The sequence below is a fragment of the Corvus hawaiiensis genome, unplaced genomic scaffold, assembly GCF_020740725.1.
Source record: "Corvus hawaiiensis isolate bCorHaw1 unplaced genomic scaffold, bCorHaw1.pri.cur scaffold_93_ctg1, whole genome shotgun sequence".
In the NCBI taxonomy this organism is placed as follows: Eukaryota; Metazoa; Chordata; class Aves; order Passeriformes; family Corvidae; genus Corvus; species Corvus hawaiiensis.
This window is the reverse complement of record NW_025963387.1, coordinates 76,498-214,470: the sequence shown is the minus strand read 5'-3', so window position 1 is coordinate 214,470 and position 137,973 is coordinate 76,498. Positions and strand designations below refer to the sequence as shown.

The window sequence follows — 137,973 nt, the reverse complement described above, 5'->3', positions numbered from 1 at the left end:
TGAGGAAGACCTCTCCTCTTCCTCGGGGGTCTTCTCTGAGGAAGGCCAGTAGTCATCCTCTCATGAACTTTTCACCTTTCTCCCTGGGCATGCGTAGTCCTTTGAGGAATGATTCAGCGGTCTCGGAGATGATCCTTGTCCCCTCTGTCTTGACAAGATGAGGGTGAATTCGGCTTCTTAGGCTTTGTAATTAACATCTTCTGTCTGAACTAACATTTGCTGTCTCCTAATAGTTCACTTGTGCTTACACGAGTTAGTTATTGACTGCCCCTTCTTCAATCCCCCCTTTTCTTTGGTTATTTGTAATTCTTTACAAATCTTGCATGTCTTTAAAGTAAGAACCCTTCTCTATTTTATTTCTAAGTTTATGCTTTTGTCATTGAGCATAAGCATTGCGATTCTAAGTACATAAGATCATACAACAGTAACTACTAATACAAACAGTAAGTAAGAATGCAATAACACAAATAGCTATTTCAAACAATTGTTTAAGCCAGGATAAGTTGGGTAAGCATGATGTAAGTTTGTTTCATACCTCTTTAAGCCTTCAAGAAGTCTCATCTAAGGTGATTTGATGCAATGTTCACTTTGGAGCAATAACTTTAACAGTTTTCTGGGTATGACTATGAGACCTTTTTCTCTTAGCCCACCCATCTGTGCTCATTTTTTTTTCTTGTATCTAATTTAAATCATAATTAGAGTTAGGGCTTGGATCTGAACTCTACTGGCCACTGCCTTTGCTGTTTTGTCTGCCATAGCATTTCCCAGTTCAGGGATAGTGTTACCCTGGGAGTGTCCCTTACAACGCATTATAGCCACTTTGGAAGGTTTTACCACTGCTTCCAGTAACTGCATGATTGCAGTAGCATGCTTGATTTCTTTCTTCTGTATAGCCCCGTGAGCGTGTACCACCCCAAAAGCATACCTTGAATCAGTCCAAATGTTGATAGGTTTTCCTTTGGCTAATGCCAAGGCTCAAGTTAGGGCTGTTATTTCAGCCTTTTGAGCGGATGTCCCCACAGGTAACGGTTTTGCCTCAATGACAGCGTCTGTGGTTGTAACTGCATACCCAGCGAGCCGCTTACCATCCTTGACATAACTGCTTTCATCAGTGAACCAGTTGTCTGCATTTTCTAGCGGAGAGTCCTTTAGGTCCGGGCGGCCGGAGTCAACTGCCTCCATGGTTTCAATGCAGTCATGCTGTACAGGCTCCTCAGCAGCCTTGCCCTGGAGGTAGGCTGCTGGGTTTAAAACGTTGGTTACTTGGCTACTCACATCCTCCGATTCTGCTAGGACAGCTTGGTGTTTGAGAAAGCGAGATGGGCTTAACCAGTGATTTCCTTTCTGTGTGAGCACTGCTGACACTGTGTGAGAGACAAAAACAGTTCTCTGCTGGCCCAGTGTGAACTTGAGGGCTTCCTCTATGTTCAGGGTCCCAGCTGCCACTGCACGTAGGCAGGTGGGCTCTCCTTGGCTGACCACGTCCAGCTGCTTGGAGAAATAAGCCACTGGCCTTTTGTGTGGTCCCAGCTTCTGTGCCAAAAGTTCCAGCACCAGTCCTTGTCTCTCATGTGAGAACAACAGAAAAGGTTGAGTGACATCTGGTATGCCCAATGCTGGAGCTTGCATTAACTCACGTTTCGGAGTTATCAATGCATTATTAGTCTCTGGTGTCCAGCATAGGTGAGTTCCCCCAGTCTCTTTTAGAAAGAGTTGGTATCAAGGTTTCACAATGAGTCCATAGTTGTAAATCTAGAATCTACACCATCCTGTCATTCTCAGAAAAGTTATCAGTTCTTTGGTTGTGGTTGGCCTGGGCATTTGACAAATTGCCTCTTTCCTGTTGTCTCCCGAGGCTCTCTCCCCTCTTGCTAGTTTATACCTTCGATATGTAACATTCTGGAGGACTAGCTGAGCCTTTTCAGGGGAGACTCTATATCCACTTAGTCCCAGAACATTTAGAAGACTTAGAGTCTAGTTCTTGCAGTCTTCACGGGTCCTTGTTGCTATCAGCAGATCATCGACGTACTGCAGAAATGTACCTTCTCTAAGTGGCGGTGTCCAGGCTTCTAGTTCCTTGGCTAATTGATTTCCAAATCTCATGGCTCTTGAATCCTTGTGGCAATACAGTCCACGTAAGTTGGCTTTTTCTCCCTGTTCTGGGGTTTTTCCATTCAAAGGCAAAAATTTCCTGACTCCTTTCAGCTAATGGCAGACAAAAGAGAGCATCTTTTAAATCTAAAACTGAAAATCACACTCAGTCACTTTGTAATTTTGTGAGTAAAGTGTCCTCAGGTCCTGAACTAATCAATCACTTTCATTTGGCTTTCGTACTGGTAGAATTGGGGTACTGCAGGAAGATCTACACTCTCTCAACAACCTCTGATTAATCAATTCAGTAATTATTGGTTCTATTCTTACTCATGGTCCATGCCTTAGTGTATATTGTTTAATTGACCCTGGTTGTGCCCCTTCCAGTAGTTCAATAATCACTGGGGGAGGCCGTTTTGATCTCCCTGGAATTTCAACATCTTCTACTAATGGGATCGCTTAATTTGTTCTTTTACTATCTATGGGTATTTCTCTTTCTTTTATCTAATCTTAGTGGTTTAACTTACACTTTAAAGTCCTAGTCAGGTATCTTCAGGAGGCTTCTTTGGTTGTAGCTTCTTTCTACAGTTTTTGTTATAATAATATTCTTACTCTGCTGTATAATTCTATACATTATGAAGGATTAGTTTTTATGATACAAAACTAACACACAAAACATTTTCATACAAAATGTTCTCATGCAAACATATCTTTACATTAGGGCTATGCTCTGTTTTCCAGGAGCCAGATTATAGCACTCTTGTCATTTAATCTTGACACAAACTACAAACTGTGGCTTTATTTTTGGTGGGATTAAAAATGAAATGAATTCTCTTTCAAATGTAGGGTTGTTTGTTTTTTTGGGTTTTTTGGGGGTTTTTTTTGGTGAATAAATTGCCTTCATCCCATTCTGCACCTACAACTGAGATTGCAGAATGTGCTATAAATAGGAGGGGTGAGGAAAAGTTAAAATATCTTCTTAAGACATATGGCATGAGATTGAACAGCACTTTAGTTTGAGAGCTCGTAGGCGGCTTTTCTATATCCCTCTTGCTTTAGGAAGGGGGATTCAATCATTTCTCATGTAGCATTTGCTTGCGATTTGTCAAGATTTTTTAATTCGCTAATTAGAAAATCCAAACAATTTAGCCAGATTCTGAGGCAGAACTGGGAAGGTTAGTCCATATTGGTAGGATTTCAAATATGTGTAAATTCTTATACCAACTCTCAGGATAATATTGGTTGAGACAAATGATACATCTAGAAGACCTTAACCACACCATTTTTCAGTAAAAAGACAAAACAAGTTAGACAAAAATTAGACTCAAGAATATGTAGAATGCTTTCACTACTATTTGATCTTTCACTAAGTCACTTGCAATGAAAACACAAACAAATTACAAACATTAACCAACTGACAATGCGAGCAATTATGGTGACACTTGAAATTTCATTGGTTTTCACACAGCTCCATCTCATGTGTTGGTAGATTCCTAGAAAAGAAAAGTGAAAATTTGGCCCACTACACTGATTATTAAGAAGTAAAACTTTTTGGGGCTAACACAAAGTGACAGTGAAGCAATGATCATCACACATTTTGTGTGATTTTGCTGCTTGCAGTTTCCTTGCTCTCAAACTGCTTTATCTTTGATGTCGGGACATTTGACATTCCTAGAAAAGAGAAAAGAAACAAACTTCCCCCCCCCCCCCGCAAAAAAAAATGAAAAATATGTTTGAGTGAAAAAGGAGTTTAATTGCATTAATTTATTCATGTGGAGTTTTAGTTTTTATTCTATGAAGTGCTTGTGTCACCACTTTGATTGTCTCCCACAGGTTTTCAGTGGGGTTTCTTCCAATTGATTCTTCAGTGGAGGGAGTGAGACTGCTTTTAAAAGTTTTGCAAGAGTTGCAGGCTGTGAATCAGGCATTTGGATGGCCTTTTTCTTTTTTTTTTTTTTTTTTTTTTTCTCCTCAGGGTTGTAGTAGGCTTCTGCTTTTCGCCCTGGAGCAGTTTGCCTTATCAGTTTGCTCCTTTTGTTCTAGTGATTTTCCTTTTGGACAAGATCAAGTTTGGCAGCAAGCAATGCTACTGCCTAAAACCCCCTTCTCTCTCCTTTTTTTCTTTTTTTTTTTTTTTTTTTACTAAGTCCACCCCAGGAGGAGAGAGGTGACTAACAAATTAACCAAGGAAGGACAGCAAAACACTTTGCCCATAGGTTTCTCTCTAGCCCCTGCAGATGAGGCTGCATGCCAAATACTTGGGCCTGCACAGGGACAACACTATCCCCACAAGGCTGCAGGATTGGAATCTGCCAATTCTAGTTCTCCACAATAATCCACAGACTGGTGGCGAGGCTCCCTACAAGCTAGGAGCTCGTCTCAGAACTGAAACCTGCCAATTTTGGCTTTTCACAACAAAACCTGCCAATGGCACAGGGGCACGGGTCCCCTCCAAACAGGAGCCTTTCAGCTCTGCACAAGCACCACATAACAGGAGCCTTACAGCTCCGCACAAAGTACCAAGCAGAAAAGGGAACTAAACACCCAAACCTATTCATCACAATGTCCACAATTCTTACAACTTCTGCCATCACCTTTGCCATTGCTTTCGCCTTTTCCTCATCTCTTCTTACATACACTTGCTGTACTTTTCTAACCAGTTCCTCTCAAATTTCTCACTATTCTCTGCCATTCTCCCCTTCCTCTAACATTATCTGCACTTTCCTTCTCTTTCTAGTCTGATACCAAGCTCTCTCCTCTCTGGCAGCTTGGACACCACCCACTCCATCTAGTAGAAGTACAATACCACTTTCTAATACATGTACACAAATACAAGCTTCACAACTGTTTTCATACACTAAACACGGGATTTCAAAAGGGAAATCAGATGGAGCTACATTAGAAAGGTGTTGGGGGTCTGGATGTTTTCAATTCAATAGCTAACATTTTTTTCTCCTCTAAAATCCACCCCACTTCGGACAGGAAGGTTGAATTCCAAAGCAACGCTTGATATGGATTTCTCCTCATTCACTCTCTGCCAAACGCTTCGCTTTTCTCTGGCCGAGCCCGTCGCCGGGGTACGGAACCGCAGATAGAGCTCCTCACTCGCTCCGCACTTTGACAGCACGTCTCATCCACTCTCACTCGCACAGCAGCAGAATAGCAACAGACAAAACACAAAGAGCCGTACAATAGCGCCTAACAGCGGGGTCCAACCCCTTAAAGGTACCTTTCACAGTGGGGTCCAACCCCGGGGGGTCCAACCCCTTTAAAAGTCGGGGTCCAACCCCTTAAAAGTACTTTTCCTCTTGCCCAGGACTAATTTTGGGAGACCCAGTCTTCCTCGGGACTTTCAACCCACCCTCAGGGACTCGAACCCTGGACCTGCAGGTATTTTGTGTTTTAAAGGAATAGCAAATCCCTTAATTTGGTGCAGATGGTCCTTGCCTGCCCCCGCCGTGAGCCAAAGGACAGCTGAGCTCCCCCTGAAAATTCAGGGTCGCGACTGGGAGGTCCGCTTACCCCTGGATCCGGCAGCCGGGCAGAGAGGGTCCCATCTCGGGGTGCCAGATGAATCATGCCACAACCGGGTCAGGAGACACTTGAGAGACAGAGAAGTGGGTATTTGCTTTATTCGGCGCGCCGGCTGTGTGGGGATCGCTCCTCCAAACACACACACCCGGTGCTCTCTACAACACAGTATTATGGGCTAAATTATGAATATTCATCACATTCCTTGGGACAGGTGTGGTTATACAACTTCTTTATCGGAAGTCATTAGCATACGGGCCACACATGCGCTGTGTGTCCTGGTGGTCGCGCTGAGGAAGACCTCTCCTCTTCCTCGGGGGTCTTCTCTGAGGAAGGCCAGTAGTCATCCTCTCATGAACTTTTCACCTTTCTCCCTGGGCATGCGTAGTCCTTTGAGGAATGATTCAGCGGTCTCGGAGATGATCCTTGTCCCCTCTATCTTGACAAGATGAGGGTGAATTTGGCTTCTTAGGCTTTGTAATTAACATCTTCTGTCTGAACTAACATTTGCTGTCTCCTAATAGTTCACTTGTGCTTCCATGAGTTAGTTACTGACTGCCCCTTCTTCACTACAGATACTGGGGTACGGTGGCTACCTGCAAAATGTGTTCACCCTGCCCTACGGCACCAGAGGCAGAACAGGCAACCTCCAAATGATGACCAGAACGCCAACCATCCAAATGGCGACCAGAATGTAGATCATCAGCCTAATGACTCTTCTGATGATGACCAAGATGTTGACCATCAGGCAGATGGTCCTTCTACAAGCACAGACCGGGATGGTCCCTCCACAAGCAGAGACTGAACTTTAAATTTCTTGTTATGGAGTCAGATAGTTAAAGCCTTAAGGACATATTTAGAATTAATAACTGATGTAAATTTCTATTTAGGATTAATAGTGGAGTTGTTACCTTATCAAACAAAAAGGGGGAATTGTAGATACAAAAATGCTGCTAGCGAGGATTTTCTTGCTGTTTTCTAAGTCCGTGAGAGACTTTTCTCTCTCACAGAAGAGGTAGCAGAGTATGGAAACAACCAAGCCACCTGCAACCTTGAAAAATCTTGTTTATGGTATAGTAGGAAAATATTTTGACAATGGATCTTTTAGGATTTTAGCCAATCACCCCAAGGGGGGGGCTGATCCTTTGTCCAATTCGACTGTGAAGAAAAACGTCTATAGAAGAGTTTGTAAAATAATTAAATGAATAAACCTCGCTGCACAATTCCTGCCTGCTGGATCTTCTCTCCTCCTCCTCCCTATGGCTGCGGGACACGGTGATATACCCTAGGGCCCAGGCCTGCGGTAATAGACCAGAATTACAAGTGAACTGCAACACAAGCAGCTAACACATTCCTCCTGTGATAAATGAGTGAACGATAAATCTTGTCTTTCGCATATATGATTTTAACATTTAGAAGTGATAATGTACTATGTAGAAATAGTGTTAAGGTAAAATATAGGTAAGTAAAAACAAGACCAGAGTAAATTGTAACTTCGAAAGAGCGGTCCCATGTTGGGAAACGTAGTAATAAACACATGATAACAAATGTCCTTTAAGTTGAGAAATGACAGAGGTAGAAACCAAGACATCTTAAAGAAACAAAGAAGATGAACCGCATGCATCCCAGGAAGTCTGTTATCAAAACTCACACCTCCCAAAGAAACTGTCAACTACAAATTAGGTTGGAGACTGAGGAGGCACCGGAGGGGGGTGCCTGCCTTCAATTCTGCAGCTATCCAGAGGACCGAGGCGGCAGCGTGCTGGCGTGTGCTGGCGCAAGGGGGCAGAGACGGAGGGGGGAAAGTTGAGTGAAGTGTAAATTACTTTCTGGGCTTAAGGACTATGTTTAAAAAGTACTTAAGTTCACAGTAAAATGAATGGAGCCGCGCCTCTAGCAATATTGCTAAGTGCTCCTGCGCTGTGATATGCCTTTGTTCTGCTAATAAATGTTCCATATTATGCTGCTGAAAATTCCGCTTGTGAATTCATCTTTCTCACTTCTTCCCTTAAAATCAGTTCTAAGAATTTAGTGTGAAATACATTTAGGCTTGGTCCACAGGAATTTTAGTTCAAATAAACACATCTAAATGTTTTCCATCTTTCCCATTAAAGGCTATTGGTTTTGGCTCATTCTTTCAGCATTTTGCCAGCGATATGCTCAATGCTATTTCCTTCGGAATGAAAGCTGTAGCATGATATTACAGAGTGTTTGGTGAAACCTTTACCATGACTCTCAAGTCGCAACATGCCAGATCATCACTGGTTTTCAAAGCTGCTTGAAGATATAAGGAAAGCATCGAAGGTTTAATCAGCATCCCCTTGTCACAACGTCATGCTGCAGTGATCCTTGCAGAGCTCTAAGACTGGATTTAAAGGAGAAAAGCTCAACACTGGCTCTTGAGCCAGCAGGATGAAACATCCAAGATCGTACATCTATTACTTCTGTGCTAAAACTACTGTATGAAAACGTGTTACCATGATGGCAGTTTTATAGTACTCCATAGGAGACATCTCTTTAAATGCCTCCAAAATCCTTTCAGTGCTAAAATTGAGAAGGGGGTTGATCCGTAGTTAACTCATGTAAAGACGAGTGAACTACTAAGAGACAGCAAATGTTAATCACAAAACCTAAGCAGCAGGATTCGCCTTAATCTTGTCAAGATAAGAGGAACAGGATCTTTTGAAAACCAGCACAGAGATCGCTGAATCATCCAGCGAAGAACTGCGCGTGCTCCAGAAAGAAAGGTAAAAAGTGCATTGTGACGAAGACTACTGATCTTCATCAGAAAGACCCCCGAGAAAGAAGAGGAGCCTTCCTCAGTGAGCCCATCAGCGTACACAGCGCATGAATGGCACGTATGCTAATGATATTAATGACTTCCGAGAAGTAATTTCTAGAACACTCCTATCCCAAGAATTGTGATGAATATTCATAGATTTTACACATAATGCAGGACTGTATGGAGTGCTCTCTGTGTGTGTGTGTGTGTGTGTGTTAGGAGGAGTGATCCCCCACGCACGCAGTGCCGAATAAAGCAAATACCCGCTTCTCTGACTCTGAAGCATGTCTAGGTCTGGTTTTGGGCAATTCAAAATAGGTGAATACACATTACAACTACCCCTGAAGTTGTTGCGTAGGCAGATTTAAGAGGAAAGGATTTCATCTTCATCACTCTCCTTCTTTCTTGATTTGACAGAATTAAGAACTTGTAAAAAATCTGATCTCACTGATGCTCACCACTCCTCCAATTAGACTACGCTCACTTAGACAACGAAGTCCAGAGCTTTGGATAGCTCCTGCTTCTGCCCTAGGAATTGCTTCCAGTGCTGTACCTTTGCTCCAGCTGCGAAACCAAACCAGCAGAACCAAGAAGTTCTCTCTGAATGAACCATTTCTCTTGAAGGCTACAACGGCAGTCCTGGCAGTGAACACTGCTCTTCACTGGGCCATTCCTCTGAAAAAAAACATGCACCACCTCTCAACCTAAACCGTTAAGCCTCCTGGTGATGCTGACTGACAAAGCGTCCAACTGCAGTTAGATTCCAACAGCTACTTCCAATGACCTGTCAACAGAGCTTTGCAGACTTGCAACGGTCCAACAAACTAAAGGGGCTATGTTTCATGGCTGTTTTTCCAACATCATTGACTTATGTCCCTTTGCCAGGTTAAGTGATGGTGGCCCGTCCACCTTGATCAAAGTCAGCAGAATTTTGGCCCAATTTGTTGTTACGCAACACATCATGACACGATCTCTTGGTGTTGATGCAAAATTCCCACTGAAGTGCATGTCGTTACATGACTTAAGGCTACCTACTCGCAGAGTGTCCACTCCACTGCCACACCCATTTTCTGGCCACCTTTAAATGACTGAGCTGTCTTACTGTTTCAAACATTCCTCAGGGGTACGTGAGCACCATCTCCTCCTTTCTGAAGTTTAGGAACCTAATTTAAAAGTAGTACTAGCAATACCAGTTTATCCAAAATCCATTTGCTCCATCAACAAACGCCGAGCAAGCGCTGAGAATTACTTTCAAGACTTCTACATCTATTTACAGTGAGCTTTTTGTTTGCTTGTTTGTTTTTAAAGCAGATGGAGTAGTGCGATGTTTCCCTGAGGCTACCAGGGGTGCGAGGCAGGCAGGCAGAGCCCTGGCATGGGTGCCACAGGGGACCCCGGGCGCTGATGGCTGCCACCAGCGCAGGCCAGCTCGGGACCGGCAGGCAGGGCTGCACCCCGCGTCTGCCACAACAGGCTGCTTCTGCAGCCTGAAACACAGCTGGCTCAGGGGTTTAAATCAAGAGCCAAAATATTTTGCTGCTCAATTTGGGGCAGAGAAAGGTCATCACTTCTAGCATGGCATAAGCCGGCCACTACGCTTCTGTGAAGGAAAATCACCTTGCTAGAGTGAAACTCCTGGGTAAAATACTGAAGCGCTTTCAGATTCCGATTATCCGACATTTCTGTGACCTTCTTTTATACCTGCATTGTTTCATACTGCTGGTTTTGGGCACAAGTTCTTTGTACACTATTCTGGAAACAAAAGAATAACCCAAAAGCAACACCCACCCCTCCCCCACCATCACACCTTCCCCAGCCCCAACCCTACCAAAACCAACCGACAGAATGTTCAAGATTTCAAATGAGAACAAGCATAGATGGGACATAAAAAGATGGATTCTCCTTAGACATTTGTGCATGCAGTGCTCTGCAATCAACTCCTAAATTCTACTTCTCGTACACCAAAGATTTGTCTTCGGAACTCCCTGTTCTCCATTCAAACCCTTCTGAGAGGGTCATCGAGGAGATACTCTACATGTTTTTAGCACATGTTGCACTAGGCAACTAAATCCGGTGACAAGGTCAATTAAGACCTGTTCATATCTTAATTTGGAGCTCTTCCAACTGCTTGAAAAGTGAAGCCTTGGACATTGAAGGTTCAGACTAAGCAGAATCCAAAACGTGGACAGCATCTCCCTTCTGCTGGAAGCCTTGAAGTTCACCACTGCACTCTGCAGCCTACACAGATCATCTGAGTATTGTAAAAGTTCTCCAAGGAAGAACAAGGCTAATGCACGCACATAAACGCTGATCAAAAGCACTTGATGCTCTTGGACAAAAATAGGTAACCTTCACTTTTGGAAAGACAAGGTGACTATGGTTGTCTCTACAGTACTCGTAGGAAAAAATCCCTGAAGTTTTGCAAAACCTCTTTTCAGGGCTTTGTTAACTTCATTTTTGTTAAGAATTGGGGAACACAGAGAGACCTGTCACGTTTTTTGCAGAATGCCATAGAAACTGCTACACTCGCTTCAACAACAGTCCAAGGAACCTTCTCTGCAAATACTGACCATACGCAGTTCTGGTTGATACAAACCCCCATGACCTAAGAAAGGAACAACTCGGCAAGCAGTTTGCAAAGACAAACAACTTAGCACGACTGCGGCTGATGACATGCCCTGACCTTTTTTCCCTTCAGCTACGGGTGCCGTACCCTCCTACCCTCACACATGCCACTCCAAGCTCCTTGCGTGGAGCTCTCGCACCATCTATGCCAGCAACTGTGCCAAGCCGCCACCCTTCTTCAGCACCACCGCACCTACCACAAGGTAGCTGAATCAGAGGGAAAAAGAGGTCGCCAATGGAGGGAAGTTGTTCCCCCTGACAGCTAAGCTCCAACTTCGGGGTCCCTTATGTCCTTCCCAGGACGGCCGGGAAAACGCCTCAGCGGAGCGCAGCGCTGGGCGGGAGCGGCCAGCACGGCACCGAGCGCGCTCCTCACTCTCTCCCGCCCGCGCCGCTGCGGGGACGCCGGGTTCGCCGGAATCGGCCACGTGCTGCACGGAGGGCAGCGCGGCAAAGGCGGTCGCCCCTCGTTACCCTAGGAAGGCCGGCCTCGGATCCCCGCTCTCTCCACCGGCACGGGCAGTGCCAGCAGCCTCTCGCTGCGGCCGCCGCTGGCCGAAAGCCTCGCCGCGCACCGCCCGGCCTGCCCCGCCGCTCCGCGGGGTCACACGGCACCTGCCGTGGGCGGCCGCCGAGCGACAGGAAGCAGAAGCGCTCACCGCCGCGCCACTCGCCGCCCCGCCCGGGCGCTCCTCTCCCCGCGCTCCCAACAAGGCGCCGGCCCGCCCCGCCTTCCCCGTCGCCTGCGGCGCAACGCGGGTGCTCCGAGCCACGCAGCACGCGTGCGGCCGGGCCCTGCCGAGCCGCAGGCGGAGCCGGGGCACGGCCCGGGCGGGACAGCTTCCGGCGAGGCTGGGCGGGCGGCGAGCGCGGCCGAGCGGGAGCGCGCCAGGCGGGGTCGGCCGGCGGCGCGATGGAGAGCTAAATGGAGGCGGCAGCACGGCGCGGCATGAAATGGCTGATCGTCCCGCAGCCGCCCGCTCCGCAGCCCCTCGGCTGCTGTCGAGAAGGGCCCCGGCCCTGGCCGCGCCGGTGGCGAGGTGGCTCCGCAGCCCGCGGGCAGCCCTGGCGGGGCAGGGGAGCACTGCGGGCAGCCCCGGGGCCGCGCAGCCGTCTGTAACGCGCGGTGCGAGCCGCCGGCAACTATTTTACACCTCCCGGGGGGCTGGGGAGGCGCACGGAGACCACGCGGCAGGTCGCTGCCATTAGAGAAAAATTAATCCACGATGCCTGAGGTTGATGTCCGAAAAGGAGACAGAGGAGTCCTGCAACATTCTTCGGCTACAGGGAGAGTCCATGGGGCTTTTCCCCTGGGGTCTGTCAAACGGTTGCGGCATGCAGCCCCCTTTTGATGCCAAGTTCCTGGCCACAACGCCCTCTTCCTTTTCCCCACTGGCTGAGGTATTCGGGAGATACAGACTTCCGGAACTGCCTACTCTATGCCTCCCTCTAATATGCACCCCCCTTTTGGCATCGAAAAGAAAGAAGAAGAAACCATTCCTAATGCTATTAAGTCTTTGTTGCCTTGCTCTAGGTTCAGGAATTTAACATGCCCTGGATTAATCAACAGTCTCTGATGATTCGTAACAGTTCTAGAGAACTAATAGTTTCTTCTGTTCTTTCACTCCCCAAAAGTTCGTAGCCTTGTCTACAGGCCGATTCACACGGTCTGTTTGTAAAGACTCATCCATCTCATTCCTTTTAATCCCTCCTCTTTTTATTTGATCTGTATTTGTCTTTACAAACCTTAATTACCATTGATTTAATTTTTTTCTTCTTGAGTCTTTTGCTATTATTCGCAGTGACATCCTTTTCTGTCCTTTTGTAGTCATTTCTGGATCAGGTAGGCATGGCTGCTAGCGGCATCCCCTTGACCACCTGCTGAAAGAGCTGCACCCAGCATGGTGTTGCGCATGGTCAAAAGATTAGAGTTGCTATAGCATATAAGAGGAGAAATGGTATTCATTTAGCCCATAGCTGGCCAGTTAACCATGAAAACATGTCCCATTACCATCCTTTCAACATTTGGACAGGTCCATGAGCTGACGTTATTTCCTTTGTTATTTGTTTGACCACATTTCCGCTGTCATCTGCTTGCAAACAGCAGCTGGGGTCATTGAATTTCCCACAAACTCCTCCTTCTTCTGCTAACAGATAATTTAATACCATCCAATGTTGAAATACCGCTTTCCTCATTGAAGTGGGTTGGTCAGCATAAAGGTCAAGAGCTGTGGCTGGCTGGTTGGTAATTATTTCCGAGACAGCTTGTAACCCAGTTATGTCATTCAAATGATAAATGGGTCCCCAGGCATCTGGGATTAATTCCTTAGCATTCCAAGGGGCTGGTCCATTGTGTTGTGTAACTTGTTCTGGTGACCATTCATCTTTTCCCCGGTTTTGGGTGCTCCCTGCAGCCAGGGCTGCATCAGCTGACTGCTTTTCTCTAATTAAATCGTCCCAGATTTTGATTCCTAAGCAATTTCCCTGAATTTGTAGTAGCAAAAAGAACAACAGTCTAATATACCCCATATACCATATCCCTGACCAGTTTGGAGGTAACCTGAGCTAAGCATGTTGGCCACAAAGCCAATAATGTCCTTTCAAAGCCCGTGTTCCATTAGCAAAGGGGCCTTCCTACCCTTGGTCATCAATTGGTGGGTCAAAATACAGCAGGATTCCCAGGCCTAACGGTCCTCCAACAATAGGTGCCCCACCATAAGGGTCACAGTATTTGCATTTCCAAGCTCCCACACAGGGTTGCCATCTACATTTACATCTGCAAGTTGCTTGGTTGGATTTGGAGCAGAACTCACTAAAAGGCTTTGAGTTCCAATCCGGTGTTGCCATTCCCACTGATAATCACAAACAACATGTCTTCTACTTGTGGAATTTTTGTGGGGACAGCTTAAAAACAGGTGGTCAAAAACCCCCCTTGTCCCTCCCCATAGCTTTACAGGCTTCCAAATATTTTTGGTAAGAGCACCTTACGCAGCTACCATTAGTGAGCTGAACAGGTATTTGATGGCAATTGTCTTGATATTTGGAACAATTGTAAGGAGGGCAATTGGAGGGCCAAACCCAATTGTTTAAAGCCAGAGGGAAAGTCAATTGACAAACGCCTTTTCCTACATAGACACGCCCTGTCCTACTTAGGGCCTAAACTTAGCTGACCATATAAAAGTAGAATCAGGAAGGAAAACGTTTTAATAGTGTGATCTATTTAGCTAGTCTAATTTTCCCGTTGTCCTCTGCACCACCTGTGGCAATTGAAGACACAGAAACCACTTAACGTGAAACAATGGCCGCAAGTGTTAGCCCCCCAGTGAGTGGAGATTCTAGAGGAGGGATGCCTATACAGTCTATTTCAGCAGATGGTCTGTGGATAGGCACTCAGGGCTTCCTCCGATGTCGAAGCACTGGCTACTGCTCCGGCCCACTCCTGCAGAGTGTCAGTCACGGCCTCCCGGCCTTCTCCTCCAGCTGAGATGTGCAAATCTCTGAGGCTTCAGAGACCTTGACCCGAGAGTGACGGGTTCACCTGTGTTCAGCTTACTTGACGGCTGTTTCTGTCGTCAAGAAACTTGGAATGGGCCACGCCATTTCACAACCACTGGCGCTTCTTTCTACTCCTTAACTAGGACTCGATCGCCCTGTTGGATGTTACAAGCAGCAAAGTCCAAAGAAGGCGGGGCTTGTGCCAGCTGAGCTTCCTGTTGAAGGGGTTTCACAAGAAGCAGTATCCTGGCCGCAGATGGTTTTAAATATGCATCACTCGCCTCTCCCCCCCCACTAGGTTGAGAATTATCAGGGTAATTCATAACAACGACTGAAAGGGAGATAACTGAATCTCTCTTCTGGGTCGGGCCCTCATTCTCGCCAAAGCCAATGTCCAAAGCCCTAGCCATGGCATCTTGGTTTCTATTAGCAGCTTCAAAAGCTGTTTCTTTCTCTATTCATTGTTTTCTACCCGAGCCGAGCTCTGGGAGTGCCAGGGCCTATGGAGGTTCCATTGTGTTCCTAAAGAAGCCAAAACCCCTTGAAGGATCTTTCCTGCAAAATGAGTTCCCCTATCTGAGTCTATTGCTTCTACAATGCTGTATCTTGGAATGATTTGTTCCAAAAATGCCTTAACAACTGATGCTGTCGTTGCTGAAGCAGTTGGAAATGCTTCTGGCCACCTTGCTAGCTGACATACGATTACCAGAAGATACGAAGCCTTCCCACTTGGGGCATGTCAGGAAAATCCACCCGGCATCTTTGGAAGGGACCTGCAGCCCAAGGCCTCCCTCCCCTGGCAAGTTACTTTGTAACTTGGCTGTTTGCTTTAGCACAGATCAAGCAACCTTCAACAGCTCGTTTTGCCAGTCTAAAAAGACCCCCAGCAACATCCATCATGAGGAAGGCTTCTGCCCATCCTCAGGAAGTGCAAGGACTCTCTTCACGGAGTTCTTTTAATATTGGTAGGGCCAAAGCTTCTGGTATCTCTTGTTTGCCATCCCTTGTAAACCAATTCTTGCCTTTTTTCTCTGCCACACGGCTTTTAACTGTATCTCGAACTCCTCTGGTAGAAAAGACAGCTTCCCGGGCAGTGATGGAGTCACTGCGAGCAAAGGGGGCATCTTGGAGAGTTCTGGCAGAAGTGTTGCTTTCTGAGTTTCTTCATCCACCAAAAAGGAGACACAGGAGTCCTGTAACATTCTTCAACTACAGGGAGAGGCCATGGGGCTTTTGCCATGGAGTCTCTCAACTGATTGCGGGACGCAGCCCCCTTTTTATGCTAAGTTCCTGGCAACAGCACCCTCTGAGGTACTCGGGAATTACAGGCTTCCGGAACCGCCTACTCTATGCCCCCCTCTAATATGCACCCCCCTCTTGGTATGGATAAGGAAGAAACCGGAACTATTCCTAATGCTATTAAGTCTTTGTTGCCTTGCTCTAGGTTCAGGAATTTAATACAGCCTTGATTAATCAACAGTCTCTATTGATTAGTAACAGTTTCTAGAACTAATACTTTCTTCTGTTACTTCCCCGCCTGTAAATGCCTAGCCTTGTCTAAGGACGGATTCACACGGTCTCTTTGTAAAGACACATCTATGTTACTCCTTTCACTCTCACACCTTCTTGGAGGTGGGACGGCTCCCCCCGGCACAGCACCTGGCACAAAACCCCCGTATGCGCACACACACACCTGCACTTACCCTGCACTCCGCTGCACACACACACACCCCCCTCCCGCACAATAACACCCCCCTCCACATCCCCACCATGCTACTTGCAGTGGCCCCGCCCCTGCCATCCCGGCCGGCTGGCAGCGCCCACTCCTCACATGCTTCCCCATGCCTTGCATTTCCTTGCTGCCCCCTCTGTAGCCTTCTGTCAACCTGCCTTTTCTCCCCTGCCTTGCATTGACTTGCTCACCCATCCCCCACCTGACTTCCTTTCACAGTCGTCTAGGTCTGGCCTCACCTTTCCTTTTCCTTCTAGGACCCTCATTGCCTTGCCTCTCCTCGCCTCGCCAAGCCACCACTTGCCTTGCCCTGCCCTTGAAGCCCTCCCTTGCCTTGCATGACCTTGCTCACCCCTCCCCCACCTGGAATCCCAGACCCCTTTTCCATGACATTTCATGGCCTTGCCCTATCCTTTCTGCTCCTCCTAGGAATCTCAAAGCTCTCAAGCATCTCCGGTGTTTCAGGATCACAGGAGAGGAAGACCAGGGGAGGACACATGTTGCCACACTCATCTCTATGGGCAGCCTTTGTCTGGGAGCAATCCTTGCATGTCTTGAATCTTGGAAGGGCAATTCACATTTTGCCCTTGAGCTCGGGGACCAGAATGAGAGGTCTTTTGCATACAAAGGAAAGCAGGTAGCTCAAGTCTTTGAGGTGCAGAGGAGACATGACCCACGCGGGATCAAGGCCACACAGAGCACTTGGTCCTGGCCACTTTTGTGTACCAGCAGTCCTTGAATGTACTTCTCACCTGCCTTGCCTGGCCTGGCCTTGCCTTGCCTTGCCTTGGCAACACAACCGTTTCCTTGCCTTGCCCTGCTGGCCCTCTGGAGCCCTCTGGAGCCTTGCATTCCTTTGCATGGCCATGCCCCGCCCTTGACCTGCCTACCGCTTTCCTCCAGGGCCTTGGCTTGCCGAGCCCTTCCTGTTTCTGCCTGGCCTTCCCATCAGTGGACTTTCCTTCCTACGGCCAGCCTTGCCTCTAACTTCTGGGCCTTCTCTTGCCTACCACTGCGTTTGCTTTCCCCTCACTGCTCTGGCCTTGCCTACCTCTCCCTTGACTTGCCCACAATTGCCTGCACTTGCTTTGCAGCGCCTTGCCTGCATGGAAGGCAAGGGCAAGAGTGGTAGGCAGGGCAAAGCAAAGCCAGCAAGTTGTAGGTAGTGCGAGGCAAGGCAGACGTAGGCAAAGGAAGCAGAGCAAGGGTAGCTTAAGAAGAACTAGACAAGGTACTGAAGGCAAGGCAAGGCCAAGAGACTCGGAGCGCCTTTCCTTGCGAAGGCAAGGACATAGTGCCAGTGTTGCTGGAGCAGATGTTAAGGTACCATGGGGAGGAATAGTCCAGCAAGACATTTCTCTTCATTTCTCCCTGGGCGGGTAGGGGCAATTGTTGGACATCTTCAATCCTGGAGGTGGATCAGTGGCTGGATGTGTTGTATTTTGGAGGAGGGGATGCCGTTTCTTTGGAGATAGGCTTGTAGTTGCTCTCTTTGGCAAGGAAAGCCGGTTTGGATGTGCACACCAGGTGCTCTTAGGGATTTTAAAGGCTTTTCCCAAGAGGCAGAGCTCTTTCTGGCTTAGAGCTGTTGAGCTGTCAGTGGGAATGCAAAGGCCAAGCTCGTGAGCCTTTTGTCCTGGTGCCTTTAGTGTGTGAGCAGTGCCTGGTGCCGGTGTCTTTGGATCCTGACTCTGGGACAGGGAAGGCTTAGGATGGGACCTAGAGCTGAGAAGGCAAGTGCTGAGAACAGCGTGTGTGCTGCTAGTTTGAGGGGTGCAGTTGAAGTTGGAGGCAGCAAGAGCTTCCTCAGCTGGCACTGTTTTGAGCTCGGTTTTTGCCAGATGGCTTCAAGTTGGTGGGCAGAATCTGCCAGAGGGAAAAGATTTGTTTGGGCCAAAGAGGTTTGTCTGGCTCTTGGAGTGTGCTGTAAAGAAGAGTCTGCTCTTGGAAGGGGAAGATGAGGGAAGTATTTTTGTCCTGACACCGTTGATTTGAGTGCGGGGACGTTTGCAACTTGCCTCTGCCCTTGGGGTGGTTTCGAGCAGCGCCAGGTGCTTGGCCTTCTTTTGCAAGTCCTCAGCGCCATCGTGTGGTTGTTTCGATGAGCGCTGACAGTGCCGGGGAAAAAGCTTCGCTGGCGCGGCCGCAGTCGTGTGCGAGCAGTTGGTGGAAGAGCTCCGCTGTGCATCCTGCCTCTTGGAGACATAAAAGAATGTGATCCTGCGCGTAGCGGGGAAGCAAGAGGAATCTTTTCATTGCTGGCTGTGCAGTTTCTAAGCGGCAAAAGTCAAGGCAGTTCCAGCACGGCCTCTTTCTTTCAGAACCTTTTCTGTGCCATCATGAACATGCTCAACATGGAACTCGCACCCCCACTGGACTGCATCAAAGGCCCTGGAGATACGCACTTTCCTTCAAGCTCTAGATACCATCCTACCGTCCTACCTAGGTACCTCCACCTCTCGCGGATCCCAAAGCCCTTCCAAACATCCAGCAGCTGCACGCAGAGAACGAGTGCTAGAACAAGGCGTTGGCCTTCATAGTCCCTCTGAAGTCTGTAAACTAGGCGAAACATTGCAGTGACCAGCACTTTCCTTCGCAACTCTATCTAGAGCGTCAGCACATTCTCTCAGAGTGGCTCTAAGTCCACCCTTGCAGCGCAGCGTTTCCACCAGCCACAGTTGGGACTGAGAGATGGGCCAGGTGAGAAAGCGTTTGTTGACTATCCCTCGTCTCTGGAAGACTTGATACTCGCAGCGCAATCACGTCCACACACCTTCAGTGTGGCCAAGTTCAAGCAGCTAGAGCTCACAGAGATGGGAGAGTCAGGAGAGAAGCCGTTCCAAAAGTACCGTGTACTTACAGCAGCATTAAACCTGTGCACAGCAGTCTACAGCACTGTAGACTGCGGCTTCTCTGACAGACGTGCCATCCCATTGTTGGCTCTCGCAGCTCGGTTGCTAGCTGCTCTCCTGAAGAAAAGAACTAGAAGGAAAAGCCAGTGCTGGGCTGCACCTTCCCCTTGCCTCACGTAAAGCCACTTCAACTCCCCGCTGCACTCTCTACTTCCCCTCTCCTTGGCATCGACCACTGTGTTTTCTGCATCTCGGAGCCGAAAGGTAAGCGCCAGTGTTTCCAGGGATGGTTGGAAGAGGGATAAGTAGTAGCCCAAGTAGCTCTCGTTGAACTTCCTCCTTCTCAATGCTAACGTGAATTCGGCAGGCAGGCGAGCGCCAGCCACGCTCCTTTCTCAGTTTGTACGCGGCAGACACGAGCCCGGTGCTCGGCGCCTTCGTTCGGCCTCTTTAGTAGCCATGTGGCGCTTTCATTCTGCCGGAGTCGAAGCGTCGTCTACTTGTCGCCCAAAGAGCACGGTGCCGGCAGCAAAAGGCTCCAGCCGACTGCTTCTGCCCACACACGCCTGGGCTATGCACTTTGCCTCTCAGCGACATACAGCAGCACATTCGGTCTAAATGTAAAGGGAAAGATTCTCGGCTACGTCTGGCACAGAGAACAGTTTTAGTTCAACGAGTTTACCCAGAGCTTGCCCCCGACGCGTGGGAACCTGTATTTGCACCACATTCCAGTGGCAGTCCTCTTTCCTTTGCAGCCTGAACAGCGCCGGCAGATCGCGGTGCTCTCTGCATCTGCCTTCTCAGTTCCAAGTACCACCGCGCACATTCGAGCCTTGCAGGGAGAGAAGACGCGGATAGTCGTCTAGCAGAGAAGAACGTGGCAGGACGAAAAGGTGTTCTTCTTTTGTCCTCCTCGTCACCCAGAGTGTGGTGCTGTGTTGAAAGTCCTGGCCAGCGAAAAGCTACTCCAGCCAGTGCTTCTCTCCTGACGCATTTCGCTGAGCGAGAGAGACACAGAGAATTTGGACATTGCAAACAGCAAGAAAATGATTGTACGTCGAGCTGAGGAAAATCCGTGCACAGCACACTGTGGCCGCGTGCAATGTTCGCGCTGAAGAGCTGCAAAGCTCAAAGGCATCGCTGGGCTTCAGTTCTGTCCAGAGCACAGAAGGTCATGTCCCCCACAAAGGCGAAGAACGAAGCACCTGGGCACCGGGTTCATGTGCTCAGTGCACCGAATTTCAAATGTCCAGCCAAGAGCTGCTTCACAAGCACATTCAGCTGAGAATGCTCTGGCTGCTTCAGAAAGGAAGGAGCAGCCGTTGCATTCCTGGACACAAGCTGGCCAGAAGCAGGTTCTTACACCTTCAGTGCTGCAGAGTGCATGCAGCTTGAGCGCACCCAGAAGGACGCGTCCAGAAAGAAGGCGTTCTTCAAGTATCCCCCTGCTCCAAGTAGCCTTGAAACTGAGCACGACACACTGCGGCACGGGAGCTTCCTTCTCAGACGTGCCGTCACATTCTTCACTCTCGCAGCTCCGTTGTCCACTTGCAGCAGCTGCTACCAGAGAAAAAGGCTCCAGGAGTAAAAGCCACTGCTGGACTGCACTTTCCCCGTTGCCTCACGTAAAGCACCAGAAACTGTCCGCTGCACTCTGTATTTCCATTCTCTGCCGCATCTACCACTGTAATCTCTGCATCTCGAAGCATAAACCCCGGCACAATTCTTTCCAGGGAAAGCTGGAAGAGAACTAGGTAGCAGCACAAGTAGCTGCAAGTTGGACTTTAAGTTTCCGACTGCTAACGTGAATCCGCAAACAAGCGAGTGGCAGCTACGCTTCCTCTTGCAGCCTGTGCGATGCACACACCAGCTCGGTGCTCTGCCTTCATCCTTATGCTGTTCGTAGCAGGTCGCGCTTTCGTTTTGCTGGAGACGAACCGTCGTCTACTTCTCGCCCAGAGAGCACGGTGCCCGCAGCGAAATGCTGCAGGCTGCTGCTTCTGCCGAAACACGCCTGGGCTATGCAATTTCTCTCTAACGCTGAAGTAGCACCACATTCTGTTCGCTTTGTAGCCAGCATCTTTACGGATAGATTCTCGGCTACGTCTGGCACCGAGAACAGTTTTAGTTCAACCGCCGTACCCAGAGCTTGCCCCCGACGCGTGGGAACCTGTATTTGCACCACATTCCAGTGGCAGTCCTCTTTCCTTTACAGCCTGCACAGCGCCGGCAGATCGCGGTGCTCTCTGCACCTGCCTTCTCAAGTACCACCGCGCACATTAGAGTCTTGCAGGGAGAGAGACGCGGGTAGTCGTCTCGCACAGAGGAACGTGGCAGGGCGAAAAGATGTTCTTCCTTTGTCCTCCTCGTCGCTTATATTGTGGTGCTGTACTGAAAGCCTTGGCCAGCGAAAGGCTAATCCAGCCAGTGTTTCTCTTCTGATGCATTTCGCTGAGCGAGAGCAGAGGAAAATCCTTGCAGAGCACACTGTGGAGGCGTGCAGTACACACGCTGAAGAGCGGCACGACTAAAAGTCATCGCTGGGCTTCAGTTCTGTCCCGACCGCAGAAGGCGAAGAACGAAGCAGCTGGGCACCGGCTGCATATACTCAGTGCACCGAATTTCAAATGTCCAGCCAAGAGCTGCTTCACAAGCACATTCAGCTGAGAATGCTCTGGCTGCTTCACAAAGGAAGGAGCAGCCGTTGTACTCCTGGACACAAGCTGGCCAGAAGCAGGTTCTTACACCTTCAGTGCTGCAGAGTCCATGCACCTGGAGCACACCCAGAAGGACGCGTCCAGAAAGGAGGCGTTCTTCAAGTACCCCCCTGCTCCAAGCAGCCTTGAAACTGAGCACGACACACTGCGGCTCACGAGGTTCCTTCTCAGATAGACGTGCCGTCACATTCTTCACTCTCGCAGCTCCGTTGTCCACTTGCAGCAGCTGCTCCCAAAGAAAAAGGCTCCAGAAGTAAAAGCCACTGCTGGACTGCACTTTCCCCGTTGCCTCACGTCAAGCACCAGAAACTGTCCGCTGCACTCTCTATTTCCCTTCTCCACCGCATGGCGAAGCATAAACGTAATCGCAGTTTTCCAGGGAAAGCTGGAAGAGAACTAGGTAGCAGCACAAGTAGCTGCAAGTTGGACTTTAAGTTTCCGACTGCTAACGTGAATCCGCAAACAAGCGAGTGGCAGCCACGCTTCCTCTTGCAGCCTGTGCGATGCACACACCAGCTCGGTGCTTTGCCTTCATTCTTATGCTCTTCGTTGCAGGTCGCGCTTCTCATTCCGCCGGAGTCGAACCGTCGTCTAGATGTCACACAGAGAGCACGCCCGCAGAGAAACGCTCCAGAAAAACGCTCCAGGTGTCTGATTCTTCCGAAACACGCCTGGGCTATGCACTTTCCTTCGCTGCCCTTGGTAGCACCGCATTCTGTTTGCTTTGTAGCCGGAATGTAAAGGGAAAGATTCTTGGCTACGTCTGGCACAGAGAACAGTTTTAGGTAAGCAAGCTTACCCGGCGCTCACCCCCGACGCGTGGAAATTGGTATTTGCACCACATTCCAGTGGTAGCCCTCTTTCCTTTACAGCCTGCACAGCGCCGTCAGATCGCAGTGCTCTCTGCACCTTCCTCCAGCTGCATGGACTCTGCAGCACTGAAGGTGTAAGAACCTGCTTCTGGCCAGCTTGTGTCCAGGAATGCAACACAGCGCCTTCCATTTGAAGCAGCCAGAGCATTCTCAGCTGAATCTGATTGTGAAGAGGTTCTTGGCTGGACATTTGAAATTCGGTGCACTGAGTACATGCAGCCGGTGCCCAGCTGCTTCGTTCTTCGCCTTCTGTGCTCTGGACAGAACTGAAGCCCAGCGATGACTTTTAGTCGTGCCGCTCTTCAGCGTGTGTACTGCACGCATCCACAGTGTGCTCTGCAAGGATTTTCCTCTGCTCTCGCTCAGCGAAATGCATCAGGAGAGAAACACTGGCTGGATTAGCTTTTCGCTGGCCAAGGTTTACAGTCCAGCACCACAATATAAGCGACGAGGAGGACAAAAGAAGAACATCTTTTCGCCCTGCCACGGTCTTGTCTGCGAGACGACTACCCGCGTCTTCTCTCCCTGCAAGGCTCGAATGTGCGCGGTGGTACTTGGAACTGAGAAGACAGGTGCAGAGAGCACCGCGATCTGCCGGCGCTGTGCAGGCTGTAAAGGAAAGAGGACTGCCACTGGAATGTGGTGCAAATACAGGTTCCCACGAGTCGGGGGCAAGCTCTGGGTACGGCGGTTGAACTAAAACTGTTCTCTGTGCCAGACGTAGCCGAGAATCTTTCCGTAAAGATGCGGGCTACAAAGCAAACAGAATGTGGTGCTACTTCAGCGTTAGAGAGAAATTGCATAGCCCAGGCGTGTTTCGGCAGAAGCAGCAGCCTGCAGCATTTCGCTGCGGGCACCGTGCTCTCTGGGCGACAAGTAGACGACGGTTCGTCTCCAGCAAAACGAAAGCGCGACCTGCTACGAACAGCATAAGGATGAAGGCAGAGCACCGAGCTGGTGTGTGCATGGCACAGGTTCCAAGAGGAAGCGTCGCTGCCACTCGCTTGTTTGCGGATTCACGTTAGCAGTCGGAAACTTAAAGTCCAACTTGCAGCTACTTGTGCTGCTACCTAGTTCTCTTCCAGCTTTCCCTGGAAAGAACTGCGATTACGTTTTGCTTCGCCATGCGGTGGAGAAGGGAAATAGAGAGTGCAGCGGACAGTTTCTGGTGCTTGACGTGAGGCAACGGGGAAAGTGCAGTCCAGCAGTGGCTTTTACTTCTGGAGCCTTTTTCTTTGGGAGCAGCTGCTGCAAGTGGACAACGGAGCTGCGAGAGTGCATAATGTGACGGCACGTCTATCTGAGAAGGAACCTCGTGAGCCGCAGTGTGTTGTGCTCAGTTTCAAGGCTGCTTGGAGCAGGGGGGTACTTGAAGAACGCCTCCTTTCTGGACGCGTCCTTCTGGGTGTGCTCGAGCTGCATGGACTCCGCAGCACTGAAGGTGTAAGAACCTGCTTCTGGCCAGGTAGTGTCCAGGAGTGCAACGGCTGCTCCTTCCTTTCTGAAGCAGCCAGAGCATTCTTAGCTGAATCTGCTTGTGAAGCAGCTCTTGGCTGGACATTTGAAATTCGGTGCACTGTGAGTATATGAACCCGGTGCCCAGCTGCTTCGTTCTTCGCCTTCTGCGGTCGGGACAGAACTGAAGCCCAGCGATGACTTTAACCGTGCAGCTATTCAGCTTGTGTACTGCACGCATCCACAGTGTGCTCTGCAAGGATTTTCCTCTGCTCTCGCTCAGCGAAATGCATCAGGAGAGAAACACTGGCTGGATTAGCCTTTCGCTGGTCAAGGCTTACAGTCCAGCACCACACTCTGGGTGACGAGGAGAACAAAGGAAGAACATCTTTTCGCCCTGCCACGGTCTTGTCTGCGAGACGACTACCCGCGTCTTCTCTCCCTGCAAGGCTCGAATGTGCACGGTGGTACTTGGAACTGAGAAGGCAGGTGCAGAGAGCACCGCGATCTGCCGGCGCTGTGCAGGCTGTAAAGGAAAGAGGACTGCCACTGGAATGTGGTGCAAATACAGGTTCCCACGAGTCGGGGGCAAGCTCTGGGTACGGCGGTTGAACTAAAACTGTTCTCGGTGCCAGACGTAGCCGAGAATCTATCCGTAAAGATGCGGGCTATAAAGCGAACCGAATGTGGTGCTACTTCAGCGTTAGAGAGAAATTGCATAGCCCAGGCGTGTTTCGGCAGAAGCAGCAGCCTGCAGCATTTCGCTGCGGGCACCGTGCTCTCTGGGCGACAAGTAGACGACGGTTCGTCTCCAGCTAAACGAAAGCGCGACCTGCTACGAACAGCATAAGAATGAAGGCAGAGCACCGAGCTGGTGTGTGCATCGCACAGGCTGCAAGAGGAAGCGTAGCTGCCACTCGCTTGTTTGCGGATTCACGTTAGCAGTCGGAAACTTAAAGTCCAACTTGCAGCTACTTGTGCTGCTACCTAGTTCTCTTCCAGCTTTCCCTGGAAAGAATTGTGCCGGGGTTTATGCTTCGAGATGCAGAGATTACAGTGGTAGATGCGGCAGAGAATGGAAATACAGAGTGCAGCGGACAGTTTCTGGTGCTTTACGTGAGGCAACGGGGAAAGTGCAGTCCAGCAGTGGCTTTTACTTCTGGAGCCTTTTTCTCTGGTAGCAGCTGCTGCAAGTGGACAACGGAGCTGCGAGAGTGCATAATGTGAAGGCACTTCTATCTGAGAAGGAACCTCGTGAGCCGCAGTGTGTCGTGCTCAGTTTCAAGGCTACTTGGAGCAGGGGGATACTTGAAGAACGCCTTCTTTCTGGACGCGTCCTTCTGGGTGCGCTCAAGCTGCATGCACTCTGCAGCACTGAAGGTGTAAGAACCTGCTTCTGGCCAGCTTGTGTCCAGGAGTGCAACGGCTGCTCCTTCCTTTCTGAAGCAGCCAGAGCATTCTCAGCTGAATGTGCTTGTGAAGCAGCTCTTGGCTGGACATTTGAAATTCGTTGCGCTGAGCACATGAACCCGGTGCCCAGGTGCTTCGTTCTTCGCCTTCTGTGCTCTGGACAGAACTGAAGCCCAGCGATGCCTTTGAGCTTTGCAGCTCTTCAGCGCGAACATTGCACGCGGCCACAGTGTGCTGTGCACGGATTTTCCTCAGCTCGACGTACAATCATTTTCTTGCTGTTTGCAATGTCCAAATTCTCTGTGTCTCTCTCGCTCAGCGAAATGCGTCAGGAGAGAAGCACTGGCTGGAGTAGCTTTTCGCTGGCCAGGACTTTCAACACAGCACCACACTCTGGGTGACGAGGAGGACAAAGGAAGAACACCTTTTCGTCCTGCCACGTTCTTCTCTGCTAGACGACTATCCGCGTCTTCTCTCCCTGCAAGGCTCGAATGTGCGCGGTGGTACTTGGAACTGAGAAGGCAGATGCAGAGAGCACCGCGATCTGCCGGCGCTGTTCAGGCTGCAAAGGAAAGAGGACTGCCACTGGAATGTGGTGCAAATACAGGTTCCCACGCGTCGGGGGCAAGCTCTGGGTAAACTCGTTGAACTAAAACTGTTCTCTGTGCCAGACGTAGCCGAGAATCTTTCCCTTTACATTTAGACCGAATGTGCTGCTGTATGTCGCTGAGAGGCAAAGTGCATAGCCCAGGCGTGTGTGGGCAGAAGCAGTCGGCTGGAGCCTTTTGCTGCCGGCACCGTGCTCTTTGGGCGACAAGTAGACGACGCTTCGACTCCGGCAGAATGAAAGCGCGACATGGCTACTAAAGAGGCCGAACGAAGGCGCCGAGCACCGGGCTCGTGTCTGCCGCGTACAAACTGAGAAAGGAGCGTGGCTGGCGCTCGCCTGCCTGCCGAATTCACGTTAGCATTGAGAAGGAGGAAGTTCAACGAGAGCTACTTGGGCTACTACTTATCCCTCTTCCAACCATCCCTGGAAACACTGGCGCTTACCTTTCGGCTCCGAGATGCAGAAAACACAGTGGTCGATGCCAAGGAGAGGGGAAGTAGAGAGTGCAGCGGGGAGTTGAAGTGGCTTTACGTGAGGCAAGGGGAAGGTGCAGCCCAGCACTGGCTTTTCCTTCTAGTTCTTTTCTTCAGGAGAGCAGCTAGCAACCGAGCTGCGAGAGCCAACAATGGGATGGCACGTCTGTCAGAGAAGCCGCAGTCTACAGTGCTGTAGACTGCTGTGCACAGGTTTAATGCTGCTGTAAGTACACGGTACTTTTGGAACGGCTTCTCTCCTGACTCTCCCATCTCTGTGAGCTCTAGCTGCTTGAACTTGGCCACACTGAAGGTGTGTGGACGTGATTGCGCTGCGAGTATCAAGTCTTCCAGAGACGAGGGATAGTCAACAAACGCTTTCTCACCTGGCCCATCTCTCAGTCCCAACTGTGGCTGGTGGAAACGCTGCGCTGCAAGGGTGGACTTAGAGCCACTCTGAGAGAATGTGCTGACGCTCTAGATAGAGTTGCGAAGGAAAGTGCTGGTCACTGCAATGTTTCGCCTAGTTTACAGACTTCAGAGGGACTATGAAGGCCAACGCCTTGTTCTAGCACTTGTTCTCTGCGTGCAGCTGCTGGATGTTTGGAAGGGCTTTGGGATCCGCGAGAGGTGGAGGTACCTAGGTAGGACGGTAGGATGGTATCTAGAGCTTGAAGGAAAGTGCGTATCTCCAGGGCCTTTGATGCAGTCCAGTGGGTGCGAGTTCCATGTTGAGCATGTTCATGATGGCACAGAAAAGGTTCTGAAAGAAAGAGGCCGTGCTGGAACTGCCTTGACTTTTGCCGCTTAGAAACTGCACAGCCAGCAATGAAAAGATTCCTCTTGCTTCCCCGCTACGCGCAGGATCACATTCTTTTATGTCTCCAAGAGGCAGGATGCACAGCGGAGCTCTTCCACCAACTGCTCGCACACGACTGCGGCCGCGCCAGCGAAGCTTTTTCCCCGGCACTGTCAGCGCTCATCGAAACAACCACACGATGGCGCTGAGGACTTGCAAAAGAAGGCCAAGCACCTGGCGCTGCTCGAAACCACCCCAAGGGCAGAGGCAAGTTGCAAACGTCCCCGCACTCAAATCAACGGTGTCAGGACAAAAATACTTCCCTCATCTTCCCCTTCCAAGAGCAGACTCTTCTTTACAGCACACTCCAAGAGCCAGACAAACCTCTTTGGCCCAAACAAATCTTTTCCCTCTGGCAGATTCTGCCCACCAACTTGAAGCCATCTGGCAAAAACCGAGCTCAAAACAGTGCCAGCTGAGGAAGCTCTTGCTGCCTCTAACTTCAACTGCACCCCTCAAACTAGCAGCACACACGCTGTTCTCAGCACTTGCCTTCTCAGCTCTAGGTCCCATCCTAAGCCTTCCCTGTCCCAGAGTCAGGATCCAAAGACACTGGCACCAGGCACTGCTCACACACTAAAGGCACCAGGACAAAAGGCTCACGAGCTTGGCCTTTGCATTCCCACTGACAGCTCAACAGCGCTAAGCCAGAAAGAGCTCTGCCTCTTGGGAAAAGCCTTTAAAATCCCTAAGAGCACCTGGTGTGCACATCCAAACCGGCTTTCCTTGCCAAAGAGAGCAACTACAAGCCTATCTCCAAAGAAACGGCATCCCCTCCTCCAAAATACAACACATCCAGCCACTGATCCACCTCCAGGATTGAAGATGTCCAACAATTGCCCCTACCCGCCCAGGGAGAAATGAAGAGAAATGTCTTGCTGGACTATTCCTCCCCATGGTACCTTAACATCTGCTCCAGCAACACTGGCACTATGTCCTTGCCTTCGCAAGGAAAGGCGCTCCGAGTCTCTTGGCCTTGCCTTGCCTTCAGTACCTTGTCTAGTTCTTCTTAAGCTACCCTTGCTCTGCTTCCTTTGCCTACGTCTGCCTTGCCTCGCACTACCTACAACTTGCTGGCTTTGCTTTGCCCTGCCTACCACTCTTGCCCTTGCCTTCCATGCAGGCAAGGCGCTGCAAAGCAAGTGCAGGCAATTGTGGGCAAGTCAAGGGAGAGGTAGGCAAGGCCAGAGCAGTGAGGGGAAAGCAAACGCAGTGGTAGGCAAGAGAAGGCCCAGAAGTTAGAGGCAAGGCTGGCCGTAGGAAGGAAAGTCCACTGATGGGAAGACCAGGCAGAAACAGGAAGGGCTCGGCAAGCCAAGGCCCTGGAGGAAAGCGGTAGGCAGGTCAAGGGCGGGGCATGGCCATGCAAAGGAATGCAAGGCTCCAGAGGGCTCCAGAGGGCCAGCAGGGCAAGGCAAGGAAACGGTTGTGTTGCCAAGGCAAGGCAAGGCAAGGCCAGGCCAGGCAAGGCAGGTGAGAAGTACATTCAAGGACTGCTGGTACACAAAAGTGGCCAGGACCAAGTGCTCTGTGTGGCCTTGATCCCGCGTGGGTCATGTCTCCTCTGCACCTCAAAGACTTGAGCTACCTGCTTTCCTTTGTATGCAAAAGACCTCTCATTCTGGTCCCCGAGCTCAAGGGCAAAATGTGAATTGCCCTTCCAAGATTCAAGACATGCAAGGATTGCTCCCAGACAAAGGCTGCCCATAGAGATGAGTGTGGCAACATGTGTCCTCCCCTGGTCTTCCTCTCCTGTGATCCTGAAACACCGGAGATGCTTGAGAGCTTTGAGATTCCTAGGAGGAGCAGAAAGGATAGGGCAAGGCCATGAAATGTCATGGAAAAGGGGTCTGGGATTCCAGGTGGGGGAGGGGTGAGCAAGGTCATGCAAGGCAAGGGAGGGCTTCAAGGGCAGGGCAAGGCAAGTGGTGGCTTGGCGAGGCGAGGAGAGGCAAGGCAATGAGGGTCCTAGAAGGAAAAGGAAAGGTGAGGCCAGACCTAGACGACTGTGAAAGGAAGTCAGGTGGGGGATGGGTGAGCAAGTCAATGCAAGGCAGGGGAGAAAAGGCAGGTTGACAGAAGGCTACAGAGGGGGCAGCAAGGAAATGCAAGGCATGGGGAAGCATGTGAGGAGTGGGCGCTGCCAGCCGGCCGGGATGGCAGGGGCGGGGCCACTGCAAGTAGCATGGTGGGGATGTGGAGGGGGGTGTTATTGTGCGGGAGGGGGGTGTGTGTGTGTGCAGCGGAGTGCAGGGTAAGTGCAGGTGTGTGTGTGCGCATACGGGGGTTTTGTGCCAGGTGCTGTGCCGGGGGGAGCCGTCCCACCTCCAAGAAGGTGTGAGAGTGAAAGGAGTAACATAGATGTGTCTTTACAAAGAGACCGTGTGAATCCGTCCTTAGACAAGGCTAGGCATTTACAGGCGGGGAAGTAACAGAAGAAAGTATTAGTTCTAGAAACTGTTACTAATCAATAGAGACTGTTGATTAATCAAGGCTGTATTAAATTCCTGAACCTAGAGCAAGGCAACAAAGACTTAATAGCATTAGGAATAGTTCCGGTTTCTTCCTTATCCATACCAAGAGGGGGGTGCATATTAGAGGGGGGCATAGAGTAGGCGGTTCCGGAAGCCTGTCATTCCCGAGTACCTCAGAGGGTGCTGTTGCCAGGAACTTAGCATAAAAAGGGGGCTGCGTCCCGCAATCAGTTGAGAGACTCCATGGCAAAAGCCCCATGGCCTCTCCCTGTAGTTGAAGAATGTTACAGGACTCCTGTGTCTCCTTTTTGGTGGATGAAGAAACTCAGAAAGCAACACTTCTGCCAGAACTCTCCAAGATGCCCCCTTTGCTCGCAGTGACTCCATCACTGCCCGGGAAGCTGTCTTTTCTACCAGAGGAGTTCGAGATACAGTTAAAAGCCGTGTGGCAGAGAAAAAAGGCAAGAATTGGTTTACAAGGGATGGCAAACAAGAGATACCAGAAGCTTTGGCCCTACCAATATTAAAAGAACTCCGTGAAGAGAGTCCTTGCACTTCCTGAGGATGGGCAGAAGCCTTCCTCATGATGGATGTTGCTGGGGGTCTTTTTAGACTGGCAAAACGAGCTGTTGAAGGTTGCTTGATCTGTGCTAAAGCAAACAGCCAAGTTACAAAGTAACTTGCCAGGGGAGGGAGGCCTTGGGCTGCAGGTCCCTTCCAAAGATGCCAGGTGGATTTTCCTGACATGCCCCAAGTGGGAAGGCTTCGTATCTTCTGGTAATCGTATGTCAGCTAGCAAGGTGGCCAGAAGCATTTCCAACTGCTTCAGCAACGACAGCATCAGTTGTTAAGGCATTTTTGGAACAAATCATTCCAAGATACAGCATTGTAGAAGCAATAGACTCAGATAGGGGAACTCATTTTGCAGGAAAGATCCTTCAAGGGGTTTTGGCTTCTTTAGGAACACAATGGAACCTCCATAGGCCCTGGCACTCCCAGAGCTCGGCTCGGGTAGAAAACAATGAATAGAGAAAGAAACAGCTTTTGAAGCTGCTAATAGAAACCAAGATGCCATGGCTAGGGCTTTGGACATTGGCTTTGGCGAGAATGAGGGCCCGACCCAGAAGAGAGATTCAGTTATCTCCCTTTCAGTCGTTGTTATGAATTACCCTGATAATTCTCAACCTAGTGGGGGGGGAGAGGCGAGTGATGCATATTTAAAACCATCTGCGGCCAGGATACTGCTTCTTGTGAAACCCCTTCAACAGGAAGCTCAGCTGGCACAAGCCCCGCCTTCTTTGGACTTTGCTGCTTGTAACATCCAACAGGGCGATCGAGTCCTAGTTAAGGAGTAGAAAGAAGCGCCAGTGGTTGTGAAATGGCGTGGCCCATTCCAAGTTTCTTGACGACAGAAACAGCCGTCAAGTAAGCTGAACACAGGTGAACCCGTCACTCTCGGGTCAAGGTCTCTGAAGCCTCAGAGATTTGCACATCTCAGCTGGAGGAGAAGGCCGGGAGGCCGTGACTGACACTCTGCAGGAGTGGGCCGGAGCAGTAGCCAGTGCTTCGACATCGGAGGAAGCCCTGAGTGCCTATCCACAGACCATCTGCTGAAATAGACTGTATAGGCATCCCTCCTCTAGAATCTCCACTCACTGGGGGGCTAATACTTGCGGCCATTGTTTCACGTTAAGTGGTTTCTGTGTCTTCAATTGCCACAGGTGGTGCAGAGGACAACGGGAAAATTAGACTAGCTAAATAGATCACACTATTAAAACGTTTTCCTTCCTGATTCTACTTTTATATGGTCAGCTAAGTTTAGGCCAGGAGTGGGAGAATCAATTTGCAGCCTTAGGAGAAGAAGTAGCAAAAGTTTTTAACCTTAGCAATTGCTGGCTCTGTGGAGGGCCGGGAGGATCTGAAGAGTGGCCATGGTTGGCTAGCCCAGCTGAACCTAAATGGTGGGTCAATGTGAGGGCCACAATGGCATGGGATTTGGGGCCAAAGAAGGAAGTCCATGGCCACTTCATTCTTCTCCAACAGGCACTTATTGCCTAAGTAGGACAGGGCGTGTCTATGTAGGAAAAGGCGTTTGTCAATTGACTTTCCCTCTGGCTTTAAACAATTGGGTTTGGCCCTCCAATTGCCCTCCTTACAATTGTTCCAAATATCAAGACAATTGCCATCAAATACCTGTTCAGCTCACTAATGGTAGCTGCGTAAGGTGCTCTTACCAAAAATATTTGGAAGCCTGTAAAGCTATGGGGAGGGACAAGGGGGGTTTTTGACCACCTGTTTTTAAGCTGTCCCCACAAAAATTCCACAAGTAGAAGACATGTTGTTTGTGATTATCAGTGGGAATGGCAACACCGGATTGGAACTCAAAGCCTTTTAGTGAGTTCTGCTCCAAATCCAACCAAGCAACTTGCAGATGTAAATGTAGATGGCAACCCTGTGTGGGAGCTTGGAAATGCAAATACTGTGACCCTTATGGTGGGGCACCTATTGTTGGAGGACCGTTAGGCCTGGGAATCCTGCTGTATTTTGACCCACCAATTGATGACCAAGGGTAGGAAGGCCCCTTTGCTAATGGAACACGGGCTTTGAAAGGACATTATTGGCTTTGTGGCCAACATGCTTAGCTCAGGTTACCTCCAAACTGGTCAGGGATATGGTATATGGGGTATATTAGACTGTTGTTCTTTTTGCTACTACAAATTCAGGGAAATTGCTTAGGAATCAAAATCTGGGACGATTTAATTAGAGAAAAGCACTCAGCTGATGCAGCCCTGGCTGGAGGGAGCACCCAAAACCGGGGAAGAGATGAATGGTCACCAGAACAAGTTACGCAACACAATGGACCAGCCCCTTGGAATGCTAAGGAATTAATCCCAGATGCCTGGGGACCCATTTATCATTTGAATGACATAACTGGGTTACAAGCTGTCTCGGAAATAATTACCAACCAGCCAGCCACAGCTCTTGACCTTTATGCTGACCAACCCACTTCAATGAGGAAAGCGGTATTTCAACATTGGATGGTATTAAATTATCTGTTAGCAGAAGAAGGAGGAGTTTGTGGGAAATTCAATGACTCGGGCTGCTGTTTGCAAGCAGATGACAGCGGAAATGTGGTCAAACAAATAACAAAGGAAATAACGTCAGCTCATGGACCTGTCCAAATGTTGAAAGGATGGTAATGGGACATGTTTTCATGGTTAACTGGCCAGCTATGGGCTAAATGAATACCATTTCTCCTCTTATATGCTATAGCAACTCTAATCTTTTGACCATGCGCGACACCATGCTGGGTGCAGCTCTTTCAGCAGGTGGTCAAGGGGATGCCGCTAGCAGCCATGCCTACCTGATCCAGAAATGACTACAAAAGGACAGAAAAGGATGTCACTGCGAATAATAGCAAAAGCCAAGAAGACTCAAGAAGAAAAAAATTAAATCAATGGTAATTAAGGTTTGTAAAGACAAATACAGATCAAATAAAAAGAGGAGAGATTAAAAGGAATGAGATGGATGAGTCTTTACAAACAGACCGTGTGAATCGGCCTGTAGACAAGGCTACGAACTTTTGGGGAGTGAAAGAACAGAAGAAACTATTAGTTCTCTAGAACTGTTACGAATCATCAGAGACTGTTGATTAATCCAGGGCATGTTAAATTCCTGAACCTAGAGCAAGGCAACAAAGACTTAATAGCATTAGGAATGGTTTCTTCTTCTTTCTTTTCGATGCCAAAAGGGGGGTGCATATTAGAGGGAGGCATAGAGTAGGCAGTTCCGGAAGTCTGTATCTCCCGAATACCTCAGCCAGTGGGGAAAAGGAAGAGGGCGTTGTGGCCAGGAACTTGGCATCAAAAGGGGGCTGCATGCCGCAACCGTTTGACAGACCCCAGGGGAAAAGCCCCATGGACTCTCCCTGTAGCCGAAGAATGTTGCAGGACTCCTCTGTCTCCTTTTCGGACATCAACCTCAGGCATCGTGGATTAATTTTTCTCTAATGGCAGCGACCTGCCGCGTGGTCTCCGTGCGCCTCCCCAGCCCCCCGGGAGGTGTAAAATAGTTGCCGGCGGCTCGCACCGCGCGTTACAGACGGCTGCGCGGCCCCGGGGCTGCCCGCAGTGCTCCCCTGCCCCGCCAGGGCTGCCCGCGGGCTGCGGAGCCACCTCGCCACCGGCGCGGCCAGGGCCGGGGCCCTTCTCGACAGCAGCCGAGGGGCTGCGGAGCGGGCGGCTGCGGGACGATCAGCCATTTCATGCCGCGCCGTGCTGCCGCCTCCATCTAGCTCTCCATCGCGCCGCCGGCCGACCCCGCCTGGCGCGCTCCCGCTCGGCCGCGCTCGCCGCCCGCCCAGCCTCGCTGGAAGCTGTCCCGCCCGGGCCGTGCCCCGGCTCCGCCTGCGGTTCGGCAGGGCCCGGCCGCACGCGTGCTGCGTGGCTCGGAGCACCCGCGTTGCGCCGCAGGCGACGGGGAAGGCGGGGCGGGCCGGCGCCGTGGTGGGAGCGCGAGGAGAGGAGCGCCCGGGCGGGGCGGCGAGTGGCGCGGCGGTGAGCGCTTCTGCTTCCTGTCGCTCGGCGGCCGCCCACGGCAGGTGCCGTGTGACCCCGCGGAGCGGCGGGGCAGGCCGGGCGGTGCGCGGCGAGGCTTTCGGCCAGCGGCGGCCGCAGCGAGAGGCTGCTGGCACTGCCCGTGCCGGTGGAGAGAGCGGGGATCCGAGGCCGGCCTTCCTAGGGTAACGAGGGGCGACCGCCTTTGCCGCGCTGCCCTCCGTGCAGCACGTGGCCGATTCCGGCGAACCCGGCGTCCCCGCAGCGGCGCGGGCGGGAGGGAGTGAGGAGCGCGCTCGGTGCCGTGCTGGCCGCTCCCGCCCAGCGCTGCGCTCCGCTGAGGCGTTTTCCCGGCCGTCCTGGGAAGGACATAAGGGACCCCGAAGTTGGAGCTTAGCTGTCAGGGGGAACAACTTCCCTCCATTGTGGATGTCTTTTTCCTGCCCTCCGATTAGGCTACCTTGCGGTGGCTCTGAAGAGGGGCGGTGTCTTGGCACAGTTGCTGGCATAGATGGTGCGAGAGCTCCACGCAAGGAGCTTGGAGTGGCATGTGTGAGGGTAGGAGGGTACGGCACCCGTAGCTGAAGGGAAAAAAGGTCAGGGCATGTCATCAGCCGCAGTCGTGCATTAGCCTTGTTCTTGTTCTTCCTTGGAGAACTTTTACAATACTCAGATGATCTGTGTAGGCTGCAGGCTGCAGTGGTGAACTTCAAGGCTTCCAGCAGAAGGGAGATGCTGTCCACGTTTTGGATACTCCTTAGTCTGAACCTTCAGTGTCCCAAGAACGCAGCGTCTGGTGCTCGAGGCACCGACTTTGGCGGGCCCCAGGTCAGAGACAGTCCAGCTGCGTTACCTCCATGCGTCGCTGAAGCGACTTGGGGATCAGGAAAAGAGCTGCTTGCTGGGTTAGCTAGCTGGCTTCTTTGCAGAGGGAAAGACGGCAGGAGCCCATGATGTCGGCTCACGTTAGCTCAGAGACGAAGAGAGAGGCTGTTCAGGTCTGGCTTCTAACAGGTTTAATGCGATAGGATGATGATGAGGTGGGATTGATGGGAATCCGCTCCTCGGAGCCTTGTCCTCAGTTTTATAGGGAATTTGAAAACCCCCTGTAACTATTCCTGAAAAGACGTGCCTTGCTAAATTAGTGCCTTTTAAGTCTTGTGTCCCCAGGATAGAACCAGAAACTCACAAAGATAACGGCAGTGGATCTACGGGACTTCGCAGGCCTTCTGGACTGCAGACATCTCTGACCAAAGGCCACAGATGACATGTACCCTGATCGTGCCGAACGCCCGTCCGCCCTGGACTCAGCTTCGAGGTTTGATTGATACTGGTGCTGATGTAACTGTCATCTCCTTCTCTGCGTGGCCTCCCTCATGGCCTTTACCCCCAGTGGGATCGGCCATCACAGGATTCGGAGGAACCACACAGAGCTATTGAAGCGAACGGCCTGTGATGGTGAAGGACTCAGAGGGGCACACAGCTACAATTAGGCCTTATGTTACTACCACTTCCCTTAACCTTTGGGGACGGGATGTGTTGGCAGCCTGGGGCATACGGATTGGGACAAATTTTTAGCAGGGGTCACTGTGCGCAAGGGTGCACAGTATCCTACGCTGCCTTTGCAGTGGTTGATGAACACACCAGTCCGAGTCAGACTCTGCTTAGTTAGTTGAATTGAGGGCTGTTATCATGGCTTTTCAACGATTCTCACAGGAGCCTTTGCATTTGGTTCCTGAAGCCAACTAGCAAAAGCTCGTATACAATGAATCACCTTAGAGTACCACAAAATTCAAAGAATCCTGTTATTCTGAATCGCTTTCTCTCATTGCAATCTGCAGGCAAGAGACAACTGCCCTGGGCAAAAGTCTGGGTGTGGAATTGACTCACTAAGCAGCGGGAAGGCCTGCGTGAGCTTATCGTTTGGGGTCGTGGGTATGCTCGCGTTTCTACTGAATCATGCCACAACCGGGCCAGGAGACACTTGAGAGACAGAGTCAGAGAAGTGGGTATTTGCTTTATTCGGCGTGCCGGCTGTGTGGGGATCGCTCCTCCAAACACACACACCCGGTGCTCTCTACAACACAGTATTATGGGCTAAATTATGAATATTCATCACATTTCCTTGGGACAGGTGTGGTTATACAACTTCTTTATCGGAAGTCATTAGCATATGGGCCACACATGCGCTGTGTGTCCTGGTGGTCGCGCTGAGGAAGACCTCTCCTCTTCCTCGGGGGTCTTCTCTGAGGAAGGCCAGTAGTCATCCTCTCATGAACTTTTCACCTTTCTCCCTGGGCATGCGTAGTCCTTTGAGGAATGATTCAGCGGTCTCGGAGATGATCCTTGTCCCCTCTGTCTTGACAAGATGAGGGTGAATTCGGCTTCTTAGGCTTTGTAATTAACATCTTCTGTCTGAACTAACATTTGCTGTCTCCTAATAGTTCACTTGTGCTTACACGAGTTAGTTATTGACTGCCCCTTCTTCAATCCCCCCTTTTCTTTGGTTATTTGTAATTCTTTACAAATCTTGCATGTCTTTAAAGTAAGAACCCTTCTCTATTTTATTTCTAAGTTTATGCTTTTGTCATTGAGCATAAGCATTGCGATTCTAAGTACATAAGATCATACAACAGTAACTACTAATACAAACAGTAAGTAAGAATGCAATAACACAAATAGCTATTTCAAACAATTGTTTAAGCCAGGATAAGTTGGGTAAGCATGATGTAAGTTTGTTTCATACCTCTTTAAGCCTTCAAGAAGTCTCATCTAAGGTGATTTGATGCAATGTTCACTTTGGAGCAATAACTTTAACAGTTTTCTGGGTATGACTATGAGACCTTTTTATCTTAGCCCACCCATCTGTGCTCATTTTTTTTTCTTGTATCTAATTTAAATCATAATTAGAGTTAGGGCTTGGATCTGAACTCTACTGGCCACTGCCTTTGCTGTTTTGTCTGCCATAGCATTTCCCAGTTCAGGGATAGTGTTACCCTGGGAGTGTCCCTTACAACGCATTATAGCCACTTTGGAAGGTTTTACCACTGCTTCCAGTAACTGCATGATTGCAGTAGCATGCTTGATTTCTTTCTTCTGTATAGCCCCGTGAGCGTGTACCACCCCAAAAGCATACCTTGAATCAGTCCAAATGTTGATAGGTTTTCCTTTGGCTAATGCCAAGGCTCAAGTTAGGGCTGTTATTTCAGCCTTTTGAGCGGATGTCCCCACAGGTAACGGTTTTGCCTCAATGACAGCGTCTGTGGTTGTAACTGCATACCCAGCGAGCCGCTTACCATCCTTGACATAACTGCTTTCATCAGTGAACCAGTTGTCTGCATTTTCTAGCGGAGAGTCCTTTAGGTCCAGGCGGCCGGAGTCAACTGCCTCCATGGTTTCAATGCAGTCATGCTGTACAGGCTCCTCAGCAGCCTTGCCCTGGAGGTAGGCTGCTGGGTTTAAAACGTTGGTTACTTGGCTACTCACATCCTCCGATTCTGCTAGGACAGCTTGGTGTTTGAGAAAGCGAGATGGGCTTAACCAGTGATTTCCTTTCTGTGTGAGCACTGCTGACACTGTGTGAGAGACAAAAACAGTTCTCTGCTGGCCCAGTGTGAACTTGAGGGCTTCCTCTATGTTCAGGGTCCCAGCTGCCACTGCACGTAGGCAGGTGGGCTCTCCTTGGCTGACCACGTCCAGCTGCTTGGAGAAATAAGCCACTGGCCTTTTGTGTGGTCCCAGCTTCTGTGCCAAAAGTTCCAGCACCAGTCCTTGTCTCTCATGTGAGAACAACAGAAAAGGTTGAGTGACATCTGGTATGCCCAATGCTGGAGCTTGCATTAACTCACGTTTCGGAGTTATCAATGCATTATTAGTCTCTGGTGTCCAGCATAGGTGAGTTCTCCCAGTCTCTTTTAGAAAGAGTTGGTATCAAGGTTTCACAATGAGTCCATAGTTGTAAATCTAGAATCTACACCATCCTGTCATTCTCAGAAAAGTTATCAGTTCTTTGGTTGTGGTTGGCCTGGGCATTTGACAAATTGCCTCTTTCCTGTTGTCTCCCGAGGCTCTCTCCCCTCTTGCTAGTTTATACCTTCGATATGTAACATTCTGGAGGACTAGCTGAGCCTTTTCAGGGGAGACTCTATATCCACTTAGTCCCAGAACATTTAGAAGACTTAGAGTCTAGTTCTTGCAGTCTTCACGGGTCCTTGTTGCTATCAGCAGATCATCGACGTACTGCAGAAATGTACCTTCTCTAAGTGGCGGTGTCCAGGCTTCTAGTTCCTTGGCTAATTGATTTCCAAATCTCATGGCTCTTGAATCCTTGTGGCAATACAGTCCACGTAAGTTGGCTTTTTCTCCCTGTTCTGGGGTTTTTCCATTCAAAGGCAAAAATTTCCTGACTCCTTTCAGCTAATGGCAGACAAAAGAGAGCATCTTTTAAATCTAAAACTGAAAATCACACTCAGTCACTTTGTAATTTTGTGAGTAAAGTGTCCTCAGGTCCTGAACTAATCAATCACTTTCATTTGGCTTTCGTACTGGTAGAATTGGGGTACTGCAGGAAGATCTACACTCTCTCAACAACCTCTGATTAATCAATTCAGTAATTATTGGTTCTATTCTTACTCATGGTCCATGCCTTAGTGTATATTGTTTAATTGACCCTGGTTGTGCCCCTTCCAGTAGTTCAATAATCACTGGGGGAGGCCGTTTTGATCTCCCTGGAATTTCAACATCTTCTACTAATGGGATCGCTTAATTTGTTCTTTTACTATCGATGGGTATTTCTCTTTCTTTTATCTAATCTTAGTGGTTTAACTTACACTTTAAAGTCCTAGTCAGGTATCTTCAGGAGGCTTCTCTGGTTGTAGCTTCTTTCTACAGTTTTTGTTATAATAATATTCTTACTCTGCTGTATAATTCTATACATTATGAAGGATTAGTTTTTATGATACAAAACTAACACACAAAACATTTTCATACAAAATGTTCTCATGCAAACATATCTTTACATTAGGGCTATGCTCTGTTTTCCAGGAGCCAGATTATAGCACTCTTGTCATTTAATCTTGACACAAACTACAAACTGTGGCTTTATTTTTGGTGGGATTAAAAATGAAATGAATTCTCTTTCAAATGTAGGGTTGTTTGTTTTTTTGGGTTTTTTGGGGGTTTTTTTTGGTGAATAAATTGCCTTCATCCCATTCTGCACCTACAACTGAGATTGCAGAATGTGCTATAAATAGGAGGGGTGAGGAAAAGTTAAAATATCTTCTTAAGACATATGGCATGAGATTGAACAGCACTTTAGTTTGAGAGCTCGTAGAAGGCTTTTCTATATCCCTCTTGGTTTAGGAAGGGGGATTCAATCATTTCTCATGTAGCATTTGCTTGCGATTTGTCAAGATTTTTTAATTCGCTAATTAGAAAATCCAAAAAATTTAGCCAGATTATAATAATTTTGAAGCCTTTTGAGGCAGAACTGGGAAGGTTAGTCCATATTGGTAGGATTTCAAATATGTGTAAATTCTTATACCAACTCTCAGGATAATATTGGTTGAGACAAATGAGACATCTAGAAGACCTTAACCACACCATTTTTCAGTAAAAAGACAAAACAGACAAAAATTAAACTCAAGAATATGTAGAATGCTTTCACTACTATTTGATCTTTCACTCAGTCACTTGCAATGAAAACACAAGCAAATTACAAACATTAACCAACTGACAATGCGAGCAATTATGGTGACACTTGAGATTTCATTGGTTTTCACACAGCTCCATCTCATGTGTTGGTAGATTCCTAGAAAAGAAAAGTGAAAATTTGGCCCACTAGACTGATTATTAAGAAGTAAAACTTTCTGGGGCTAACACAAAGTGACAGTGAAGCCATGGTTATCACATTTAGGTGTGATTTTGCTGCTTGCAGTTTCCTTGCTCTCAAACGGCTTTCTTTATCTTTGATGTCGAGACATTTGACATTCCTAGAAAAGAGAAAAGAAACAAACTTCTTCCCCCCTCCTCCCCCCCCCCAGAAAATGAAAAATATGTTTGAGTGAAACAAGAGTTTAATTGCATTAACTTATTCAAGTGGAGTTTTAGTTTTTATTCTATGAAGTGCTTGTGTCACCACTTTGATTGTCTCCCACAGGTTTTCAGTGGGGTTTCTTCCAATTGATTCTTCAGTGGAGGAAGTGAGACTGCTTTTAAAAGTTTTGCAAGAGTTGCAGGCTGTGAATCAGGCATTTGGATGGCCTTTTTTTTTTTTTCTCCTCAGGGTTGTAGTAGGCTTCTGCTTTTCGCCCTGGAGCAGTTTGCCTTATCAGTTTGCTCCTTTTGTTCCAGTGATTTTCCTTTTGGACAAGATCAAGTTTGGCAGCAAGCAATGCTACTGCCTAAAACCCCCTTCTCTCTCCTTTTTTTCTTTTTTTTTTTTTTTTTACACTAAGTCCACCCCAGGAGTAGAGAGGTGACTAACAAATTAACCAAGGAAGGACAGCAAAACACTTTGCCCATAGGTTTCTCTCTAGCCCCTGCAGATGAGGCTGCATGCCAAATACCTGGGCCTGCACAGGGACAACATTATCCCCACAAGGCTGCAGGATTAGAATCTGCCAGTTCTACTTCTCCACAATAATCCACAGACTGGTGGCTGTTGCAGTGGGGATACTGCAACATGCATATACCAAACCAGGAGTCCCGTGGAAAGGAAATATATATGGACAGACAGATTCTTGATAGCTGTTTCAGAGAGATGTTTATTTCTCCAGCCGCACGGCCGGGGCTCTGCCGAGGAACTATTCCAGTCATGGGACCAAGGGTCCTTCTGCCCGCGCAGGGAACACAAACCAACCAATGGGAACGAGGCTGAGCAGGGGCAGGGAAACCCCGTGTCTGTGCCCTCAGGGCCCCTCTCCCAGGGCTCCATGGCAGGGGGAACGACCCCAACACCTCACTCGTTTTATTTTAATAAAAGGAGAATGAAAACAACTGGATAAACATAACAAGAACAGTTTCAAAACAAAACAAGCCACCCTCCTGAATCCTTAAATGTCCAAAGAGATTCTGTGGAACATCTTAGGGCTGACAGAAGGGAGACAGAACTCTCTGAGCATGCTTTGTGGGGAAACTGAGGCAGGAGAGGGTTTAATTTCTTCCCTCCCCCTTTTCATCCCCCACTCGGCATTGGAAAGGGATTTTTGGGGAAACAATTGGCAAAAGCATGGTTTTGTGAGGGAAACCACGGATAAAAAAAAACAGATTGGGAATACACTGGGGGTAATAGGACATAGGGTAAAAGGGAAAGGTGGGATTAGGAAAGGGAGACTGTAGGGGGGGCTTACAATGGAGATATTGTCTAACATGACTACGGTTTTTTGCATATATACTGCCTTTTACAGGAACACCATCAGGCCCAGTGACCTGCGATGCTTGTAACCCTTTTCTCCCTAGTACAATATTAAATTCCACCACCTCTCCATCTCCCAAGCTTGGGATGCATTTTTCAGGGTTATTCTTTGTAATAGCAGTTCTATGCACGAATATGTCTTGCTGGTTGTCACACCTTGTTATAAAACCATAATTTTGCTTAACATTATACCATTTTACTATCCCTGAGATCTTAGTTACTATGATCTTTTCCTTTTTCCGAGTGGCTGCTGTTTTCTGTCTCGCTGCGTCTTTGCTCTCTCTTTCGGTCGCTCCCGTGTTGGAATTGTCGGGGCTGCTGGTGCCTGCGCGCTCTTCCCGGGGTTGCATTTGGGGCTGTGCGGGCCGGGCCGGGCCGTGCCGCTCAGTTCTCCGTGCGTCGCCTCCTCTGGTCGCAGCTTCGCTGCCGCTGCCGGGTGCTGCACCCACGTCTCGGCCGGGCCCCCGAGCGATGACTCCCCCGCGCCCTGCTCCAGCGCGCGTCTCGGCTGGGCACGGCTCCGTTCTACCGCCACCGCTGCCAGCCGCCGCCCGCGCGCCGCCCCTCTTGGTCAGGCGTTCCCGGGGCTCGCTCCACCACGCGCTGCGCGGGACCGGGAGGGCACCGCCGGGTCCCGCCGCTCCTCGCTCCGCCGCCGACACTGCGGCTCGCGTGGCTCCGCCCACACGCGGGAACTGCCTCGCTGCTCCTCGCAGAGGGCTCGGCGCACGTGGCCTGGGCCGCACGGTCCCTGCGCCAGGCTTCCCTTCGCCAGGACACAGCTGACATTGCTCAACAGTCTCGGTAACTAAATAATATTCACGAAAATATTCTTCCATCGGCATATATTTTGACTCCAGTATTAACTGTGTCCAAACGGTTTTCCAAAAGCCCTTGGTAAGAATTAAATCCCAAGAAACATAGAAAAAGTTCTTAAACAACCATGCCAGGAAGTGTTTCAGTTCTTTTTGAGCTTGAATCAAGCTAAAATTTACAAATCGTTGTTCAAGAATCATTTTAAGATAAATGTCCATATGCGGCTCTGAGAGCCAAGAGTCTTCCCACGGTTCCTCCATAGTTTAGATACGGAATAGCAAAGCAAAACCAAGAAGAGGAATCCAAAGTTTCCAGGGTTTACTCACACAAATCAGTCGCTTAGGGATCGGGGATCGTTCTGCTCACAAATCTCCACCATTTGTTGCAGTGGGGATACTGCAACATGCATATATCAAACCAGGAGTCCCGTGGAAAGGAAATATATATGGACAGACAGATTCTTGCTAGCTGTTTCAGAGAGATGTTTATTTCTCCAGCCGCATGGCCGGAGCTCTGCCGAGGAACTGTTCCAGTCACCGGACCAAGGGTCCTTCTGCCCGCGCAGGGAACACAAACCAACCAATGGGAACGAGGCTGAGCAGGGGCAGGGAAACCCCGTGTCTGTGCCCTCAGGGCCCCTCTCCCAGGGCTACACGGCGGGGAGAGGAGACCCCAAAAGGAAAGCCCCGGAGATGCCTCACGAGGAGTGTTGGGGTCCCTCCCCCGCCGTGTAGCCCTGGGAGAGGGGCCCTGAGGGCACAGACACGGGGCTTCCCTGTCCCTGCTCAGCCTCGTTCCCATTGGTTGGTTTGTGTTCCCTGCGCGGGCAGAAGGACCCTTGGTCCCGTGACTGGAACAGTTCCTCGGCAGAGCTCCGGCCATGCGGCTGGAGAAATAAACATCTCTCTGAAACAGCTATCAAGAATCTGTCTGTCCATATATATTTCCTTTCCACAGGACTCCTGGTTTGATATATGCGTGTTGCAGTATCCCCACTGCAACAAATGGTGGAGATTTGTGAGCAGAACGATCCCCGATCCCTAAGCGACTGATTTGTGTGAGTAAACCCTGGAAACTTTGGATTCCTCTTCTTGGTTTTGCTTTGCTATTCCGTATCTAAACTATGGAGGAACCGTGGGAAGACTCTTGGCTCTCAGAGCCGCATATGGACATTTATCTTAAACTTAAAATGATTCTTGAACAACGATTTGTAAATTTTAGCTTGATTCAAGCTCAAAAAGAACTGAAACACTTCCTGGCATGGTTGTTTAAGAACTTTTTCTATGTTTCTTGGGATTTAATTCTTACCAAGGGCTTTTGGAAAACCGTTTGGACACAGTTAATACTAGAGTCAAAATATATGCCGATGGAAGAATATTTTCGTGAATATTATTTAGTTACCGAGACTGTTGAGCAATGTCAGCTGTGGCCTGGCGAAGGGAATCCTGGCGCAGGGACCGTGCGGCCCAGGCCACGTGCACCGAGCGCTCTGCGAGCAGCAGCGAGGCAGTTCCCGCGCGCGGGCGGAGCCACGCGAGCCGCAGTGTCGGTGGCGGAGCGAGGCGCGGCGGGACCCGGCGGTGCCCGAATGGCCCCGTGCAGCGCGTGGTGGAGCGAGCCCCGGGAACGCCCGACCGAGAGGGGCGGCGCGCGGGCAGCGGCTGGCGGCGATGGCGGTGGAATGGAGCCGCGCCCAGCCGAGACGCGCGCTGGAGCAGGGCGCGGGGGAGTCATCGCTCGGGGGCCCGGCCGAGACGTGGGTGCAGCGCCCGACAGCGGCAGCGAAGCTGCGACCAGAGGAGGCGACGCACGGAGAACTGAGCGGCACGGCCCGGCCCGGCCCGCACAGCCCCGAACGCGACCCCGGGAAGAGCGCGCAGGCACCAGCAGCCCCGACAATTCCAACACGGGAGCGACCGAAAGAGACAGCAAAGACGCAGCGAGACAGAAAACAGCAGCCACTCGGAAAAAGGAAAAGATCATAGCAACTAAGACCTTAGGGATAGTAAAATGGTATAATGTTAAGCAAAATTATGGTTTTATAACAAGGTGTGACAACCAGCAAGACATATTCGTGCATAGAACTGCTATTAAAAAGAATAACCCTGAAAAATGCATCCCAAGCTTGGGAGATGGAGAGGTGGTGGAATTTAATATTGTACTAGGGAGAAAAGGGTTACAAGCATCGCAGGTCACTGGGCCTGATGGTGTTCCTGTAAAAGGCAGTATATATGCAAAAAACCGTAGTCATGTTAGACAGTATCTCCATTGTAAGCCCCCCCTACAGTTTCCCTTTCCTAATCCCACCTTTCCCTTTTACCCTATGTCCTATTACCCCCAGTGTATTCCCAATCCGTTTTTTCATCCGTGGTTTCCCTCACAAAACCATGCTTTTGCCAATTGTTTCCCCAAAAATCCCTTTCCAATGCCGAGTGGGGGATGAAAAGGGGGAGGGAAGAAGTTAAACCCTCTCCTGCCTCAGTTTCCCCACAAAGCATGCTCAGAGAATTCTGTCTCCCTTCTGTCAGCCCTAAGATGTTCCAGAGAATCTGTTTGGACATTTAAAGACTCAGGAGGGTGGCTTGTTTTGTTTTGAAACTGTTCTTGTTATGTTTATCCAGTTGTTTTCATTCTCCTTTTATTAAAATAAAACGGGTGAGGTGTTGGGGTCATTCCCCCTGCCATGGAGCCCTGGGAGAGGGGCCCTGAGGGCACAGACACGGGGTTTCCCTGCCCCTGCTCAGCCTCGTTCCCATTGGTTGGTTTGTGTTCCCTGCGCGGGCAGAAGGACCCTTGGTCCTGTGACTGGAACAGTTCCTTGGCAGAGCTCCGGCCATGCGGCTGGAGAAATAAACATCTCTCTGAAACAGCTATCAAGAATCTGTCTGTCCATATATATTTCCTTTCCACGGGACTCCTGGTTTGATATATGCGTGTTGCAGTATCCCCACTGCAACAGAGGAGGGGCTGCAAACGCAGCCCAGAGAGATCCAAGGAGGAAAGAGCCCCCCTGTGCCGGGAAGGCAGCCGGAGATCCAGGGGGAGCTCAGAGGTGGGGGAGAAGCCTCAGGGTGGGGAGAAGCCTCACTAGTGCTTGGAATGTGGGAAGGGCTTCAGGTGGAGCTCCAACCTGTGGGGACACCAGAGGATCCACACTGGGGAGAGGCCCTATGCGTGTTCGGAATGTGGGAAAAGCTTCAGCAACAGCTCCAAGCTGATGGAACACCAGAGCACTCACACTGAGGAATGGCCCCACAAGTGCTTGGAATGTGGGAAGGGCTTCAGCTACAAATCCCAGCTGAGGGAACACCAGAGGATCCACACTGGGGAACGGCCGTAGAAGTGTGGGGAATGTGGGAAGAGCTTCAGGCAGAGGCCCCACCTGATTCAACACCAGGTGATCCACACCGGGGAACGGCCATGAGTGTGGGGAATGTGGGAAGAGCTTCTGGTGGAGCTCCAACCTGATTCAACACCAGATGATCCACACCGGGGAGAGGCCCTACGAGTGTTCTGAGTGAGGTTTCAGACCAGCTCCACTCTCCTTGTGCACTAGCGCATTCACACGGATGAGAGGCCCTTCCGCTGCCCCGACTGTGGGAAGGGCTTCAAACACAACTTGAACCTCATTAGGCACTGGCACATCCACACCGGAGAGAGGCCCTACGAGTGTCCCCAGTGTGGGAAGAGCTTCTCCAGCAGCTCTCACTTGACCCAACACCAACGGAGGCACCGCTAAGGGAAGCCCTGCGAGTGCCTCGAGTGCGGGAAGAGCTTCGTGCGCTGCTCCAGCTCCATCCCCCGTGGGAGGATCGGCGTTGGATGATCCCCAGTGACCCCCGTTGGGCAGAGCCCTGGTGATCCGTGCTCCTGGTGATCTGTGTTGGGAAGACACCTGGCTGATGGGCTCCACATCTTCCTGGCTCCCCGTGGGCACCTGGATGAACCCAGGGGCAGGAACATCCCTCAGGACACAGACTGACATCGGGAATTCATTGGGGAGAGCAGATTTAATGAATATTGACCCCCAAAAATCTTTTCCATTCAATCCTATCTTCTGGTGACATCCAGGAATACTGGACTGTCTTGGAGGTCTTTTCCAACCTCAGTGATTCCATGATTCTGATTTGCTCTGGCCCAAGGGCATCTTCCACAACCAAATGGTGATGGAGTGGGGCAAAGACCAAGATTCTGGAGACAATGGGGTGGAAATCCCTCCAGAACAGGTTCTTCACTCCAACCCAAGCACAAAGATCCTCAGCCAGCATGGACACAGAAATCCTTTTCTTTTGGCTTTGGTTTTCTTTTCATTTATCTTCATCCCTTCAATACACTTGAAACTGGGGAAAAAATAAAGGCATTGAACCAAGAGATGGGTGGGGACATGGGGGACATTGCATGGAGGGAAACGTGGTAGGGACACAGCCATGGGTGAGGACACGGTGGGACAGGGCCAGAGACATGTGGGGACATGGCCATGGCCGGTGCCATGGGGGGAACTTGCAGGGGATGTGGGGGATGCTGGGTTTGAGGGAGTTGAGGGTTCCTGGGAGGGATTTGGGGGTTGCTGAGGGCTTTGGGGCCCCCAGGCTGAGCGGCTCCAGCTGCGCTGGGAGACCCTGGCGGAGGCTCTGGGGCAGCTGCTCAAGGACCCCCTGAGCTGGACCCCCAGCCAGCATTGGGCTCCTGGAAGGGAATGAAGGTCCTTGTCCCCAGGAAGGAAATCCCAGCACCCCCAGGGTGTCAGGGGCAGCTGAGAAGCCGCAAGAGGGAGGGGAAGGCGAGATACAGCTGTCCCCCTCCAAAACTGCACCCCAAAAATCCTGAAACAGAAAAAAGCTGCCAGGAGCTGCCTGAATTGAGGGAAAGGGGGAATGGGACCCCCAAATTGATTTGGGAGGGGTCCTGCTCCTCCTCCTTCCTCATCCCACCTGCTTCTCCTCTTCTCTCTGTTGTTCCTTCTTCTGCTCCTTCCTCTTAAGGAGGCGCCTTTTGGGGTTCCCTGGGTGGTGTGTTGGGGTTCAGGTGCTTCCCAAAGCCCCCCCAGAGCGGCGTGACACGGGGGGGGCACACAGGGATCCCCATTCCTGATCTATCCCCGGGTTCTCCCCCCACAATCTCAGCCCCCCCCAAGTCCCTCCCCAGTGCCCCCCAATAAACGGGACCGGGTTGAACTGGGAAGCTTTATTGGGAACACTGGGAGCAGCCGGGCGGGGTCAGAGTGACAGCGGGGCGGGGGGGACACACGAACCCCCAAAATCAGCGCGGGGATGGAGCGGGGGGTCCCGGCCGGGCCCGAGGCCACGGGGAGGGGCTGCGGCCGCCGGCGGCTCAGGAGCTCTGTGGGCAGAGCAAAGGGGGTGACACTGGGCTGGGGGGCCCTGGGGGAGCACAGAGCTCGGGGGGAGGGGGAACACGACCCCCGGGACCCCCCCTCCCCCACACCTGCTTGCGCAGGTAGAAGCCGAGCCCCAGCGCCAGGAAGACGAAGCCCAACACGAAGCCCCCGATCCCTGTCGGCATCTTGCTGTGGGCGGTGTCCAGCGCCATCTGTGGGGGTTCTGCAATGGTCAGGACCCCCAAAATCCTCTCACAGACACCCCAAAACCCTCCAAGCACTTTCCTAGTCACCCCCAGCCCACCCAGGACCTCCTGAAATCTTCTCCTCATCCCTTCCCAGCCTCTCCAGCACCCACCAAAGTCCCTCCTGTCCCTCCCAGTTGCCCCCCACCGCCCCAGGACCCACAGACCCTCTCCCAGTCCCTTCCCAGCCCCACCAGGACTCACCAAGACTCCTCCCAGTCTCTTCCCAGCACAACCAACCTCATTCCAACCCCTACTTTTCCACCCCTGATCTTCCAGCCCCTCCAGGCTCACTCAAATCCCTCCTAGTTACACCCAGAACCCCCAAACTCCCTCCTAGTGTCCATCAGCACCCCTGGAACTCCATCTCACCCTCCCCAACATCCTTCAAACCCCTTCCCAGTGCCCCCAGTGCCTGCCCCGCTCCCCCCGGAGCTGTGGGCCGGGCCGTACCCCAGTGCAGGCTCAGGGGCTGCTCCAGGCTGTCGTGCTCCACCCGGCAGCTGGAGCTGACCCCGCACTGGGGGGAGTTTCCAGCAGCACCAGGAGCTGGTGGGTCCAGTCCCCGTTGGGGACAATGTCGGTGGCCACCACGTGCCCCGAGAGCTCCTGGAACCACCTGAGCTGCACCTGCACAGGGTAGAAATCCATCCCGGAGCAGAGCAGGTGGCCAGGGCCGGGCTGGGAGCTCGAGGGCACCAGCAAGATGGACACGCTGGGGGGCACTGGGAGAGAGCGGTGAGGTTTCGTGTGGCATTGAGAGGGACTGGGAATGGAGTGGGAGGGACTGGGGGGGCACTGAGAGACAGGGGAGTGGATTGGGGGCCACAGGCATTGGGAGAGAGGGTGGAAGTCTGAGAGTGACCTGAGAAGGGTTAGGAGTGGACAGGGAATGGACTGAGAGGGATTAGGAGGGATTGAGAAGGACTATGGGGACACTGTGAGGGACTGGATTTGCACTGGTTGGGACTGTGGGGGCCCTGGGAGGGACTGAGAATGAACTGGAAGGGACTGGGGGGGGGGGCACTAAGAGAGAGGGGAGGTGGTTGGGGGGCACTGGGAAGGCACTGGGCAGAGGGTGGAGGTCTGGAAATGGGCTGGAAGTGGACTGGGAATGGACTGAGAGGGACTGGGAAGGATTGAAAGGGCCTTAGAGTGACTGTGGGGAAACTGGGAGTGCCTACGGTGTCACTGGGAGGGACTGGGAACAGAGCGCGCGGCACTGGGAGGCCGAGTCCAGCACGGGGCAGTCGGCGCTGCGGGTCTGCCTGGCAACTGATGAGTCATCAGAGAGACGCGCTCTGATTGGCTGAGGGGCGTCAGCGCCACTCAGGGCTGGGATGGACACGCGCGGAGGCACTGGGAGACACTGGGAGGGACTGGGATGGACTGGGAAGGACAAAGAGAGGGACGAAGGTGACTGAGAGGGGCAAGAGGCCCCGGGGATGGGCACAAGGAGAGCTGAGGGCTCTGGGGTGATTCCCAGAGAGGTTTTGAGGGGCTCCAGGGTCATTCCCAGGGCAGGGCCCGAGGGGACACGCTCTGCCCCACGCTCACCTCTGCGGCCCACCAGGAATGGGGTGGACACCTCGAGGCTGTGCCGGCAGTGCCTGTGCACCTGGGCCAGCGTTCTCTGCTTGGCTGAGGGCTGCCTGAGGGCTGGGGCTGCAGCAATGGAGGGACACCCTCCTCCAGTGGGGATGTCCCAAAAACGAGGGACACCCACAAGCCCCTCAGAAACCCCGGGGCTGGGCTGGCCCTGCCTGGATGCCGGGAGACACCAAAACCGCTCTGTCCCTGCCCTCTGCTACTGCACAGGGACAGGAAATACAAGGAAAAGCCCAGGAGCTGCGAGAAGGACCAGGAGAGATCCCACCCCGGGCACCGGCACGGGCACAACAGACCCAGCCTGGGCACAGGGAGGGAATTTATTACCAACCAAATCACAGCAGCACAAGGAGAAAGCAAAGAAATCTCTCCAACACCTTCCCCCCACCCAGCAGGGATCATCCGGAACGGGGGTCACCAGGGCTCTGCCCAACGGGGGTCACTGGAGATCATCCAACGCCGATCCTCCCACGGGGGATGGAGCTGGAGCAGCGCACAAAGCTCTTCCCGCACTCGAGGCACTCGCAGGGCTTCCCTTAGCGGTGCCTCCGTTGGTGTTGGATCAAGTGAGAGCTCTGTGAAAAGCTCTTCCCACACTGGGGACACTTGTAGGGCCTCTCCTCGGTGTGGATGCGCTGGTGCCTGATGAGGGTGGAGTTGCGTTTGAAGCCCTTCCCACAGTCGGGGCAGCGGAAGGGCCTCTCATCCGTGTGAATGCGCTGATGTCTGAGGAGATTGGAGCTGATCCGAAACCTCTTCCCACACTCAGAACACTCATAGGGCCTCTCCCCGGTGTGGATGCGCTGGTGTCCTCACAGGCTGGAGTTCCGCCCGAAGCTCTTCCCACATTCCCTACACCCATAGGGTCGTTCCCCAGTGTGGATCCTCTGGTGCTCCATCAGGTGGGAGCTGTGCCTGAAGCTCTTCCCACACTCCCCACACTTGTAGGGCTTTTCCCCAGTGTGGATCCTCTGGTGTTCCCTAAGGCTGGAGTTCCACCTGAAGCCCTTCCCACATTCCAAGCACTTGTGAGGCTTCTCCCCACCCTGAAGCTTCTCCCCCAGCTCCAAGCTCCCCCTGGATCTCCGGCCGCCTTCCCAGCACAGGGGGGCTCTTTCCTCCTTGGATCTCTCTGGGCTGCGTTTGCAGCCCCTCCTTGTGCGGCATCTCCGGGGCTTTTCCTCCTCCTCCATCCGGCCACGCCTTGGGAATGACAAATCCTGGTTTGGGGGAAGAAACAAGGAGTGTGATGCCATGAAGATTTTTGCCTTTTCTTTTATACCCCTGTTATACCTTTCTACAACTTCTGTATTCCTAGTGCCTTTTGCCTACATTCTTGGATTTGTTTGTCAAGCTAAGAAAATAAACATTTTGGAAGCTTTGTAGCTAGGGATCAGTGTGCCCCAGAGCCCAAGGTCCTCTCCAGAACACATTCTGTAAACCAAGATAGAACCATCCAAGGGAAGGTTCCTTGGGGAGGGGGGCTCACTTGAGCCTCTCATTGGGGAATCTTTGATAGACCTGCTAATTAGTAAAACCTATAATGTTATACCCAATGTTGGCGGGGTGGGGGGGGGACACGGAGAGAGACAGAGAGAGAGACAGACTCAGCAGGGTGCATCTCGATGTATATGACCTGGACGTGTACACCTAAGGATCCTTAAAAATAAATACCAAGGTAAAATCCTTTTTCCCCTTCTAACCGTGTATGCCTCTTGATTTTAAGACCAGGAAAAGGCATCAAGTCAGTGCCTTGGGCTGGGAGTTCCCCCTCCCCAAGTGCATCACTGGGCAACCTGTGTCTGTTAAAACCTCAAAAACACAGAGATTCAGCCCAAAAGTCCCACAAACATCAAGACACAGACCTAGAACTCCCAAAACATCAAGATTCAGACAAAACCCCGTCCAAAATATAAACATTCAGCCCCCACAAAAAAACCAAAGCACCAACATGGAGCCCAAGAAACCTCAGAAACACCAAGATTCACCCATGGGGAAAATCGTGGATCCCCCTCCCTGATCACCTGCTGGATGAGGGGTGCAACTCTCCTGGGGCTGGGGGGAGGCTGCAGATACAGCGAGTGCTGGAACCTTGCGGTGTCTCCTCTTCCTGCTCCTCCTCCTCCTCCTCTATCCCTACTCTTCCTCACACTCCTCTTCCTCACACTACTCCTTCTCCTGCAGAATCCCACCTGCTGTTCTCACGTGCATCCTTTCACCATTCTGGTCTCCAGCCCTGCTCCTCCAGCCTTTCTCCTCCTCCCCCCAGGCCCAGCACCCACCCCTGGCTCGCTCTGCCCCCCAGAGCTCTCGGATCCCACAGCACGAGCAGGGATGCAGCTGCGGCAGCTCGGGCTGGGGCAGCACTGGGTTCTCGGCCGCTCCTGCCCGCACTCGGCCCCCGCCGCAGCCACTTCTGCCAGCACAGCACGGGCCGGCCCGGCCTTGGCGCTCCCCCCCTCCCACCTCCCCAAATTCCCCTCGCGGGGGGCGCCAAGGCCGGGCCACACGGGGGCTCCAGCTGGGGAGCGCCGGGCGCTGCGGCTCTGCCTGGCAACTGCTGAGTCACCAGCGCCGCGCCTTCTGATTGGCTGAGCGCTGCCTGAGGGCCGCGCCTGCACCAAGGGGGGACACCCTGCTCCAGGGGGGATGGCCCGAAAACCGGGCACCCCCAGCGAAGGAACAACAGCAACGCCTCGCTACAAACACATGCTCTGAATCTGCTCGGACACAGCCACACCGACTTGGACACAAGCAAGTGACAGCACAAACCATCAGCTCCACAAGATGGTACTGATTGACACACACTGCTGCTCAGCCAAGGTCCTGCTCAATTCCTCGACTTCCAGAACAACAACAAAGCCTGAACAGAACCATGGACATCGTGTCCTATACAAAAGGGGACAATGTTGAGGCAGTTTGCACATTCTCCCAGAGGTATTTAAGGACATGGACACCCAGTGGGGGTAAAAAGGGAAGTCAAGAAGGGGTCTCAGCAACAGGGGATGGATGGTGTTGGTGTGCTGGGAAGGGATTGGTTGAAGGGAGTGTGCAGGAATATGGTTAAGGCAAACAGCAGCAGGAGGAATCTATGTGGCAAGAAAGGAAAAGGAAGATGGAAAAGAGGAGGAAGACAAAAACCTGAGGACAGGGATATTTTTCAGCACCATCTTATCCTCAAAATTTGCCAGCTGATCCAAATCTTCCGTATTCCTGGTCTCCAGAACAGGGAAACAAAGAAGTTCAGAATCTCAGGGTGTTTCTCTGTGGTGGGGAGCAGCAGGACAGGGCAGCACGGGCTGGGGGCCTGTGGGGAGCTGCGGGGCCGGGCCGGGGCTGTGGGGCAGCCGGGGCTCAGCACCGGGCACTGCCTGACCCCAACCCCCCCCGGGCAGGGCCGGCAGTGGCCCCCGGCCCCCAGAAGGCTGCGGGATGTGGAAGGATCAGGATTTTCTTTTCTCGATCTTGTTTGGGTCATTGGAGAAATGAATGATTTTGCAGAAAGCTCAGCAGCTGTCAGAGGATGAGCACCCACAGGCACTGAGGGGGCTGCAGGAGAGGCACAAGAAGCCCCTGCAGCACTTGGCCAGAAAGGCTCAGCAGGGGAATGCAAGAAGGGATGAGCAAAAGGCCAAGGTGAAGGCAAAGGCCATGGCAGAGTTTCTACAGCCCCCCAGGGATGAACCGCAGGGCCCAAGGGGGCCCCAGCACCCAGGGGACGGCGGCGGCCACAAGCACCTGGCACAGGCATTGCCCTCCTCGGCACGGCAGAGCCGACCCAAACAGCCCCTGGCAAGGAATCAGGGGTCCATCTGCAGGCCACAAGGACACTGCAAGCACAGACAGCAGCACCCTCAGCACGAGCAAGTCCACCCCTGATGGACATGGATTGTCAGGGCTCTCAGAGCTCCCAGCAGACCAGGGACCCACCGCACCAGAGCCCTTGAGAACATTCAGGGCACGTCTGGATCGAGACGAGGCCGCTCCTGATGGAAACAGGGGCCTCTCGATCCACTCCGAATCTGAGACCTAAGGGGGGAAATTGTCAAGAAGTTCTTTCATTATTCAGGCAATAAGTGGGAAACATGAGCAGGTGTGTTTTATTCAACCACTATCAGTAGATGTGGGGGATGGGTTTGAAACGCATCAATTTCTGTTTGTTCCTAATTGTGATTGTAATTTACTGGGAAGGGATTTGGGAGCTGAAGTGGGAATACAAATTCATATTGTAAATGAGATACAGAGGCTAATGCTGCTGTACCTTGGTGTCAAATGTCTGCGAAGGCCTCTGCTGAAGGGAACCCAGAAGTGTGGGCAGCCCCAGGGAAATAGGGAAAATTAGATATGGAGCTTCTCCAAATTCCTTTGAAGCATCCAGGACAAGTGGTGTCTAAAAGCACTACCCTGTTCCAAGGGAGGCAAGGAAGGGGTTACAGCCTCTTACTGAGTCCCTGCTAAAGGCAGCGCTTCTGGAGCCAGGCATCTCTCCCTACAACTCTCCTCTCCTGCCAGGCAAGAAACCCGATCATGGACACCAGAAGGAAAGCACAATTTTCAAGGCTTCAAAAGCAGATTAACTGAGCCTCCTGCCCTGGCCCTCCCAGACAGGGAAAAACCATTTGAATTGCATGGGGATGTTAATCAGGGCCATGCCAAAGGAATTCTTGGGCTCAAATGTTTAAGCCAGTGGCCAGAGAGTGGCCTCATTGTCTGCAGAATTGTGCAGCCTCGGCGTTAATGGGAACTGAGGCCTGAAAACTGACAGCAGCAGAATCTGATTGTTCAAGCCTGGCATCAAGTTAAAGCTTTGTTAACCAAAGGAGCCTCTAAATGGATGAGCAGCGCTAGGTTCTTACAGAATGAAACTCGTTGGATGGAACAGGAGGATTCAGAGTTGAGGACAGGGGAAGGGTTGAACCCAGCCTCCTGTTTGAACGGCCCTGGACATGGGGCTGGCAAGAAACCCATGGCTGCAGCCAAGTGATAGAGCTCCAGACCCGGGCTAGGAGAGATTTACCAGACATTCCCTGGCCTGAGGGAGAAAATGTGTTTAGGGATGGGTCTGCAAGGGCAGCAGAAGGGAAAAGAGTGACAAGACACGCTGCTCTTAAGGAAAGGGAATGAGACAAAGCGCAGCTCAGCGCCCGCATGCTCAGCTCAAAGGGCCGAGCTGGGGGTGCTTGGAAGAGCCTGGCACTGAAATGCCCTGAGCAGGAAGGCTTCAATATCTTCTGCTAACAGCATGGCAGTGTTGGGGTCCCTCCCCCGCCGTGTAGCCCTGGGAGAGGGGCCCTGAGGGCACAGACACGGGGCTTCCCTGTCCCTGCTCAGCCTCGTTCCCATTGGTTGGTTTGTGTTCCCTGCGCGGGCAGAAGGACCCTTGGTCCCGTGACTGGAACAGTTCCTCAGCAGAGCCCCGGCCATGCGGCTGGAGAAATAAACATCTCTCTGAAACAGCTAGCAAGAATCTGTCTGTCCGTATATATTTCCTTTCCACGGGACTCCTGGTTTGATATATGCGTGTTGCAGTATCCCCACTGCAACAAATGGTGGAGATTTGTGAGCAGAACGATCCCCGATCCCTAAGCGACTGATTTGTGTGAGTAAACCCTGGAAACTTTGGATTCCTCTTCTTGGTTTTGCTTTGCTATTCCATATCTAAACTATGGAGGAACCGTGGGAAGACTCTTGGCTCTCAGAGCCGCATATGGACATTTATCTTAAACTTAAAATGATTCTTGAACAACGATTTGTAAATTTTAGCTTGATTCAAGCTCAAAAAGAACTGAAACACTTCCTGGCATGGTTGTTTAAGAACTTTTTCTATGTTTCTTGGGATTTAATTCTTACCAAGGGCTTTTGGAAAACCGTTTGGACACAGTTAATATTGGAGTCAAAATATATGCCGATGGAAGAATATTTTCGTGAATATTATTTAGTTACTGAGACTGTTGAGCAATGTCAGCTGTGTCCTGGCGAAGGGAAGCGTGGCGCAGGGACCGTGCGGCCCAGGCCACGTGCACCGAGCGCTCTGCGAGCAGCAGCGAGGCAGTTCCCGCGCGCGGGCGGAGCCACGCGAGCCGCAGTGTCGGTGGCGGAGCGGGGAGCGGCGGGACCCGGCGGTGCCCGAATGGCCCCGTGCAGCGCGTGGTGGAGCGAGCCCCGGGAACGCCCGACCGAGAGGGGCGGCGCGCGGGCGGCGGCGGGCGGCGATGGCGGTGGAGCGGAGCCGCGCCCAGCCGAGACACGCGCTGGAGCAGGGCGCGGGGGAGTCGTCGCTCGGGGGCCCGGCCGAGACGTGGGTGCAGCGCCCGGCAGCGGCAGCGAAGCTGCGACCAGAGGAGGCGACGCACGGAGAACTGAGCGGCACGGCCCGGCCCGGCCCGCACAGCCCCGAACGCGACCCCGGGAAGAGCGCGCAGGCACCAGCAGCCCCGACAATTCCAACACGGGAGCGACCGAAGGAGAGAGCAAAGACGCAGCGAGACAGAAAACAGCAGCCACTCGGAAAAAGGAAAAGATCATAGCAACTAAGACCTTAGGGATAGTAAAATGGTATAATGTTAAGCAAAATTATGGTTTTATAACAAGGTGTGACAACCAGCAAGACATATTCGTGCATAGAACTGCTATTAAAAAGAATAACCCTGAAAAATGCATCCCAAGCTTGGGCGATGGAGAGGTGGTGGAATTTAATATTGTACTAGGGAGAAAAGGGTTACAAGCATCGCAGGTCACTGGGCCTGATGGTGTTTCTGTAAAAGGCAGTATATATGCAAAAAATCGTAGTCATGTTAGACAGTATCTCCATTGTAAGCCCCCCCTACAGTTTCCCTTTCCTAATCCCACCTTTCCCTTTTACCCTATGTCCTATTACCCCCAGTGTATTCCCAATCCGTTTTTTCACCCATGGTTTCCCTCACAAAACCATGCTTTTGCCAATTGTTTCCCCAAAAATCCCTTTCCAATGCCGAGTGGGGGATGAAAAGGGGGAGGGAAGAAGTTAAACCCTCTCCTGCCTCAGTTTCCCCACAAAGCATGCTCAGAGAATTCTGTCTCCCTTCTGTCAGCCCTAAGATGTTCCAGAGAATCTGTTTGGACATTTAAAGACTCAGGAGGGTGGCTTGTTTTGTTTTGAAACTGTTCTTGTTATGTTTATCCAGTTGTTTTCATTCTCCTTTTATTAAAATAAAACGGGTGAGGTGTTGGGGTCCCTCCCCCGCCGTGTAGCCCTGGGAGAGGGGCCCTGAGGGCACAGACACGGGGCTTCCCTGTCCCTGCTCAGCCTCGTTCCCATTGGTTGGTTTGTGTTCCCTGCGCGGGCAGAAGGACCCTTGGTCCCGTGACTGGAACAGTTCCTCAGCAGAGCCCCGGCCATGCGGCTGGAGAAATAAACATCTCTCTGAAACAGCTAGCAAGAATCTGTCTGTCCGTATATATTTCCTTTCCACGGGACTCCTGGTTTGATATATGCGTGTTGCAGGATCCCCACTGCAACATGGCAGCTCACAGCGGGGCAGAAGCATTTCCGACTGCTTCAGCAATCCCTGCATCAGTTCTTAAGGCATGTTTGGAACAAACAATTCCAAGATATGGGATTATGGAAGCAATGGACTCAGGGGAACTCATTTTACAGGAAAGATCCTTCAGGCCGTTCTGGCTGCTTTAGGAACACAGTGGCACCTCCAAACGCCCTGGCAACCCCAGAGCTCAGGTCGGGTGGAAAGAATGAATGGGGAAATAAGGAAACACCTTCTGAAGCTGCTGAGAGAAACCAAGATGCCACGGGTACGGCTGCTGCCATTGGCTTTGGCACGAAGAAGAGCCAGACCCAGGGCAGATATTCAATTATCTCCCCTGGAATCCATGTCTGCAATTCCGTACCCTGGTGTGATAAATGAGTGAATGTTAAATGTTGTCTTTCACATATATGATTCAAACATTTAGAAGTGATGATGGATTGTGTAGAAATAGCGTTAAGGTAAAATGTAGTTAAGTAGAAACGAGATTAAGGTAAACTGTAATTTCGAAATAGTTGTAATACGCTAAGAAATGTATTAATAAACACATGGTAATAAATGTCTTTTGAGCTGAGAAACTACAGAGCCAGGAACCAAGACATCTTTGAGAAACAAAGAAGATAAACCGCAAGCATCCCAGGAAGATTGTTACCTCATCAGAACTCACACCGCCCAAGGGAACTGGCAGCTGCCAATGAGGCTGGAGACTGCAGAGGCACCGGGGAGAGGGGGCCTGTCTGCAGTTCTGAAGCGATCCAGAGGACTGAGGCGGTGTCCTGCTGGGGGAAGGGGCAGAAACCTGTGCGGGGAAAGGTGAGTGAAGTGTAAATTCCTTCCTGGGTTAATGAATATGTAACAGTTCAGGAGAGTACTTAAGTCCACAGTAAAATGAATGGAGGGCGCCTCTGGCAATATTGCCAAGCGCCCCAGAGCTGTGATTTGCCTTTGTTCTACTAATAAATGTTCAATATTACATTGCTAAAAATTTAGCTTCTGTATTCATTTTCTTCAGCCTTAATCCTCTAACACTAAAAAGGTTGTTGGAGAGTTTTTGTTCTTCCCACAGTTTTGGTAACAAGATTACATCATTAGAAGGCTTTTTCTTAATAATCCTACTTTGATATTGTCAGCTGGGTTTGGGCCAGTGGTGTGAGAATCAATTTTTAGTCTTAGGGGAAGAAGTAGCAAAAATCTTTATTGCTTTGGGGCTTTTTTGTGTATGTGTGTGCGTGGCTGTTAGTGATGGCAGAATTTTGGAATGGGTTTTTCGATATTCACCTGTAGGTTGCATTTTGCAAAACTGGAAGAGCTTTAAAACCAACCCTTTTCCTCATAAACAGTTAAAAAATATGAAAAAAAAAAAAGGGGGAAAAAAAAGCCGCTTTTGGGGGGGGGCACTTGTGAGTCACCTGATGGCTGCCCTGGAGGAGAAGCTTCCTTTCAGGCAGCCAGCAGAGGAGCTTTGGAAATGCAAATTAACTCTGCTGGGGGACGTGTGCACAATGTCCCAGGCTCTCCTTGCCTGCCACAGGAATTGGGCTGATTCCCTCTGCCCCTCACCCCAAGCTCTGCCTCCCTGCACAGACGGAATTTGCATCGCTAAAGGCAGAGCCCACACTGAGCATCTCTGACTCTGCAACAGAAATCCTTGAAGCTGCAAAGGAAAACAGCAAACGGAGAATGTTGGGAGAACTTCACTCACAAAAGCGGGGGGGAATCATCCCTCTCCCCACTCCAACATCTGCTGGCACTGTCTGTGTTATACAGGGTGGGTTTGACCACTGGGCTGCTTTTGCTGCCACAAGTTCAGCGAAATCACTTGGGAATGCAAGGATGTGATGATTTAATCAGAGAAAAGCGGCCAATTGATGCATCCCTGGCTGGAGGGAGCGCCCAAAAATGGGGAAAAGATCAACGGCCACCAGAACAAATCCTACAACACCATGGAGCAGCCCCTGGGAACCCAAACAAATTCATACCAGGTGCCAGAGAACCCACTGATCATTTCAATGCATCACTAGATTACAAGCTGTCCTCCAAATCATAACCAAGCACACAGCTCCAGCTCCTGACCTTCTCACCCACCAATCCACTCCCATGAGCAACGCCACATTTCACCCTGGGATGGCATCAGATTCTCTTTCAGCAGAAGGACCAGGAGGCTGTGGAAAATTAAATGACTCAAACTGCTCTTGGCAAAGAGATGGCAAAGGAAAAGTGGTGAAACAGAGAACAAAGGAAATAAGAAAGCAGCTCATGTACCACTCCAAATGTGGAAAGGATGGGAATGGGACACGTTTTCGTGGTTCCCTGGCAGACCATGGGTTAAACCAATGCTGTTTCTCCCCTCAGGTGCTACAGCAACTCTCATCTTTTTACCATGCACCACACCTTGCTCAGTGCAGCTCATTCAGCAGGGGATCAAGGGCATGCAGGTGGCAGCCAGGCCTCCTGACCCAGAAACGGCTACAAAAGGACACAGAATGAGGTCACTGAGAATAACCCCAAAACCAAAGAAGGCCCAGGAAGAACAGATTAAGGCATTTCTAGAGTTTGTAAAGAAAAGTACTGAAAAAATAAGAAGAGGGGGGGATTAAAAGGAAAAAAATGAACGCGTCTTTACAAACAGATGGTGTGAATCCCATTGGAGATAGGGCCAGGGACTTGGGAGATAAGGAAGTAACGAGAGAAACCATACATTTCAGAAAATGTTACTAACTGACACGAACTGCGGCTCAGCCAAGGTCCAGCGAAATTCCTGAACTTCCCGAAGAAGAACAAAGACTTCACAGAGCCATGAATATCGGATGTTATACAAAGTGGGGGGGCACATTAAGGGGCACATGCAGAAGGCAGATCGGGAAGTCTGTACCTTCCAAGGACCTCGGCCACTGGGGAAAGGGACACGGAGATGCGGCCGGGAAAATCGGCATAAAAAGGAGGCTGCGTCCTCCAACACTTGGACAGACCCCACGGGAAATGCCCCGTGGCCTCTCTCTTTGTCCACGAATAAAGTTACTTTTACAGGACTCCTCCGGCTCCTCTGGGGACACAAACCTCTGGCCACGGGAACTTTCCCGCACACTCCCGGCCACGGGGCAGCCACCTCTGTCCTACCCACAGCACCCGGGACGAGCCAGCGCTGCTCCGGCACCGGCTCCTGCCGAGGCAGCAGCGGAAAGGAGACCGCGGGCAGCCGCTCCCGCAGCGCCCTCACGCCAGGGCGAACACGGCGCCCACACGGCACAATGAACCCGCCACAGCCCCCTGCCGCCCCCTCCGCCCGCAGCCAGAACCGAGCGCGGCTCCCACCTGCGCTGAGGCCGCCTCCGAGCTCCGCCGCCGCCTCACCGGGCTCCGGCCGCCGCCGCCGCTCCCGGGCCCGCACAGAGGCTCCGCCAATGGCGCCTCTGCTGCGCCACGGCCGCCCTGCCGGCGGCTCCGGGCCCGGGCTGCTCCCCGCTCCGACCAATCAGCGCGCCAGAACCACGACTGACGGCAGCACCGCCCAATCGGAGCGAGGGGCGGGCTCTGCACACGGCCCAGCCCCGCCCCGCGCTCTCAGCGCCCCCCGGGCTGCGTGAGGGGAAAGCCGCAGCTGAGGAACAGCCCTGGAGCGGGCCCGGCCCGAGCCGCCGTTCAGCTGGGAAGAGAAACAAAGCTCTCCGCTGCTCCCGGCCCGACCTGCCCAGCCCTGCGTGTGGGGTGCCTCCGGCTCCTTGGGAAGCCCTGCAGCCTCACTACTCCCGTCCCTAATTCGGAGCATCAGTGCATGGCGTTGATTTCCCCGAAAAAGGGAAAACCGCCCCAAACCCCTTTGGCTGAGTGCACGAGGGGAGAGATTTGTGGCAGAAAACTCCAGAAACTCAGAGCAGGGTAATGCGAAGTAAAAGAAGACCCTTCCAAACTTCTTCCTCCCACCCCTCCCTCCTTCCAGCTCTACCTCCCACCCCGGCAGTGCAGGACACAGGGAATGGGGGCCGTGCTCAGTTCATCCCCGGTGCCTCCTCCCGCTGCTCAGGGACAGGAGTCGTTCCCCTGCTGCACTCTGGGCTCCCTCCCACCAGACAGCTCTCCAGGAACTTCTCCAGCCTGAGTCCGTCCCACGGGCAGCAGTCCCCTCACACTGCTGCAGCCCCGGGGGTCACTCTGTCCCGGGGTCAGTCCGGCACGGACAGGCTGCTCCAGCAGGGCCCCTCTGTCCACGGGTCTCCCACGGGGTCACAGCCTCTCCTCAGGCATCCCCCTGCTCCGGTGGCGGCTCCTCCAGGGGCTGCGGGGTATCTCTGCATCCCCATGGATTTCCAAATCTCTTCCACATTCCAAGCACTTGTGGGGCTTCTCTCCACCCTGAGGCTTCTCCATCAGCTCTGAGCTGTGGCTGGATCTCCGGCTGTCTCATGGGGGGTCTTTTCTCCTCGCAGCTCCCTGGGCTGGGTTTGCAGCCACTCCTCGTGGATCTCTTCAGTTTTTCCTCCCCGCTGGATTCCTGCACTGAGGAGCTGCTCAAAGCGGCCTCTTCCACGAGGTTCTGCCGCAGGGATTTGTTCCCCCTGGTCTCCATCTGCAGCTCAGTGCCTGGGGCAGGAAGGAGAAGGAGAGGAAGGGACAGGGAGAAGGGAAGAGGAAAAGGTAGAAGGAGAGGAAGGAACAAGAAGAAGAAACCAGGGAGGAAGGAGAGGAGGAAGGAAAGTGGAAGGAAGAAGGACAGAACGAGGAGAGGAAGGAGAGTGGAGAAAGAGAGGGTGGGATTTGCCTCCATGCCACAGGGAAGGGGAAGGAGATCCCCCCAGTCCATCCCCGGCAGGACGGCGTCGGCAGCGGGGTTGTCCTGCAGCCGGGGGCGATGCTGGGCTGGGAGATGGAGCAGGAGAGAGGGGGAAAGGGGCACTGACTTCCTCCCCACCTGCCTGGTGGTCCCGGGACATCTTCCTCTTTCTTGCAGCCTCCTTCTCCATCTGGCCATAGCTTTGGAATGACAAATCCTGTTTTCAGGGCAAAAACAAGGGGTGAGTGTGTTAGGTTGGGGGTTCCTCCAACCCAAGTCCATCTCTAGAAGTCACCAAGCATTTGTGTTCATAAAACCCTTCAAAATATTAAGATCCAGCCACAAAAGCCCTAAACACAGAGACACAGCCCCAAAACTCCCAAAATCTTGATATAAAGGAAAAACTCCTCCACAATAGGAAAATTCTGCCCTTCAAGAAACCAAACCACCAACATTTAGACCAATAAAGCTCAGAAACAACAGAATTCCCTCCCTCACCCCAAAAATTTAGAAAATATCAAGATTCAGCCCAAGAGATCCAAATTCAAACAGAAAACTCCAAGATTCAGCAAAAAATAACCTCTCAGGAGTTCTCTCTCTCTGGGTTTCTGGGGGTCCTGTGTATTTTGAGGTTCCCCCATATCTGGGGTTCCCACCTTCTTTGGGCTATCAGGGGTCCAGGGAATCCCAGGGGTCCCCCCTTTCCAGGCTTCCCACTTCAGTGTCCAGGGGGTCCCTGGTTCCCCCGCTCTCCATCTTCCGCCTCCCTTCAGGCTGCCGGGAGTCCCCCAGCTCCAGGATCGCCCCTCTCCACTCTTCCCACTCCGTGGCTCTCGGGCTTCCCCCAAACCTGGATTTCCCAGGCAGTCCCCAAAACCGGTGTCCCTGAAACCGGTGTCCCGCTCACGCTGCACCGGCACCGGGCGATCACCACGTGGTACCAGAGCCTGACCCAGGGAGACCAACCCACACGTGGGGGGAGACCCCGCATCCCCCACCCACAGCCGGGGCTCTGCTGTGAGCTACCAGTGGGAACCCCCCCAAAAATCCCTCCCAGGGACCACCCAAGATACTTGGGGCAAGCTTCCCCTCCCCGGTCCCCTGCGGAATGCGAGGGGAGCGATGCTCCCGGGGCAGGGGGGCTGCAGATACGGGGAGTGATGGACGCACGTGCTGCCTCCTCTTCCTCTTCCTCCTGTTCCTGCTCCCTCTCCTCCTCTATCCCTCCTCTTCCTCCCGCTCCTCCTCCACTTCTCCTCCTTCCATCCCTTCTCCCTCTTCTCCTTCATCCCTCCTCCTCCACCCCTGCTCCTCCTCCCACCAGGCCCAGCGCCCACCCTTGGCTCCCTCCCCCCAAACCCATCGCATCCCACGGGAGGAGCAGGGATGGAGCTGGGGCCGGTCGGGCTGGGGCAGCGCTGGGCTCTTGGTTGCTCCCAGCCGCTGGGGGGGAAGCCAGGAAGGGGAAAAGAGGGAAGATTGTTGTGTGGAGTGTGTGTGTGGTGTGTGTGGAGTGTGTTGTGTGGTCACACTAGATGGGGATTTGGACCCCTTTGGTCTCCCTGCAGTAGCCTGGAGATTTTGGAGGGGGAATACAGAGATGGGTGGGGGATGCCAAGGGATTTTGGGGACAGGGTGAGGGGTTGTGGGAGCCACTTGCTGGGGGGAGTCAGGCCAGCGTCTTCTGGGCTGGACTCCTGGTCTGGGCATTCCAGCTCTGATTTTCTGCTCTCTTCCTCCCTTTTTCCAACCTCTCTCAATATTTTTCCGTTGTCCCCACCACACCCCTGAGACACCCACATTCACCTGAGTCCCACTGCCCCCAGACACGTGAGCTCCCAGCACCACCAGTACCACCAGTACGGCCCCAGCTGCCAGCACACGCCCCATGGCCAGTGCCGGGCAAGTGCCGCCAGCCCCAAAGCAGCCGCGCTGTGCTGTAGAGGGGTCCCCATGGCCCTGCCCCATGTGGCACTGGGAGCACCAGTCCGGACCAGTGCAGAGCACGGGTGGGCAGCATCAGAACCCACGAAAGTGGTTCCACCATGTAGTGGTTTGGCCCAAAATACTCATTACTGTTTATCTTCTGTGAGATAAGAATTAGGAGAAACGCAAAGCAGGCACCAAACTTGAAAGAATATAAAGAAGTTTATTAACAGACCTAAAGGAAGGAAAAAAAAATTATACCACCTTCAGAACTCTCCTCCTCCCCCCACCTTCCTCCCTTCTCCCACTGACAATGTAAAAAGACAACCCTTAAGATGTTCAGTCTGTTCACCACTTCCATAATAACCTTGTTCAGTCCATTTAGAAAGAGAAGTCTCTTCTTGCTTGTGCTATGAAAACATTATCACAACGAGACAGCCGCCCACTTCCAAATATTGTTCAGTCCATTTAGGAAGAGGAGTCTCTCTGCCCACATGCGAGTCCCTTCCCCCGACTTGCAGCTTTTCCCACAACTGTTTCGAGGGTCCACTCTTGAAGGTTTTTGGGGTACAATTTTAAGGTTGAGCCGTTCAGAAACAAAAACAGAGGCCCTTCTCCTTCCCTGGGAGCAAAGGGTCTTCCTCATCTTGATCTCTAGGACTATCTCTGGGAGCATCTCTAGGAACTGAGGTTTCTCCTTTCCCATTTGGAGCAAAAGTCCTCATCTGGTTCATCTCTCCCTGTCCAAACTTCTCATGAAATTACAGCTGCGTCAGCATCTGCCTATCTCAGCGCAGGTGCTTTTGCTCACGAGTTGAACACTCCACCCCCCAGATCTTCATGAAATTACAACGGGATACTCTGATATATCATAGCTTCACAACAGAATTTCAGCTTTAAGCATTTCCTCTCTCTCTTCCCTCAGGTTTTCAGCTCTTCACAGCAATAAAAGGGTTAATCTCACCTCGGCCTTGCAGCTTTGCAGCTGGAATGTTGAATGCTTCTCATCGAAGTGGAGAGGGGGGAGAGCCAAGCTGCTCAGGCTGTCCACCGAAAGGCAGTGGGGGGGGGGGGTGGGGGTGTTCCACGGCTGGAACAGGCCCATCGACTCCAGGATGGCCGTGGCCCGGCCCAGCCTGGCCCAAGCAGGGCCTGGCCCGGGCCCGCTGGCCCCCACACAGGGCCCGCAGCCACCTGTCCCAGCACCGAAATGAGCGAGAGCTTGGGGGGGAGTTTGTCTATTCTTAAGTGTGGATCACAGAGGCGGTCACAAATTTAAGTGGCTTAAAGATTTGTCCATATTCAAACTGGCCAGCTGATAGGTTCTATCAAGTCCCAGAGGAAGCTGTCAGCATCCCTTAGCAAGGACATCCCTTCTGGGACTATGCTTGCTAACCTATGACACACCACAAGCCATTTAGAACCCCCCAAAAGTGGTGGAAAGCATCAGGATCCTCCCAAAAAAGGGATCACCTCCGCCTCCTAAAATGACTGGGAAATCTCCCAGAGCCGTTTATATCCCTCGCCAAAATTGGTGGAAAGCAGCAGGATCTACCCTAAAATGGGCTCCCCATGTCCTTCCCCGTGGGGCCAAGTGCAAGAGCCAGGTGTGTCCCCCCTCCCAGTAACACATCCCTCAGGACTGGAGGGTGTTGTAATGTGTGTGAACCCTGTTAGTGTGCCCCAGCCAAACCATCCTTAGTGATTCTTATCAGAGCCACCAGGAATGCATCAAGGTTACCGAAATGTAAGCAGCGCTCAACTGGGAAAGAAGAAGCTGAGAAGCAGAATACCAAGGCAGTGAGAAATAGATAAAGAAGGACTGTGCCGCACTGGACTAGAACCAATCCTGTTTTCTGAAAAGTGCGTGCACAAAATCGAGGGACCAATCAAGAAGTGTGTGATCGTGTGCACAGCAGTTGCAAAATGCATAAGTAGAGTGCAATGTGAACAATAAATGTGAACAATAAAATGTCTTCTGTGGAATCATATTGGTTCGTTGTTCAGAAATCCTGAGCTCACGCATGCTGGTGACCTCGTGATGTGATAAACGCTGCGATAATGAAGCAGACAGGACCCTTTGGATTCTGAAGGGGGTCTGTGGAGTGAAAAGGCCCTGGTCGGAGCCTGCCGCGGCTGGACCGTGGAGGGGAGAGTCGGAGGACGGCTCCATTGGAGTTGGGGGAGCCGAAGAAAGCTCCTGGGGAAAGAACTCTGGAAAACGTACGCTGCAGCAGGTGCACCCAAAGAGGTGAGAGGCCGGGGGCTGGAGGATGGGGAAGGGTCTGTCGAAAGAGGAGCGGGCCACGTTCAGGGTCCTCCAGCATATTCTCTTTGAGAGAAGCATGATCCGGAGGTCTTGAAAAGACTGTTAAGATGGGGTCGGGAGAGAGGATTTTTTGCCACCCATGGGAGTGTTCTCAGCACTTCTTGAGTGGGAAAGGCTGGGAATCACTTTTTGGGACGCCATAAGCGATGGATTAAAAGAGACTAAGGGGCTTAGTACGTTATGGAAGTTAATAATAAAGGCGCTGAGGCAAATAGAGTTAGAAAAAACAGCTGCGGTAGAGGCAGCAGCCTGTCTAGAGCCAGGCAGTCCCGCTGCTGCCTTTCTGACGTAAGCACGAGAATTCTTTGGGGGAGTAGACGCAGTTATACCGTCCCTGCCTTCTGCACCCGCGGAGACGGAGTTACAGGCTCCGCAGCCCGCACTGGAACCAGAGAAAATGGAAGTGGATGAGCTCCCCTCTCCTCAAGCACCAGAACTGCCTAGGAGGTGTCCCGTGGTGTCCCCCGAAGAGTTAACTTTAGCACTAGGGGGGCGTGTGTGTCCCCCGCTACCCCCATCGCCGTCTGCCTCACCGCGGCTTAGCCAGAGCGGGGATTCCAATGCGAACGGCGGGTATTCAAAGGCAGAGTGATTGAGCCGCTTTGAGAACACAAGCGGCAGGAGAAAGAAAGAGAAAACCAGAAACCGCCACTGGTGGCGGAGGGGAGAAAGAATCCTGAATCAGCTGCTGAATGTGTGTCGCGGTGCCGAGTTTTCGGACGGCGTTGGCCGCGGGGATCGCGGGCCCGGCTCCCCGGGGGGGTGGCCCCGGTGGGGGTCCGTCCGCCCTGTGACTCCTGCCGAGGAAACAGTTTGGCGAACAGAGAACGGGGAAAACCGCGGGAGCGAGAAGGGGATGCAGGGAAATTCCAACTGGGGCAAAAGCTGGAGCGGAGCCGGGGAATGCGAAGAACGACTGATCCCCCGGCTCAAAGGCCGGAGCGGAAAAAAGAAAGTCCTGCCCGCGGCTCCCCAAGCCGCCCTGCTTCCGACAATCCTGCTCGGCGGTGGCAGGGAATCATACGGGAGGCTTTGATTGAGGGTGAATTTATTGCACAAGCGTTCCTGGGAATTGCTGCCCCCGGTAATCCGAACCAACGCCAGTGGGCGGGGCTCAATTGGAAGCTCGTCCGAGAAGGAGGAAAAGCTGGGACGCAGTATGGATTAACCAACCCGTACGTGCAAACTTTGTTGCACCATATTTTTACTAGTGGTTTAATGACTCCGTTTGACTGTAGAAAGCTGGCAGAAATCTTTTTGAAACCCACACAGAGACTGCTATGGCAAGCGGGTTGGGAAAGGCATATAGATGGTGCCGTGATTGAAAATCTTGAGCTGCTGCAGGAGGGTGCCCAAAAACCTGCTCAGTGACGGGACCCCTTCAAACCTCTTCATCCCAACATGTGTCTGTCTCATTCCAGACCCCATCCCAGCCATCCTCCCTCTCCCAAATACAGCCTCGTTCTTAGGGGGGCAGAGCTGCTTCAGGAGGCATCGGTGAGTGCAGGGGATCCTTTATCCCCCTCGTGCCGCTCCAAGCTGCCGAGGGCAGAGCCCTGGTTTCTAGTGCTGTGCCAGCTCCTCAAATCTGTCGGATTTAATACCCAAGTGTGGCCAGGACACAGCCCCGGGAGCTGCGCTAATGCCCGGTGGTGCCTGGGAGGGTCTGAGGGGAGGGGAGTTCATAAGGACTCACCGCGCACCCATCTCTGCGCACGAAAAGCTTTTTTAGTGCATGCCAGCGATTTTTCGTGGTTTCTGGGCTCGGCGGGACCGAGGCGGCGGCAGTGGGAGCCGCGGGGCCCGGCCCGTGGGGGCGGCCGGGGGTGAAAAGTGCGCGGCGACCCCAGCGCGGTGCCCGGGGGCTGAGCGGAGCTGACGGGAACAAGCCCCGGAACCCCCCGGTGCCCGAGGGCTGAGCGGAGCTGACGGCAACACCCCGCTCGTCTCCGCCGCTCCAAGCCGCTTTCCCGGCTCCGGCTGCCGCCGCCGCCCGGCCCCGGCGCGGTCCCGCGGGGTCGCCGCTCGAGGCGCAGCTGGAGGGGCTCGATCCGGGCCGCGCCCCGCCCGTCCCTCGCTGCGGCTCCTCCAGTGACGCTTGGCGGCCGAGAGCCCTCGGGGCGGCTCCAGAAGACCCCAGAACTGACCCCGGCTGCGGCTCTTTCGGTGACGCGGGGCGGCCGAGAGCCCCCGGTGTTGCCCCGACGGTCCCTCGGTGCGGCTCTTTCAGTCACGGGCAGCAGCCACACCCGGTGCGGAGTTTTTGTTATTTTTTTATTCTATTCTCTAGAGTTTAGTCCATTCCCACCTCCCATCCCAAGCCCCTCCAGTGCGGCTTTTTCACCACCGTCACCTCTCGCCGCTCTCTCGGTGCAGCTCTTCAGTGACTCGGAGCTGCGGAGATCCCCGGGTGAGGCTCTTTTCTTGTATTTTATTCTATTCTCTCTATTTTTTTTGTTTTTCTATTCGCATCTCTCTCCCTCCTCGGCGCGGCCCTTCTGGCCACACCCGACAGCTCCCGTTCCGCCGTGCGGCTCTTCAGTGACACCGGGCGCCGCGGACATCCCGGTGCAGTTTTTTCTTCTATTTTACTCCATTCTCTGGATTTTATTCTACTCACCCCCCGCTTGTCCCTCGGTGCAGCTCCTTCAGACGCGGGCGGGGGAGACGCCTCTCGGTGCGGCTCTTTGATTGTATTTTATTCTCTTCTCTGTATTTCCTTTCGTTCCCAGCTCGCCCGTCCCGCGGAGCGGCTCCTTCAGGGACCCGGGGCGGCACAAACCCCTCGGGGCGGCTCCAGCAGAGCCCCGCCCGCCGCCGCTCCCCGAGGCCTCTCCGCTGCTCCCCGGCCATCGGACACCGCAGGCGGCCCCGGCCCCTTCTTCCTCTTCTCCTTCTTCCTCCTCCTCCTGCCGGGATTCAGCCCCCGCCGCCGCCCGGCTCCTTCTGCCGCTCCTGCCCGGCACGAAGCGGCGGTGCCGCTGACGGGGCCGGAGCGCGGCTGCCCCGCGACTGCCCCGCGCCTCAGGGCCGGGCCGGGGAGTGACCGCACGGCTGGGGAGGGACCCCCGCTGGACACGGCAAGGATTCCTGTCCCTCAGGGGGAAGCACGAACTCGCCGAAACTCCCATCCCTTCTCCGTGCGCTGCTGGGCACAGAAGGGAGGGAAACGGGGATTGCTCTGGAGTTTTACATTCAATCCTTACAAAGCAGAGTCACAGACGGAGCTCCCCTTTCAGCTTCAAACGAGGGAATCCAACGGGAGCGCTGGCGCTTCTGTAACCTCAAGCTGTTCCATGATACTCGACACTTTAGTTCTGGCCATAGGAAGCCCTTCAGCAGCAATGTCTCTCCCAGCCACTGGTTTCTGGCTCACACCCAGCTCGGAGCTTGGACAAGAAACCCAAAGTCCCAGGAGAAGAAGCTCTGCTGTTACTTTCTTTTTTCAGAGTTCTTTTTTATTATATTTTACATATCATCTATATATTTTTTTCTTTTTCTAAAATCTCGTGTTTATTCTCTCTTTGCCCCCTCCAGCGTTTGTCCCCCTCCCGGAGGTTTCTGGGGCGGTGCTGTCCCTCAGCCCTTCCTGCCCCGGCACCCGCGGCCGCTCCGGTGCCCTCAGGCCCCGGCTCGAAGCGAAACCACAAAACCCTCTGGAAAGAAAGCCGGTCTGGGGGAAAACCTTGCAGGGGGGATTGAACCCCACGGACAGCGATTGCTGAGTTGGAGATTCCAAACGCTCCAAGGGGCCGGAGAGAACCGCGCTGCGGCCTCGGGGCCTCCCTGGGGCACCGCGGGGACGCCCCCCCCCAGAGCAGAGCGACTCTTCCCACCCCCCAAAATCCGCAGCTTCGGGTCAGCTGAGGAAAAGAGGTGGAAAAAGGGGCTGGAAAGGGGACTGGAGCCCGAGGGGACCCCTCAGCCATGGCCCGGAGCAGCCGCAGGAAAATGCCCCGGAAACCAAGGAAATGGATGGAAGTAATGAGGAATTTTGGAACTCCTTCTGCTGCTGTTTCCAGAAGGTCCCGGCCGGGTCCTGCCGGGAGGAGCCGGGGGCGGGGAGGGGCCTCAGGGCTTAATTGGGGAGAAAAGTTGAGTTGGGGCAAGGAAACTTTAATGGTGAGGAGAAAATGTGAACGGAGGGGATTTGAATGGGAGGGGATGATTTGAATTGGGCAGAGAAAATGAAGTGGGGGAGGAGCCCCCCAGCCCTCGGCTGTGCCCCGAAGGTGCTGCCAGCGCTTCCCCTGCTCCCACCCCCCAGGCTGGGGGCGCGGAGCTGCCGCTGCTCCCTGGGAATGCCACGGGATAAAAACTCCACTCAAGCTTTTATGTTCCCAGTCATTCCCAATAAGATCCCACTTGCCCCCAACATGGTCCCAGTTGTTCCCAGTCATGCCCTGTATGGTTCCTTTCACTCTCAGTCCCTCCCAGTAGAGTAAGGTAGGGCCCCAATCACTTCCACTATGAACCCAGCCACTCCCAGTCAGTCCCTCTATGATGCCTTTTGTCCCATCATGGTCCCAGTTGCTCTAAGCATGATCCCAGTATGAGTCCAGTCACCCCCAGTATGATTCCAGGTAACTTCCCAGTAGGAGTCTGGTTTGATTCCTGTCAGCCCCAGTATGATCCCAGTCACTCCCAGATACTCCCAGAACTATGCCAGTCACTCCAACATGATCCTGTCACTCCAAGTATGATCCCAGTATGACCCCAGTATGGGCCAGCTGCTCCCAGGATGATCCCAGTTGCTCCCTGCATTTTTCCAATTGAACCCTTTCACCACCACTGTGGTTCCAGTCACTCCCAGTACAATCCCAGTCATTCCCAGTATGATGCAAATCACTCCCAGTATAACCTAGCAGCACCCATTGGCCCTCAGCATGTTCCCAGTAGCTCTCAGTGTGGTCCCAATATATCTCAGTATAATCCCTGGTGCTCCAAATCTGGTCCTGCCCAGTCCCGGTTGTGGTCCCAGTGTATCCTGCTGTCCCATTCTGTCCCAGTCCATTCCGATCCCTTCCCGGCAGCCACCGCCGTTTCCCACATCATTCTGCCCCCCACCCCCCGAAGCTGCCCCCCCGCCCCCCAAGATGCTGACGGGGATCGGGGGCTTCGTGCTGGGCTTCATCTTCCTGGCGCTGGGGCTCGGCTTCTACCGGCGCAAGCAGGTGACGGGAGGGGCCCGGGGGTCGTGTCCCCCCTCCCCCCGAGCTCTGTGCTCCCCCAGGGCCCCCCAGCCCGGTGTCACCCCCTCTGCTCTGCCCACAGAGCTCCTGAGCCGCCGGCGGCCGCAGCCCCTCCCCGTGGCCTCAGGCTCGGCCGGGACCCCTCGCTCCGTCCCCGTGCTAATTTTGGGGGTTCGTGTGTCCCCCCCAGCCCCGCGGTCACTCTGCCCCTGCCCGGCTGCTCCCAGTGTTCCCAGGAAGGCTTCTCAGTTCGCCCCGGTCCCGTTGATTGGGGAACAGTGGGAAGGGACTTTGGGGGATCCCGCGCGGGGACCGAGAGTGGAGGGGGCGGAACCGGCCCCAGGATGGATCGGGAATGGGGACCCCCGTGTGTCACCCTTGTGTCGCCCCCCCGGGGGGGTCCTTGGGAGGCACCTCAACCCCAAATCGGCACCCAGCGAACCCCAAAGGCGCAGAGGCCCCGCCCCCTAAGCCGCCCCACAGCCCCCACCGACCAACCAAAATTCCCCGCGAGTATCAGATAATCAGAGAAGGCGCTGAACAACCTTCAGGCAATCAGAGCGCGCGGCGCTGGTGACTCACCAGTTGCCAGGCAGACCCGCAGCGCCCAGCGCTCCCCACCCGGACCCCACCTGCGCCCCCCCTCGCCCCCAGCGCCCCCCGCCAGGGGAATTTGCGGAGGGGGCGCGTGGGGGGCTCCCAGGCCGGGCCCACAGCCCAGCCCTGCCCCAGCCCGACCTGCCCCGACTCCATCCCGGCTCCTCCCGCCGGATGCGACCGCGCTGGGAAAACGGGGGGCCAAGGGTGGGCACTGGGCCCGGGGGGAGCAGGAGAAGGGATGGGGGAGGAGGAGAAGGAGAAGGAGGCATCTTCTAATGGTATTTTATTGAGTGTCACTTTTTAGAGACCGGGATCAATACTCCCCGGGCGTCAGGGCGAGTCCCTCAGGGCTGTGGGGCCCTGCTGCCGGCTCACCCCGTGCCAGCCCAGCGCCAGCGCTCAGCGGGGCTTTGGCTTCCCGTGCCCTTTCCCGTGCCCTTTCCCGTGTCCCCAGCCCACCGTCACCACCCCCGTGTCCCCAGGTCGTGCCCCACCCCTCCCCCCCTCCCCCTCTGTCGAGACATGGAGGATGAGAATTTCCCCACCATCCACCCCAAAGGTTCCCCCGAGGCCATTTCCTCTCGTCCTTTCCCTTGGGAGCAGAGCCCCAGCCCTCCTGGCTGCCCTCTCCTGTAAGGGACTTGGAGAGAGCCAGGTCCCCCCTGAGCCTCCTTTCCTCCAGGCTCAGCCCCCTCAGATCCCTCAGCTGCCCCTCAGAAGTCCTCCAGACCCTTCCCCAGCTCCGTTCCCATCTCTGGACATGCTCCAGCCCCTCCATGTGTTTCTTGAAGTTTGAAGCCCAATCGCTGCCCTGTCGCTGCAGGTGCCAAAACCCCAGGGAGACTCCTTGGAAATGGGGGTAGAGAGGCCCATTTCCCTTTCCTTCAAAGGGAAACGTGTGCAAAAATGCTCCCAATGGCCGAGCGGGTTTGCTGTGGCTGCGGGAGGAAGAGATGCTCCGGGACTCCGCCTCGGCCCCGGAGCGGAGCGGCCCGTGCTGCCCCGGGGCGCGCGGGGCTCGGCCGTGGGGCGCGCGGGGGGGAACGGACAAACGGGCACCGGACACACGGACACGCGGACAAACGCTCCCAGCGCTTCAGCGGCAGCGGCAGCAGCGGCAGCAGCGGCAGCAGCGGCAGCAGCACAAGAGCAGCACAAGAGCAGCGAGTCCACGAACCCTCTGCGTCCCTTCTCCTGCTCCTCCTCTCCCTCTCCCAGTGTCTCGCACCCTCTCCCGCTCTCCCTTTCGTTCCCCAACCCCCCGTCCCGCGGCCTCCCTCTCCCCACGCCCGGCCGGGCCATGCCCCCGGCCCGCCCCCGGCCCCGGGCGGGGCTGCCCCCTCCCCGCCCCCGGGCGTCCCGCCGCGGTCCCGCGTCCGCCCGGCTCTCGCCGTCCTGGCTGCGGCGCTGCTGGGCGGGCGTCAGTGCCTGGCTCCTGGGCACCATCGCCAGCCCCTGGCTGCGGCTGGCCCGACCCCGACCCCGACCCCGACCCCTACCCCCACCCCGACCGCGGCCTCGGCTCCTGCCGGGGCCCGCCGGGGACACAGGCGGCGCGGCCGCTCCCGCCGCCTCCGCAGCGTCTTCCCCGCTCCGAAGTCCGCCGCTCTTGAGCGCGGCCGCCGGCCCCGAGCCGCCGGTGTCCGCTTCAAAAGAGCCAACATGTGGACATGGCCGGCCCGGGGCGGTTGAGCGGCGCTCGGGGGCCGTTCCTGGCCCCGGGCCGAGCGCTGACGGCCGCGTCTCGCCGGCAGGGAAGGCGCAGCAGGGCCTGAAGGAGCGGTACCGGCTGGGTTCGCTGCTGGGGCGCGGCGGCTTCGGCAGCGTCTTCGCGGCGACGCGGCTCTCGGACGGCGCCCCGGTGAGTGGCGGGGCCGGCGGCGGGCGCAGGAGGCGGGGGGCAAAGGAGGAGGAGAAGGAGCATGGGGCTCGGCACGGCGGGCGGCGAGCTCAGCCCGCTGCTCCCCTTGCCTTGCAGGTGGCCATCAAACGGGTGCCACGGAACCGCATCCACCATTGGGGCCAGCTGGTGAGTGAGCGAGGGGCAGCGGGAGAAGCCGGGGCGCGACGGGCGGGGATGAGCCGAGGCCCGGCAGGGTGGAAGCCGCCAGAACGCCTCGAGGGAGAGCGGCCGTGGGACCAGCGGAGCGCGCAGAGCGTCCCCGGCTGGCTGAGGGCTTGCCGAGCCCCGGCACGGCATCGGCCCCGCTGACGGCATCGTGCTCCTCCCACAGCCCGACGGCACCCGAGCACCACTGGAGATCGTGCTGCTGGACAAGGTGTCCGCTGGCTTCCCCGGCATCGTCCAGCTCCACGAGTGGCTGGAGCTCCCCAGCAACGTGGTGATGGTGCTGGAGCGCCCGGAGCGGTCTCAGGACCTCCTGCACTTCATTTGGGCACGGGGCTTCCTGTGCGAGGAGGTGGCGCGGCACCTGTTCCGCCAGGTGCTGGAGGCCGTGCGGCACTGCACCAGCTGCGGGGTCCTGCACCGGGACATCAAACCAGAGAACATCCTGGTTGACCTGGCCACCGGGCAGGCCAAACTCATCGACTTTGGCTGTGGCACCTACCTGCAAGCCGCAGCCTACACCAGCTTTGCAGGTGAGCCCACGCAGGGGGAGGCTCCTGGTAGCGGCATCTCAGAGCCCAACAGCTCACAGCCCAAGCCGGCTGTGGCCCGGGGGATTGTCCCTTTTGCTGCCAGTCATGGCAGCCGGAGTCTTCAGCTGAGCTGCTTTTGAGCGGCGCTGGCTGAGGGCCCATCTTCCAGCCCTGCTGGCCGCCTTTGCCAGCCACTCTGCCCAGGACTGGCGCTGGGGCTGGGGCAGCCAGCGCCACAGAAACACCCGTGGGTGGGGGTAGCAGAGAGGGGGGGGGCCAGAACCTGTGCTCCAGCCCGTTTGGTGTGCAGGCGAGACAGGGCTCGGACCGCTCTGCTGCCCGCGCTTGCCTTGGCTTAAGAATGGTTTCTGGGGCAGTGCAGGCAGGGAGGATGAAAGCGTGGTTTTTCCCCAGCACCAAGTGCGTTTTTCCTTTGCATGGAATGCTCGGGCCTTGCCAGGGCTTCTGCTGCCCTCTTGCGACACCAGCGGCTTCTTTTCCAACCCCCAGTTTGTACACAAGTCCCCGGTGCTGGCGAGAGGGCAGCGGGTGCGGCCCCCGCAGGCCCAGGGATGCTGGGGTGAGGCTCTGGGAGCAGGCAGCGTCCCCCTGAAGAACTCCATCTCTATTCCATAGGAACACCGTCCTACAGCCCCCCGGAATGGACGCACCTCGGCTGGTACCACGGCGAGGCAGCGACCGTCTGGTCCCTGGGCATCGTGCTGCACCAGATGGTCTGCGGGGAGCACCCTTTCAGGAGGGGCTGGAACAGCACCTGGGGCCGGCTCTCGCTCCCACGACGGCTCTCTCCAGGTGGATCCTCGTCTCTGCAGCACGGGGGGAAGAGCAGTGCTGGGAGACAGCAGCGGGCTCAGGAGCATGCCACACTGGCAGCTGCTGAGGAGGTGGCAATGTCCTGCTCCCCTCCAAAAGAAAGAATTGATGGCAAAGTTTAGGCACAGCCCTGAGCACACGCAGCACGGCCTGGCCATGGCAAGAGTGGGGCAAAGCGGACAGGAGCCTTCTGCAACTGACTGGTGCTTTCTGCTTTCTCTGCGCAGAGTGCCAGGATCTCATCCGACGGTGTTTATCCGTGCTCTCCTCGGAAAGGCCCTCATTAGAAGACCTGTCCTGTGATCCTTGGATGCAGGATATTCGCGAGCCGTAGGAGAATGGAGAGAGCCACACGCACGCTTTGAGCCAGGGAGCCGGTAAGTTCCAGCTGCACACGTGCCTTGGCAAGAGGCAGCAAAGAAAGGCAGAGTTTTTGTCCTGCCTGAATCGCTGCGCAGGGCTCCTCAGCTGGGCACGGCGCAGCCCTGCTGCTGGAGCTGAGCTGCTCTTCCCAGCACTGGTGGCCCCCATGCCAGCTGCTTTTGCTTGTCCTGCTTCAGCAACAGCCGGGGCCCTGGGCAGAGCACTGACAGCCTGCTCCAGCCCCAGGGAAGAAGAAGCCCCTGGAGAAGCTGTGCCAGGTGCGGCTGCTGCTGCTGGAGACATGGAGGGTGACATCAAGGATGACAAGCTCTTCCTCCACCTGGCAAGCTGAAGATGATGGACTTCAATTGTGGCACCTTCTCCAAAGCCAGGCTCCACGGCGAATTTGCAGATGAGTCCACACGCAGGGGGCCGCTCCCAGATTTATGCATTGCACAGCCTGGCCGGGAAGCAAAGGTTCCCCCCTTTGCTGGGGCGGATGCAACCAATTCTTCAGTCGGCTGCCAAGCTGCTTTTTGGCAGGGCTGGGGGGATAGGCTGGGCTGGTTTTGAACTGGGAGTCTGCTCCTGGCCCTGCCAACAGCCCCCAGCACCCACCGTGCCCCACGTTGGGGCTGGGGCAGCTGGCCCGACACAAAGCAAGCCCCATGGTGGGAGCAGAGGTTGGACAGCAGAAGCTGTGCATGGGCTGCTTTGCTCTGCAGGCAAGGAAGGGCTTGGGCTACTCCACTGCCCTTGTTGGCTTTGGGCTCAGCATGACTTTTGGGGGCAGTGCAGGGGGAAGGGAGAAAGCGTGGGCTGCCCTGGCCCGTGGGTGGGTTTTTCCCTCGCATGGCGGGCTTGGGCCTTCCTCAAGGCCCCAGCAGAGAGAAGATTTTTTACCTTTTTCCTTGTTTCCCCTTTTTGTCTGTAATCTCTTTTCATTGATTTATGGTTTGTTTTTCCAAAGGAAGCGTTCTAGGTGCTGTCGGGTCCGGATGGCGAAGTGCTTGGGAGCAGCTGCGGCGTGGGTGGGACGTGCCCTTGGAGAAGGCTGAGGACAGCGTTTGGGAGCAGCTTTTCTTCTGGCGGCGGGAGGCGTGAGGTGGGTGCCCGTCCTCTTGGCACGGCTGGGATAAGGGCTTTTGGGAGACGGCAGCGAGCGCAGCAGCATCCCGCTCTGGGCAGCTGCTGAGGAGGTGGCTGTGCCACGGCCGGCTGCAGGCTGGGCACGTGTCCTGCACTCCTGCTCTCCTGCCAGAGGCAGCAATGCTGGGCAGCTTTGGGCAGCGCTCTGAGCACGGCCAGCACGGCCTGGGCACCGCGGGCGGCTGGGACAAGGGGAATGGGAGCCTTCAGCCGACGGGCGCTTTCTGCTTTGTCTCCTTGCAGCCGGGCTCTGCGGATGCTGAGGCTGCTCTGGGCTCCGCCAGGGCTCTGCTGCGGCTCAGCCCCGGGGCCACGAGAAGCCAAAGAAGAAACGCCGTGACCTGCAGCAGAGACGTGCCCGAGCAGCTCGGCAGTGCAGCTCACGTTTGCAGAGCGTGCACCTCCAGGGGAAAATATGACACCCCCCAATAACAAACTTGTTCAGTAACTTCTGAAATGAAATCAGTCTGGGATGACCCCCAATGACGTTTTTCAGCTTGCTCAAGCTGAAGCTCAGCCCTTCTCTGAACAGTTCTCTCCCCCACCTGCCTTTTGCTCCACAAGTGCTCCCTCTTTCCCCCAGTGAGTTCCCAGCTCACTGCAGTCCCCATTGCACTGTAGCCTTCCTTGATGCCCCTGGCCACGAGGAAGAGCGAGCCCCAGGTTTAGGGACTCGTGTAGTCACTGCCTGAAGAACAGCAATGTCTCAGAGGTCTGGTGAGATTTGGGTGTCATTCAGAGCTGCTCTCCAGGCCTCAGCTCTGCTCACTGCTGGCTTCCCACTCCCTTTTCCTCGTTCTTCACAGAGCAGGATGAGCTCTGTGAATGCCCTTGACTCTCGCCACTCTTCCCAGCCCAGCCACCCAGCCCAGCTAGGCTTAAGATGGAGCTTCTTTGTCTCCTCTGGCACCCCAGGGCAGTCCCCTCTGCGGGGAGCAGCAGCCCCAGAGCGCAGCACACAGCAGTGCAGGCCGCACCTGGAGCAGCTCCCTGCAGCCGTGGCCTGGCTCTTTGTGGCAACCAAATGCTCCCTGTGTGCAGCTGTCCCTGGAGGATGGTCCCAGGGCAGAGCCCAGCCGGGCTCCCACTGCATCCCCTGGAGCCTGGGGCAGACAGCGCTCGCAGAGCTGAGGTTCATGGTGAGCACCCAGAGCTGTGGCTCGCAGTCGGTGTTTGCAAGCATTGTGATCTCATCTCCTGTGACCTGTGGGGAAAAGGAGCTGTGCAGCCAGGCCAGCGCTGCTCCTCTGGGCAGGGACGAGGCTGAAGGCCTTTCCTGTTGCCGAGGAGGCGGCATTAAGCCTTAGCGGGGCCTGGCAGCTGTGGAGCCGGATCTCGCCCGCTGTCCGGGACTCGCTGCCCACCAACCGCCCCCACCCACCGCGCTCCGTTCTGCAGGGACAGAAGGCTCTGGCTGTGCGAGGGTTTCCATCACGTCTGTGTACCCGTGGCTCTGCAACGCACACGGAGAGGGAAAGTGTCAAGTCACGGTGCTGGCACACTCCTTCCTTTCCATACAGGACACGTCCCTGCGCACCCCGTGTGCGGATCTATTCAAAGGACAGGCGTGGATAGAGATTTCCCACGGAGCTCTGACTCTGGCGGAAGTCACCTTGTCAGCCAGCAGCCAGGGGATTTGTTTCCCAGCTCTGTGTCAGTCGGTGCCCAAGAGCTGAAGGGAGCAGCATGTAGAAGCAGTTCCCAGATTTCTAGGCAGGCAGTGGAGCTGACAAGCATCCGCGTAACTCGCCGTGTTCATCGGGAGGGGGTGCTGCTTCTTTGGGAGTACGGCACAACGGAGACACGAGACTTGGAAAAATCCCAGCTCCCTGTGGATTTGTGCAGCAGGGCTGGGGCTGCTCCCAAAGTTCCCCCGCCCCAGTGACACAGCCGGACATGGGCTGAGGGGGGGCTGGATCAGGCTTTCTTGTCCACCTGCATGCCAGGAGGGAGCACAAAATCTACCTGCATTCTCTGCAGCGTGCCATCCTGGAGCAGAGCCATTCCCAAAGGAAGCCGTGAGCCCGGGACAAGCCAGTGCCGCAGTGGGATCCTAGCAGCGCTTGTGGAAGCTGGGAGAGAGGAGCCCACCTGGAGCAGTTTCCTGCCAGGATTAATCATCCCGTGGCTTCCCACCAGGGTCTCATTGCTTCCAAAAGGCCCCAGAGTGTCACCGTGGCCCCTCGGTTCCACCAGGTTCCATAGCGTCACTGTGGTGCCCAGGCTTCCGTCAGCTTCCCTAGCATCCCCACGGTCTGCAGGGCTCCCCGAGCTTCTGTGCTGGTGTCACAGTGGAGCCAGGGTTCCGTGTAGGTCCCCAGCATCACAAAGGCTCTCCTGGGAGCCACGGGTCACAAAGCAGCGTGGGTTCTGTGCAGCCCCGCTGTGTCACAATGGCCGCCGGCTTCCACGAGCCCCCGCAGTGTCCCAGTGGCTTTAGGAGTGGGTGGCTGGGAGTTGGTGCCCCGCCAGCGGCTGGGGGAGAAGCAGCAGGGACAGCGTGCGGACAGTGCCATGGCCACTTCTGTGGCCGCTCGCGTCTCTGTCCCAGGCACAGCCGTGGTGTGGAACACCGGCTCCTTTGGGTGTGCAGGTGGCAGTGACGGCCTGGAGCATGGCTGCTCCCGGGGGACACCCTGGGGCAGGAGGCCGCTGGAGATTCATCGCCACACGCTGCAGCTCCTTGTCATGAGGTGCTCGGAGTGATTCTAAAGGCTGTTCCCACCAGGCAGTTGTCTGGGTTAGAGCTGTTGAGCTGTCAGCGGGAATGCAAAGGCCAAGCTCGGGAGCCTTTTGTCCTGGTGCCGTTGTCTTTGGATCCTGACTCTGCGAGAGGGAAGGCTTAGGATGGTGCCTAGAGCTGAGAAGGAAAGTGCAAGTTAGGGCAAAGGAGTTCATCTTGCTCTTGGAGTGTGGGTGCAAAGAGGAGTCTGCACTTGCAAGGGGAAGATGAGGGAAATCTTTTTGTCCTGACACCGTTGATTTGAGAGCAGGGAAGTTTCCAAGTTGCCTCTGCCCTTGGGCTGCTTTCGAGCTGGGCTCGCAGTGATTCCTTCTTCTGCAAGTGGGCAGCGCTATCGTGTGCTTGTTTCGATGAGCGCTGACAGTGCCCAGGAAAAAGCCAAGCGCTTCGCTGGCGCGGCCCCAGTGGTGTGCGAGCAGTCGGTGGAAGAGCTCGGCTGTGCACCCTGCCTCTTGGAGACATAAAGGAATGTGATCCTGCATGTAGCAGGGAGGGAGGAGGAATCGTTTTTGCTGTTGGCTGTGCAGTTTCTAGGCTGCAAAAGAAAAGGCAATTCCAGCACGGCCTCTTTCTTTAGAACCTTTTCTGTGCCATCAGCTGCTCAGCATGGAACTCACACCCTCTGAAATGCATCCAAATCCCTGAAGATATGCTTCTTCTCTCAAGCTCAGTGTACCATCTTACCCTCTCATTTTAGCATATGCCAAACCCCCTTCCAAACATCCAGCAGCTGCTTGTCAAGAAAAAGTCCTAGAACAAAAAGCCAGTGCTGGCTTTCATAGCCCCTTTGCTGTCTAGGAACTAGAGGAAACAAGCTAGTGATACGCACTTTCTTTCTCAACTCCATCGAGCGCATCCTTCTCTCCAGGTGGCAGAGTCCTTGGCGGAAGTGAAGCATCTCCAGCTGCAGTTCAGACTGACAGATGTGCCAGGACAGGAAACATTTGCTGACCTTCCCTCTTCCCTGTGCAACATGATTCTCGCAGCCCAGTCACTTTCACACACCTTCGGTATCCCTGAGTCCAAGCACCTAAAGCTCCCACAGACAGACGTGTCAGGAAGGAACACGTTCCAAAAGCACCCCCTTCTCTTATCAGCATATACATTGTGCACAACACGCTGCGGCACTGAACTGATTTTGGGGGGTCGTGTGTCCCCCCCAGCCCCGCGGTCACTCTGCCCCTGCCCGGCTGCTCCCAGTGTTCCCAGGAAGGCTTCCCAGTTCGCCCCGGTCCCGTTGATTGGGGAACAGTGGGAAGGGACTTTGGGGGATCCCGCGCGGGGACCGAGAGTGGAGGGGGCGGAACCGGCCCCAGGATGGATCGGGAATGGGGACCCCCGTGTGTCACCCTTGTGTCGCCCCCCCGGGGGGGTCCTTGGGAGGCACCTCAACCCCAAATCGGCACCCAGCGAACCCCAAAGGCGCAGAGGCCCCGCCCCCTAAGCCGCCCCACAGCCCCCACCGACCAACCAAAATTCCCCGCGAGTATCAGATAATCAGAGAAGGCGCTGAACAACCTTCAGGCAATCAGAGCGCGCGGCGCTGGTGACTCACCAGTTGCCAGGCAGACCCGCAGCGCCCAGCGCTCCCCACCCGGACCCCACCTGCGCCCCCCCTCGCCCCCAGCGCCCCCCGCCAGGGGAATTTGCGGAGGGGGCGCGTGGGGGGCTCCCAGGCCGGGCCCACAGCCCAGCCCTGCCCCAGCCCGACCTGCCCCGACTCCATCCCGGCTCCTCCCGCCGGATGCGACCGCGCTGGGAAAACGGGGGGCCAAGGGTGGGCACTGGGCCCGGGGGGAGCAGGAGAAGGGATGGGGGAGGAGGAGAAGGAGAAGGAGGCATCTTCTAATGGTATTTTATTGAGTGTCACTTTTTAGAGACCGGGATCAATACTCCCCGGGCGTCAGGGCGAGTCCCTCAGGGCTGTGGGGCCCTGCTGCCGGCTCACCCCGTGCCAGCCCAGCGCCAGCGCTCAGCGGGGCTTTGGCTTCCCGTGCCCTTTCCCGTGCCCTTTCCCGTGTCCCCAGCCCACCGTCACCACCCCCGTGTCCCCAGGTCGTGCCCCACCCCTCCCCCCCTCCCCCTCTGTCGAGACATGGAGGATGAGAATTTCCCCACCATCCACCCCAAAGGTTCCCCCGAGGCCATTTCCTCTCGTCCTTTCCCTTGGGAGCAGAGCCCCAGCCCTCCTGGCTGCCCTCTCCTGTAAGGGACTTGGAGAGAGCCAGGTCCCCCCTGAGCCTCCTTTCCTCCAGGCTCAGCCCCCTCAGATCCCTCAGCTGCCCCTCAGAAGTCCTCCAGACCCTTCCCCAGCTCCGTTCCCATCTCTGGACATGCTCCAGCCCCTCCATGTGTTTCTTGAAGTTTGAAGCCCAATCGCTGCCCTGTCGCTGCAGGTGCCAAAACCCCAGGGAGACTCCTTGGAAATGGGGGTAGAGAGGCCCATTTCCCTTTCCTTCAAAGGGAAACGTGTGCAAAAATGCTCCCAATGGCCGAGCGGGTTTGCTGTGGCTGCGGGAGGAAGAGATGCTCCGGGACTCCGCCTCGGCCCCGGAGCGGAGCGGCCCGTGCTGCCCCGGGGCGCGCGGGGCTCGGCCGTGGGGCGCGCGGGGGGGAACGGACAAACGGGCACCGGACACACGGACACGCGGACAAACGCTCCCAGCGCTTCAGCGGCAGCGGCAGCAGCGGCAGCAGCGGCAGCAGCGGCAGCAGCACAAGAGCAGCACAAGAGCAGCGAGTCCACGAACCCTCTGCGTCCCTTCTCCTGCTCCTCCTCTCCCTCTCCCAGTGTCTCGCACCCTCTCCCGCTCTCCCTTTCGTTCCCCAACCCCCCGTCCCGCGGCCTCCCTCTCCCCACGCCCGGCCGGGCCATGCCCCCGGCCCGCCCCCGGCCCCGGGCGGGGCTGCCCCCTCCCCGCCCCCGGGCGTCCCGCCGCGGTCCCGCGTCCGCCCGGCTCTCGCCGTCCTGGCTGCGGCGCTGCTGGGCGGGCGTCAGTGCCTGGCTCCTGGGCACCATCGCCAGCCCCTGGCTGCGGCTGGCCCGACCCCGACCCCGACCCCGACCCCTACCCCCACCCCGACCGCGGCCTCGGCTCCTGCCGGGGCCCGCCGGGGACACAGGCGGCGCGGCCGCTCCCGCCGCCTCCGCAGCGTCTTCCCCGCTCCGAAGTCCGCCGCTCTTGAGCGCGGCCGCCGGCCCCGAGCCGCCGGTGTCCGCTTCAAAAGAGCCAACATGTGGACATGGCCGGCCCGGGGCGGTTGAGCGGCGCTCGGGGGCCGTTCCTGGCCCCGGGCCGAGCGCTGACGGCCGCGTCTCGCCGGCAGGGAAGGCGCAGCAGGGCCTGAAGGAGCGGTACCGGCTGGGTTCGCTGCTGGGGCGCGGCGGCTTCGGCAGCGTCTTCGCGGCGACGCGGCTCTCGGACGGCGCCCCGGTGAGTGGCGGGGCCGGCGGCGGGCGCAGGAGGCGGGGGGCAAAGGAGGAGGAGAAGGAGCATGGGGCTCGGCACGGCGGGCGGCGAGCTCAGCCCGCTGCTCCCCTTGCCTTGCAGGTGGCCATCAAACGGGTGCCACGGAACCGCATCCACCATTGGGGCCAGCTGGTGAGTGAGCGAGGGGCAGCGGGAGAAGCCGGGGCGCGACGGGCGGGGATGAGCCGAGGCCCGGCAGGGTGGAAGCCGCCAGAACGCCTCGAGGGAGAGCGGCCGTGGGACCAGCGGAGCGCGCAGAGCGTCCCCGGCTGGCTGAGGGCTTGCCGAGCCCCGGCACGGCATCGGCCCCGCTGACGGCATCGTGCTCCTCCCACAGCCCGACGGCACCCGAGCACCACTGGAGATCGTGCTGCTGGACAAGGTGTCCGCTGGCTTCCCCGGCATCGTCCAGCTCCACGAGTGGCTGGAGCTCCCCAGCAACGTGGTGATGGTGCTGGAGCGCCCGGAGCGGTCTCAGGACCTCCTGCACTTCATTTGGGCACGGGGCTTCCTGTGCGAGGAGGTGGCGCGGCACCTGTTCCGCCAGGTGCTGGAGGCCGTGCGGCACTGCACCAGCTGCGGGGTCCTGCACCGGGACATCAAACCAGAGAACATCCTGGTTGACCTGGCCACCGGGCAGGCCAAACTCATCGACTTTGGCTGTGGCACCTACCTGCAAGCCGCAGCCTACACCAGCTTTGCAGGTGAGCCCACGCAGGGGGAGGCTCCTGGTAGCGGCATCTCAGAGCCCAACAGCTCACAGCCCAAGCCGGCTGTGGCCCGGGGGATTGTCCCTTTTGCTGCCAGTCATGGCAGCCGGAGTCTTCAGCTGAGCTGCTTTTGAGCGGCGCTGGCTGAGGGCCCATCTTCCAGCCCTGCTGGCCGCCTTTGCCAGCCACTCTGCCCAGGACTGGCGCTGGGGCTGGGGCAGCCAGCGCCACAGAAACACCCGTGGGTGGGGGTAGCAGAGAGGGGGGGGGCCAGAACCTGTGCTCCAGCCCGTTTGGTGTGCAGGCGAGACAGGGCTCGGACCGCTCTGCTGCCCGCGCTTGCCTTGGCTTAAGAATGGTTTCTGGGGCAGTGCAGGCAGGGAGGATGAAAGCGTGGTTTTTCCCCAGCACCAAGTGCGTTTTTCCTTTGCATGGAATGCTCGGGCCTTGCCAGGGCTTCTGCTGCCCTCTTGCGACACCAGCGGCTTCTTTTCCAACCCCCAGTTTGTACACAAGTCCCCGGTGCTGGCGAGAGGGCAGCGGGTGCGGCCCCCGCAGGCCCAGGGATGCTGGGGTGAGGCTCTGGGAGCAGGCAGCGTCCCCCTGAAGAACTCCATCTCTATTCCATAGGAACACCGTCCTACAGCCCCCCGGAATGGACGCACCTCGGCTGGTACCACGGCGAGGCAGCGACCGTCTGGTCCCTGGGCATCGTGCTGCACCAGATGGTCTGCGGGGAGCACCCTTTCAGGAGGGGCTGGAACAGCACCTGGGGCCGGCTCTCGCTCCCACGACGGCTCTCTCCAGGTGGATCCTCGTCTCTGCAGCACGGGGGGAAGAGCAGTGCTGGGAGACAGCAGCGGGCTCAGGAGCATGCCACACTGGCAGCTGCTGAGGAGGTGGCAATGTCCTGCTCCCCTCCAAAAGAAAGAATTGATGGCAAAGTTTAGGCACAGCCCTGAGCACACGCAGCACGGCCTGGCCATGGCAAGAGTGGGGCAAAGCGGACAGGAGCCTTCTGCAACTGACTGGTGCTTTCTGCTTTCTCTGCGCAGAGTGCCAGGATCTCATCCGACGGTGTTTATCCGTGCTCTCCTCGGAAAGGCCCTCATTAGAAGACCTGTCCTGTGATCCTTGGATGCAGGATATTCGCGAGCCGTAGGAGAATGGAGAGAGCCACACGCACGCTTTGAGCCAGGGAGCCGGTAAGTTCCAGCTGCACACGTGCCTTGGCAAGAGGCAGCAAAGAAAGGCAGAGTTTTTGTCCTGCCTGAATCGCTGCGCAGGGCTCCTCAGCTGGGCACGGCGCAGCCCTGCTGCTGGAGCTGAGCTGCTCTTCCCAGCACTGGTGGCCCCCATGCCAGCTGCTTTTGCTTGTCCTGCTTCAGCAACAGCCGGGGCCCTGGGCAGAGCACTGACAGCCTGCTCCAGCCCCAGGGAAGAAGAAGCCCCTGGAGAAGCTGTGCCAGGTGCGGCTGCTGCTGCTGGAGACATGGAGGGTGACATCAAGGATGACAAGCTCTTCCTCCACCTGGCAAGCTGAAGATGATGGACTTCAATTGTGGCACCTTCTCCAAAGCCAGGCTCCACGGCGAATTTGCAGATGAGTCCACACGCAGGGGGCCGCTCCCAGATTTATGCATTGCACAGCCTGGCCGGGAAGCAAAGGTTCCCCCCTTTGCTGGGGCGGATGCAACCAATTCTTCAGTCGGCTGCCAAGCTGCTTTTTGGCAGGGCTGGGGGGATAGGCTGGGCTGGTTTTGAACTGGGAGTCTGCTCCTGGCCCTGCCAACAGCCCCCAGCACCCACCGTGCCCCACGTTGGGGCTGGGGCAGCTGGCCCGACACAAAGCAAGCCCCATGGTGGGAGCAGAGGTTGGACAGCAGAAGCTGTGCATGGGCTGCTTTGCTCTGCAGGCAAGGAAGGGCTTGGGCTACTCCACTGCCCTTGTTGGCTTTGGGCTCAGCATGACTTTTGGGGGCAGTGCAGGGGGAAGGGAGAAAGCGTGGGCTGCCCTGGCCCGTGGGTGGGTTTTTCCCTCGCATGGCGGGCTTGGGCCTTCCTCAAGGCCCCAGCAGAGAGAAGATTTTTTACCTTTTTCCTTGTTTCCCCTTTTTGTCTGTAATCTCTTTTCATTGATTTATGGTTTGTTTTTCCAAAGGAAGCGTTCTAGGTGCTGTCGGGTCCGGATGGCGAAGTGCTTGGGAGCAGCTGCGGCGTGGGTGGGACGTGCCCTTGGAGAAGGCTGAGGACAGCGTTTGGGAGCAGCTTTTCTTCTGGCGGCGGGAGGCGTGAGGTGGGTGCCCGTCCTCTTGGCACGGCTGGGATAAGGGCTTTTGGGAGACGGCAGCGAGCGCAGCAGCATCCCGCTCTGGGCAGCTGCTGAGGAGGTGGCTGTGCCACGGCCGGCTGCAGGCTGGGCACGTGTCCTGCACTCCTGCTCTCCTGCCAGAGGCAGCAATGCTGGGCAGCTTTGGGCAGCGCTCTGAGCACGGCCAGCACGGCCTGGGCACCGCGGGCGGCTGGGACAAGGGGAATGGGAGCCTTCAGCCGACGGGCGCTTTCTGCTTTGTCTCCTTGCAGCCGGGCTCTGCGGATGCTGAGGCTGCTCTGGGCTCCGCCAGGGCTCTGCTGCGGCTCAGCCCCGGGGCCACGAGAAGCCAAAGAAGAAACGCCGTGACCTGCAGCAGAGACGTGCCCGAGCAGCTCGGCAGTGCAGCTCACGTTTGCAGAGCGTGCACCTCCAGGGGAAAATATGACACCCCCCAATAACAAACTTGTTCAGTAACTTCTGAAATGAAATCAGTCTGGGATGACCCCCAATGACGTTTTTCAGCTTGCTCAAGCTGAAGCTCAGCCCTTCTCTGAACAGTTCTCTCCCCCACCTGCCTTTTGCTCCACAAGTGCTCCCTCTTTCCCCCAGTGAGTTCCCAGCTCACTGCAGTCCCCATTGCACTGTAGCCTTCCTTGATGCCCCTGGCCACGAGGAAGAGCGAGCCCCAGGTTTAGGGACTCGTGTAGTCACTGCCTGAAGAACAGCAATGTCTCAGAGGTCTGGTGAGATTTGGGTGTCATTCAGAGCTGCTCTCCAGGCCTCAGCTCTGCTCACTGCTGGCTTCCCACTCCCTTTTCCTCGTTCTTCACAGAGCAGGATGAGCTCTGTGAATGCCCTTGACTCTCGCCACTCTTCCCAGCCCAGCCACCCAGCCCAGCTAGGCTTAAGATGGAGCTTCTTTGTCTCCTCTGGCACCCCAGGGCAGTCCCCTCTGCGGGGAGCAGCAGCCCCAGAGCGCAGCACACAGCAGTGCAGGCCGCACCTGGAGCAGCTCCCTGCAGCCATGGCCTGGCTCTTTGTGGCAACCAAATGCTCCCTGTGTGCAGCTGTCCCTGGAGGATGGTCCCAGGGCAGAGCCCAGCCGGGCTCCCACTGCATCCCCTGGAGCCTGGGGCAGACAGCGCTCGCAGAGCTGAGGTTCATGGTGAGCACCCAGAGCTGTGGCTCGCAGTCGGTGTTTGCAAGCATTGTGATCTCATCTCCTGTGACCTGTGGGGAAAAGGAGCTGTGCAGCCAGGCCAGCGCTGCTCCTCTGGGCAGGGACGAGGCTGAAGGCCTTTCCTGTTGCCGAGGAGGCGGCATTAAGCCTTAGCGGGGCCTGGCAGCTGTGGAGCCGGATCTCGCCCGCTGTCCGGGACTCGCTGCCCACCAACCGCCCCCACCCACCGCGCTCCGTTCTGCAGGGACAGAAGGCTCTGGCTGTGCGAGGGTTTCCATCACGTCTGTGTACCCGTGGCTCTGCAACGCACACGGAGAGGGAAAGTGTCAAGTCACGGTGCTGGCACACTCCTTCCTTTCCATACAGGACACGTCCCTGCGCACCCCGTGTGCGGATCTATTCAAAGGACAGGCGTGGATAGAGATTTCCCACGGAGCTCTGACTCTGGCGGAAGTCACCTTGTCAGCCAGCAGCCAGGGGATTTGTTTCCCAGCTCTGTGTCAGTCGGTGCCCAAGAGCTGAAGGGAGCAGCATGTAGAAGCAGTTCCCAGATTTCTAGGCAGGCAGTGGAGCTGACAAGCATCCGCGTAACTCGCCGTGTTCATCGGGAGGGGGTGCTGCTTCTTTGGGAGTACGGCACAACGGAGACACGAGACTTGGAAAAATCCCAGCTCCCTGTGGATTTGTGCAGCAGGGCTGGGGCTGCTCCCAAAGTTCCCCCGCCCCAGTGACACAGCCGGACATGGGCTGAGGGGGGGCTGGATCAGGCTTTCTTGTCCACCTGCATGCCAGGAGGGAGCACAAAATCTACCTGCATTCTCTGCAGCGTGCCATCCTGGAGCAGAGCCATTCCCAAAGGAAGCCGTGAGCCCGGGACAAGCCAGTGCCGCAGTGGGATCCTAGCAGCGCTTGTGGAAGCTGGGAGAGAGGAGCCCACCTGGAGCAGTTTCCTGCCAGGATTAATCATCCCGTGGCTTCCCACCAGGGTCTCATTGCTTCCAAAAGGCCCCAGAGTGTCACCGTGGCCCCTCGGTTCCACCAGGTTCCATAGCGTCACTGTGGTGCCCAGGCTTCCGTCAGCTTCCCTAGCATCCCCACGGTCTGCAGGGCTCCCCGAGCTTCTGTGCTGGTGTCACAGTGGAGCCAGGGTTCCGTGTAGGTCCCCAGCATCACAAAGGCTCTCCTGGGAGCCACGGGTCACAAAGCAGCGTGGGTTCTGTGCAGCCCCGCTGTGTCACAATGGCCGCCGGCTTCCACGAGCCCCCGCAGTGTCCCAGTGGCTTTAGGAGTGGGTGGCTGGGAGTTGGTGCCCCGCCAGCGGCTGGGGGAGAAGCAGCAGGGACAGCGTGCGGACAGTGCCATGGCCACTTCTGTGGCCGCTCGCGTCTCTGTCCCAGGCACAGCCGTGGTGTGGAACACCGGCTCCTTTGGGTGTGCAGGTGGCAGTGACGGCCTGGAGCATGGCTGCTCCCGGGGGACACCCTGGGGCAGGAGGCCGCTGGAGATTCATCGCCACACGCTGCAGCTCCTTGTCATGAGGTGCTCGGAGTGATTCTAAAGGCTGTTCCCACCAGGCAGTTGTCTGGGTTAGAGCTGTTGAGCTGTCAGCGGGAATGCAAAGGCCAAGCTCGGGAGCCTTTTGTCCTGGTGCCGTTGTCTTTGGATCCTGACTCTGCGAGAGGGAAGGCTTAGGATGGTGCCTAGAGCTGAGAAGGAAAGTGCAAGTTAGGGCAAAGGAGTTCATCTTGCTCTTGGAGTGTGGGTGCAAAGAGGAGTCTGCACTTGCAAGGGGAAGATGAGGGAAATCTTTTTGTCCTGACACCGTTGATTTGAGAGCAGGGAAGTTTCCAAGTTGCCTCTGCCCTTGGGCTGCTTTCGAGCTGGGCTCGCAGTGATTCCTTCTTCTGCAAGTGGGCAGCGCTATCGTGTGCTTGTTTCGATGAGCGCTGACAGTGCCCAGGAAAAAGCCAAGCGCTTCGCTGGCGCGGCCCCAGTGGTGTGCGAGCAGTCGGTGGAAGAGCTCGGCTGTGCACCCTGCCTCTTGGAGACATAAAGGAATGTGATCCTGCATGTAGCAGGGAGGGAGGAGGAATCGTTTTTGCTGTTGGCTGTGCAGTTTCTAGGCTGCAAAAGAAAAGGCAATTCCAGCACGGCCTCTTTCTTTAGAACCTTTTCTGTGCCATCAGCTGCTCAGCATGGAACTCACACCCTCTGAAATGCATCCAAATCCCTGAAGATATGCTTCTTCTCTCAAGCTCAGTGTACCATCTTACCCTCTCATTTTAGCATATGCCAAACCCCCTTCCAAACATCCAGCAGCTGCTTGTCAAGAAAAAGTCCTAGAACAAAAAGCCAGTGCTGGCTTTCATAGCCCCTTTGCTGTCTAGGAACTAGAGGAAACAAGCTAGTGATACGCACTTTCTTTCTCAACTCCATCGAGCGCATCCTTCTCTCCAGGTGGCAGAGTCCTTGGCGGAAGTGAAGCATCTCCAGCTGCAGTTCAGACTGACAGATGTGCCAGGACAGGAAACATTTGCTGACCTTCCCTCTTCCCTGTGCAACATGATTCTCGCAGCCCAGTCACTTTCACACACCTTCGGTATCCCTGAGTCCAAGCACCTAAAGCTCCCACAGACAGACGTGTCAGGAAGGAACACGTTCCAAAAGCACCCCCTTCTCTTATCAGCATATACATTGTGCACAACACGCTGCGGCACTGAACTGATTTTGGGGGGTCGTGTGTCCCCCCCAGCCCCGCGGTCACTCTGCCCCTGCCCGGCTGCTCCCAGTGTTCCCAGGAAGGCTTCCCAGTTCGCCCCGGTCCCGTTGATTGGGGAACAGTGGGAAGGGACTTTGGGGGATCCCGCGCGGGGACCGAGAGTGGAGGGGGCGGAACCGGCCCCAGGATGGATCGGGAATGGGGACCCCCGTGTGTCACCCTTGTGTCGCCCCCCCGGGGGGGTCCTTGGGAGGCACCTCAACCCCAAATCGGCACCCAGCGAACCCCAAAGGCGCAGAGGCCCCGCCCCCTAAGCCGCCCCACAGCCCCCACCGACCAACCAAAATTCCCCGCGAGTATCAGATAATCAGAGAAGGCGCTGAACAACCTTCAGGCAATCAGAGCGCGCGGCGCTGGTGACTCACCAGTTGCCAGGCAGACCCGCAGCGCCCAGCGCTCCCCACCCGGACCCCACCTGCGCCCCCCCTCGCCCCCAGCGCCCCCCGCCAGGGGAATTTGCGGAGGGGGCGCGTGGGGGGCTCCCAGGCCGGGCCCACAGCCCAGCCCTGCCCCAGCCCGACCTGCCCCGACTCCATCCCGGCTCCTCCCGCCGGATGCGACCGCGCTGGGAAAACGGGGGGCCAAGGGTGGGCACTGGGCCCGGGGGGAGCAGGAGAAGGGATGGGGGAGGAGGAGAAGGAGAAGGAGGCATCTTCTAATGGTATTTTATTGAGTGTCACTTTTTAGAGACCGGGATCAATACTCCCCGGGCGTCAGGGCGAGTCCCTCAGGGCTGTGGGGCCCTGCTGCCGGCTCACCCCGTGCCAGCCCAGCGCCAGCGCTCAGCGGGGCTTTGGCTTCCCGTGCCCTTTCCCGTGCCCTTTCCCGTGTCCCCAGCCCACCGTCACCACCCCCGTGTCCCCAGGTCGTGCCCCACCCCTCCCCCCCTCCCCCTCTGTCGAGACATGGAGGATGAGAATTTCCCCACCATCCACCCCAAAGGTTCCCCCGAGGCCATTTCCTCTCGTCCTTTCCCTTGGGAGCAGAGCCCCAGCCCTCCTGGCTGCCCTCTCCTGTAAGGGACTTGGAGAGAGCCAGGTCCCCCCTGAGCCTCCTTTCCTCCAGGCTCAGCCCCCTCAGATCCCTCAGCTGCCCCTCAGAAGTCCTCCAGACCCTTCCCCAGCTCCGTTCCCATCTCTGGACATGCTCCAGCCCCTCCATGTGTTTCTTGAAGTTTGAAGCCCAATCGCTGCCCTGTCGCTGCAGGTGCCAAAACCCCAGGGAGACTCCTTGGAAATGGGGGTAGAGAGGCCCATTTCCCTTTCCTTCAAAGGGAAACGTGTGCAAAAATGCTCCCAATGGCCGAGCGGGTTTGCTGTGGCTGCGGGAGGAAGAGATGCTCCGGGACTCCGCCTCGGCCCCGGAGCGGAGCGGCCCGTGCTGCCCCGGGGCGCGCGGGGCTCGGCCGTGGGGCGCGCGGGGGGGAACGGACAAACGGGCACCGGACACACGGACACGCGGACAAACGCTCCCAGCGCTTCAGCGGCAGCGGCAGCAGCGGCAGCAGCGGCAGCAGCGGCAGCAGCACAAGAGCAGCACAAGAGCAGCGAGTCCACGAACCCTCTGCGTCCCTTCTCCTGCTCCTCCTCTCCCTCTCCCAGTGTCTCGCACCCTCTCCCGCTCTCCCTTTCGTTCCCCAACCCCCCGTCCCGCGGCCTCCCTCTCCCCACGCCCGGCCGGGCCATGCCCCCGGCCCGCCCCCGGCCCCGGGCGGGGCTGCCCCCTCCCCGCCCCCGGGCGTCCCGCCGCGGTCCCGCGTCCGCCCGGCTCTCGCCGTCCTGGCTGCGGCGCTGCTGGGCGGGCGTCAGTGCCTGGCTCCTGGGCACCATCGCCAGCCCCTGGCTGCGGCTGGCCCGACCCCGACCCCGACCCCGACCCCTACCCCCACCCCGACCGCGGCCTCGGCTCCTGCCGGGGCCCGCCGGGGACACAGGCGGCGCGGCCGCTCCCGCCGCCTCCGCAGCGTCTTCCCCGCTCCGAAGTCCGCCGCTCTTGAGCGCGGCCGCCGGCCCCGAGCCGCCGGTGTCCGCTTCAAAAGAGCCAACATGTGGACATGGCCGGCCCGGGGCGGTTGAGCGGCGCTCGGGGGCCGTTCCTGGCCCCGGGCCGAGCGCTGACGGCCGCGTCTCGCCGGCAGGGAAGGCGCAGCAGGGCCTGAAGGAGCGGTACCGGCTGGGTTCGCTGCTGGGGCGCGGCGGCTTCGGCAGCGTCTTCGCGGCGACGCGGCTCTCGGACGGCGCCCCGGTGAGTGGCGGGGCCGGCGGCGGGCGCAGGAGGCGGGGGGCAAAGGAGGAGGAGAAGGAGCATGGGGCTCGGCACGGCGGGCGGCGAGCTCAGCCCGCTGCTCCCCTTGCCTTGCAGGTGGCCATCAAACGGGTGCCACGGAACCGCATCCACCATTGGGGCCGGCTGGTGAGTGAGCGAGGGGCAGCGGGAGAAGCCGGGGCGCGACGGGCGGGGATGAGCCGAGGCCCGGCAGGGTGGAAGCCGCCAGAACGCCTCGAGGGAGAGCGGCCGTGGGACCAGCGGAGCGCGCAGAGCGTCCCCGGCTGGCTGAGGGCTTGCCGAGCCCCGGCACGGCATCGGCCCCGCTGACGGCATCGTGCTCCTCCCACAGCCCGACGGCACCCGAGCACCACTGGAGATCGTGCTGCTGGACAAGGTGTCCGCTGGCTTCCCCGGCATCGTCCAGCTCCACGAGTGGCTGGAGCTCCCCAGCAACGTGGTGATGGTGCTGGAGCGCCCGGAGCGGTCTCAGGACCTCCTGCACTTCATTTGGGCACGGGGCTTCCTGTGCGAGGAGGTGGCGCGGCACCTGTTCCGCCAGGTGCTGGAGGCCGTGCGGCACTGCACCAGCTGCGGGGTCCTGCACCGGGACATCAAACCAGAGAACATCCTGGTTGACCTGGCCACCGGGCAGGCCAAACTCATCGACTTTGGCTGTGGCACCTACCTGCAAGCCGCAGCCTACACCAGCTTTGCAGGTGAGCCCACGCAGGGGGAGGCTCCTGGTAGCGGCATCTCAGAGCCCAACAGCTCACAGCCCAAGCCGGCTGTGGCCCGGGGGATTGTCCCTTTTGCTGCCAGTCATGGCAGCCGGAGTCTTCAGCTGAGCTGCTTTTGAGCGGCGCTGGCTGAGGGCCCATCTTCCAGCCCTGCTGGCCGCCTTTGCCAGCCACTCTGCCCAGGACTGTCGCTGGGGCTGGGGCAGCCAGCGCCACAGAAACACCCGTGGGTGGGGGTAGCAGAGAGGGGGGGGGCCAGAACCTGTGCTCCAGCCCGTTTGGTGTGCAGGCGAGACAGGGCTCGGACCGCTCTGCTGCCCGCGCTTGCCTTGGCTTAAGAATGGTTTCTGGGGCAGTGCAGGCAGGGAGGATGAAAGCGTGGTTTTTCCCCAGCACCAAGTGCGTTTTTCCTTTGCATGGAATGCTCGGGCCTTGCCAGGGCTTCTGCTGCCCTCTTGCGACACCAGCGGCTTCTTTTCCAACCCCCAGTTTGTACACAAGTCCCCGGTGCTGGCGAGAGGGCAGCGGGTGCGGCCCCCGCAGGCCCAGGGATGCTGGGGTGAGGCTCTGGGAGCAGGCAGCGTCCCCCTGAAGAACTCCATCTCTATTCCATAGGAACACCGTCCTACAGCCCCCCGGAATGGACGCACCTCGGCTGGTACCACGGCGAGGCAGCGACCGTCTGGTCCCTGGGCATCGTGCTGCACCAGATGGTCTGCGGGGAGCACCCTTTCAGGAGGGGCTGGAACAGCACCTGGGGCCGGCTCTCGCTCCCACGACGGCTCTCTCCAGGTGGATCCTCGTCTCTGCAGCACGGGGGGAAGAGCAGTGCTGGGAGACAGCAGCGGGCTCAGGAGCATGCCACACTGGCAGCTGCTGAGGAGGTGGCAATGTCCTGCTCCCCTCCAAAAGAAAGAATTGATGGCAAAGTTTAGGCACAGCCCTGAGCACACGCAGCACGGCCTGGCCATGGCAAGAGTGGGGCAAAGCGGACAGGAGCCTTCTGCAACTGACTGGTGCTTTCTGCTTTCTCTGCGCAGAGTGCCAGGATCTCATCCGACGGTGTTTATCCGTGCTCTCCTCGGAAAGGCCCTCATTAGAAGACCTGTCCTGTGATCCTTGGATGCAAGATATTCGCGAGCCGTAGGAGAATGGAGAGAGCCACACGCACGCTTTGAGCCAGGGAGCCGGTAAGTTCCAGCTGCACACGTGCCTTGGCAAGAGGCAGCAAAGAAAGGCAGAGTTTTTGTCCTGCCTGAATCGCTGCGCAGGGCTCCTCAGCTGGGCACGGCGCAGCCCTGCTGCTGGAGCTGAGCTGCTCTTCCCAGCACTGGTGGCCCCCATGCCAGCTGCTTTTGCTTGTCCTGCTTCAGCAACAGCCGGGGCCCTGGGCAGAGCACTGACAGCCTGCTCCAGCCCCAGGGAAGAAGAAGCCCCTGGAGAAGCTGTGCCAGGTGCGGCTGCTGCTGCTGGAGACATGGAGGGTGACATCAAGGATGACAAGCTCTTCCTCCACCTGGCAAGCTGAAGATGATGGACTTCAATTGTGGCACCTTCTCCAAAGCCAGGCTCCACGGCGAATTTGCAGATGAGTCCACACGCAGGGGGCCGCTCCCAGATTTGTGCATTGCACAGCCTGGCCGGGAAGCAAAGGTTCCCCCCTTTGCTGGGGCGGATGCAACCAATTCTTCAGTCGGCTGCCAAGCTGCTTTTTGGCAGGGCTGGGGGGATAGGCTGGGCTGGTTTTGAACTGGGAGTCTGCTCCTGGCCCTGCCAACAGCCCCCAGCACCCACCGTGCCCCACGTTGGGGCTGGGGCAGCTGGCCCGACACAAAGCAAGCCCCATGGTGGGAGCAGAGGTTGGACAGCAGAAGCTGTGCATGGGCTGCTTTGCTCTGCAGGCAAGGAAGGGCTTGGGCTACTCCACTGCCCTTGTTGGCTTTGGGCTCAGCATGACTTTTGGGGGCAGTGCAGGGGGAAGGGAGAAAGCGTGGGCTGCCCTGGCCCGTGGGTGGGTTTTTCCCTCGCATGGCGGGCTTGGGCCTTCCTCAAGGCCCCAGCAGAGAGAAGATTTTTTACCTTTTTCCTTGTTTCCCCTTTTTGTCTGTAATCTCTTTTCATTGATTTATGGTTTGTTTTTCCAAAGGAAGCGTTCTAGGTGCTGTCGGGTCCGGATGGCGAAGTGCTTGGGAGCAGCTGCGGCGTGGGTGGGACGTGCCCTTGGAGAAGGCTGAGGACAGCGTTTGGGAGCAGCTTTTCTTCTGGCGGCGGGAGGCGTGAGGTGGGTGCCCGTCCTCTTGGCACGGCTGGGATAAGGGCTTTTGGGAGACGGCAGCGAGCGCAGCAGCATCCCGCTCTGGGCAGCTGCTGAGGAGGTGGCTGTGCCACGGCCGGCTGCAGGCTGGGCACGTGTCCTGCACTCCTGCTCTCCTGCCAGAGGCAGCAATGCTGGGCAGCTTTGGGCAGCGCTCTGAGCACGGCCAGCACGGCCTGGGCACCGCGGGCGGCTGGGACAAGGGGAATGGGAGCCTTCAGCCGACGGGCGCTTTCTGCTTTGTCTCCTTGCAGCCGGGCTCTGCGGATGCTGAGGCTGCTCTGGGCTCCGCCAGGGCTCTGCTGCGGCTCAGCCCCGGGGCCACGAGAAGCCAAAGAAGAAACGCCGTGACCTGCAGCAGAGACGTGCCCGAGCAGCTCGGCAGTGCAGCTCACGTTTGCAGAGCGTGCACCTCCAGGGGAAAATATGACACCCCCCAATAACAAACTTGTTCAGTAACTTCTGAAATGAAATCAGTCTGGGATGACCCCCAATGACGTTTTTCAGCTTGCTCAAGCTGAAGCTCAGCCCTTCTCTGAACAGTTCTCTCCCCCACCTGCCTTTTGCTCCACAAGTGCTCCCTCTTTCCCCCAGTGAGTTCCCAGCTCACTGCAGTCCCCATTGCACTGTAGCCTTCCTTGATGCCCCTGGCCACGAGGAAGAGCGAGCCCCAGGTTTAGGGACTCGTGTAGTCACTGCCTGAAGAACAGCAATGTCTCAGAGGTCTGGTGAGATTTGGGTGTCATTCAGAGCTGCTCTCCAGGCCTCAGCTCTGCTCACTGCTGGCTTCCCACTCCCTTTTCCTCGTTCTTCACAGAGCAGGATGAGCTCTGTGAATGCCCTTGACTCTCGCCACTCTTCCCAGCCCAGCCACCCAGCCCAGCTAGGCTTAAGATGGAGCTTCTTTGTCTCCTCTGGCACCCCAGGGCAGTCCCCTCTGCGGGGAGCAGCAGCCCCAGAGCGCAGCACACAGCAGTGCAGGCCGCACCTGGAGCAGCTCCCTGCAGCCGTGGCCTGGCTCTTTGTGGCAACCAAATGCTCCCTGTGTGCAGCTGTCCCTGGAGGATGGTCCCAGGGCAGAGCCCAGCCGGGCTCCCACTGCATCCCCTGGAGCCTGGGGCAGACAGCGCTCGCAGAGCTGAGGTTCATGGTGAGCACCCAGAGCTGTGGCTCGCAGTCGGTGTTTGCAAGCATTGTGATCTCATCTCCTGTGACCTGTGGGGAAAAGGAGCTGTGCAGCCAGGCCAGCGCTGCTCCTCTGGGCAGGGACGAGGCTGAAGGCCTTTCCTGTTGCCGAGGAGGCGGCATTAAGCCTTAGCGGGGCCTGGCAGCTGTGGAGCCGGATCTCGCCCGCTGTCCGGGACTCGCTGCCCACCAACCGCCCCCACCCACCGCGCTCCGTTCTGCAGGGACAGAAGGCTCTGGCTGTGCGAGGGTTTCCATCACGTCTGTGTACCCGTGGCTCTGCAACGCACACGGAGAGGGAAAGTGTCAAGTCACGGTGCTGGCACACTCCTTCCTTTCCATACAGGACACGTCCCTGCGCACCCCGTGTGCGGATCTATTCAAAGGACAGGCGTGGATAGAGATTTCCCACGGAGCTCTGACTCTGGCGGAAGTCACCTTGTCAGCCAGCAGCCAGGGGATTTGTTTCCCAGCTCTGTGCCAGTCGGTGCCCAAGAGCTGAAGGGAGCAGCATGTAGAAGCAGTTCCCAGATTTCTAGGCAGGCAGTGGAGCTGACAAGCATCCGCGTAACTCGCCGTGTTCATCGGGAGGGGGTGCTGCTTCTTTGGGAGTACGGCACAACGGAGACACGAGACTTGGAAAAATCCCAGCTCCCTGTGGATTTGTGCAGCAGGGCTGGGGCTGCTCCCAAAGTTCCCCCGCCCCAGTGACACAGCCGGACATGGGCTGAGGGGGGGCTGGATCAGGCTTTCTTGTCCACCTGCATGCCAGGAGGGAGCACAAAATCTACCTGCATTCTCTGCAGCGTGCCATCCTGGAGCAGAGCCATTCCCAAAGGAAGCCGTGAGCCCGGGACAAGCCAGTGCCGCAGTGGGATCCTAGCAGCGCTTGTGGAAGCTGGGAGAGAGGAGCCCACCTGGAGCAGTTTCCTGCCAGGATTAATCATCCCGTGGCTTCCCACCAGGGTCTCATTGCTTCCAAAAGGCCCCAGAGTGTCACCGTGGCCCCTCGGTTCCACCAGGTTCCATAGCGTCACTGTGGTGCCCAGGCTTCCGTCAGCTTCCCTAGCATCCCCACGGTCTGCAGGGCTCCCCGAGCTTCTGTGCTGGTGTCACAGTGGAGCCAGGGTTCCGTGTAGGTCCCCAGCATCACAAAGGCTCTCCTGGAAGCCACGGGTCACAAAGCAGCGTGGGTTCTGTGCAGCCCCGCTGTGTCACAATGGCCGCCGGCTTCCACGAGCCCCCGCAGTGTCCCAGTGGCTTTAGGAGTGGGTGGCTGGGAGTTGGTGCCCCGCCAGCGGCTGGGGGAGAAGCAGCAGGGACAGCGTGCGGACAGTGCCATGGCCACTTCTGTGGCCGCTCGCGTCTCTGTCCCAGGCACAGCCGTGGTGTGGAACACCGGCTCCTTTGGGTGTGCAGGTGGCAGTGACGGCCTGGAGCATGGCTGCTCCCGGGGGACACCCTGGGGCAGGAGGCCGCTGGAGATTCATCGCCACACGCTGCAGCTCCTTGTCATGAGGTGCTCGGAGTGATTCTAAAGGCTGTTCCCACCAGGCAGTTGTCTGGGTTAGAGCTGTTGAGCTGTCAGCGGGAATGCAAAGGCCAAGCTCGGGAGCCTTTTGTCCTGGTGCCGTTGTCTTTGGATCCTGACTCTGCGAGAGGGAAGGCTTAGGATGGTGCCTAGAGCTGAGAAGGAAAGTGCAAGTTAGGGCAAAGGAGTTCATCTTGCTCTTGGAGTGTGGGTGCAAAGAGGAGTCTGCACTTGCAAGGGGAAGATGAGGGAAATCTTTTTGTCCTGACACCGTTGATTTGAGAGCAGGGAAGTTTCCAAGTTGCCTCTGCCCTTGGGCTGCTTTCGAGCTGGGCTCGCAGTGATTCCTTCTTCTGCAAGTGGGCAGCGCTATCGTGTGCTTGTTTCGATGAGCGCTGACAGTGCCCAGGAAAAAGCCAAGCGCTTCGCTGGCGCGGCCCCAGTGGTGTGCGAGCAGTCGGTGGAAGAGCTCGGCTGTGCACCCTGCCTCTTGGAGACATAAAGGAATGTGATCCTGCATGTAGCAGGGAGGGAGGAGGAATCGTTTTTGCTGTTGGCTGTGCAGTTTCTAGGCTGCAAAAGAAAAGGCAATTCCAGCACGGCCTCTTTCTTTAGAACCTTTTCTGTGCCATCAGCTGCTCAGCATGGAACTCACACCCTCTGAAATGCATCCAAATCCCTGAAGATATGCTTCTTCTCTCAAGCTCAGTGTACCATCTTACCCTCTCATTTTAGCATATGCCAAACCCCCTTCCAAACATCCAGCAGCTGCTTGTCAAGAAAAAGTCCTAGAACAAAAAGCCAGTGCTGGCTTTCATAGCCCCTTTGCTGTCTAGGAACTAGAGGAAACAAGCTAGTGATACGCACTTTCTTTCTCAACTCCATCGAGCGCATCCTTCTCTCCAGGTGGCAGAGTCCTTGGCGGAAGTGAAGCATCTCCAGCTGCAGTTCAGACTGACAGATGTGCCAGGACAGGAAACATTTGCTGACCTTCCCTCTTCCCTGTGCAACATGATTCTCGCAGCCCAGTCACTTTCACACACCTTCGGTATCCCTGAGTCCAAGCACCTAAAGCTCCCACAGACAGACGTGTCAGGAAGGAACACGTTCCAAAAGCACCCCCTTCTCTTATCAGCATATACATTGTGCACAACACGCTGCGGCACTGAACTGATTTTGGGGGGTCGTGTGTCCCCCCCAGCCCCGCGGTCACTCTGCCCCTGCCCGGCTGCTCCCAGTGTTCCCAGGAAGGCTTCCCAGTTCGCCCCGGTCCCGTTGATTGGGGAACAGTGGGAAGGGACTTTGGGGGATCCCGCGCGGGGACCGAGAGTGGAGGGGGCGGAACCGGCCCCAGGATGGATCGGGAATGGGGACCCCCGTGTGTCACCCTTGTGTCGCCCCCCCGGGGGGGTCCTTGGGAGGCACCTCAACCCCAAATCGGCACCCAGCGAACCCCAAAGGCGCAGAGGCCCCGCCCCCTAAGCCGCCCCACAGCCCCCACCGACCAACCAAAATTCCCCGCGAGTATCAGATAATCAGAGAAGGCGCTGAACAACCTTCAGGCAATCAGAGCGCGCGGCGCTGGTGACTCACCAGTTGCCAGGCAGACCCGCAGCGCCCAGCGCTCCCCACCCGGACCCCACCTGCGCCCCCCCTCGCCCCCAGCGCCCCCCGCCAGGGGAATTTGCGGAGGGGGCGCGTGGGGGGCTCCCAGGCCGGGCCCACAGCCCAGCCCTGCCCCAGCCCGACCTGCCCCGACTCCATCCCGGCTCCTCCCGCCGGATGCGACCGCGCTGGGAAAACGGGGGGCCAAGGGTGGGCACTGGGCCCGGGGGGAGCAGGAGAAGGGATGGGGGAGGAGGAGAAGGAGAAGGAGGCATCTTCTAATGGTATTTTATTGAGTGTCACTTTTTAGAGACCGGGATCAATACTCCCCGGGCGTCAGGGCGAGTCCCTCAGGGCTGTGGGGCCCTGCTGCCGGCTCACCCCGTGCCAGCCCAGCGCCAGCGCTCAGCGGGGCTTTGGCTTCCCGTGCCCTTTCCCGTGCCCTTTCCCGTGTCCCCAGCCCACCGTCACCACCCCCGTGTCCCCAGGTCGTGCCCCACCCCTCCCCCCCTCCCCCTCTGTCGAGACATGGAGGATGAGAATTTCCCCACCATCCACCCCAAAGGTTCCCCCGAGGCCATTTCCTCTCGTCCTTTCCCTTGGGAGCAGAGCCCCAGCCCTCCTGGCTGCCCTCTCCTGTAAGGGACTTGGAGAGAGCCAGGTCCCCCCTGAGCCTCCTTTCCTCCAGGCTCAGCCCCCTCAGATCCCTCAGCTGCCCCTCAGAAGTCCTCCAGACCCTTCCCCAGCTCCGTTCCCATCTCTGGACATGCTCCAGCCCCTCCATGTGTTTCTTGAAGTTTGAAGCCCAATCGCTGCCCTGTCGCTGCAGGTGCCAAAACCCCAGGGAGACTCCTTGGAAATGGGGGTAGAGAGGCCCATTTCCCTTTCCTTCAAAGGGAAACGTGTGCAAAAATGCTCCCAATGGCCGAGCGGGTTTGCTGTGGCTGCGGGAGGAAGAGATGCTCCGGGACTCCGCCTCGGCCCCGGAGCGGAGCGGCCCGTGCTGCCCCGGGGCGCGCGGGGCTCGGCCGTGGGGCGCGCGGGGGGGAACGGACAAACGGGCACCGGACACACGGACACGCGGACAAACGCTCCCAGCGCTTCAGCGGCAGCGGCAGCAGCGGCAGCAGCGGCAGCAGCGGCAGCAGCACAAGAGCAGCACAAGAGCAGCGAGTCCACGAACCCTCTGCGTCCCTTCTCCTGCTCCTCCTCTCCCTCTCCCAGTGTCTCGCACCCTCTCCCGCTCTCCCTTTCGTTCCCCAACCCCCCGTCCCGCGGCCTCCCTCTCCCCACGCCCGGCCGGGCCATGCCCCCGGCCCGCCCCCGGCCCCGGGCGGGGCTGCCCCCTCCCCGCCCCCGGGCGTCCCGCCGCGGTCCCGCGTCCGCCCGGCTCTCGCCGTCCTGGCTGCGGCGCTGCTGGGCGGGCGTCAGTGCCTGGCTCCTGGGCACCATCGCCAGCCCCTGGCTGCGGCTGGCCCGACCCCGACCCCGACCCCGACCCCTACCCCCACCCCGACCGCGGCCTCGGCTCCTGCCGGGGCCCGCCGGGGACACAGGCGGCGCGGCCGCTCCCGCCGCCTCCGCAGCGTCTTCCCCGCTCCGAAGTCCGCCGCTCTTGAGCGCGGCCGCCGGCCCCGAGCCGCCGGTGTCCGCTTCAAAAGAGCCAACATGTGGACATGGCCGGCCCGGGGCGGTTGAGCGGCGCTCGGGGGCCGTTCCTGGCCCCGGGCCGAGCGCTGACGGCCGCGTCTCGCCGGCAGGGAAGGCGCAGCAGGGCCTGAAGGAGCGGTACCGGCTGGGTTCGCTGCTGGGGCGCGGCGGCTTCGGCAGCGTCTTCGCGGCGACGCGGCTCTCGGACGGCGCCCCGGTGAGTGGCGGGGCCGGCGGCGGGCGCAGGAGGCGGGGGGCAAAGGAGGAGGAGAAGGAGCATGGGGCTCGGCACGGCGGGCGGCGAGCTCAGCCCGCTGCTCCCCTTGCCTTGCAGGTGGCCATCAAACGGGTGCCACGGAACCGCATCCACCATTGGGGCCGGCTGGTGAGTGAGCGAGGGGCAGCGGGAGAAGCCGGGGCGCGACGGGCGGGGATGAGCCGAGGCCCGGCAGGGTGGAAGCCGCCAGAACGCCTCGAGGGAGAGCGGCCGTGGGACCAGCGGAGCGCGCAGAGCGTCCCCGGCTGGCTGAGGGCTTGCCGAGCCCCGGCACGGCATCGGCCCCGCTGACGGCATCGTGCTCCTCCCACAGCCCGACGGCACCCGAGCACCACTGGAGATCGTGCTGCTGGACAAGGTGTCCGCTGGCTTCCCCGGCATCGTCCAGCTCCACGAGTGGCTGGAGCTCCCCAGCAACGTGGTGATGGTGCTGGAGCGCCCGGAGCGGTCTCAGGACCTCCTGCACTTCATTTGGGCACGGGGCTTCCTGTGCGAGGAGGTGGCGCGGCACCTGTTCCGCCAGGTGCTGGAGGCCGTGCGGCACTGCACCAGCTGCGGGGTCCTGCACCGGGACATCAAACCAGAGAACATCCTGGTTGACCTGGCCACCGGGCAGGCCAAACTCATCGACTTTGGCTGTGGCACCTACCTGCAAGCCGCAGCCTACACCAGCTTTGCAGGTGAGCCCACGCAGGGGGAGGCTCCTGGTAGCGGCATCTCAGAGCCCAACAGCTCACAGCCCAAGCCGGCTGTGGCCCGGGGGATTGTCCCTTTTGCTGCCAGTCATGGCAGCCGGAGTCTTCAGCTGAGCTGCTTTTGAGCGGCGCTGGCTGAGGGCCCATCTTCCAGCCCTGCTGGCCGCCTTTGCCAGCCACTCTGCCCAGGACTGTCGCTGGGGCTGGGGCAGCCAGCGCCACAGAAACACCCGTGGGTGGGGGTAGCAGAGAGGGGGGGGGCCAGAACCTGTGCTCCAGCCCGTTTGGTGTGCAGGCGAGACAGGGCTCGGACCGCTCTGCTGCCCGCGCTTGCCTTGGCTTAAGAATGGTTTCTGGGGCAGTGCAGGCAGGGAGGATGAAAGCGTGGTTTTTCCCCAGCACCAAGTGCGTTTTTCCTTTGCATGGAATGCTCGGGCCTTGCCAGGGCTTCTGCTGCCCTCTTGCGACACCAGCGGCTTCTTTTCCAACCCCCAGTTTGTACACAAGTCCCCGGTGCTGGCGAGAGGGCAGCGGGTGCGGCCCCCGCAGGCCCAGGGATGCTGGGGTGAGGCTCTGGGAGCAGGCAGCGTCCCCCTGAAGAACTCCATCTCTATTCCATAGGAACACCGTCCTACAGCCCCCCGGAATGGACGCACCTCGGCTGGTACCACGGCGAGGCAGCGACCGTCTGGTCCCTGGGCATCGTGCTGCACCAGATGGTCTGCGGGGAGCACCCTTTCAGGAGGGGCTGGAACAGCACCTGGGGCCGGCTCTCGCTCCCACGACGGCTCTCTCCAGGTGGATCCTCGTCTCTGCAGCACGGGGGGAAGAGCAGTGCTGGGAGACAGCAGCGGGCTCAGGAGCATGCCACACTGGCAGCTGCTGAGGAGGTGGCAATGTCCTGCTCCCCTCCAAAAGAAAGAATTGATGGCAAAGTTTAGGCACAGCCCTGAGCACACGCAGCACGGCCTGGCCATGGCAAGAGTGGGGCAAAGCGGACAGGAGCCTTCTGCAACTGACTGGTGCTTTCTGCTTTCTCTGCGCAGAGTGCCAGGATCTCATCCGACGGTGTTTATCCGTGCTCTCCTCGGAAAGGCCCTCATTAGAAGACCTGTCCTGTGATCCTTGGATGCAAGATATTCGCGAGCCGTAGGAGAATGGAGAGAGCCACACGCACGCTTTGAGCCAGGGAGCCGGTAAGTTCCAGCTGCACACGTGCCTTGGCAAGAGGCAGCAAAGAAAGGCAGAGTTTTTGTCCTGCCTGAATCGCTGCGCAGGGCTCCTCAGCTGGGCACGGCGCAGCCCTGCTGCTGGAGCTGAGCTGCTCTTCCCAGCACTGGTGGCCCCCATGCCAGCTGCTTTTGCTTGTCCTGCTTCAGCAACAGCCGGGGCCCTGGGCAGAGCACTGACAGCCTGCTCCAGCCCCAGGGAAGAAGAAGCCCCTGGAGAAGCTGTGCCAGGTGCGGCTGCTGCTGCTGGAGACATGGAGGGTGACATCAAGGATGACAAGCTCTTCTCCACCTGGCAAGCTGAAGATGATGGACTTCAATTGTGGCACCTTCTCCAAAGCCAGGCTCCACGGCGAATTTGCAGATGAGTCCACACGCAGGGGGCCGCTCCCAGATTTGTGCATTGCACAGCCTGGCCGGGAAGCAAAGGTTCCCCCCTTTGCTGGGGCGGATGCAACCAATTCTTCAGTCGGCTGCCAAGCTGCTTTTTGCAGGGCTGGGGGATAGGCTGGGCTGGTTTTGAACTGGGAGTCTGCTCCTGGCCCTGCCAACAGCCCCCAGCACCCACCGTGCCCCACGTTGGGGCTGGGGCAGCTGGCCCGACACAAAGCAAGCCCCATGGTGGGAGCAGAGGTTGGACAGCAGAAGCTGTGCATGGGCTGCTTTGCTCTGCAGGCAAGGAAGGGCTTGGGCTACTCCACTGCCCTTGTTGGCTTTGGGCTCAGCATGACTTTTGGGGGCAGTGCAGGGGGAAGGGAGAAAGCGTGGGCTGCCCTGGCCCGTGGGTGGGTTTTTCCCTCGCATGGCGGGCTTGGGCCTTCCTCAAGGCCCCAGCAGAGAGAAGATTTTTTACCTTTTTCCTTGTTTCCCCTTTTTGTCTGTAATCTCTTTTCATTGATTTATGGTTTGTTTTTCCAAAGGAAGCGTTCTAGGTGCTGTCGGGTCCGGATGGCGAAGTGCTTGGGAGCAGCTGCGGCGTGGGTGGGACGTGCCCTTGGAGAAGGCTGAGGACAGCGTTTGGGAGCAGCTTTTCTTCTGGCGGCGGGAGGCGTGAGGTGGGTGCCCGTCCTCTTGGCACGGCTGGGATAAGGGCTTTTGGGAGACGGCAGCGAGCGCAGCAGCATCCCGCTCTGGGCAGCTGCTGAGGAGGTGGCTGTGCCACGGCCGGCTGCAGGCTGGGCACGTGTCCTGCACTCCTGCTCTCCTGCCAGAGGCAGCAATGCTGGGCAGCTTTGGGCAGCGCTCTGAGCACGGCCAGCACGGCCTGGGCACCGCGGGCGGCTGGGACAAGGGGAATGGGAGCCTTCAGCCGACGGGCGCTTTCTGCTTTGTCTCCTTGCAGCCGGGCTCTGCGGATGCTGAGGCTGCTCTGGGCTCCGCCAGGGCTCTGCTGCGGCTCAGCCCCGGGCCACGAGAAGCCAAAGAAGAAACGCCGTGACCTGCAGCAGAGACGTGCCCGAGCAGCTCGGCAGTGCAGCTCACGTTTGCAGAGCGTGCACCTCCAGGGGAAAATATGACACCCCCCAATAACAAACTTGTTCAGTAACTTCTGAATGAAATCAGTCTGGGATGACCCCCAATGACGTTTTTCAGCTTGCTCAAGCTGAAGCTCAGCCCTTCTCTGAACAGTTCTCTCCCCCACCTGCCTTTTGCTCCACAAGTGCTCCCTCTTTCCCCCAGTGAGTTCCCAGCTCACTGCAGTCCCCATTGCACTGTAGCCTTCCTTGATGCCCCTGGCCACGAGGAAGAGCGAGCCCCAGGTTTAGGGACTCGTGTAGTCACTGCCTGAAGAACAGCAATGTCTCAGAGGTCTGGTGAGATTTGGGTGTCATTCAGAGCTGCTCTCCAGGCCTCAGCTCTGCTCACTGCTGGCTTCCCACTCCCTTTTCCTCGTTCTTCACAGAGCAGAGCAGGATGAGCTCTGTGAATGCCCTTGACTCTCGCCACTCTTCCCAGCCCAGCCACCCAGCCCAGCTAGGCTTAAGATGGAGCTTCTTTGTCTCCTCTGGCACCCCAGGGCAGTCCCCTCTGCGGGGAGCAGCAGCCCCAGAGCGCAGCACACAGCAGTGCAGGCCGCACCTGGAGCAGCTCCCTGCAGCCATGGCCTGGCTCTTTGTGGCAACCAAATGCTCCCTGTGTGCAGCTGTCCCTGGAGGATGGTCCCAGGGCAGAGCCCAGCCGGGCTCCCACTGCATCCCCTGGAGCCTGGGGCAGACAGCGCTCGCAGAGCTGAGGTTCATGGTGAGCACCCAGAGCTGTGGCTCGCAGTCGGTGTTTGCAAGCATTGTGATCTCATCTCCTGTGACCTGTGGGGAAAAGGAGCTGTGCAGCCAGGCCAGCGCTGCTCCTCTGGGCAGGGACGAGGCTGAAGGCCTTTCCTGTTGCCGAGGAGGCGGCATTAAGCCTTAGCGGGGCCTGGCAGCTGTGGAGCCGGATCTCGCCCGCTGTCCGGGACTCGCTGCCCACCAACCGCCCCCACCCACCGCGCTCCGTTCTGCAGGGACAGAAGGCTCTGGCTGTGCGAGGGTTTCCATCACGTCTGTGTACCCGTGGCTCTGCAACGCACACGGAGAGGGAAAGTGTCAAGTCACGGTGCTGGCACACTCCTTCCTTTCCATACAGGACACGTCCCTGCGCACCCCGTGTGCGGATCTATTCAAAGGACAGGCGTGGATAGAGATTTCCCACGGAGCTCTGACTCTGGCGGAAGTCACCTTGTCAGCCAGCAGCCAGGGGATTTGTTTCCCAGCTCTGTGTCAGTCGGTGCCCAAGAGCTGAAGGGAGCAGCATGTAGAAGCAGTTCCCAGATTTCTAGGCAGGCAGTGGAGCTGACAAGCATCCGCGTAACTCGCCGTGTTCATCGGGAGGGGGTGCTGCTTCTTTGGGAGTACGGCACAACGGAGACACGAGACTTGGAAAAATCCCAGCTCCCTGTGGATTTGTGCAGCAGGGCTGGGGCTGCTCCCAAAGTTCCCCCGCCCCAGTGACACAGCCGGACATGGGCTGAGGGGGGGCTGGATCAGGCTTTCTTGTCCACCTGCATGCCAGGAGGGAGCACAAAATCTACCTGCATTCTCTGCAGCGTGCCATCCTGGAGCAGAGCCATTCCCAAAGGAAGCCGTGAGCCCGGGACAAGCCAGTGCCGCAGTGGGATCCTAGCAGCGCTTGTGGAAGCTGGGAGAGAGGAGCCCACCTGGAGCAGTTTCCTGCCAGGATTAATCATCCCGTGGCTTCCCACCAGGGTCTCATTGCTTCCAAAAGGCCCCAGAGTGTCACCGTGGCCCCTCGGTTCCACCAGGTTCCATAGCGTCACTGTGGTGCCCAGGCTTCCGTCAGCTTCCCTAGCATCCCCACGGTCTGCAGGGCTCCCCGAGCTTCTGTGCTGGTGTCACAGTGGAGCCAGGGTTCCGTGTAGGTCCCCAGCATCACAAAGGCTCTCCTGGGAGCCACGGGTCACAAAGCAGCGTGGGTTCTGTGCAGCCCCGCTGTGTCACAATGGCCGCCGGCTTCCACGAGCCCCCGCAGTGTCCCAGTGGCTTTAGGAGTGGGTGGCTGGGAGTTGGTGCCCCGCCAGCGGCTGGGGGAGAAGCAGCAGGGACAGCGTGCGGACAGTGCCATGGCCACTTCTGTGGCCGCTCGCGTCTCTGTCCCAGGCACAGCCGTGGTGTGGAACACCGGCTCCTTTGGGTGTGCAGGTGGCAGTGACGGCCTGGAGCATGGCTGCTCCCGGGGGACACCCTGGGGCAGGAGGCCGCTGGAGATTCATCGCCACACGCTGCAGCTCCTTGTCATGAGGTGCTCGGAGTGATTCTAAAGGCTGTTCCCACCAGGCAGTTGTCTGGGTTAGAGCTGTTGAGCTGTCAGCGGGAATGCAAAGGCCAAGCTCGGGAGCCTTTTGTCCTGGTGCCGTTGTCTTTGGATCCTGACTCTGCGAGAGGGAAGGCTTAGGATGGTGCCTAGAGCTGAGAAGGAAAGTGCAAGTTAGGGCAAAGGAGTTCATCTTGCTCTTGGAGTGTGGGTGCAAAGAGGAGTCTGCACTTGCAAGGGGAAGATGAGGGAAATCTTTTTGTCCTGACACCGTTGATTTGAGAGCAGGGAAGTTTCCAAGTTGCCTCTGCCCTTGGGCTGCTTTCGAGCTGGGCTCGCAGTGATTCCTTCTTCTGCAAGTGGGCAGCGCTATCGTGTGCTTGTTTCGATGAGCGCTGACAGTGCCCAGGAAAAAGCCAAGCGCTTCGCTGGCGCGGCCCCAGTGGTGTGCGAGCAGTCGGTGGAAGAGCTCGGCTGTGCACCCTGCCTCTTGGAGACATAAAGGAATGTGATCCTGCATGTAGCAGGGAGGGAGGAGGAATCGTTTTTGCTGTTGGCTGTGCAGTTTCTAGGCTGCAAAAGAAAAGGCAATTCCAGCACGGCCTCTTTCTTTAGAACCTTTTCTGTGCCATCAGCTGCTCAGCATGGAACTCACACCCTCTGAAATGCATCCAAATCCCTGAAGATATGCTTCTTCTCTCAAGCTCAGTGTACCATCTTACCCTCTCATTTTAGCATATGCCAAACCCCCTTCCAAACATCCAGCAGCTGCTTGTCAAGAAAAAGTCCTAGAACAAAAAGCCAGTGCTGGCTTTCATAGCCCCTTTGCTGTCTAGGAACTAGAGGAAACAAGCTAGTGATACGCACTTTCTTTCTCAACTCCATCGAGCGCATCCTTCTCTCCAGGTGGCAGAGTCCTTGGCGGAAGTGAAGCATCTCCAGCTGCAGTTCAGACTGACAGATGTGCCAGGACAGGAAACATTTGCTGACCTTCCCTCTTCCCTGTGCAACATGATTCTCGCAGCCCAGTCACTTTCACACACCTTCGGTATCCCTGAGTCCAAGCACCTAAAGCTCCCACAGACAGACGTGTCAGGAAGGAACACGTTCCAAAAGCACCCCCTTCTCTTATCAGCATATACATTGTGCACAACACGCTGCGGCACTGAACTGATTTTGGGGGGTCGTGTGTCCCCCCCAGCCCCGCGGTCACTCTGCCCCTGCCCGGCTGCTCCCAGTGTTCCCAGGAAGGCTTCCCAGTTCGCCCCGGTCCCGTTGATTGGGGAACAGTGGGAAGGGACTTTGGGGGATCCCGCGCGGGGACCGAGAGTGGAGGGGGCGGAACCGGCCCCAGGATGGATCGGGAATGGGGACCCCCGTGTGTCACCCTTGTGTCGCCCCCCCGGGGGGGTCCTTGGGAGGCACCTCAACCCCAAATCGGCACCCAGCGAACCCCAAAGGCGCAGAGGCCCCGCCCCCTAAGCCGCCCCACAGCCCCCACCGACCAACCAAAATTCCCCGCGAGTATCAGATAATCAGAGAAGGCGCTGAACAACCTTCAGGCAATCAGAGCGCGCGGCGCTGGTGACTCACCAGTTGCCAGGCAGACCCGCAGCGCCCAGCGCTCCCCACCCGGACCCCACCTGCGCCCCCCCTCGCCCCCAGCGCCCCCCGCCAGGGGAATTTGCGGAGGGGGCGCGTGGGGGGCTCCCAGGCCGGGCCCACAGCCCAGCCCTGCCCCAGCCCGACCTGCCCCGACTCCATCCCGGCTCCTCCCGCGGGATGCGACCGCGCTGGGAAAACGGGGGGCCAAGGGTGGGCACTGGGCCCGGGGGGAGCAGGAGAAGGGATGGGGGAGGAGGAGAAGGAGAAGGAGGCATCTTCTAATGGTATTTTATTGAGTGTCACTTTTTAGAGACCGGGATCAATACTCCCCGGGCGTCAGGGCGAGTCCCTCAGGGCTGTGGGGCCCTGCTGCCGGCTCACCCCGTGCCAGCCCAGCGCCAGCGCTCAGCGGGGCTTTGGCTTCCCGTGCCCTTTCCCGTGCCCTTTCCCGTGTCCCCAGCCCACCGTCACCACCCCCGTGTCCCCAGGTCGTGCCCCACCCCTCCCCCCCTCCCCCTCTGTCGAGACATGGAGGATGAGAATTTCCCCACCATCCACCCCAAAGGTTCCCCCGAGGCCATTTCCTCTCGTCCTTTCCCTTGGGAGCAGAGCCCCAGCCCTCCTGGCTGCCCTCTCCTGTAAGGGACTTGGAGAGAGCCAGGTCCCCCCTGAGCCTCCTTTCCTCCAGGCTCAGCCCCCTCAGATCCCTCAGCTGCCCCTCAGAAGTCCTCCAGACCCTTCCCCAGCTCCGTTCCCATCTCTGGACATGCTCCAGCCCCTCCATGTGTTTCTTGAAGTTTGAAGCCCAATCGCTGCCCTGTCGCTGCAGGTGCCAAAACCCCAGGGAGACTCCTTGGAAATGGGGGTAGAGAGGCCCATTTCCCTTTCCTTCAAAGGGAAACGTGTGCAAAAATGCTCCCAATGGCCGAGCGGGTTTGCTGTGGCTGCGGGAGGAAGAGATGCTCCGGGACTCCGCCTCGGCCCCGGAGCGGAGCGGCCCGTGCTGCCCCGGGGCGCGCGGGGCTCGGCCGTGGGGCGCGCGGGGGGGAACGGACAAACGGGCACCGGACACACGGACACGCGGACAAACGCTCCCAGCGCTTCAGCGGCAGCGGCAGCAGCGGCAGCAGCGGCAGCAGCGGCAGCAGCACAAGAGCAGCACAAGAGCAGCGAGTCCACGAACCCTCTGCGTCCCTTCTCCTGCTCCTCCTCTCCCTCTCCCAGTGTCTCGCACCCTCTCCCGCTCTCCCTTTCGTTCCCCAACCCCCCGTCCCGCGGCCTCCCTCTCCCCACGCCCGGCCGGGCCATGCCCCCGGCCCGCCCCCGGCCCCGGGCGGGGCTGCCCCCTCCCCGCCCCCGGGCGTCCCGCCGCGGTCCCGCGTCCGCCCGGCTCTCGCCGTCCTGGCTGCGGCGCTGCTGGGCGGGCGTCAGTGCCTGGCTCCTGGGCACCATCGCCAGCCCCTGGCTGCGGCTGGCCCGACCCCGACCCCGACCCCGACCCCTACCCCCACCCCGACCGCGGCCTCGGCTCCTGCCGGGGCCCGCCGGGGACACAGGCGGCGCGGCCGCTCCCGCCGCCTCCGCAGCGTCTTCCCCGCTCCGAAGTCCGCCGCTCTTGAGCGCGGCCGCCGGCCCCGAGCCGCCGGTGTCCGCTTCAAAAGAGCCAACATGTGGACATGGCCGGCCCGGGGCGGTTGAGCGGCGCTCGGGGGCCGTTCCTGGCCCCGGGCCGAGCGCTGACGGCCGCGTCTCGCCGGCAGGGAAGGCGCAGCAGGGCCTGAAGGAGCGGTACCGGCTGGGTTCGCTGCTGGGGCGCGGCGGCTTCGGCAGCGTCTTCGCGGCGACGCGGCTCTCGGACGGCGCCCCGGTGAGTGGCGGGGCCGGCGGCGGGCGCAGGAGGCGGGGGGCAAAGGAGGAGGAGAAGGAGCATGGGGCTCGGCACGGCGGGCGGCGAGCTCAGCCCGCTGCTCCCCTTGCCTTGCAGGTGGCCATCAAACGGGTGCCACGGAACCGCATCCACCATTGGGGCCGGCTGGTGAGTGAGCGAGGGGCAGCGGGAGAAGCCGGGGCGCGACGGGCGGGGATGAGCCGAGGCCCGGCAGGGTGGAAGCCGCCAGAACGCCTCGAGGGAGAGCGGCCGTGGGACCAGCGGAGCGCGCATAGCGTCCCCGGCTGGCTGAGGGCTTGCCGAGCCCCGGCACGGCATCGGCCCCGCTGACGGCATCGTGCTCCTCCCACAGCCCGACGGCACCCGAGCACCACTGGAGATCGTGCTGCTGGACAAGGTGTCCGCTGGCTTCCCCGGCATCGTCCAGCTCCACGAGTGGCTGGAGCTCCCCAGCAACGTGGTGATGGTGCTGGAGCGCCCGGAGCGGTCTCAGGACCTCCTGCACTTCATTTGGGCACGGGGCTTCCTGTGCGAGGAGGTGGCGCGGCACCTGTTCCGCCAGGTGCTGGAGGCCGTGCGGCACTGCACCAGCTGCGGGGTCCTGCACCGGGACATCAAACCAGAGAACATCCTGGTTGACCTGGCCACCGGGCAGGCCAAACTCATCGACTTTGGCTGTGGCACCTACCTGCAAGCCGCAGCCTACACCAGCTTTGCAGGTGAGCCCACGCAGGGGGAGGCTCCTGGTAGCGGCATCTCAGAGCCCAACAGCTCACAGCCCAAGCCGGCTGTGGCCCGGGGGATTGTCCCTTTTGCTGCCAGTCATGGCAGCCGGAGTCTTCAGCTGAGCTGCTTTTGAGCGGCGCTGGCTGAGGGCCCATCTTCCAGCCCTGCTGGCCGCCTTTGCCAGCCACTCTGCCCAGGACTGTCGCTGGGGCTGGGGCAGCCAGCGCCACAGAAACACCCGTGGGTGGGGGTAGCAGAGAGGGGGGGGGCCAGAACCTGTGCTCCAGCCCGTTTGGTGTGCAGGCGAGACAGGGCTCGGACCGCTCTGCTGCCCGCGCTTGCCTTGGCTTAAGAATGGTTTCTGGGGCAGTGCAGGCAGGGAGGATGAAAGCGTGGTTTTTCCCCAGCACCAAGTGCGTTTTTCCTTTGCATGGAATGCTCGGGCCTTGCCAGGGCTTCTGCTGCCCTCTTGCGACACCAGCGGCTTCTTTTCCAACCCCCAGTTTGTACACAAGTCCCCGGTGCTGGCGAGAGGGCAGCGGGTGCGGCCCCCGCAGGCCCAGGGATGCTGGGGTGAGGCTCTGGGAGCAGGCAGCGTCCCCCTGAAGAACTCCATCTCTATTCCATAGGAACACCGTCCTACAGCCCCCCGGAATGGACGCACCTCGGCTGGTACCACGGCGAGGCAGCGACCGTCTGGTCCCTGGGCATCGTGCTGCACCAGATGGTCTGCGGGGAGCACCCTTTCAGGAGGGGCTGGAACAGCACCTGGGGCCGGCTCTCGCTCCCACGACGGCTCTCTCCAGGTGGATCCTCGTCTCTGCAGCACGGGGGGAAGAGCAGTGCTGGGAGACAGCAGCGGGCTCAGGAGCATGCCACACTGGCAGCTGCTGAGGAGGTGGCAATGTCCTGCTCCCCTCCAAAAGAAAGAATTGATGGCAAAGTTTAGGCACAGCCCTGAGCACACGCAGCACGGCCTGGCCATGGCAAGAGTGGGGCAAAGCGGACAGGAGCCTTCTGCAACTGACTGGTGCTTTCTGCTTTCTCTGCGCAGAGTGCCAGGATCTCATCCGACGGTGTTTATCCGTGCTCTCCTCGGAAAGGCCCTCATTAGAAGACCTGTCCTGTGATCCTTGGATGCAGGATATTCGCGAGCCGTAGGAGAATGGAGAGAGCCACACGCACGCTTTGAGCCAGGGAGCCGGTAAGTTCCAGCTGCACACGTGCCTTGGCAAGAGGCAGCAAAGAAAGGCAGAGTTTTTGTCTTGCCTGAATCGCTGCGCAGGGCTCCTCAGCTGGGCACGGCGCAGCCCTGCTGCTGGAGCTGAGCTGCTCTTCCCAGCACTGGTGGCCCCCATGCCAGCTGCTTTTGCTTGTCCTGCTTCAGCAACAGCCGGGGCCCTGGGCAGAGCACTGACAGCCTGCTCCAGCCCCAGGGAAGAAGAAGCCCCTGGAGAAGCTGTGCCAGGTGCGGCTGCTGCTGCTGGAGACATGGAGGGTGACATCAAGGATGACAAGCTCTTCCTCCACCTGGCAAGCTGAAGATGATGGACTTCAATTGTGGCACCTTCTCCAAAGCCAGGCTCCACGGCGAATTTGCAGATGAGTCCACACGCAGGGGGCCGCTCCCAGATTTGTGCATTGCACAGCCTGGCCGGGAAGCAAAGGTTCCCCCCTTTGCTGGGGCGGATGCAACCAATTCTTCAGTCGGCTGCCAAGCTGCTTTTTGGCAGGGCTGGGGGGATAGGCTGGGCTGGTTTTGAACTGGGAGTCTGCTCCTGGCCCTGCCAACAGCCCCCAGCACCCACCGTGCCCCACGTTGGGGCTGGGGCAGCTGGCCCGACACAAAGCAAGCCCCATGGTGGGAGCAGAGGTTGGACAGCAGAAGCTGTGCATGGGCTGCTTTGCTCTGCAGGCAAGGAAGGGCTTGGGCTACTCCACTGCCCTTGTTGGCTTTGGGCTCAGCATGACTTTTGGGGGCAGTGCAGGGGGAAGGGAGAAAGCGTGGGCTGCCCTGGCCCGTGGGTGGGTTTTTCCCTCGCATGGCGGGCTTGGGCCTTCCTCAAGGCCCCAGCAGAGAGAAGATTTTTTACCTTTTTCCTTGTTTCCCCTTTTTGTCTGTAATCTCTTTTCATTGATTTATGGTTTGTTTTTCCAAAGGAAGCGTTCTAGGTGCTGTCGGGTCCGGATGGCGAAGTGCTTGGGAGCAGCTGCGGCGTGGGTGGGACGTGCCCTTGGAGAAGGCTGAGGACAGCGTTTGGGAGCAGCTTTTCTTCTGGCGGCGGGAGGCGTGAGGTGGGTGCCCGTCCTCTTGGCACGGCTGGGATAAGGGCTTTTGGGAGACGGCAGCGAGCGCAGCAGCATCCCGCTCTGGGCAGCTGCTGAGGAGGTGGCTGTGCCACGGCCGGCTGCAGGCTGGGCACGTGTCCTGCACTCCTGCTCTCCTGCCAGAGGCAGCAATGCTGGGCAGCTTTGGGCAGCGCTCTGAGCACGGCCAGCACGGCCTGGGCACCGCGGGCGGCTGGGACAAGGGGAATGGGAGCCTTCAGCCGACGGGCGCTTTCTGCTTTGTCTCCTTGCAGCCGGGCTCTGCGGATGCTGAGGCTGCTCTGGGCTCCGCCAGGGCTCTGCTGCGGCTCAGCCCCGGGGCCACGAGAAGCCAAAGAAGAAACGCCGTGACCTGCAGCAGAGACGTGCCCGAGCAGCTCGGCAGTGCAGCTCACGTTTGCAGAGCGTGCACCTCCAGGGGAAAATATGACACCCCCCAATAACAAACTTGTTCAGTAACTTCTGAAATGAAATCAGTCTGGGATGACCCCCAATGACGTTTTTCAGCTTGCTCAAGCTGAAGCTCAGCCCTTCTCTGAACAGTTCTCTCCCCCACCTGCCTTTTGCTCCACAAGTGCTCCCTCTTTCCCCCAGTGAGTTCCCAGCTCACTGCAGTCCCCATTGCACTGTAGCCTTCCTTGATGCCCCTGGCCACGAGGAAGAGCGAGCCCCAGGTTTAGGGACTCGTGTAGTCACTGCCTGAAGAACAGCAATGTCTCAGAGGTCTGGTGAGATTTGGGTGTCATTCAGAGCTGCTCTCCAGGCCTCAGCTCTGCTCACTGCTGGCTTCCCACTCCCTTTTCCTCGTTCTTCACAGAGCAGGATGAGCTCTGTGAATGCCCTTGACTCTCGCCACTCTTCCCAGCCCAGCCACCCAGCCCAGCTAGGCTTAAGATGGAGCTTCTTTGTCTCCTCTGGCACCCCAGGGCAGTCCCCTCTGCGGGGAGCAGCAGCCCCAGAGCGCAGCACACAGCAGTGCAGGCCGCACCTGGAGCAGCTCCCTGCAGCCATGGCCTGGCTCTTTGTGGCAACCAAATGCTCCCTGTGTGCAGCTGTCCCTGGAGGATGGTCCCAGGGCAGAGCCCAGCCGGGCTCCCACTGCATCCCCTGGAGCCTGGGGCAGACAGCGCTCGCAGAGCTGAGGTTCATGGTGAGCACCCAGAGCTGTGGCTCGCAGTCGGTGTTTGCAAGCATTGTGATCTCATCTCCTGTGACCTGTGGGGAAAAGGAGCTGTGCAGCCAGGCCAGCGCTGCTCCTCTGGGCAGGGACGAGGCTGAAGGCCTTTCCTGTTGCCGAGGAGGCGGCATTAAGCCTTAGCGGGGCCTGGCAGCTGTGGAGCCGGATCTCGCCCGCTGTCCGGGACTCGCTGCCCACCAACCGCCCCCACCCGCCGCGCTCCGTTCTGCAGGGACAGAAGGCTCTGGCTGTGCGAGGGTTTCCATCACGTCTGTGTACCCGTGGCTCTGCAACGCACACGGAGAGGGAAAGTGTCAAGTCACGGTGCTGGCACACTCCTTCCTTTCCATACAGGACACGTCCCTGCGCACCCCGTGTGCGGATCTATTCAAAGGACAGGCGTGGATAGAGATTTCCCACGGAGCTCTGACTCTGGCGGAAGTCACCTTGTCAGCCAGCAGCCAGGGGATTTGTTTCCCAGCTCTGTGTCAGTCGGTGCCCAAGAGCTGAAGGGAGCAGCATGTAGAAGCAGTTCCCAGATTTCTAGGCAGGCAGTGGAGCTGACAAGCATCCGCGTAACTCGCCGTGTTCATCGGGAGGGGGTGCTGCTTCTTTGGGAGTACGGCACAACGGAGACACGAGACTTGGAAAAATCCCAGCTCCCTGTGGATTTGTGCAGCAGGGCTGGGGCTGCTCCCAAAGTTCCCCCGCCCCAGTGACACAGCCGGACATGGGCTGAGGGGGGGCTGGATCAGGCTTTCTTGTCCACCTGCATGCCAGGAGGGAGCACAAAATCTACCTGCATTCTCTGCAGCGTGCCATCCTGGAGCAGAGCCATTCCCAAAGGAAGCCGTGAGCCCGGGACAAGCCAGTGCCGCAGTGGGATCCTAGCAGCGCTTGTGGAAGCTGGGAGAGAGGAGCCCACCTGGAGCAGTTTCCTGCCAGGATTAATCATCCCGTGGCTTCCCACCAGGGTCTCATTGCTTCCAAAAGGCCCCAGAGTGTCACCGTGGCCCCTCGGTTCCACCAGGTTCCATAGCGTCACTGTGGTGCCCAGGCTTCCGTCAGCTTCCCTAGCATCCCCACGGTCTGCAGGGCTCCCCGAGCTTCTGTGCTGGTGTCACAGTGGAGCCAGGGTTCCGTGTAGGTCCCCAGCATCACAAAGGCTCTCCTGGGAGCCACGGGTCACAAAGCAGCGTGGGTTCTGTGCAGCCCCGCTGTGTCACAATGGCCGCCGGCTTCCACGAGCCCCCGCAGTGTCCCAGTGGCTTTAGGAGTGGGTGGCTGGGAGTTGGTGCCCCGCCAGCGGCTGGGGGAGAAGCAGCAGGGACAGCGTGCGGACAGTGCCATGGCCACTTCTGTGGCCACTCGTGTCTCTGTCCCAGGAACAGCCGTGGTGTGGAACACCGGCTCTGTTGCATGTGCCCCCAGGCTGGGCCACACTGGCAGAGCGGGACTCTGCTGCCAGCGCTGAGCCTGGCTGGGGCTGGGGGTCAGGCCCCAGGCACTGGCATGGGGCTTGTGTGAGCCAAAGCAAGTGCAGGACAGGCTGGGGATGGTGCTTGTGCTGCCAGAATGCAGCAGACGGGGCACCGTGTCCCTCAGCGGGGCACCCAGCCCAGCCCCAGCCTGGCAGCAGGGCACCCACTCTGCCTGTGGGGAGCACATCCCTGTCCTACTGCTGGAGTCCCTCTTCATCCCAGGACCATGTCCTCCTCCTCCTCATCTTTTCCATCAACATCCATGGCCTCAATGTACTCTTCCATTTCCACCTCCATCTCTTCCTCCATCTCTTCCTTCACATCCACCTCCATCTCTTCCTCTATCTCCTCCTTCACATCCACCTCCATCTCTTCCTCTCCAGTCTCTCCTCCCTCCACTTCCATCTCCTCCTCTGTATCAGTCTTTAGATCCACCTCCATCTCTTTCTCTTTGTCTCTGGAAACCTGCAGATGTCGCAAGACCTCGGAGTGGGATCCCTGTCCCACAGCATCCCCACAGAGGCACTTAGGTGGTGTCCATTTGCATGGAATGGCACCTTACCTTCCTGGGGACCAATGTGAGCATCTTGCAGGGATGAATGGCAAAATCCAGGCACGAGAGACCTTTCCGAAGTCTTGGGAGTAGCGGAGCAGGGGCCAAGCAGGGTGACAGGTGTGTAGGCACAAGGGCGAATGGTTGTGTTGTCCTCTTTGCTGGATGCTGGGAGCTCCAGTGTGAATGCAGACCGTGACATCACAATTGACAGGAGTCCAGGGTCACCGTGGAGTGGACAACGGGGATCATAGAATGATGCCATCCCTGAGTGGTCTGGCTTGGAAGGGACGCTGAAGATCATCTTGTTGCAACTTGAGCAATCTTCTAGCAGAGCACGTTGCTCAGAGTCCTGTTGCCACCTGGCCTTGGATGTTCGCAGCGATGGGGCATGCACATCCTCTGTGCACAGCCTGGGCCAGTGCCTCAGCACTCTCAGTGTGAAAAAGCAGCTTCCTTAGATCCAACCTAACTCAACGTCCTGCACTTAAAAGCCATCCCCGCTTCTGCTCTTGCCACTGGCCCTATTGAACACTGTCCCCATCTTTCCTATGGCACCCTTCAAGTCCTGCATGGCCACAGCAAAGCCTCTCCAGGGCCTTCTGTTCTCCAGGCTCAACATTCTCAAGCCCACATGGACAGCAGTGACTTAGATCAGCAGAAATCAAAGCTGCAAAGTAGCAACTAGCACCAGCAACTGAGAGAGGGAACTTTAGACCTAGCCTTGTCTCTAAAGAGACAAAATTAGTAAGAGTGCAGGGGCAGATGGTGGGACACTGGCTCTGTTCTAACTGATGAATATTTTCTTTTTTTCTTCTTCTTCTTCTTTTCTCTCATGCTGACCCAGGTTTTGCTGTTTGAAAGGAAGCTTGGCACAGCATCCATTGTCTCGTGCATTTGTGAAACACCGAGCAGAATCTGAGCAGGCTGATGGCGCAGAGCAAAACCTGCAAATATCTTGAGGATCCTGAGCCTGGGGGATGCAGCTAAACCCAGTCCAAAGGAATTTCTGGAAAGTCAAACCTGGTTTACATTTTCTTGAGTTTGCCTGTGCCAGCTTCACCAGACATTTAGAAAAAAGCAAACAAAAAACTCCAACCAAAAAAGACAAAACCCCAAACAAACCAACCCACAGAAACCAATCAAACAACCAGCTAAAAAACCCCAAAGAAAACCAAAAGGAATGAGGAGTTCATCTTAGTTGTGAGGATATCACAGCAGGCGAATGGCCGCTTCCCACAGGATCACCATACAAAGCCACATGGAACAGCTGCTCCAAAAGATCCACACCAGGGGAAATAGCAGAAGTGCTACATGGCGGCTTTGGGGGTAGCTCCACATGAAGGTGAAGGATGAGCACTGAGTGGTACAGATCCAGCATTCCCCACAGTCCAGGCCGCTCTTTGCTGCTGATGAAAGACCCTTGCAGGACTGTGGCCCTTCTCAAGGCAATGTCAATCATTGGCACAGCTCTCAGCTGAGCCACTGGCATTTCCAGAGCGAGATTCAGGCCAGAAGCCAGAAGCAAATCTCGGCAATACGTGTCTGTGGCAGGTGAGGAGACTGAAAGCTTTCATTAGGAATTGGAGATTATGAGCACTGACATTTACTGTGCTAAGAAAGTCCAAGGGACAAATTTGTGCCAGTTCATGGCACGCCTTTAACTACGAGGATCAATTTGTGTTATGCTTGTAGCAGAGTCTGGTGACAGAGAGGGTTTTGAAAGGAAGTCTTGCTCCATGGAGGCCTGTACCCAAAGAAAATGCCAAGAGAACTGAGGTGTGAAAAACAAAGATCCTTTGTTTCTATAAGAGCAGCAACAAAAAGCAACCGGAGAACATATTTACATTGGAAGAACCTTTGTAACAACAACGATCTAGAGAACGTATTGACAAGAACATAGCTATCAAAACGATATTAAACGTATTTACAGAAGACCCAAAGAAACCCTAAAAGGTATCTACAGAAGGGTGCCATCTGTGTCCTGGATCTCCATCAGTCCTGGAAGAAAAGCAAGTGACACAGTCATTGCAGTCAGGCACAGAGGGCTGTTGCATGTGCCCCCAGGCTGGGCCACACTGGCAGAGCGGGACTCTGCTGCCAGCGCTGAGCCTGGCTGGGGCTGGGGGTCAGGCCCCAGGCACTGGCATGGGGCTTGTGTGAGCCAAAGCAAGTGCAGGACAGGCTGGGGATGGTGCTTGTGCTGCCAGAATGCAGCAGACGGGGCACCGTGTCCCTCAGCGGGGCACCCAGCCCAGCCCCAGCTGGGCAGCAGGGCACCCACTCTGCCTGTGGGGAGCACATCCCTGTCCTACTGCTGGAGTCCCTCTTCATCCCAGGACCATGTCCTCCTCCTCCTCATCTTTTCCATCAACATCCATGGCCTCAATGTACTCTTCCATTTCCACCTCCATCTCTTCCTCCATCTCTTCCTTCACATCCACCTCCATCTCTTCCTCTATCTCCTCCTTCACATCCACCTCCATCTCTTCCTCTCCAGTCTCTCCTCCCTCCACTTCCATCTCCTCCTCTGTATCAGTCTTTAGATCCACCTCCATCTCTTTCTCTTTGTCTCTGCAAACCTGCAGATGTCGCAAGACCTCGGAGTGGGATCCCTGTCCCACAGCATCCCCACAGAGGCACTTAGGTGGTGTCCATTTGCATGGAATGGCACCTTACCTTCCTGGGGACCAATGTGAGCATCTTGCAGGGATGAATGGCAAAATCCAGGCACGAGAGACCTTTCCGAAGTCTTGGGAGTAGCGGAGCAGGGGCCAAGCAGGGTGACAGGTGTGTAGGCACAAGGGCGAATGGTTGTGTTGTCCTCTTTGCTGGATGCTGGGAGCTCCAGTGTGAATGCAGACCGTGACATCACAATTGACAGGAGTCCAGGGTCACCGTGGAGTGGACAACGGGGATCATAGAATGATGCCATCCCTGAGTGGTCTGGCTTGGAAGGGACGCTGAAGATCATCTTGTTGCAACTTGAGCAATCTTCTAGCAGAGCACGTTGCTCAGAGTCCTGTTGCCACCTGGCCTTGGATGTTCGCAGCGATGGGGCATGCACATCCTCTGTGCACAGCCTGGGCCAGTGCCTCAGCACTCTCAGTGTGAAAAAGCAGCTTCCTTAGATCCAACCTAACTCAACGTCCTGCACTTAAAAGCCATCCCCGCTTCTGCTCTTGCCACTGGCCCTATTGAACACTGTCCCCATCTTTCCTATGGCACCCTTCAAGTCCTGCATGGCCACAGCAAAGCCTCTCCAGGGCCTTCTGTTCTCCAGGCTCAACATTCTCAAGCCCACATGGACAGCAGTGACTTAGATCAGCAGAAATCAAAGCTGCAAAGTAGCAACTAGCACCAGCAACTGAGAGAGGGAACTTTAGACCTAGCCTTGTCTCTAAAGAGACAAAATTAGTAAGAGTGCAGGGGCAGATGGTGGGACACTGGCTCTGTTCTAACTGATGAATATTTTCTTTTTTTCTTCTTCTTCTTCTTTTCTCTCATGCTGACCCAGGTTTTGCTGTTTGAAAGGAAGCTTGGCACAGCATCCATTGTCTCGTGCATTTGTGAAACACCGAGCAGAATCTGAGCAGGCTGATGGCGCAGAGCAAAACCTGCAAATATCTTGAGGATCCTGAGCCTGGGGGATGCAGCTAAACCCAGTCCAAAGGAATTTCTGGAAAGTCAAACCTGGTTTACATTTTCTTGAGTTTGCCTGTGCCAGCTTCACCAGACATTTAGAAAAAAGCAAACAAAAAACTCCAACCAAAAAAGACAAAACCCCAAACAAACCAACCCACAGAAACCAATCAAACAACCAGCTAAAAAACCCCAAAGAAAACCAAAAGGAATGAGGAGTTCATCTTAGTTGTGAGGATATCACAGCAGGCGAATGGCCGCTTCCCACAGGATCACCATACAAAGCCACATGGAACAGCTGCTCCAAAAGATCCACACCAGGGGAAATAGCAGAAGTGCTACATGGCGGCTTTGGGGGTAGCTCCACATGAAGGTGAAGGATGAGCACTGAGTGGTACAGATCCAGCATTCCCCACAGTCCAGGCCGCTCTTTGCTGCTGATGAAAGACCCTTGCAGGACTGTGGCCCTTCTCAAGGCAATGTCAATCATTGGCACAGCTCTCAGCTGAGCCACTGGCATTTCCAGAGCGAGATTCAGGCCAGAAGCCAGAAGCAAATCTCGGCAATACGTGTCTGTGGCAGGTGAGGAGACTGAAAGCTTTCATTAGGAATTGGAGATTATGAGCACTGACATTTACTGTGCTAAGAAAGTCCAAGGGACAAATTTGTGCCAGTTCATGGCACGCCTTTAACTACGAGGATCAATTTGTGTTATGCTTGTAGCAGAGTCTGGTGACAGAGAGGGTTTTGAAAGGAAGTCTTGCTCCATGGAGGCCTGTACCCAAAGAAAATGCCAAGAGAACTGAGGTGTGAAAAACAAAGATCCTTTGTTTCTATAAGAGCAGCAACAAAAAGCAACCGGAGAACATATTTACATTGGAAGAACCTTTGTAACAACAACGATCTAGAGAACGTATTGACAAGAACATAGCTATCAAAACGATATTAAACGTATTTACAGAAGACCAAAAGAAACCCTAAAAGGTATCTACAGAAGGGTGCCATCTGTGTCCTGGATCTCCATCAGTCCTGGAAGAAAAGCAAGTGACACAGTCATTGCAGTCAGGCACAGAGGGCTGTTGCATGTGCCCCCAGGCTGGGCCACACTGGCAGAGCGGGACTCTGCTGCCAGCGCTGAGCCTGGCTGGGGCTGGGGGTCAGGCCCCAGGCACTGGCATGGGGCTTGTGTGAGCCAAAGCAAGTGCAGGACAGGCTGGGGATGGTGCTTGTGCTGCCAGAATGCAGCAGACGGGGCACCGTGTCCCTCAGCGGGGCACCCAGCCCAGCCCCAGCTGGGCAGCAGGGCACCCACTCTGCCTGTGGGGAGCACATACCTGTCCTACTGCTGGAGTCCATCCCAGGACCATGTCCTCCTCCTCCTCATCTTTTCCATCAACATCCATGGCCTCAATGTACTCTTCCATTTCCACCTCCATCTCTTCCTCCATCTCCTCCTTCACATCCACCTCCATCTCTTCCTCCATCTCTTCCTTCACATCCACCTCCATCTCTTCCTCCATCTCCTCCTTCACATCCACCTCCATCTCTTCCTCTCCAGTCTCTCTTCCCTCCACTTCCATCTCCTCCTCTGTATCAGTCTTTAGATCCACCTCCATCTCTTTCTCTTTGTCTCTGGAAACCTGCAGATGTCGCAAGACCTCGGAGTGGGATCCCTGTCCCACAGCATCCCCACAGAGGCACTTAGGTGGTGTCCATTTGCATGGAATGGCACCTTACCTTCCTGGGGACCAATGTGAGCATCTTGCAGGGATGAATGGCAAAATCCAGGCACGAGAGACCTTTCCGAAGTCTTGGGAGTAGCGGAGCAGGGGCCAAGCAGGGTGACAGGTGTGTAGGCACAAGGGCGAATGGTTGTGTTGTCCTCTTTGCTGGATGCTGGGAGCTCCAGTGTGAATGCAGACCGTGACATCACAATTGACAGGAGTCCAGGGTCACCGTGGAGTGGACAACGGGGATCATAGAATGATGCCATCCCTGAGTGGTCTGGCTTGGAAGGGACGCTGAAGATCATCTTGTTGCAACTTGAGCAATCTTCTAGCAGAGCACGTTGCTCAGAGTCCTGTTGCCACCTGGCCTTGGATGTTCGCAGCGATGGGGCATGCACATCCTCTGTGCACAGCCTGGGCCAGTGCCTCAGCACTCTCAGTGTGAAAAAGCAGCTTCCTTAGATCCAACCTAACTCAACGTCCTGCACTTAAAAGCCATCCCTGCTTCTGCTCTTGCCACTGGCCCTATTGAACACTGTCCCCATCTTTCCTATGGCACCCTTCAAGTCCTGCATGGCCACAGCAAAGCCTCTCCAGGGCCTTCTGTTCTCCAGGCTCAACATTCTCAAGCCCACATGGACAGCAGTGACTTAGATCAGCAGAAATCAAAGCTGCAAGGTAGCAACTAGCACCAGCAACTGAGAGAGGGAAGCTTTAGACCCAGCCTTGTCTCTAAAGAGACAAAATTAGTAAGAGTGCAGGGGCAGATGGTGGGACACTGGCTCTGTTCTAACTGATGAATATTTTCTTTTTTTCTTCTTCTTCTTCTTTTCTCTCATGCTGACCCAGGTTTTGCTGTTTGAAAGGAAGCTTGGCACAGCATCCATTGTCTTGTGCATTTGTGAAACACCGAGCAGAATCTGAGCAGGCTGATGGCGCAGAGCAAAACCTGCAAATATCTTGAGGATCCTGAGCCTGGGGGATGCAGCTAAACCCAGTCCAAAGGAATTTCTGGAAAGTCAAACCTGGTTTACACTTTCTTGAATTTGCCTGTGCCAGCTTCACCAGACATTTAGAAAAAAGCAAACAAAAAACTCCAACCAAAAAAGACAAAACCCCAAACAAACCAACCCACAGAAACCAATCAAACAACCAGCTAAAAAACCCCAAAGAAAACCAAAAGGAATGAGGAGTTCATCTTAGTTGTGAGGATATCACAGCAGGCCAATGGCCGCTTCCCACAGGATCACCATACAAAGCCACATGGAACAGCTGCTCCAAAAGATCCACACCAGGGGAAATAGCAGAAGTGCTACATGGCGGCTTTGGGGGTAGCTCCACATGAAGGTGAAGGATGAGCACTGAGTGGTACAGATCCAGCATTCCCCACAGTCCAGGCCGCTCTTTGCTGCTGATGAAAGACCCTTGCAGGACTGTGGCCCTTCTCAAGGCAATGTCAATCATTGGCACAGCTCTCAGCTGAGCCACTGGCATTTCCAGAGCGAGATTCAGGCCAGAAGCCAGAAGCAAATCTCGGCAATACGTGTCTGTGGCAGGTGAGGAGACTGAAAGCTTTCATTAGGAATTGGAGATTATGAGCACTGACATTTACTGTGCTAAGAAAGTCCAAGGGACAAATTTGTGCCAGTTCATGGCATGCCTTTAACTACGAGGATCAATTTGTGTTATGCTTGTAGCAGAGTCTGGTGACAGAGAGGGTTTTGAAAGGAAGTCTTGCTCCATGGAGGCCTGTACCCAAAGAAAATGCCAAGAGAACTGAGGTGTGAAAAACAAAGATCCTTTGTTTCTATAAGAGCAGCAACAAAAAGCAACCGGAGAACATATTTACATTGGAAGAACCTTTGTAACAACAACGATCTAGAGAACGTATTGACAAGAACATAGCTATCAAAACGATATTAAACGTATTTACAGAAGACCAAAAGAAACCCTAAAAGGTATCTACAGAAGGGTGCCATCTGTGTCCTGGATCTCCATCAGTCCTGGAAGAAAAGCAAGTGACACAGTCATTGCAGTCAGGCACAGAGGGCTGTTGCATGTGCCCCCAGGCTGGGCCACACTGGCAGAGCGGGACTCTGCTGCCAGCGCTGAGCCTGGCTGGGGCTGGGGGTCAGGCCCCAGGCACTGGCATGGGGCTTGTGTGAGCCAAAGCAAGTGCAGGACAGGCTGGGGATGGTGCTTGTGCTGCCAGAATGCAGCAGACGGGGCACCATGTCCCTCAGCGGGGCACCCAGCCCAGCCCCAGCTGGGCAGCAGGGCACCCACTCTGCCTGTGGGGAGCACATCCCTGTCCTACTGCTGGAGTCCCTCTTCATCCCAGGACCATGTCCTCCTCCTCCTCATCTTTTCCATCAACATCCATGGCCTCAATGTACTCTTCCATTTCCACCTCCATCTCTTCCTCCATCTCCTCCTTCACATCCACCTCCATCTCTTCCTCCATCTCTTCCTTCACATCCACCTCCATCTCTTCCTCTATCTCCTCCTTCACATCCACCTCCATCTCTTCCTCTCCAGTCTCTCCTCCCTCCACTTCCATCTCCTCCTCTGTATCAGTCTTTAGATCCACCTCCATCTCTTTCTCTTTGTCTCTGGAAACCTGCAGATGTCGCAAGACCTCGGAGTGGGATCCCTGTCCCACAGCATCCCCACAGAGGCACTTAGGTGGTGTCCATTTGCATGGAATGGCACCTTACCTTCCTGGGGACCAATGTGAGCATCTTGCAGGGATGAATGGCAAAATCCAGGCACGAGAGACCTTTCCGAAGTCTTGGGAGTAGCGGAGCAGGGGCCAAGCAGGGTGACAGGTGTGTAGGCACAAGGGCGAATGGTTGTGTTGTCCTCTTTGCTGGATGCTGGGAGCTCCAGTGTGAATGCAGACCGTGACATCACAATTGACAGGAGTCCAGGGTCACCGTGGAGTGGACAACGGGGATCATAGAATGATGCCATCCCTGAGTGGTCTGGCTTGGAAGGGACGCTGAAGATCATCTTGTTGCAACTTGAGCAATCTTCTAGCAGAGCACGTTGCTCAGAGTCCTGTTGCCACCTGGCCTTGGATGTTCGCAGCGATGGGGCATGCACATCCTCTGTGCACAGCCTGGGCCAGTGCCTCAGCACTCTCAGTGTGAAAAAGCAGCTTCCTTAGATCCAACCTAACTCAACGTCCTGCACTTAAAAGCCATCCCCGCTTCTGCTCTTGCCACTGGCCCTATTGAACACTGTCCCCATCTTTCCTATGGCACCCTTCAAGTCCTGCATGGCCACAGCAAAGCCTCTCCAGGGCCTTCTGTTCTCCAGGCTCAACATTCTCAAGCCCACATGGACAGCAGTGACTTAGATCAGCAGAAATCAAAGCTGCAAGGTAGCAACTAGCACCAGCAACTGAGAGAGGGAAGCTTTAGACCCAGCCTTGTCTCTAAAGAGACAAAATTAGTAAGAGTGCAGGGGCAGATGGTGGGACACTGGCTCTGTTCTAACTGATGAATATTTTCTTTTTTTCTTCTTCTTCTTCTTTTCTCTCATGCTGACCCAGGTTTTGCTGTTTGAAAGGAAGCTTGGCACAGCATCCATTGTCTCGTGCATTTGTGAAACACCGAGCAGAATCTGAGCAGGCTGATGGCGCAGAGCAAAACCTGCAAATATCTTGAGGATCCTGAGCCTGGGGGATGCAGCTAAACCCAGTCCAAAGGAATTTCTGGAAAGTCAAACCTGGTTTACATTTTCTTGAGTTTGCCTGTGCCAGCTTCACCAGACATTTAGAAAAAAGCAAACAAAAAACTCCAACCAAAAAAGACAAAACCCCAAACAAACCAACCCACAGAAACCAATCAAACAACCAGCTAAAAAACCCCAAAGAAAACCAAAAGGAATGAGGAGTTCATCTTAGTTGTGAGGATATCACAGCAGGCGAATGGCCGCTTCCCACAGGATCACCATACAAAGCCACATGGAACAGCTGCTCCAAAAGATCCACACCAGGGGAAATAGCAGAAGTGCTACATGGCGGCTTTGGGGGTAGCTCCACATGAAGGTGAAGGATGAGCACTGAGTGGTACAGATCCAGCATTCCCCACAGTCCAGGCCGCTCTTTGCTGCTGATGAAAGACCCTTGCAGGACTGTGGCCCTTCTCAAGGCAATGTCAATCATTGGCACAGCTCTCAGCTGAGCCACTGGCATTTCCAGAGCGAGATTCAGGCCAGAAGCCAGAAGCAAATCTCGGCAATACGTGTCTGTGGCAGGTGAGGAGACTGAAAGCTTTCATTAGGAATTGGAGATTATGAGCACTGACATTTACTGTGCTAAGAAAGTCCAAGGGACAAATTTGTGCCAGTTCATGGCACGCCTTTAACTACGAGGATCAATTTGTGTTATGCTTGTAGCAGAGTCTGGTGACAGAGAGGGTTTTGAAAGGAAGTCTTGCTCCATGGAGGCCTGTACCCAAAGAAAATGCCAAGAGAACTGAGGTGTGAAAAACAAAGATCCTTTGTTTCTATAAGAGCAGCAACAAAAAGCAACCGGAGAACATATTTACATTGGAAGAACCTTTGTAACAACAACGATCTAGAGAACGTATTGACAAGAACATAGCTATCAAAACGATATTAAACGTATTTACAGAAGACCAAAAGAAACCCTAAAAGGTATCTACAGAAGGGTGCCATCTGTGTCCTGGATCTCCATCAGTCCTGGAAGAAAAGCAAGTGACACAGTCATTGCAGTCAGGCACAGAGGGCTGTTGCATGTGCCCCCAGGCTGGGCCACACTGGCAGAGCGGGACTCTGCTGCCAGCGCTGAGCCTGGCTGGGGCTGGGGGTCAGGCCCCAGGCACTGGCATGGGGCTTGTGTGAGCCAAAGCAAGTGCAGGACAGGCTGGGGATGGTGCTTGTGCTGCCAGAATGCAGCAGACGGGGCACCGTGTCCCTCAGCGGGGCACCCAGCCCAGCCCCAGCTGGGCAGCAGGGCACCCACTCTGCCTGTGGGGAGCACATCCCTGTCCTACTGCTGGAGTCCCTCTTCATCCCAGGACCATGTCCTCCTCCTCCTCATCTTTTCCATCAACATCCATGGCCTCAATGTACTCTTCCATTTCCACCTCCATCTCTTCCTCCATCTCTTCCTTCACATCCACCTCCATCTCTTCCTCTATCTCCTCCTTCACATCCACCTCCATCTCTTCCTCTCCAGTCTCTCCTCCCTCCACTTCCATCTCCTCCTCTGTATCAGTCTTTAGATCCACCTCCATCTCTTTCTCTTTGTCTCTGCAAACCTGCAGATGTCGCAAGACCTCGGAGTGGGATCCCTGTCCCACAGCATCCCCACAGAGGCACTTAGGTGGTGTCCATTTGCATGGAATGGCACCTTACCTTCCTGGGGACCAATGTGAGCATCTTGCAGGGATGAATGGCAAAATCCAGGCACGAGAGACCTTTCCGAAGTCTTGGGAGTAGCGGAGCAGGGGCCAAGCAGGGTGACAGGTGTGTAGGCACAAGGGCGAATGGTTGTGTTGTCCTCTTTGCTGGATGCTGGGAGCTCCAGTGTGAATGCAGACCGTGACATCACAATTGACAGGAGTCCAGGGTCACCGTGGAGTGGACAACGGGGATCATAGAATGATGCCATCCCTGAGTGGTCTGGCTTGGAAGGGACGCTGAAGATCATCTTGTTGCAACTTGAGCAATCTTCTAGCAGAGCACGTTGCTCAGAGTCCTGTTGCCACCTGGCCTTGGATGTTCGCAGCGATGGGGCATGCACATCCTCTGTGCACAGCCTGGGCCAGTGCCTCAGCACTCTCAGTGTGAAAAAGCAGCTTCCTTAGATCCAACCTAACTCAACGTCCTGCACTTAAAAGCCATCCCCGCTTCTGCTCTTGCCACTGGCCCTATTGAACACTGTCCCCATCTTTCCTATGGCACCCTTCAAGTCCTGCATGGCCACAGCAAAGCCTCTCCAGGGCCTTCTGTTCTCCAGGCTCAACATTCTCAAGCCCACATGGACAGCAGTGACTTAGATCAGCAGAAATCAAAGCTGCAAAGTAGCAACTAGCACCAGCAACTGAGAGAGGGAACTTTAGACCTAGCCTTGTCTCTAAAGAGACAAAATTAGTAAGAGTGCAGGGGCAGATGGTGGGACACTGGCTCTGTTCTAACTGATGAATATTTTCTTTTTTTCTTCTTCTTCTTCTTTTCTCTCATGCTGACCCAGGTTTTGCTGTTTGAAAGGAAGCTTGGCACAGCATCCATTGTCTCGTGCATTTGTGAAACACCGAGCAGAATCTGAGCAGGCTGATGGCGCAGAGCAAAACCTGCAAATATCTTGAGGATCCTGAGCCTGGGGGATGCAGCTAAACCCAGTCCAAAGGAATTTCTGGAAAGTCAAACCTGGTTTACATTTTCTTGAGTTTGCCTGTGCCAGCTTCACCAGACATTTAGAAAAAAGCAAACAAAAAACTCCAACCAAAAAAGACAAAACCCCAAACAAACCAACCCACAGAAACCAATCAAACAACCAGCTAAAAAACCCCAAAGAAAACCAAAAGGAATGAGGAGTTCATCTTAGTTGTGAGGATATCACAGCAGGCGAATGGCCGCTTCCCACAGGATCACCATACAAAGCCACATGGAACAGCTGCTCCAAAAGATCCACACCAGGGGAAATAGCAGAAGTGCTACATGGCGGCTTTGGGGGTAGCTCCACATGAAGGTGAAGGATGAGCACTGAGTGGTACAGATCCAGCATTCCCCACAGTCCAGGCCGCTCTTTGCTGCTGATGAAAGACCCTTGCAGGACTGTGGCCCTTCTCAAGGCAATGTCAATCATTGGCACAGCTCTCAGCTGAGCCACTGGCATTTCCAGAGCGAGATTCAGGCCAGAAGCCAGAAGCAAATCTCGGCAATACGTGTCTGTGGCAGGTGAGGAGACTGAAAGCTTTCATTAGGAATTGGAGATTATGAGCACTGACATTTACTGTGCTAAGAAAGTCCAAGGGACAAATTTGTGCCAGTTCATGGCACGCCTTTAACTACGAGGATCAATTTGTGTTATGCTTGTAGCAGAGTCTGGTGACAGAGAGGGTTTTGAAAGGAAGTCTTGCTCCATGGAGGCCTGTACCCAAAGAAAATGCCAAGAGAACTGAGGTGTGAAAAACAAAGATCCTTTGTTTCTATAAGAGCAGCAACAAAAAGCAACCGGAGAACATATTTACATTGGAAGAACCTTTGTAACAACAACGATCTAGAGAACGTATTGACAAGAACATAGCTATCAAAACGATATTAAACGTATTTACAGAAGACCAAAAGAAACCCTAAAAGGTATCTACAGAAGGGTGCCATCTGTGTCCTGGATCTCCATCAGTCCTGGAAGAAAAGCAAGTGACACAGTCATTGCAGTCAGGCACAGAGGGCTGTTGCATGTGCCCCCAGGCTGGGCCACACTGGCAGAGCGGGACTCTGCTGCCAGCGCTGAGCCTGGCTGGGGCTGGGGGTCAGGCCCCAGGCACTGGCATGGGGCTTGTGTGAGCCAAAGCAAGTGCAGGACAGGCTGGGGATGGTGCTTGTGCTGCCAGAATGCAGCAGACGGGGCACCGTGTCCCTCAGCGGGGCACCCAGCCCAGCCCCAGCTGGGCAGCAGGGCACCCACTCTGCCTGTGGGGAGCACATACCTGTCCTACTGCTGGAGTCCATCCCAGGACCATGTCCTCCTCCTCCTCATCTTTTCCATCAACATCCATGGCCTCAATGTACTCTTCCATTTCCACCTCCATCTCTTCCTCCATCTCCTCCTTCACATCCACCTCCATCTCTTCCTCCATCTCTTCCTTCACATCCACCTCCATCTCTTCCTCCATCTCCTCCTTCACATCCACCTCCATCTCTTCCTCTCCAGTCTCTCTTCCCTCCACTTCCATCTCCTCCTCTGTATCAGTCTTTAGATCCACCTCCATCTCTTTCTCTTTGTCTCTGGAAACCTGCAGATGTCGCAAGACCTCGGAGTGGGATCCCTGTCCCACAGCATCCCCACAGAGGCACTTAGGTGGTGTCCATTTGCATGGAATGGCACCTTACCTTCCTGGGGACCAATGTGAGCATCTTGCAGGGATGAATGGCAAAATCCAGGCACGAGAGACCTTTCCGAAGTCTTGGGAGTAGCGGAGCAGGGGCCAAGCAGGGTGACAGGTGTGTAGGCACAAGGGCGAATGGTTGTGTTGTCCTCTTTGCTGGATGCTGGGAGCTCCAGTGTGAATGCAGACCGTGACATCACAATTGACAGGAGTCCAGGGTCACCGTGGAGTGGACAACGGGGATCATAGAATGATGCCATCCCTGAGTGGTCTGGCTTGGAAGGGACGCTGAAGATCATCTTGTTGCAACTTGAGCAATCTTCTAGCAGAGCACGTTGCTCAGAGTCCTGTTGCCACCTGGCCTTGGATGTTCGCAGCGATGGGGCATGCACATCCTCTGTGCACAGCCTGGGCCAGTGCCTCAGCACTCTCAGTGTGAAAAAGCAGCTTCCTTAGATCCAACCTAACTCAACGTCCTGCACTTAAAAGCCATCCCTGCTTCTGCTCTTGCCACTGGCCCTATTGAACACTGTCCCCATCTTTCCTATGGCACCCTTCAAGTCCTGCATGGCCACAGCAAAGCCTCTCCAGGGCCTTCTGTTCTCCAGGCTCAACATTCTCAAGCCCACATGGACAGCAGTGACTTAGATCAGCAGAAATCAAAGCTGCAAGGTAGCAACTAGCACCAGCAACTGAGAGAGGGAAGCTTTAGACCCAGCCTTGTCTCTAAAGAGACAAAATTAGTAAGAGTGCAGGGGCAGATGGTGGGACACTGGCTCTGTTCTAACTGATGAATATTTTCTTTTTTTCTTCTTCTTCTTCTTTTCTCTCATGCTGACCCAGGTTTTGCTGTTTGAAAGGAAGCTTGGCACAGCATCCATTGTCTTGTGCATTTGTGAAACACCGAGCAGAATCTGAGCAGGCTGATGGCGCAGAGCAAAACCTGCAAATATCTTGAGGATCCTGAGCCTGGGGGATGCAGCTAAACCCAGTCCAAAGGAATTTCTGGAAAGTCAAACCTGGTTTACACTTTCTTGAATTTGCCTGTGCCAGCTTCACCAGACATTTAGAAAAAAGCAAACAAAAAACTCCAACCAAAAAAGACAAAACCCCAAACAAACCAACCCACAGAAACCAATCAAACAACCAGCTAAAAAACCCCAAAGAAAACCAAAAGGAATGAGGAGTTCATCTTAGTTGTGAGGATATCACAGCAGGCCAATGGCCGCTTCCCACAGGATCACCATACAAAGCCACATGGAACAGCTGCTGCAAAAGATCCACACCAGGGGAAATAGCAGAAGTGCTACATGGCGGCTTTGGGGGTAGCTCCACATGAAGGTGAAGGATGAGCACTGAGTGGTACAGATCCAGCATTCCCCACAGTCCAGGCCGCTCTTTGCTGCTGATGAAAGACCCTTGCAGGACTGTGGCCCTTCTCAAGGCAATGTCAATCATTGGCACAGCTCTCAGCTGAGCCACTGGCATTTCCAGAGCGAGATTCAGGCCAGAAGCCAGAAGCAAATCTCGGCAATACGTGTCTGTGGCAGGTGAGGAGACTGAAAGCTTTCATTAGGAATTGGAGATTATGAGCACTGACATTTACTGTGCTAAGAAAGTCCAAGGGACAAATTTGTGCCAGTTCATGGCATGCCTTTAACTACGAGGATCAATTTGTGTTATGCTTGTAGCAGAGTCTGGTGACAGAGAGGGTTTTGAAAGGAAGTCTTGCTCCATGGAGGCCTGTACCCAAAGAAAATGCCAAGAGAACTGAGGTGTGAAAAACAAAGATCCTTTGTTTCTATAAGAGCAGCAACAAAAAGCAACCGGAGAACATATTTACATTGGAAGAACCTTTGTAACAACAACGATCTAGAGAACGTATTGACAAGAACATAGCTATCAAAACGATATTAAACGTATTTACAGAAGACCAAAAGAAACCCTAAAAGGTATCTACAGAAGGGTGCCATCTGTGTCCTGGATCTCCATCAGTCCTGGAAGAAAAGCAAGTGACACAGTCATTGCAGTCAGGCACAGAGGGCTGTTGCATGTGCCCCCAGGCTGGGCCACACTGGCAGAGCGGGACTCTGCTGCCAGCGCTGAGCCTGGCTGGGGCTGGGGGTCAGGCCCCAGGCACTGGCATGGGGCTTGTGTGAGCCAAAGCAAGTGCAGGACAGGCTGGGGATGGTGCTTGTGCTGCCAGAATGCAGCAGACGGGGCACCATGTCCCTCAGCGGGGCACCCAGCCCAGCCCCAGCTGGGCAGCAGGGCACCCACTCTGCCTGTGGGGAGCACATCCCTGTCCTACTGCTGGAGTCCCTCTTCATCCCAGGACCATGTCCTCCTCCTCCTCATCTTTTCCATCAACATCCATGGCCTCAATGTACTCTTCCATTTCCACCTCCATCTCTTCCTCCATCTCCTCCTTCACATCCACCTCCATCTCTTCCTCCATCTCTTCCTTCACATCCACCTCCATCTCTTCCTCTATCTCCTCCTTCACATCCACCTCCATCTCTTCCTCTCCAGTCTCTCCTCCCTCCACTTCCATCTCCTCCTCTGTATCAGTCTTTAGATCCACCTCCATCTCTTTCTCTTTGTCTCTGGAAACCTGCAGATGTCGCAAGACCTCGGAGTGGGATCCCTGTCCCACAGCATCCCCACAGAGGCACTTAGGTGGTGTCCATTTGCATGGAATGGCACCTTACCTTCCTGGGGACCAATGTGAGCATCTTGCAGGGATGAATGGCAAAATCCAGGCACGAGAGACCTTTCCGAAGTCTTGGGAGTAGCGGAGCAGGGGCCAAGCAGGGTGACAGGTGTGTAGGCACAAGGGCGAATGGTTGTGTTGTCCTCTTTGCTGGATGCTGGGAGCTCCAGTGTGAATGCAGACCGTGACATCACAATTGACAGGAGTCCAGGGTCACCGTGGAGTGGACAACGGGGATCATAGAATGATGCCATCCCTGAGTGGTCTGGCTTGGAAGGGACGCTGAAGATCATCTTGTTGCAACTTGAGCAATCTTCTAGCAGAGCACGTTGCTCAGAGTCCTGTTGCCACCTGGCCTTGGATGTTCGCAGCGATGGGGCATGCACATCCTCTGTGCACAGCCTGGGCCAGTGCCTCAGCACTCTCAGTGTGAAAAAGCAGCTTCCTTAGATCCAACCTAACTCAACGTCCTGCACTTAAAAGCCATCCCCGCTTCTGCTCTTGCCACTGGCCCTATTGAACACTGTCCCCATCTTTCCTATGGCACCCTTCAAGTCCTGCATGGCCACAGCAAAGCCTCTCCAGGGCCTTCTGTTCTCCAGGCTCAACATTCTCAAGCCCACATGGACAGCAGTGACTTAGATCAGCAGAAATCAAAGCTGCAAGGTAGCAACTAGCACCAGCAACTGAGAGAGGGAAGCTTTAGACCCAGCCTTGTCTCTAAAGAGACAAAATTAGTAAGAGTGCAGGGGCAGATGGTGGGACACTGGCTCTGTTCTAACTGATGAATATTTTCTTTTTTTCTTCTTCTTCTTCTTTTCTCTCATGCTGACCCAGGTTTTGCTGTTTGAAAGGAAGCTTGGCACAGCATCCATTGTCTCGTGCATTTGTGAAACACCGAGCAGAATCTGAGCAGGCTGATGGCGCAGAGCAAAACCTGCAAATATCTTGAGGATCCTGAGCCTGGGGGATGCAGCTAAACCCAGTCCAAAGGAATTTCTGGAAAGTCAAACCTGGTTTACATTTTCTTGAGTTTGCCTGTGCCAGCTTCACCAGACATTTAGAAAAAAGCAAACAAAAAACTCCAACCAAAAAAGACAAAACCCCAAACAAACCAACCCACAGAAACCAATCAAACAACCAGCTAAAAAACCCCAAAGAAAACCAAAAGGAATGAGGAGTTCATCTTAGTTGTGAGGATATCACAGCAGGCGAATGGCCGCTTCCCACAGGATCACCATACAAAGCCACATGGAACAGCTGCTCCAAAAGATCCACACCAGGGGAAATAGCAGAAGTGCTACATGGCGGCTTTGGGGGTAGCTCCACATGAAGGTGAAGGATGAGCACTGAGTGGTACAGATCCAGCATTCCCCACAGTCCAGGCCGCTCTTTGCTGCTGATGAAAGACCCTTGCAGGACTGTGGCCCTTCTCAAGGCAATGTCAATCATTGGCACAGCTCTCAGCTGAGCCACTGGCATTTCCAGAGCGAGATTCAGGCCAGAAGCCAGAAGCAAATCTCGGCAATACGTGTCTGTGGCAGGTGAGGAGACTGAAAGCTTTCATTAGGAATTGGAGATTATGAGCACTGACATTTACTGTGCTAAGAAAGTCCAAGGGACAAATTTGTGCCAGTTCATGGCACGCCTTTAACTACGAGGATCAATTTGTGTTATGCTTGTAGCAGAGTCTGGTGACAGAGAGGGTTTTGAAAGGAAGTCTTGCTCCATGGAGGCCTGTACCCAAAGAAAATGCCAAGAGAACTGAGGTGTGAAAAACAAAGATCCTTTGTTTCTATAAGAGCAGCAACAAAAAGCAACCGGAGAACATATTTACATTGGAAGAACCTTTGTAACAACAACGATCTAGAGAACGTATTGACAAGAACATAGCTATCAAAACGATATTAAACGTATTTACAGAAGACCCAAAGAAACCCTAAAAGGTATCTACAGAAGGGTGCCATCTGTGTCCTGGATCTCCATCAGTCCTGGAAGAAAAGCAAGTGACACAGTCATTGCAGTCAGGCACAGAGGGCTGTTGCATGTGCCCCCAGGCTGGGCCACACTGGCAGAGCGGGACTCTGCTGCCAGCGCTGAGCCTGGCTGGGGCTGGGGGTCAGGCCCCAGGCACTGGCATGGGGCTTGTGTGAGCCAAAGCAAGTGCAGGACAGGCTGGGGATGGTGCTTGTGCTGCCAGAATGCAGCAGACGGGGCACCGTGTCCCTCAGCGGGGCACCCAGCCCAGCCCCAGCTGGGCAGCAGGGCACCCACTCTGCCTGTGGGGAGCACATCCCTGTCCTACTGCTGGAGTCCCTCTTCATCCCAGGACCATGTCCTCCTCCTCCTCATCTTTTCCATCAACATCCATGGCCTCAATGTACTCTTCCATTTCCACCTCCATCTCTTCCTCCATCTCCTCCTTCACATCCACCTCCATCTCTTCCTCCATCTCTTCCTTCACATCCACCTCCATCTCTTCCTCCATCTCCTCCTTCACATCCACCTCCATCTCTTCCTCTCCAGTCTCTCCTCCCTCCACTTCCATCTCCTCCTCTGTATCAGTCTTTAGATCCACCTCCATCTCTTTCTCTTTGTCTCTGCAAACCTGCAGATGTCGCAAGACCTCGGAGTGGCATCCCTGTCCCACAGCATCCCCACAGAGGCACTTAGGTGGTGTCCATTTGCATGGAATGGCACCTTACCTTCCTGGGGACCAATGTGAGCATCTTGCAGGGATGAATGGCAAAATCCAGGCACGAGAGACCTTTCCGAAGTCTTGGGAGTAGTGGAGCAGGGGCCAAGCAGGGTGACAGGTGTGTAGGCACAAGGGCGAATGGTTGTGTTGTCCTCTTTGCTGGATGCTGGGAGCTCCAGTGTGAATGCAGACCGTGACATCACAATTGACAGGAGTCCAGGGTCACCGTGGAGTGGACAACGGGGATCATAGAATGATGCCATCCCTGAGTGGTCTGGCTTGGAAGGGACGCTGAAGATCATCTTGTTGCAACTTGAGCAATCTTCTAGCAGAGCACGTTGCTCAGAGTCCTGTTGCCACCTGGCCTTGGATGTTCGCAGCGATGGGGCATGCACATCCTCTGTGCACAGCCTGGGCCAGTGCCTCAGCACTCTCAGTGTGAAAAAGCAGCTTCCTTAGATCCAACCTAACTCAACGTCCTGCACTTAAAAGCCATCCCCGCTTCTGCTCTTGCCACTGGCCCTATTGAACACTGTCCCCATCTTTCCTATGGCACCCTTCAAGTCCTGCATGGCCACAGCAAAGCCTCTCCAGGGCCTTCTGTTCTCCAGGCTCAACATTCTCAAGCCCACATGGACAGCAGTGACTTAGATCAGCAGAAATCAAAGCTGCAAGGTAGCAACTAGCACCAGCAACTGAGAGAGGGAAGCTTTAGACCCAGCCTTGTCTCTAAAGAGACAAAATTAGTAAGAGTGCAGGGGCAGATGGTGGGACACTGGCTCTGTTCTAACTGATGAATATTTTCTTTTTTTCTTCTTCTTCTTCTTTTCTCTCATGCTGACCCAGGTTTTGCTGTTTGAAAGGAAGCTTGGCACAGCATCCATTGTCTTGTGCATTTGTGAAACACCGAGCAGAATCTGAGCAGGCTGATGGCGCAGAGCAAAACCTGCAAATATCTTGAGGATCCTGAGCCTGGGGGATGCAGCTAAACCCAGTCCAAAGGAATTTCTGGAAAGTCAAACCTGGTTTACATTTTCTTGAGTTTGCCTGTGCCAGCTTCACCAGACATTTAGAAAAAAGCAAACAAAAAACTCCAACCAAAAAAGACAAAAACCCAAACAAACCAACCCACAGAAACCAATCAACCAACCAGCTAAAAAACCCCAAATAAAACCAAAAGGAACGAGGAGTTCATCTTAGTTGTGAGGATATCACAGCAGGCGAATGGCCGCTTCCCACAGGATCACCATACAAAGCCACATGGAACAGCTGCTCCAAAAGAACCACACCAGGTGAAATAGCAGAAGTGCTACATGGCGGCTTTGGGGGTAGCTCCACATGAAGGTGAAGGATGAGCACTGAGTGGTACAGATCCAGCATTCCCCACAGTCCAGGCCGCTCTTTGCTGCTGATGAAAGACCCTTGCAGGACTGTGGCCCTTCTCAAGGCAATGTCAATCATTGGCACAGCTCTCAGCTGAGCCACTGGCATTTCCAGAGCGAGATTCAGGCCAGAAGCCAGAAGCAAATCTCGGCAATACATGTCTGTGGCAGGTGAGGAGACTGAAAGCTTTCATTAGGAATTGGGGATTATGAGCACTGACATTTACTGTGCTAGAAA

At 55.8% G+C, this 137,973-nt stretch overlaps 5 protein-coding genes and 1 pseudogene across 5 annotated transcripts; 5 read left to right on the top strand and 1 right to left on the bottom strand.

Moving 5' to 3' along the window:
• Nucleotides 1–48,065: 48,065 nt before the first annotated feature.
• Nucleotides 48,066–50,139, bottom strand: LOC125321132 (annotated as a pseudogene).
• Nucleotides 50,140–71,594: 21,455 nt separating this feature from the next.
• On the top strand, nucleotides 71,595–76,323 carry LOC125321131 (serine/threonine-protein kinase pim-1-like). Its single transcript, XM_048293528.1, has 9 exons — nucleotides 71,595–71,672; nucleotides 72,345–72,494; nucleotides 73,181–73,284; nucleotides 73,743–74,151; nucleotides 74,269–74,319; nucleotides 74,525–74,891; nucleotides 75,528–75,704; nucleotides 75,953–76,102; nucleotides 76,286–76,323. Exons 1-8 carry the CDS (start codon nucleotides 71,595–71,597, stop codon nucleotides 76,057–76,059), a joined length of 1,443 nt encoding a protein of 480 aa, XP_048149485.1. The 3' UTR covers nucleotides 76,060–76,102; nucleotides 76,286–76,323.
• Nucleotides 76,324–79,630: 3,307 nt separating this feature from the next.
• Nucleotides 79,631–85,586, top strand: LOC125321130 (serine/threonine-protein kinase pim-1-like). The gene is made up of 8 exons (XM_048293527.1): nucleotides 79,631–79,679; nucleotides 79,789–79,930; nucleotides 83,006–83,414; nucleotides 83,532–83,582; nucleotides 83,788–84,154; nucleotides 84,791–84,967; nucleotides 85,216–85,365; nucleotides 85,549–85,586. Exons 1-7 carry the CDS (start codon nucleotides 79,631–79,633, stop codon nucleotides 85,320–85,322), a joined length of 1,302 nt encoding a protein of 433 aa, XP_048149484.1. The 3' UTR covers nucleotides 85,323–85,365; nucleotides 85,549–85,586.
• Nucleotides 85,587–88,893: 3,307 nt separating this feature from the next.
• On the top strand, nucleotides 88,894–94,585 carry LOC125321129 (serine/threonine-protein kinase pim-1-like). The gene is made up of 7 exons (XM_048293526.1): nucleotides 88,894–88,942; nucleotides 89,052–89,193; nucleotides 92,269–92,677; nucleotides 92,795–92,845; nucleotides 93,051–93,417; nucleotides 94,054–94,230; nucleotides 94,479–94,585. The coding sequence occupies exons 1-7, from the start codon at nucleotides 88,894–88,896 to the stop codon at nucleotides 94,583–94,585; spliced, it is 1,302 nt and encodes a 433-aa protein (XP_048149483.1).
• Nucleotides 94,586–98,156: 3,571 nt separating this feature from the next.
• LOC125321128 (serine/threonine-protein kinase pim-1-like) lies at nucleotides 98,157–103,848 on the top strand. Its single transcript, XM_048293524.1, has 7 exons — nucleotides 98,157–98,205; nucleotides 98,315–98,456; nucleotides 101,532–101,940; nucleotides 102,058–102,108; nucleotides 102,314–102,680; nucleotides 103,317–103,493; nucleotides 103,742–103,848. Exons 1-7 carry the CDS (start codon nucleotides 98,157–98,159, stop codon nucleotides 103,846–103,848), a joined length of 1,302 nt encoding a protein of 433 aa, XP_048149481.1.
• A 330-nt stretch (nucleotides 103,849–104,178) lies between these two features.
• Nucleotides 104,179–113,375, top strand: LOC125321133 (serine/threonine-protein kinase pim-1-like). Its single transcript, XM_048293529.1, has 7 exons — nucleotides 104,179–104,219; nucleotides 110,795–111,203; nucleotides 111,321–111,371; nucleotides 111,577–111,943; nucleotides 112,580–112,756; nucleotides 113,005–113,154; nucleotides 113,338–113,375. Exons 1-6 carry the CDS (start codon nucleotides 104,179–104,181, stop codon nucleotides 113,109–113,111), a joined length of 1,152 nt encoding a protein of 383 aa, XP_048149486.1. The 3' UTR covers nucleotides 113,112–113,154; nucleotides 113,338–113,375.
• Nucleotides 113,376–137,973: the final 24,598 nt, after the last annotated feature.

Excerpts from the sequence above, each read along its gene's own strand:
- LOC125321131 (XM_048293528.1), top strand. The coding sequence starts at position 71,595 with ATGCTGACGGGGATCGGGGGCTTCGTGCTGGGCTTCATCTTCCTGGCG. Across the intron at positions 74,152-74,268 it reads GGCTCTCGGACGGCGCCCCG|GTGGCCATCAAACGGGTGCC; the intron begins GTGAGTGGCGGG and ends CTTGCCTTGCAG. Across the intron at positions 75,705-75,952 it reads CCCACGACGGCTCTCTCCAG|AGTGCCAGGATCTCATCCGA; the intron begins GTGGATCCTCGT and ends TTCTCTGCGCAG.
- LOC125321130 (XM_048293527.1), top strand. The coding sequence starts at position 79,631 with ATGGCCGCCGGCTTCCACGAGCCCCCGCAGTGTCCCAGTGGCTTTAGG. Across the intron at positions 79,680-79,788 it reads GTGTCCCAGTGGCTTTAGGA|GCACAGCCGTGGTGTGGAAC; the intron begins GTGGGTGGCTGG and ends TCTCTGTCCCAG. Across the intron at positions 79,931-83,005 it reads CTGCAGCTCCTTGTCATGAG|CCCCTGGCTGCGGCTGGCCC; the intron begins GTGCTCGGAGTG and ends CACCATCGCCAG.
- LOC125321129 (XM_048293526.1), top strand. The coding sequence starts at position 88,894 with ATGGCCGCCGGCTTCCACGAGCCCCCGCAGTGTCCCAGTGGCTTTAGG. Across the intron at positions 88,943-89,051 it reads GTGTCCCAGTGGCTTTAGGA|GCACAGCCGTGGTGTGGAAC; the intron begins GTGGGTGGCTGG and ends TCTCTGTCCCAG. Across the intron at positions 94,231-94,478 it reads CCCACGACGGCTCTCTCCAG|AGTGCCAGGATCTCATCCGA; the intron begins GTGGATCCTCGT and ends TTCTCTGCGCAG.
- LOC125321128 (XM_048293524.1), top strand. The coding sequence starts at position 98,157 with ATGGCCGCCGGCTTCCACGAGCCCCCGCAGTGTCCCAGTGGCTTTAGG. Across the intron at positions 101,941-102,057 it reads GGCTCTCGGACGGCGCCCCG|GTGGCCATCAAACGGGTGCC; the intron begins GTGAGTGGCGGG and ends CTTGCCTTGCAG. Across the intron at positions 103,494-103,741 it reads CCCACGACGGCTCTCTCCAG|AGTGCCAGGATCTCATCCGA; the intron begins GTGGATCCTCGT and ends TTCTCTGCGCAG.
- LOC125321133 (XM_048293529.1), top strand. The coding sequence starts at position 104,179 with ATGGAGGGTGACATCAAGGATGACAAGCTCTTCTCCACCTG. Across the intron at positions 111,372-111,576 it reads TCCACCATTGGGGCCGGCTG|CCCGACGGCACCCGAGCACC; the intron begins GTGAGTGAGCGA and ends CTCCTCCCACAG. Across the intron at positions 112,757-113,004 it reads CCCACGACGGCTCTCTCCAG|AGTGCCAGGATCTCATCCGA; the intron begins GTGGATCCTCGT and ends TTCTCTGCGCAG.